Consider the following 144,179-nt stretch of genomic DNA (forward strand, 5'->3'; position numbering starts at 1 on the left):
ATCATGAATTTTTATTGCAGCTCTACGACTATAACATGACTTGTACCACCAATGATATGATGTGTCTATTTCTTTTAACTTTGCTTTACATGTGAATTTTATCCCCCAGTAAAAGAAAAATGTAAGTTGTTATGTCAAAGGATACGATAACTCTATAATCAAATATTATATTATATCTGAAATTTATGAGCATTTAACTTCAGTAATTTCTCAATTATTTTTCTATTGTTGGTGGCTTCATGGTGTGGATCAATAATGATTCGTTGCTCCTATTCTGTAAATTTAATCAAAATAATTGGTGCCCTTATCCTATACATTTTATATATATGTTCAAATAAAATTAATAATTTCAATATTTATCAAATTTGATATCATATATTTCTAAATGTTAATCTTTATCGATATTTTTTGATTTCTGACATCTTCATATCCATGTAAAACTTTGATGCTAAACATGTTGATAAGCATATTGTTTTGTACATATGGACCATATAGGTTACTTCGATGATAGAAAGTAATGGTTTTTCTATAACAGAATACTTTAGGAAAAAAATACCTTTGTATGTTCGGACTGTTATACCAGCCAAAATAAGAACAACTGGTCCTTGCCTTTATTTTTCGTAAATCATCTCCTGATCAATTTTTTTAATAAATTTAGTCCAAAAAGTAATCAATACCTTTTGCATGCTACAAAACATGCAACTTATTTGTTTATCTACAATGATATTATATAGTTTAAAAATAAGCTAGTCTAAAAAATTTAGCAACAACATTTGAATACGGTCAGCAAAAAAAGAATTGAATTAATGTATACTACTTTATATTTTCTATTTTCAGAGTCTTTTTATAAACCAACTTTTGTCTTATATATGCTTGCTTGAGAGATCCAAAAACTACTATATGTTCAATAACATCTACATAGTAAATAATTTATTATAATGAATATATTATTATATTTTAAATTTTAAATTTAGTAGATAAAATATATGCATACCTATTAGATGAAGATTGTTAGAGTTCCTAGTCGATAGTTCATTGATATCAATAAAATTAAATTTTTAAAGGGGTATAAAGCTATTGTCACGATCAACTTGTTGAACAATTGTCTATCTATTAATATAGATAATGTATCGATGAATAGCAGCTTTAAATTTTTTTTATTAAAAGTAATGTTAACTTTTTTTAAAAAATATATATTTTTCTTGTTAAAAATATTTTTAAATTGCATAATATCTTCTCTATGAATCGATGCTTGAATAGAACTTGCCTACATAACATAAATTTAGAAGAAGCATAAATATATAGAAGATGTATATAAAAAATATCAATAAAAAATTATAAAAATATTAATAGAACCTTTTCATCCACGAAAATGCATTCAACACTTAATAATTAGTTGATCATCATTTGGATTCACTGAATCCCAAACTCCTGCAAGTCTAACTTTAACTCTCCAACTTTGTTTTTCCAATGAGAGTTATGATAGCAAATTGTATTCCATATCTTCTTACTAGTAGGGGTGGCAATCGGATTGAGTTTGATCATAAATGGGTCGGATCAATATGGATCAGATCAGAAAATCATCAATCTAAATTTAATTTATTTATTAAATGAGTCAAAAATTCAAACCTCAATCCGACCTATTTATTAAACAGGTAACTCAATTTGATCTATTTAATTTATTTATTAAATATATCAGATTAAGTTAAACGAATTAAACAGATTAAACAGATCAGATTAAATGGATCAAAAATAGGTTAAATATATTTTAAACAAGTTAAACTAATCTTAAATGGGTTAAATAGATTAAACAAGTCGAATTAAATGGGTCAGAAATAGGTTAAACAAGTTAAACAGATTAAATAAGTTATCTGACTCAATTCGATCTAAATATCAAATAAATTAAATGGATAAGATATTTAAAACTCAAATCTGATCTAATTATTAAACGAGTTAAATAAGTCGATCTATTTATGACCTAAATCTATTTAGCCTAAATCCAAACCTATTTATGACGGATTAAACATAGGTCGGATTGACGGGTCAAGTCATATTTTACTAGCCCTACTTACTAGTCTATTTAGAAAAAAATATATCATATAAAAAGATCTAAAAATATATAAATTTGATGGAATAATATTTTTTAATAATCAATAATATATTATTTTATAGTAAAGAAGAACATCTGAAGGTAAATCAGCAAATATTTCATGATAAGCAATATTTTTGTATAATTTTCTAACTCTGCATATTCATTCCTTATCAAAACTTTAATTTCATCTTGCGATATAATATGAAAAAGTGCAACATAAAGTTAGCCGTGACTGAATACTAGAGTAGACAAATATAGTCCAACTTTATTTAATGTTTGACTCTGATTTTTGTTAATTGTCATAGCATAATAAAGTCTTACTAGAAAATGTCTTCTCTTGAAAATAAATGGTCATTTTGTTTCAGTTACTTGCATAACAATTCGAGGGATATAGACTTTGATATTGATATGACCGCCTGTGATGACTTTTGCTTCTATTATTTTTGTAGTTAAATTAGTTATAATTAATCTGGTACCATTACAAAGTCTTATACTCTGATTAATATTTTGTAATAATATTATCAAAGCTCCTTTTTCAACCATAGATCATGGTTTAGAATATCATTGAATTTTAAAAAATTTAAAAATTTAATGAGATATAAAATATTTTCAACAGCAACATCCATTAATGTCCTACATACCATATCAGAATTTAGATATATTTTTTCTTTATAATTTAGCGAAGATAGCAAATACATATTTATTTTATGGATGACTTTATTTGTAGGTGCAATTATAGCTCTCTTTTTAAAATATATAGAATTATTGTGTTTTCCTTCAAAATTTGTATAACTAGTAGAAGTAATATGCCGAATGTTATCTCTTTTAGTTTTTATAAGCAACGTATTTAGAATTTGTATCCAATATGCTTCTTCTTCATTTTCTTTTAATTTAATAGTAGATACTTTTTCATCTTCAACATCCAAAATTCATTTACTAGATTGGACCAATGATGCTTTGGATTCATTGTCCATATTGTTATTCAGCAACCATATTTCTTTTTAGAAAAAATATTTTGCAATGATTCTATAAATAAAATCTACTTATTTATGTATTTACTATTTCATCTCTATCTCCTCCAACAACCATCGGAAGAATTTGTCTGAAATATCCTCTAAGAAGAATGATTTTTTCATTGGATGATTTTTCTTTTATATTTGAATGCCTTTTTTTTCAAGATATCTTTTAAAGTTTTATTGAGTGCTTCAAAATAATTTTTGTGATTTATAAGACCTTCATCTCAAATTATTAAACTTATAGATTTGATTAACTTTATAAATTGAGTGCCCTTTTTAATTTTGTATGTTGAACAATCATTTATTTAGATTGCTATTTTGAATCTTGAATTTGCAGTTCATCCAGCACATAGCAAAATTGATGTTATTTTCGAAAAACCAATAGTCAAAATATTTTTTTCTTCAATTGTATTTTTAAAATTATTGTTTACCATAAATACATTTTATCTAGCTGTCCCTCTATGACCATATACATAAAATAATTCATTTTTATTTGTGGTCATAGCATTCAATACCGCATCATAAATCACTTTCTACTCTTCATTCAGGTTCTTTAATAACTTTAAATGCTCCTTTCCAGTTTATGTGCATCATAATCTAACTCTTCTCTCAATAATCTATTATTTAGTTCTTCTATAATTATTCTATTAGACATTTGAAGATTATAATAAAAATAATAATAATAATTTTTATTGAATAATTTTTTTTAATTTAAATAAAATATGATTCTTCAATTGTGATTATAAAATTTATAAATTAGAAAGTTTCAATTTACTCTGCTACCTACAAATGATATCATCCATAAAATTTTTTCAATATATTTTCAATAATTTTTTGAATCAACTATTTCATAGTAAATAATCAAAGTAATGAAAAGCTATCTTAATTTTGATGTTGTTGCTCAATAAAAAGCTTCTTTCAATGCTTTATTCCATTCTCTGTCATCATCTGATAAGCTAAATGCATTACATGCAAATTGAAATATAAAATATAGAATACTATTTATACTTTTAATTTTATTATAATTATTTGGCTCTTTCACCATAATTAAAAGCATTCTTAAATAATATAATTCAGCTAAACTAGGATGGATATAAATAAATTTGCCAATTCGATTCTTTCATTTTCTTTTGGCCTAAATTTTATCTTTAGAGTTTCATAACCATTTTGTAGAAAATTCTACATTAGTTAGCCATCAAGCATCCTCAAATATTTCATCAATCTACATTCATTCTATGAATATGACTTTTTTTATATCTTTTCTTCTCAAAATAGATGATAAACTTTGATTATCACGATAGATAATTCTATTCATAAGTGAAAGATGTATAACTAATCATTCAATTATTAGTTTTCTAAAAATATATATCAAACTAAAATAGACGTCAAATAGCTTCGTATGCAGATAGATATCGATAATCAAATTATATTTTGATTTCATCGATATGTTTATATCTATATTTTCTAGTATCATTATCAATTGACATATTTTTTATTATAATAACTCTTGTGCTGTCGATATCTTTATTGATATATTTAAATAGATATTTGATTATCTTTGATTTATTACACCATTCAATATTTATATGTGTTTGATAATGTATAACCAAATCTAAATTATACAAAATAATAAATATATTATCAAGCCACTATAGAAAAAAGTGACCATTCTGATTTGATAATATTGTTGATTCTAAGAGGAAGCATCGACAAAATTCAAATAGCACATGCATCTGCTAATGCTTTAAAGTGTCATCATTTTACGATGCGAAAAAGTATTGATGGAGGCCATATGTGTCATTAAAATTCAGCTCGTATCTCATCCCTCCATCTCCAAATCAAAATCCTAGCTTTTTTTTCTCTCTCGAGACTCTCCACCTCATCCACCCCACTCCGGACTCCCAAATCGAAACTCTCTTTCTCCTCACACCCCATCCTGATCTCGTCCTCTTTCGATCTCTCTCCAATCATCACCAATGGGATCATTCGAGCTTTGGAGCGACAACCGTCAATGCTCCACGATCCACAAAATAGTTTTAGCCTCCGATATCCACATCTTTTACCATTTGATCTAAAGTATTCTTATTTTCCTATTCTATATTTTTTATACTTATACTTTTTTCTTAAGCTAGCTTTCTCTATTCTTTTTGTTTGTGGTCCAGGGAGGGATTCTTAGATATATACATTTTAGACTGAGATCTTTTTTAAGTTTCATCAGTGAAGAAAGAAATTTTTTAGAGATTATTAAAAATTATAGTCACGTAATTGATTTGGAGAATCTATATACTAACTATATAATATTCTTAAAAAGTTTGTGTTTTTGATTTTATTTTCTAATCATGTTTAATAACGGATACTTGTAGCATACATTGGATATCCTTACATTAGTACTCTGATGACTTTGTAGACCTCAGATATTCCTATGTCCAAGCTCAAATTAGCCCATCTTATTCCTCAATAAATTAATTTCAATTGGGATGTCAATCTTGATGTTACTTATTCTAATAAAAAAAATGATGTTACTTTGGTCTCAACTTGAGCCTGCTTCAAAAATAGGCCTACTCAGACTTATTTTTGAGAAATTGATGGTTAAGCTTATATTTTGATTGCCTCAAACTAACAATCAAGCATTAACTAGGGCACTGATGCATTCAGTAGAATTATAGATAGCAAGATTAGATCCATCAGCATCTAATTAGATATTTGAAAAAAGAGTCAATCAAGATCTTTATTTTAATCTTGTTGCAAAGGTTCTATCACGTACACGCATTTGTTGCTTTAGGTTTTCTCTTCTTATTTCATGAGATCGGAATGCATTCTATTCTTAGTTTTGAAGGTGGAAAAATGGTTCATCATATTTATATGATGTTTTCTTATCTTTTTTCTCGCAATACTCATAAAGATCTGAGCAATAGGACATCAAAAGATCAAAATAACAGAGTGAATTATTTTTAGTGTTAATTATCCACATACAAATTTATCAGCTAAAGGCAAGAATTCAAAATATATGCATACTCATCATCTATGTGATCTGCTATGAGTAAAGAGATGATGAATTCAAATTTCTTGATCATTCCAAGATTTGGACTTGTATGAATTTTTCTCATAAAAATGGGTGCTGGATTGCATTAATGTTTGGCTTTGTTAATAAGAATGAGATGCATCACCAGTTTGCCAAGCTTCTAGCTTTCTATAGCATTTTATAACACTAATTCTTAGACTATTTCATACTAGTTCTTGGAGCTTGTTGGTAAACTTGTAAGACTTTGAGCAATGTGATACACCACTTTCATAAACATTTTGCTTGCAATAACATATATAAAATTATTCCATGAGATTTTTTACCTTTAGATCTTCATGTAAGGCATTTTGTTTTCATTTTTTTTTCTTTTTTCTTAAGAGGAAAGATAGATAGGGCATCATTGTTTAAAAACAAACCTAAAGCTGAATCAAAATAAAGTTCAGTGATACTCTGCCATTACTTTAAAAACTATATACTGATACTAGCTTCATGGACCTTAAACTATTTGAGCAGGGGATCTTTTTTTCCTCCCTCTGGATATGCTTTTTTCTTGAGAAATATATGCTAGTACCTATTGTAAAAGTTTTGTATACATTTGTTCCATCATTTTGATGTTCCTTTTCGTAACCAAAAGGCCGTATAAATACTTTTCACTCCTCTTTTTAGTGGAATGCTAAAAAAAAAAGCCATAATATGGTTTTTTTTTAAAGAAGTGCACGCATACTCACATGAAAAAAGAGTCTTTTGACCACCCTACATCAAACATTTGGGATGGCCATACTCTCTGAATTCTTAGCATTTAGATGTGATATTGCACTTCTATAAGTTGGACAAATTCGTTTTACAGCTTTTGTATAGATGACTTAGTTATTATGCATGCATGGTAACATATTATATCTTCTAATTGGGTTTAAGCCAATATAATGTGTACGACTCTATAGTTTTGATTATTGGTGATTCTATTTTAGATCCAGCATATCTTTAGAGTAAGGAAAATAAGTGACTAATACATCATTTGAGCTTTTCATTGGAGTTATGATGATTGCACGTGCTATGAACTTTTTTGAAAATTTGATCTCTACATAATTTTTGATGTGATTCTAAGAACCATATGGTCGAATTGTCTTTGTGTTAAAATAGTAATATATAAAGTTAAAATTTTAATTTTTTATCAGAAGAGCTCAGCTAATATTTTACTTGTATAATTTTTTGATAAATTATTATTTAGTTATTATTCTTATACAATGGATAAAAATTAGATAAATAAGTCAAGATCCATCAAAGATTATTTTAAAGGACTCTAGAATTTCATTAAATTTGTTGTTGAGAAAGGATCAATAAATAAGAAGATTTTTTATCCATACTGAAAATGTATAAATAGTTATTCTCTCAACTTACAAACTGTGGAAGAACATTTGATGTGAAATAGTTTTATAAGAGACTATATTGAATAGATATTTCATGGAGAATCCATGTTGCCATCTCCATTTAATCGACCCACACATATGGAATATATATCTGATATTAGAACCTATAATCCACAAAGAAATCCTGCAAGAAAAAATAATATGAGAGATTTGCTCAGAGATCCTCTAAATTTGATGCTGAAAATTTAAGAGATTTCAATGAAAGATAAAAAACATCTGTGATGCCTAAGGAGTCTATATTTACTGATCTTATATATGTTGAGAGATCCAAGCATATATCTAATGATGAGACAGAATATTAGTATTATAATTTGTTGAAAGATTGTGATCAAAAATTACATCTGGACTGCAAGAACTTTTCAAAAAAAAATTTATCCATCTATTTTATTTGAAGTATTTGAACGGATGATCTATTAAGAGTTTTACTATGTTGCTGTAATTATTAAAGAATATATTTTTTGAAGGTACTGCTTTGCCAACATCTTTTAATGAAGCAAAAAAAATTAATAAAATAATTGGATCTTCGATATGAGAAGATTCATAGTTGTCCAAATGACTATATATTATTTTAGGATGAAAATACTAACCAAGAATCATGCAATATTTGTGAATCTTCACGATGAGCATCACATAAAAAAGATAAAGGTGATGCATTGAACAAAATAGATGCAACTCAGAATAAGATAAAATCGACTAAAGTTTTGTATTACTTTTCTTTAATATCTAGATTGAAAAGGATCTATGCATCATCAAAGATAGCTTCATCGATGAGATGGCATGATGAAAATTATATAAAAGATGGAATATTAAAATATCCAGTTGATAGTTTAGCATGAAAAGTATTTAATGATAGGCATCCTGAATTTACCTCAGGTATTCGCAGTATTAGGTTAGGTTTAGCTACTGATGGCTTCAATCTATTTCGGATATTGAGTTTTACTTACAGTACTTGGTCACTCGTTCTGATTCTATATAATTTGTTATCATGGATGTGTATGAAACAGTCTTCACTTATCTTGTCGATAGTTATTCCAAGCGATGAGGTTCTAGACAATAATATTAATATCTTTTTGTAACCTTTAATATAGAAATTGAAATAACAATGAAAAGATATCGATACATTTGATGCTTGTAGTGGTCAAACATTCAAATAGAGGGCAGCTCTTATTTGAACTATCAATAATTTTTCTGTATATATCAATTTATCCAGATGGAACATAAAGGTGCATATTACATGTTCCTCTTGTAGGGATTCTATACATTTCTATTGGTTAAACCATGAAGAAAAATTCAGCTATATAGGCCATCATCGATGGTTAGAAACCGATCATCCATTTTGATTTCAACAAGATGTATTTGATAGTACTACAGAATTATGACTTGCTCTTATACCATCATCTGGAATTGAGGTTCTTATACAAATGCATGGTATGAATCATAGGTATGGTAAGATTTTTAAATATTCTAAGAAAAGAAAAAAGGAAGATGATGAAAGCTCAACGAATGAGAGGTTGACAAAGGATGTCATTACTCACAATTATGATGCAAAGATATTTGAGGATGCCGACAACTTCTATGATGATAATGATCATATAGACAAAAGTCAAAATGATGATGACATAATAGAGGTATCTACACATAATGGAGGTATCTACATATAGAGTTGTTAAGCAATTATAGAAGAAAAAGAATATTTTTTTGATTTATTTTATTGAAAGTACAATCTTCTCAAGCATAATCTCATTACAAGAAAAATATTATTTAACAATGAAAATTTTACAATGGATGGAATCTATTTCTAATCAGTTATTAATCAGCAATGGATTTACAATGGAATGCTTAATTCTATTGCTAATCTCAAAAAAATAAATTTACAATAAATTTACAATGGACTAGAAATAGAAAGTTTGCAAACGATAACAATGGACCTGAAAATAATTGCTAAATTTTGCTAGAGGTTCCCGGGTATTATTGGCAATGAAATTGAAATGGATTAGCAACTAAATATTGCAATAGATTTACAATAGATTCAATTTTTGTTGCTAATAATTGGTTAAAAAAATTATAGATTTTTTGATAAGTTTACAATGGATTTACAACCAAAGTTGTCTTGTTGTTAATCTAAAAATAAAAAATTTACAATAGAATTGAAATGGCATCACCTCTATTGCTAATTTAAAAATAAAAGAATTACAACTGAGTTATAATGGATCTGATTATCATTGCTAACTTAAGATATATTCTTATTGACGATCGATTTACAATGAATATGATCCGTTGTTAAGTGTGATATAAATATTTTACAACCGGATGGCAACAACATTAGTCTGTTGTTAATGAAAATATAAGAATTATAGTTTTGTAATGTAAAAACAACGAATTTTGAGTCCGTTATAAATTCTAAACAAAAAAAAAATCTCACTTCTTTTTATTTCTATCACATTTCCTCCTCACACATACTCTCTCTTCCTCTTCCTTTTTTATTTTTCTTTTAATCCTATTTTAATAATAAACTAGCTTATAACCCCATGTGATGCATGGGATGCAATTTTTTTAAAATAATATTTAATTTTATTTATCTATTATATACATATTAAAAATAATTAAAGAATTAAAAAATATATATTTTGTGCATAGTGTGTATTAATTTTTCCATCCTCAAGAGTCTCAATCGAATGGGAGGCTTCAAGTGACTGAATAGAAAAGCTTTTTGGGTCTTGTATTGGGTTCGAATCGGATCAGATCGGATAATTGATTTCAAGATCCAAATCAATCCAATATTCTTCATGGATCGGATCGGATCAGATCGGCTTGGATCAATATGTCATAAATTCAGACTCGATTCAAAAAATAGAATGAGTTCAATTTTAGAGTCCAATTTGAATCTAGAATCCTTTAAAATAGTTCAGATCGAATCTATATGGATCGGATCAGTTCGGATCAAGGGTCAACCCAACCCATTTGCAAGTTGGGGACACATGGCAAATGGAGGCATCTACTTTGATGCACCTGGCGAATGGAGACAGATGTCTTCATGTTAATATATATATATATATTAGATATATTAGATTTAATTTAAATATTAATTAATTATTTAATTAAAATTAATTAGATATAATATTTAAAATAAAGTATCAATTTTTTATTAAATTATAAAATATTTGATAAAAGAATTATATTTAAAAAAAGATCACAGATAGGGGGTCGCAGTTGAGGAGGGGGAGGGCATCGAGGGAGCAGTGGAAGGTGAAGGACTCAAAGACCGAAGTAAAAAAAAAAAATACTATGCATCGCATGGGCTTACAAGCTAGTTTAAAATAAAAATTAAGATATAGTTTTGCAATTGAATTACAATAAAATTTTAGTCTGTTGCTAATTAAAAAAAATCCTAGTTTACTTTTTATGATCCTTATTTTCTTGCTACCTCTCTTTCCCTTTTTCTCCTCTCCCTCTCTCAACCGACCCATTGCTCCACACACTGAAGATCTCTCTCCCCCATCACTCTCTCTCTCTCTCACTCTCACTCAGAGGTCGGCGGATGCCCACTCCCCACCCACCCATCCATAGCGGTGGCCCAGTGGATATCCATCTATCCTCCCCAACAGTGTTGGTGTCCAATCTTTCCTATTTGGCCATCTTCCAAGCTTCCCTCTTTGACCACTCCAAGCCTCCCTCTTCGGCCGCTTCAAGCCTCCCACCCGATTGAGACTCAGGAAGCAATAGAAAAATCAAGAAAAAATAGAGGAAAAATCAATGAAGAACAAAGAAAAGACGAAAAAATTTATAGGTAAACTCTTTGCTTTTTATTTTATTCTCTTTTTCCAAGATCTATAGAAAAGGAGAGAAGCAGAGGGAGATCGGAGGGTTCTTAGCTTCAGATTGGGGTTTTAGGTTTTTATTTTGTTTCGATTAGGGAAGGAGAGTAGAGGGAGAATAGCAGGGATTTTAGGTTTTTGTTTTATTTTTTTTCTTGGGCATCGGGATGGTCTGGGTTGGTTTCGGTTGGGGAAGGACAGCAGCAAAGGGAGATCAGAGGGGATTTTATTTTTCGATATAGATTTTTTCTCGAACATGGGCGGTGTGGGTTGGTTCCCTAAGAGCAGTAGAGGAAGATTATTTTTTCGGATCAGGGAAAGAGAGTAGTAGAGGGATTGGAGGGTTTTTTTCGGTCTGAGAAGGAGAGCAGCAGAGGGAGATTGGAGGGTTCTTTTTTATGAGATCAGAGGAGATTTTAGGTTCAATTTTGGATTTTTTTCTTGAGCATAGGTAGTGTGGGTTGTTTCCCTGAGAGCAGCAGAGGGAGATTGAGTATTTTTTCCGATCAATGAGAAAGATTGGTGCACAAAGAATTACTCTTGTAAGATATCCCAAAGATTATTGATTTTCTCTAAATGGATATTATCTCATGGGCTATCTTTCTTGAGAGTCCAGATTTACTTTCTCATAGTCTCAAATGAATCATGAATGCTCATCAAATGAGCTATCATTAGATGTTCAATCTTACCATGACCGATTCATGTTTTGCCCTATATAATGGTAAAACTAATTTGGGATTAAAAAGTTTGATATTGTTTTGCAAATTATGATATTGTATTTATATACCATTGATATTTTTGGAGATGTCAAGTTTAAAAATTATAATTTATTTTTATATATAGATATAATTTTATTTTTATTGATAAAATCTATATTTAAGCTTAAATATATCAATACTGTTGCTTGGAAACTTTAAGATTAACTTTCAATTTATGGGCATGTTGGTCAATAGGAAAAAAAAAACTACCACCAGATACAGGTCGAGAGATGTTGGGTTAACATGGGCCATGCTCAAATGAACTTTCTAGTCCATGAATCCAGTAGAAAATTCAATCCAAATCTAATTAGATTGTCAAAATAGGCTCAAAATTCAATCAACTCCTTGATTGAGTCAGCATACATTTGTTTCTAGCAGCCCATCATCTGTAGGTGCATCTAGTATGGCAATCTCGAACTGAACAAGATAGTCTGACGATCCATTGACTCAGAAAATGCATCAACTCAAGAATGATATATAGAAGATGAGCAATAGTTTGGAGATGATACAATCAATCTTTTAAGCTCTAACCACTCCACATCCATCACCGGCACCATCTTAGATCTTCAAAAAGGAATCCTACTACAGTTCCTCTTTCGATTCCTCAGTCTGCACCTTGAAATTGGCCAGATACTTGATGGACTGCTCCTCTTGGTTGGATATGTCCGTCAATGAACTATAACGTACTCCTGTGGCACCATCTTTAGCTCCACAAAAGGTAAAAAAAATATTACTTTTACTTTTTCTTTACTTGTGCTTTTCTTTATCATTCCTTTATTTCTTAATATATGATGTTAGGCATCTACTTCGGAGTATTATGCATCGGGGGGTGATAGAGATGGATAAAACAAAGGTGTGGCGATATGCACCTAAAAACTCCATAGTCCTTTTTTCTTAGTATCTTTTGTTTTATGTATGAGAACCTTATTAGATATATGTACTTTACATATGCGTATGATATGCACCTTATGTGTACTTTATGTGCGTTTTGATATACTATACGTACTTTATAATATATATACCTTATTGATTTCTTGGTGTTATTGAATGAAGAATTAATATTGTTGTTGGATGGCTTGAAATGATTATGATTATTGTTGGATGCATAGCAGGTATATATAAATATTATATTTTAAAAAATATAATCAAAAAAATTAAAAAAAGCAATAATTTAGCAATGGATTAGCAATGAAAAGAAAATTTAGAATCTATGAATTAGTAACAAATTACCACATATTAGCAAAGGTCATTTGAAATTTGTGCAACAGCTTAGAAACGGAATTGCAACGAAATATTAAAACTTTAGCAACGCAATAGAAATAGATTTGTAATGAAATCCAAAAAATTTAGCAACAGAATAAAAACAAAGATGCAATGAAATATTAAAACCTTAGCAACTGAATAGAAATGAATTTGCAACGGTATACTAAAATAATAGTAACGATTTTACAATGGAATAGCAATGGACTAGCAATAAAAATTTAAAAGTTTAATAACAGATTAGCAATTGATTTGCAATGAAAGAGCCAAAAAAATTACTTGGATTGCAAACTCATTATTCAAAAATAAGCAACACAATAATTTTGTTGCTATTCCATTGCTAAAAAAATTTAGCAATGGATACGAGTTTCGTTGCTAATTAGCTATGAGAAATTTAACGATATGAGCAAATCCGTTGCTAATCCATTGCTAAATAGTTTAGCAATGGATTAGCAATAGATTTTGTCCATTGTTAAGTAGTCTTTTTCTGGTAGTGTTTTGATGTAATGCATATAGAAAAAAATATTTGTAATAATTTGATTGAAACATTATTAAATTTTGATAAGAAAAATAAAGATAACTTAAAGACATATTTAGATTTGAAAGGGATAGGCATAAGACAGAAGCTTCATTCTAAAGAGCTTGTTAATGTTAAAGTTTATATATCTCCTACATATTACATAATGTCCATTCGAGAGAAAGATATTTTCTGACATTTCTAAAGAATATCAAGATTTTTGATGGCTATGCATCGAATATTTTAATTTGTGTAAATTTAAAAAAAAAATATTCAAATCTTAAAAATCATAATGCATATATTTTGTTGCAACATATTTTTTTTCACTAGCTTTAAGGTCATCAATGCCAAAACATCTTTTAAGTCATTATATTTCAAAGTCTTTGATCCATTATTATTGTTGCTCAATTATCATTATTTTTTAAGTCATTATATTTCAAAGTCTTTGATCCATGAGAGCTAGATCAATTAGAATCAGGTGTTGCACTTATACTTTGCCATTTGAAGAAGATCTTTCCTTCAAAATTTTTTACTATCATAATTCATCTACTTGTTCACTTGGCTATGGAAGCAAAACTTGGTGGATCGGTATACTACAGATAGATATATCCTATTGAAAAGTGATATTATTAAACTTTATAGTTATAATTTAAAAATATTTAGAATAAATAATATCACACTCATATTAATATTTTAATAAATTTTTAATTATTGAAGGTATCTTATGCATTTAAAGAATTATTTATGAAATAGAGTCTATTTCGAAGGCTAAATTACAAAAGGATATATTGTTGAAGAGTATTTAACACTTTGTTTAAGATATCTTAAAAATATAAAGACTTAAAGAAATTATTATATTATTGATAACTTAGAAATTTATAAGTTTTTAACTACTGAAAAATTTTGAAGAAGGTTGAAAGTGTGGTTCTTAACAAAAAAATCTTTAACACAAGTCCATCATTATGTCACTTCATAGTGACATAATATCTTAGTATCACAATTTAGTATAGTCATATGTTAATTTTTTTTATTATCATCATATATAATGTTCTTAATCAATATATTAATTATCTTGTAGTGAATTTTTGGTTGCTTAAAGACAAACAAATAATAGCATTCGATCCAATTCAAGGATTAAGTAGCGATGGTTGATCGAGTTATTCTCTGAATGACTTTTTAAACATGTTAGTTATTAATGTGAAGAAAAAGATTGATTTTAAAATATATTTATTAACATCAAATAAATAATATATTAATAATTTTATCATAATCTTTAGATACCAATGATGATGGAGAGTAACTATTGAGATGAATTAATTACCATTACTCAAGGTACTAATAATATTGTCAATAAATATAATGGTTTCATTATTAATGGTTTCAAATTTCATACAAAAGAATATAAAAAATTAAAAAAAATCAGAAGAGTAGAGTCATAGTGGAAGCAAATGGAAAGACTTATTATGATGTACTTGTGGATATTTTTGAATTAAATTATTATAAAAAATTTAAAATAGTATTATTTTGATATAATTGGATGGATATAAACTTACTAAGAGGCTTGAAGTAAGATATGAATAGGTTTACACTTATAAATTTTTAAAAATTGAAACAATACTCTTGTGTTATTAAAGGATGATCTATTCATTTTTTTATCTCAAGCTCTTTAAGTATTTTTTTTATACAAGACTCTAAAAATAAGGATTGGGTTGTTGTTGTGAGCATGAAATCTAAAGACTTGTATGATATGGAAAAAAGATAAAAGTAGGGGATGATGAGACTTATACATAGTGTATACCTTATAATCTTGTCTTGATTGATGATCTAAATTCTACGAGTTTGGTTAGGATGGATATTAAAGGAGAAAATATTGACTGATTCTTAATTGTTAAGAGATATTTAAGATGTACATATTTTATATGAAATATTATTTTATCTTATCATATTTATTTAGTAGATCTTATTTTTTATTAGCAATTCAATTATTATTATATTTATTATTTGATAATTTATGTTCACTGATTTTTATTTCTATTTTTGAATGTTAGGTGTCATTATGCCTCGATGCAGACTATTTGATGATATTGAGTTGTAGACTTAAAATGATGGATCGTATTCTGATCAACCACAACAGTCGAGATAGCTACAGCAGTCCAAGACTAATTCATCATCTATGTAGCAGCCCGAGGCCGATCTTTCTTTATCTATGTAGCAGTCTAAGCTATATCATGATCCTCCTATTGATGAGGATGCTATTATAGATGAGATACACATCCAAGATAATTTAATAGAAATATTATATATTCATGACTATTAAGATTTAAGTATTAATTTTGGTTGATTGATTCGTAATATATTTTTTTATTTTATATGTTTGTTGCAGATGCATCTAGAAGAGCACGGAATAGATGTGGACCCATATGGGCCAGAGATATCAGGCATTAGCTCAGGATGAGAGGGTCATCATTTAATGCAATTAGATGGGGTAGCCTATCAATAAGGCTATCAGATTATTGACAAGCTTTCTAGATACTGTTGCATAGAAGGGTTAGCCATATCCTTTAAACTATGCAAAATTGAATGATATGCTTTCTACATATAAGCTTGAGATTCTATGTATACTATAGATAAAAGATAATTTAATAATTTAGATTAATTATTTATGATTAATTAATTATGTTATTTAATAATCAAATATTTTTTTATTTTATTCTAGAGTAAATTCATACTCTCTCCAAACAGCTATAAATGGGTGCTGAAGTCTCTTAATCAAAAATAAAAAGAATTTAAGACAATACTCAAGAAGGACTATAAAAGAGAGAGATTGGCGAGGGATGACGTTGCTCGTATTTGTTCTCCTGATATAGATATCCTCGTCAGTGGAGGGAGCTTGTTCATTATTGATTCTCTGAGAGTAAATAGATAATTGTATACAATTATCATATATCTTATGTTATGTTAATTGCTAACATAGATTGATTATATATACAGGATATATTACATTCTTTACTTTATTTTGTAGGCATATTCTAATATTGATAGAGCTTTACGAGTAGCTCTATCTATTCCTCATATATCAAGATCCAAAAGCTATACATGACATATATAGAAATTTGTATGTTTCTTTCAAAATTTTTAGCATATTATAATTTTTTTAGACTAATTTGATATATATATGATCCTCATGCTTCTTAGTAAAACTGTGTATAATGCGTCATATATCATAATACTTATAGATTTTATTAAAACTCTTAGAGTTTATCAATTAAAATTTATAGATTATATATATTATAAAATTTATATTTTCTGTAGATGGATGAGCATGAAATGGAGCCTAGTCAGTGGAGTCTTACAGGATGGCTCATGTTCATCGAGGTGGCCTTTTTTGTTGCTTATGAGTCGAGAGATGTATTTATATATTTTATAATCATTTAGTGCAATAATTATAGTTTTATTTTTAAGTATAAAATTAATATATATATTTTATTGAGTATAAAAGGAAACTTCATCTCTTATTGCTGAGTGTGTCAGTAAGTTCACGATATCTATAGAGGCTAGTCGTGTCAAAGCCTATATGATGATAAAGCTATTGGGATCGGACTGTTATGGTCGAGTGTGGAGTTACGAAATTAGAGTCACCCCCACTCAGTTATTTGAGGTGTGCCAATACAATCATGATACTAGAGAGAGTTCTAGCAATATGGATATTCATATGCTTGTAGCTCGAATAGAAGTACATATGGAGGAGATGAGGCAAAGCTATGATACAATGATATCCTCTATGAGGACTCAGATTGACTAGTTGACATTTCAGCAATCGTGGGTCGATGATCATGCTCCTATAGATCATCAATAATCCGATGTCTCTATATTTCTTTTGAGATATTTCTTTTGTTTTCTTCTCTTTGGTTATATGTTGTAATTTATGAACATGATGGATGCAACCATGACTTTATTATGTTATATGGATCATTTATTATGACTTTATATTGGTGTTTGAATTTTACTTATACATTTTGGATAGGTTTATATATAGATTATGATGTTATACAAATTGTTGATTGTGACTATGTTGGTGTTTGAAATTGATAGATTTATATACTGATTATGATGTTACATATAGTGTTGATTGTGATTATATTAGCATTTTAATTTTTTTTTATAAATTTTGGATAGATTTTATGTACTTTTGTACAGATTACTAAATCATTATGGGATTGTTTTTTTTTTTTTGGAATAGAGCATTGCCGATGCTTTATAACATCGGCACCATACCATTAAGTAGCGATGTAGAAAAGCATCAGTAGTTTTAAACTTATCGATTCTTTTAGAAGCATCAGCATCGTAATGATATTTAGCGATGCATAAAAACATCAGGACCAGAAAGCATCGGTAGCAGTCGATGCTAAATGAAAGTATCGAAAAGTTTAATTTTTACTCTTCATTTATCGATGCTTTTTTGATGCTTATAAAAACATCGGTAGCTACCGATGCTAAACGAAAGCATCGAAAAGTTTAATTTTTACTCTTCATTTATCAATACTTTTTCGATGATTCTAAAAGCATCGAGAGTGAATTTTGTGATATTTATTAACATTGAGAATGCCTACTATTTGCATCGTCAAATGATCCATAGTACTGTAGTGAGCATAATTTTATTTTTAATATTATATCGTCCATCATCTTTTCTCCTGTAAATAGCAAATCCATTCTCATCAATCAATATTTATCTCCAAATTTTTTTCAAAAATTATTTTAAATAATTTTCTTTTATCATACATAGTGATTTAGGATTATCAAATCTATATGGACCATGCATCATAAATTTCATGACACTTTCGTATCCTGTTGGATCAATCTCTTTATCAGGTAATTTTGCATAAATTATAGAATCTATATTCGTGACTATTGAATATTTATATTTTGAATCCAACCAATATAAAATATGTACATATGGCACACCATGTTTTTAGAATTCTATTATTTATAAAGCTATAGATAACATAAAAAAATTAACTCTATTTGAATACAACCTAAATTTTATTAGCAATTATATATTGCCATTTATTGTTAAGAAATATTATCTTACCTCCAACTATTTTTCTAAAATAGTATTTTTTAGTAATATCCGACATAAATTCTTTAAGTTTTAGTTTGAAGACTCTAGTGATAATATCAAGCCTATCCTCAGTTCTTTGATCAGGATTCAGAGTCACAGCTACTCTAATTTTCGATCATTGTATATTATAGATAAATATAATGAATAAATCGAGATGTCCATGCCATCTATAAATAGTAATAGTATCATGATAATTCTGTATGATATATTTTAGTCTTCAAGTAAAATTTGATAGTAGAATAATTTTTTTTTCAATTATATCACCATTAACATCACCTCGCACTAGTACATCTTTGATATCCTGATAAATTTCTAATCGAAGATCCTTCTAATTTCTTCTAATAAAATTTAATCTTTTTTCTTTAATGTATACAAAAAGCATCAACCACATATTGTTAGAATAATTTGCTATCTCTTATTAATGTTTTTCCTTTATTAAGTCTTTGCTATATTTTATAAGTATAAAATTTTCTCATGATAAAATATTATCTGATTACAAAATATTTATGCAAAAATTCTTTATATTTGATATCAATTCTAAGATCATCTTCACCATATATAAATAAAATCAGATATTGCATAGCTATAAAACTCAGACATAAGTTGTTGATATATTTTAAACCTTCTATTTTATATTCAACAATGACATCATGCTGACGATCTACTTGGCCAAGATAACCAATAACTAATCTAGCTATTTCAAAAAATAAAGGAGCACTATATTGTAAATTATCTTCTTAGCATCTTTCCAATAATTATCAGTAGATAATTAGATTCTTTAAACCGATCTCTGGCCATTCTGAAAGTTTTAATAATTTAATTTTCAATATCAAATAACTTAATCAAGTCTTCTATAATTTTTTGATCTATTTCTGAACAATTATCATCTGAATTGAATGCTCTGATTCTGTTACTTACTTCATGCATAGTATCGTATATATATAATCATGCAAATTTAAGTCTCTTTCCATTAATCGCAACAGCAAATCCATTCTATGGTAATTTTAATCATTGATCTGAAAAATATAGGGTCATGGCATATTATTAATTTCATTATTAATCTTGGCTTCTATCAATGTAAATGGAAACATCAAGTTATATGCCCTAATATTTTCTTAAAATTTTGAACCCATTATTCCTCCATCATTTACCAGCAAATCATTCAAAAAATTAGAAGTGTCTCTTAACAATGATAATTCCATCCTTCCTTCATGACAACATAAGCTAAATACAAGTCTTGATGTATTATGTGATTTATGTATACATTCTTTATATCAAAATATAGCTCCACAAAAATCACATTGATATTCAAATGATCCAAAATATAAATGTTCATTTTTTTATATCATTAAAAAAAATTATAGAAATATCTCTTCAACTTTAGTCCAATTTTACTTATATCCCTATACTTTAAAAAGTATCACACTAACCTTTCTAGTTATTGATATATTCTAATATGATCCAATCATTTATCTCTATTAATAAAATGATATCTCGGACTATCATATGATATCATTATTTTATAAAATAATAAAAATATCATTATCTCTACTTCCTCCCTCTTCCATTTTTTCTCTTCTCTAATTGATCCCCTCCTCCATCATCGGCAATCCTCTTTCTCTCTCCTCTTTTGTCCTCCTTCCTTCTCTCCTTTCTCCTCATCTATTTCTCTTCGTCCATGGTGATTTTTTTCTCCTCTTTCCACTCCTACACCTCTTCCTCTTCCCCCTTTCTTTCCTATTCATCCTTCTTTCCTTCTCTATAGCTCCTCTCTCCACCTTCACTGCCTCTCCTTCCTCCTCCTCCTCCTTCCTCCTCTCTTATTGATCCCCTCTTCCTCCGTCGCTAGCATCTCTCTTTCTTCCTCCTCATTCCTCCTTACCCATTTCTCCTCCTCTATGAGAGCTCTCTCCACCTCCGTCCATTCCTCTACCACCTCCTCCTCCTCCCTCCTTCTTTCTGATTGATCCCCTCCGATCCTTCCTTCCTCCTCCTCTTCTAAGCCATCCCTCTCCATGGTAGCCCCCACTCCTCCTCCTTCTCATCCTCCTCCTCCCTCCTTTCTCCTTTCTGATTGATCCCCTCCTTCCTTTCTCCTCCTCCTCCTCCAAGCTATCCATAAGCCATCCCCCTCTATGATGACTCCCTCTTCCTCCTTCTCATTCTCTTCCTCCTCCAAGCCCACCTATGAGGGAGGGATATTTCTATCCATTGAGAAAAAAATAACATCATTTATTGATACATGAATGACTAGATCATATTAGAATATATCGATAATAAAATAATCAGTTTGATACTTGTTAAAGTACAAGGAGTGTAAGTGAAATTAAGCTAAAATTGAGAGGATATTTCTATAAATTTTTTTAAAAAATAATCAATATTTCTTCTATATTTAAAGAATATAATAAAAATTATGTGACTAAAAGAAACTTACTTCGATATTTGGAAGAAAATCTATTAGAACTTTGTTGATAATTCGATTGATCACCAATTGAAACCAAAATAAATCTAAATATTAATTTATATATATTATAACACAATAAATAAATGCTATCATTCAAAAATTGATAAATTATATCTTCCACTATTGATGTAATATCTTCTTCAAGAGAAATACTATCCATAGTTCTCCTTATGGTTTGATCTTCATTAACAATACTCTGCCAAATGTGATGTTCATCTGGTGCAACCAACATATTCCTTTCAATATTATAGTTCTCCTTGATTAGAATCTTCCAAAGTTTTATACGCAATAGTATCTAAATTTCTTTCATTGTTTATAACTGAGCGGCAATGTATGTGTACAGAACTATTTTTTCAACTGATGGTGTCTAGATCATCATTCATTCCAAATGATCGCTGTCTTCTTTATTGCCTAAGAATATTCATTCTTCTTACTCTATTTTGCCTATACATATCTTTTCAATCTATCTTATTTACTAAATATAAAAAATATACTATATTAAAAAGCAAATAAAATAAAAATACATCATAAATAGAAGAATTCAAAAGGTAAATTATGAAAAAATTCATTAAAATTTGTAGCAAATTTTTCATTTACAATATGAATAATCAGACATCTACACGATTTAACATATAATTATCATAAAAAATGAATAAAATAAACAAAAGATGTAGCACAAAAAAATTAAAAAATTTATTTTTTTAATAAAGTACTATAATAATGAGAATATATTATGATAAATATCCTATATAACTTAGTAGTTGAACAGATCAGATCAAGATTGTGGAATTAGCTGCAACCAATAGTGAATTTTTTTATCAATTATTTTGTTTGAGAATAAAATATTTGAAAATAAACTCCATTTCACCTATTAAACATTCAATGAATTTTGGGAAAAGAAAACACCATTTTTTAAAATTCTTAGCATAAAGGTTGGTGTATAAGAGATTAAGATATAGGTGTATATCTAAGATTCTTTAGCCATCTTTTTCTTCAATTGATACATTAACTCTTATTTTTCAATCCCTTGTTAGGTGGCTGACCGTGTTCTTTTTAAGCTATCATTTGAACACAAACTACCTCTTCATTCTTGAAAATGCCTAGTGATGAAAACAAGGTGCATGCACCCTATTGTCTCCAATAAAAATCTTTCTACCCCTTCAAGAGTTTGCTATTTATGACCCCCTAATTCCTGAGTATCTTTTTATTTTATGTTCAAGTTAAGCAGACCTTATGTATAGTTTTATGCATGACAACATGCCACGACTCTACATCTGTCTATTTAGGCTTAATTAGAATAAACTAATGCATGCATCTTATAAGATTTGGCATCATCACATGACATCATATTTTAACATCTTAGGATTATAGTAATCTTTTTTTTATTTGTATATCTTGAAAAAGTTTGAATTACTTTCATACATTACTTCTTTACTTCCAAAACTATGGTTTCAAATTGTCCCACCAATTCTTATTACTTAAAACATCTCTCTTTCCTTCTCTATACCTTTCCCCTCTCTTTCTTTACTCATGGTACTTCATATCTCTCTTATAACAACTCTCATGCCCAAATTTTCTCAATATTACAAGAATCCAGTCATCTATAGCTTCATGATTTATTCTCCTCAACATCCATCACAATTTCTATTACTCCTTTTTTCACCCTCTCTTTTTTCATTAAAAATAAAAAATGCAAATTTGATTATTATTGAATGGTAATTGATGATAGTAACTTAAAAATAATAAACAACATTTGAAAATACTTTACAATTTCATTAAATAGATAATACAACTTTTTTAGCAATATTAAGAAACCAAAACAAATAAAGTTCATTCTTCCTTCAAGAAAACATGACACCACAAAATATTACCAAAAACATGATAATCCCCTCCTATAAATACCCTCACATACAACAATCCAAAAAGAAATAAAGGCTAGTAGAATCTAGACCATATTCTTACCAATAGATGATTCTGAGCCCGACCAAAATATTTTTTTTAGATTTTTCAACTTCTTTCTCCAATTCTTTGAACTCATCCAGTAACCTCTTGTATCTATCGAACAAGAAAACATATTTCCATAGTAATTACCTATGCTCATATTCAAGATCTTCATTACCATTCTTAATTCTTTCATACATATACTTGTAGTATTCTTTATCATCAAAATTGTGGTCTCTAACTTCAAATTTGAATTTTTCTTCAACTTATTTATTACAAACTCTGCAGCATTTTCATAGACTTGCTCTAATCCCTCATAGTACGCCCCCAAATCTTAATAACCTCAGGTGAGTTGCCTCCTTATTCCATGATAATTTTTATATAGGATTTTAGCCATCTATTTTCCTGAACCTCAACTCTGAACATCAGTCTGGAAAGTCCAAACTTATCAGTTATTTCTTGCAACATTACTTTGGATGATATTTTTACTTATTTCATTCTGCAATAACAACAAACAACAAAATCAAATCTGTAATAAAAAGATATGTTAATTTTTAGTTGATCATTGTTTATTCCAAATCCAAAATACAAAAGAAATTTAGGATTATAATATACATTATACAATCCCAAATTCAATAATATGTAATTAATTCTCCCAAAAAAAATATAAAGTTTTTAATAAAGTAAATAACAAATTTATGTTTCACCTGGAGAATAAAATAATAAATGAAATAATATGAAAATATTTTTTCATAAAAAAATACTAGCAAACCTATAAAGCTATTAGGAAAAACTATGATAAAAAAGTTTACAAAACATTTTTTTTTTCTAAACCTAAATGTAGGAGAAAAAAATGAAAAAGAAAAAAAATTTCTAAAAACTATAATCAGTTCACTCATAGAAAAACTATAAGGACACCTGCATAAAGACCAATTTAAAATTCATTCTTCTATACAATTTCTATGTGGCCACCTGCATAATCTTTTATACTTTATTGATTTTATGCACCTCAAATGTATAAATATATAAAGCATCTTTTTTTTAAAAAAAACCCTAAACTTAACCCTTTTCCCTACTCACCCCACCACCGTCGCTTCCCCAACCCATTATCCTCTCTGGCTCTTTTTCGACCACCACTTGCTTCCATATTTTTCTATTTTTTCTATATTTTGATTTTTTTTCAGCTAATTTAATCATCAGATTATGATTCCTCTTTCTTCATAAGCCAATTATGTCATCAGAGCCAATGCCCCAAAGATGAGGATGGCCGATCTGCACGTGGTCCCCCCCTCCCCTCAGGCCACATTGGCAGTTTGGTTCCTCACCTCCTCCTTTTTTGCCTTCTTTGGTATGGAGACGTCGATGGCCCATATTCTTTTTCTTTCCTCCTTTCAGGACAAGAATCGAGTAATTTTCATTTTTCCAATTTATTTTTTCTTGGCTCCCTCATGAATCATTACTCATATTTATTTTTTTCATTTGCTCTTCTGTTATCCCACCCTCTCTATGCAGCCTTCTTCTCCCTAGCCCACCTCTTTTTTTTTTATTGTCTTCTCCATTGCAAGCCTCTCCACCATCCAAACACTAATCCTAACCCTTATCTACAACCCTATTCCTAACCTTAGCTCCAACCCTAATCGTGACCCTGAGTCCGTTTCTGATCTTTTTTTTTTGTTCCTGATTGTCTTCTCCACTGCAAGCTCCTCCACGATCGAAATTTTAATCCTAACCCTAATCTGCAACCCTAAGCCTAACTCTGATACTAACACTGACTATGACCCTGACCCTAACCCTAATCTAACCCTAACCCTAATCATATCTCCAAACCTAACTCCAACACAAACCCTAAACCTAATCCTAACCCAACCCTTAATACTACTCCTCACATCTAACACTAACCCTAACCTGATCAACCCCATTCCACAATCCCCTAACTTGCTAACCCTAACCCTAACCTACAATCCTAATCCTAATCCTGATGCTGATGCTTACGCCGACCCTGATCCTGATCCTTACCCTGATCGTGACCCTAACCCTAACATTAATCATATCCCCAACCCTAACTCTAACACAAGCCCTAACCCAACCCTTAATCCTACTTCTCACATCTAATCCTAACCCAATCAATCCCGTTCCACAATCCCCTAACTTGTTAACCCAATAACCCAATACTTGAAACCTATAGACCAATAACTCAAATCCAAAATTTGCAAATCTTAGACCTGCTAACCCAAATCCTATAACCCATATATCCAAATCTGGTAACCCAAAATTCTACTAACCTGTTAACCCGTAAAACAAAAACCAATATCCAAAGCTTGTTAGGCCAAAACTAAAAGCTTAAATCTCTAACACCTCAACTTAAATGCCTTGATCTGATAACCCTTATTTCTTCCTTTCCCCATTCATTCCCAACCAAACCAAGACTAAATTATAGATCTAATTAGGGTTAATATTAGCATAAATTGAGAGAACCCATGGGCTTACCTGGAGCATTAGAAGGCTACTGCATGGCAACAACCTTCTACCAAATGTAGCAATCCTAAAACCAGATCAAATTATCAGTCAACTTAGGATTAGGGTTAGACTTAATAGGAAGGAGTCCTATAGACTTATCCACAGCACTGGAAGGTTGCTGCATTGTAGCAGCAATCTTTCCTCATGTTTAACCCAAAGTTTTTTTTTTCCTCTTATGCTCACAAAAAAAGACTGCTGAAAGTAGTAACTCTGTGCTCATCCCTTCCACACATGATGTCTCTAAAAAATGAAATGCATGACTGCCCAAGGCAAATAACAACCCTCCATGTTACTAAAAGTATGCAGCATGGCACACCTATAGTAGTTTCAATTTTTTTTTTTAAAAAAAACTTTCCTCATCTAATCATCCCGTTTTTTTGAGAGATTGTCTTCCATATGATGCTGTATGGGATGTGGAAGGTTTTTGTTTCAGTGGTAGCAACCACCCATGCACTGATGGAAATCAAATGCTAAAAATCTAAAAAAAGAATGTAATATAAGTTGATCACCAGAAGTTGAGCAGACGGTCGATCCTCTTCCTTAGATAATGCATCACTGAAATAGTTAAACTGTTGTGCATCTATCAATGAACCCAAGATGTCTGATGAGTATCCACAAATGCAAGAAAAAAAGAGGGGAGAAAAAAGACTAACCATAGCAGAGGACTACAGGAGCTGCGTATGGGAGTAATGGAGAAACAACTATTCCTATAACCCTTAAGAAAAGAGCTTCATTCCCTCTCTCATCTCGAATTCTCTTGAAAAGACCCTATTCAATCTTGTCCGACCTCCTCACCTCCCGCCCCACTACCACACAACAATCCCCTCCGCAGCCTCTATAGTCCTCCATCATGGTTCTCTATTTTTTTTCATAATGATATGATACAACCATTAAATAGAAGAGAGATGCGTCACTGAGCTTGTCGATCTTGACCGCTCTCTCTTTAAATAACCTTCTAAACCTATCCTAAAAGGTAATCAAATCCAGCAGAAATTTCTTTTTGTTGGTCCTATGCAGGATGGGACCATTCCTTGCCATCCATCTCTGCCCCCTACCCCTTTTTCTCTTTCTTTTTGTCAGCAGAGGAGAACCCCACACGACAGACTATGGTGGACATGCAACAGACGTAAAGCATTTGCATACATGGTCGACACCTCATGCACAGATTTTGGTCAACTAAATGGGCACATCATGGATGCACAGGAGATGGACACATGGTGCTTTAGGAATTCAGATGGATTGCCTTTTAATATAGTGTATAGATGTATATTCTAGCTTTTCATATTCACTCTATACATTTTCAAGATATCATCTCTTTGTGAGTTTGTTAGCTAATTTATACAGAGATTTACAATATGGACAAATAAAGTCTTCACTCTTTAGCATACGTTTCTTTTATTTTTTAATATAATATAAAAATATTTTAGACTAAACTTTATAAACAAATCATGAACTTTATGATTCAATTTAATTTAAATTCTGTATTTCAGTTTCTCATAACTCAACTCCTAGGTTGCGTTTGGTGCATCACCAGACAATCTTGAAAAATAATATGGATTGCTTTCAGGATAGATTACCACTACTAAATTATCAATAATGTTGATTACTATATTTGGTGCACATAAGTAGGGCTAGAACTGGGCTGGATCGGGTCCTAGCCCTGTCCCAACTGGGTCCGAAATAATTTTTCGGACTTCAAACTAGACTTAGGTCTGATTTTTTTAGAAAAATACAGACCCCAATCCAGCCAGAGCCTAGGCCCGAGACCAGTCCGAGCCGAATCAGGTCGACCCGTGTCCAAGAGCTTTAGCCTTTTCATCTAATCTAGTCCTTAAGCTCAAAGGAGAAAGTTGAGAGAAGAGAGGGAAAAAAATAAAAAGAAGGGAAGGAAACCCTTGCTCCCCTCCCTCGTTCCCAGCCATGGCGGCAATGAAAGAGAGAAGAGAAACCATGGAAGACCCCGATTCTGAGTCTGCCCCTCCCACCCCCCTCTCTCCTCCCCCTGCTGACAATTTTGAATTTACCCCTCACCCGCCTCTTCCTCCTACGACTCCTCCGCTTCCCTCTGTCCGTGGCTTCTCCACGCCTAACCCCCGCTCCCAACGCCACTTGCATCTCCTCTGCCCATCCGCAGCTCTTCCGCCTGCAGCTCCTCCATCTTGGTCCCCCTCCCCTGGCCCCCTACCCCCGGCATCCATGGACAAATCCCATTCATCGACAGCGATGCAGAAGCCACATAAGATGGCATGAATGGTGTAGGAGTCCTCGTGGGTCTGACAGATGCCATGAAGGGACGTCGAGAACAAGATGACCTTGGGGTGCTTGGGCTCATCGACAAGGTGCTTTCAGAGGAGTTTAACAGTGGGATGCTCATCCTTGGCCTTGATCGGGTGATGGTAATTGTGGTGGTGGTGGTGTGTGAGGGATCGAGAGAAAAGGTAGGACTTCTTGGAGGTGGAGGTGAGGGAGGGGAGGTCATCAAGGCCGTCCATGAGGTCCCAGACGTTGATGACGATGGTGGGTGAGGCAAAGGCGACGGTGAGCTGGGGATCGGGGTCATCGAGGGTTTTGAAGGAGCCATAGATGGTGGAGGTGAGGGAGACGAGATAGGTAGAGTCGTCCTAGCGGTCTGGCTATCTCAAGCTTTATCGCTTATAAGTTATAACATGTGGATAGCGTAGGGGCCCGGGCCAAACTTTGGGCTGAGTTTTGGGCCTAGACCTGGACCAGGCTCGGGCCAGGCCAAAGGTCTGCTTGAGCCCAACTCGAAAGCAAAACAGGCCTTATTTTTTAGCTTGAGTCCAGTCTGAATGGTTTCGGATCGAGCCCAAAGTTCGGTCCGATCCGATGGGCTTCGGACCGGTCCGAGCCCACTTCCAGCCTTACACATAAGTAATGTTACAGTAAAATTACTAAAAATCTTGATTGACATGTTTGGTATGACAATTAAATTACTAGTAATATAAAATTAAAATTTTAAAATATCTCAAATAATTTTATCCTGATGCTCTTCTTTTTTCTTGATGAGAAGTAATGGGAGTGATGTAGGTGTGGTGGTAGTGCAGAGAAGTAGCGGACCAAGGGGTGTGGAGAACCGTGGGCACTGAGGGAGAGGGGGTGGACGTGTGTGGAGCCGTGGGGGTGGTGGGGACGAGCGTAGAGGAGCCACGAGGGGGTGGTGGGAGATAAGGATGGAGGAGCCGCAGGTAGACAAAGGGAGATGGAGGAGTCATGGGCTGGAGGTGCACGCGGAGGGGGATGGGAGGAAGGGGAAGGGTTGGGCAATAGATTCTGTATGATTTTTTTGAGAGATAATTTTATCCAAAATTTTTATTACAATATTACCAAAAAAATGGTAATCTGGATAGCCACTCCTTTGTAAGGCAATCTGAATTACCACTCAAAAAGCATACCAAATACAGTAATCTAGATTATCATATTAAATTACTAGTAATCTGAATAGATTGCTAACTACCAATTGCAACCCTAATCTTTTTATCCATTAACAATGCAATCCCTTCATCGCTTAGGCATTAAATAAGTAACAAAAATGGCATATGCGCCCTTTTACTTTTCTGTGTGACACTTCCGAAATAAAGCCTATATTTTTTTGGATAATACGTAACCTTAATTTGGTGTCAAAAACCATTGATTTTCCCATCAAAATAGTCTCTTGGCCCTATAAGAGTCTCTATTTCACGAAGCCAAAATTAAGCAGGAGAAGGAGAAGAAGCAAAGTGCTTGAAAGGAGAAGGAGAAGATAGCTAGATCTCGTTTGGACTAATGTTTCGAGGGGTGGTAACATAAAAGGGCTTTCTTTGGACTCCAAATAACCGGTCATTGTCTCTCCAATCATCTGAATCTTAATCATTTCCATCTCTTCATGCAGCAATTTGGAGAGAGAAGTGGGAGGTTGGACATAGAAAGGTGGAAGCTTTAGTGGTAGAAATGGGTAGTAGCGGTGGTGGAGAAAGGATGCCAGAGGATTCGAAAGAGTAGCAGAAGTGGTTGGAGATCCACACGTACGAGGCACCGTGGCACAGATCCCTTCTCAGCGGCAACCATAACTCCGAGTTCTATCGGCCCTCGATCTCCTTCGATCGGAACAAGGTGGAGCTGTACTACATCGGCACCTCCTCCAAGGACTTCACCAAGGTCATCATCCTCGATATCTGCTTCCCCACCCTCCCCGTCGTCGACCTCCATTGTCACCAAGCCCGAATCCATGCTGTCACCTGGGCCCCTACAGCTCCCGCCACATTTGCACCACCGATGACAACTCACAGACTCTCATTTGGGACCCCTCCTCCATGGGAGCACCTCGGGAGGCTGCCAGCAGGCCCAGGCCACTGTGAGAGTGACTTCGACCCCATACTCGCCTACACCACCAGGGTCAAGATCGGGCAGTTGCAGTGGTCCTCCACCCAGCCCAACTGGGTTGTCATCGCCTTCTCCACTAAGCTCCAGATATTCAGGGGTTGAGAAAGAGACATACCAGAGAAGCAAAGAGAGGTTCATCTATCTATTGATTATTCTTATCATCTCATCATCTTTTTCCTGATGTTGCTATCAGCGACTTGCCACCTTCAATTGATCATCCGCTACATATAGGATAGGATGAGATAAAAGGCCCAGAGATCATTTTGGCACGAAAATGAATGATTTTTTGTGTTGAATTAAGACTAAGTGTCATCCAAAAACGATAGACTTTATTCTGGAAGTGTCACGTAGCAAAAGTGAATTGGCATGTGTGATGTATGTATCATTTCGGTTATCTATTTAATACCTGAGTGGCGAAGGGAGCATATTATTAATATGATAAACATATTAGGAGTCAAATTGTGAGAAACTAAAGTTCAGAATTTAAATTAAATTGTGACATAAAATTAAGAAGTTTTTATGAAGTTTAAGCAATGTTTTAAATATTGAGAGTGGGCCAGGGCAGTTTAGGTTCTAAAAAGTTTGAGTTAGGCCGAAACTTTAACCGGGTATAATCATAAAGTCACAAGGGTACGGTCATTGCCCGGTCCAGCCCAAAACCTGACCGAGACAAAAACGCGCAGCGGCCCAGGTCTAAATCGGTCGTCCTTCGAAACGAAGCCAGGAGGGGGAGTGAAGTCGTGGCGATGGCGGAGAAGGCCGGCGGCGAGAGGTGGAAGGCGGCGATCGTGAACGTGACGGAGATGGGGGCGAATCTGGAGTCCCTCCAGAAGCTCCTCGCCAAGAAAGCCGTCTTCGTCGACGACGACACCTTCGCCAAGGCCTCCCTCACCGCCGACCAGGCGCGAACAATTAAGGTCTTTCTCCTCCCTCTCCAACCCCTAGTCCCTTTTCAACACCACCTCTTCGATTGAATTCGTTGGAAAGTAGCCTCTTTTGTCCACCTAATTCATAGAATTTAAGATAATCTAGTAGTCCATTCCATGCCAATTACTGTCATCGGTCCATGTCTATCTAATAAAAATTAAAATCTTTACTATATTTTTCTCTGATTAAAGAATCCACCATATTTAATTCATTGGAAAAAATAGCTCTGTTATTATTGGCCTATTTCGCTTTTTTGTTTTTCTTGTTCCCAAACAGATTTAAAGTTGGGTAGGGTTATATCTGGCAAATATTTAAATCTAGATTTTGTCTAAAATGTTGAGGCACTATTTTGATTGTTTGATAATGGAATTCAGTTTAACAACCCAATTCATTATAGTGTGGAATTATAAATTTAACACGGTTCCAAGGCAAAATAGGATCCATAAGTGTATGCTACTAACAAGCGGCCACGAAGTAAAACTATTAATAAACTTCTTGAATCAAGCTAAACTGAGGTATATGGGACAACAAACAGAAAATAAAATAGCTTTGGAATTATTTAAATAAAGGACACAGTCATAACTAGAAAACAAGTTTTTGAACCAGGCCATGATGCTTTTACTGCAAAAATTTAAGAGTCAACCTCAATCATAAGGCGGCAAGACCTTTAATCCTTGTTGTCGATCAAGCATTGGGTGTTTGCACCATGCTTGCTTTGAGCCTTTGATGTGAAAGAACCGAATAAGTTCTTTTGTCATATAAATATGTGATATCAAGTTAAGTGTTGTGCATATGCTTTCTTCTTCTTGGTTCTTTCATGTTCTAAATTCTCTTGTTTGCTATGCATTCCCACTGTTTTACCAGCTCCTGCTTTGATCTCATGGTTTAGGTCCTGTTGTGGGGGGGGGGGCTATAGAATGGGAGACTCTCCTTCCCTCAAGAGGCGCCTTTTAGGCCCAAATCCAGGGACAAAGTTGTGAGGCCCGATAGCTAAGGGTGTACCAGTCGGGCCCAAGGGTCTAACGTATAAGCCATGGTATGCTTGAGTGCCAAAGCAGACAATATCTTTTGCTGGGATACAATCGGATCCGTCCGTATGAGCCCGGAGTCCCCTGTCCACAATAGGTCCTACATTGAGTATTGAATAAACCTTTTTCCCTCAGAAAAAGAAAAAAAAAAAAGAAGATAGAGAGAGAGTATCAAATAAATCTTAGAGAGAGAGAGTATCAAATAAATCTTGGTAACGAGACTTCCTATGAAAGATTTCTGAGAAGATGTCCTTGTTAGATGTTTCTAGATTCTTAAAAGCTTCAATATCCTTGGGAGTCTTGAACTCTGTTTTGTGTAAACTCAAAGATTAGGGAGCCTAGAAGTTTACATTTCATAAACTTTGTTTTGGAAGTTGATGGTGAGCTGAAGAATTATTGCTTGATGGAATGAGAGGTTAACTGCAAACTGTTTTTAGATAGGGGAACTTGGAGATGATAAGTTACAGGTATAGAACTAGAGTCCCCATAATGAGAGATATAGGAGCTTTGGTGAAGACAGAAGGTTTTAGCATGAAGAATCATTACTATGTAAGGAGAAACAAGAGGATGATGCCTTCTAAAGAGCTTAAAAAAATTCAGACTGCACTTTGGAAGGATATCTATGTTGGAGAGAGGAAGTTTCTTTGTGTACTGAGGTTGGAAAGGGAATGATGAGGTTGGCAGGGGAATGAAGTCAGAATTAGAAGAACCTTGACAAGGCAGATATTCCTCCCATTTCTTTAATTTTGGGAAGGTGTCTCAAGCGACCTTTTATGGCTGAACATTAAAATTTCAAAATGGCATATGGCATGGAATACTATGTATGAACAGGTAATTATAGATTTGGAATTAGAGGCTCAGACGGACACTCATATGGCTAAATTTTAAAATCTTAAGATGGCATGTTATATTGATATAGCTTTAAAATGGATAATTGTGAATACAGAATTAGGAGATTTAAAAACCTCATCAATCATCTTCCTTGCACTCATCTTAGAGTGATGATAATTTAAAAACCTCTACTTTCAACCACTGTAGGCACCATAAAGTGGATTCTTTTATATGCTTCCTGCTGCAATTTCTAGGGAGGCGTTGATGTGATTATTGATAATGCAGTGCAAAGAATACTTATAGACCCTTGCTGTCTTAGGAAAGGAGGAAGCAATAGGTCAGGATGGACATGTGGGTTTAAAATCAATGTACAAAGAGGTTAGGGTATTTCAAGGAGAGGTTGAATAATTGAATACTGATATCTTCCTTAGGAGACAGTCTTCAATAAACAAGGAACATTATAGCACTTTGTTTGCTCATTTCACTCATGAGGCTAAAATTCGATATTTTAATTGGAGTGATGAGTAATTTACTGAAAGGTTCTTTTATGTTCTTGGCTTGGTGAGAGCTTAACTTTGTTTGATGTCTGGCAGGAACTAAATGGCCTTATAAGATTAGAGAGATTAATCATAATGCATATTGAAATATTTCACTTATCTCTTTATTCTATCAAGAGGGAAAAAATCCAAGAAATAAGCCTTAAGAGAAGCATTAATTTTAGTCAAGTACCAATTCCATGACAGTCTTGTGGTGGATGGTGTGAGGACCTATGCAGATGTCTGTTTAGGATAGGAATATCTTGGGTACTTGTACAGGGCCAAGGAACTCAACTATACCTTGTAGATTAGCTTTTTTGGGTCGGGTCTTAGATGGTTAGAAATGGTGATTCTTATAACCTCATCTTTGGGCCTAGGCTGGAACCTTCCTTGAGAACCCACTTCTACCATCAATGACATACAGTCTTTCCCGGATAAGGATCTTATTCTCGTTTGTTGCTTGGGGTCCTATCAATATAGTGGATTTGTTTCCCAAGGTAAGCATCTTTGTTATAATGAAACTTTTTACATGTCCTAGACCACCCTACATCTTACTAAGAGGATTTTAATTTTTTCATCCTACATGGTATATCACGAAGTAATTCTACGTCTGAAGATCATGAAAAAACTGGCATGCAAATTGCATCTCTTAACAGGATTTAATGATATCTTATCAAGAAAAAAAGGAAGAATTTCATGATCATGGAAGCAAGTTCTGATAATGGATCTGAACAAGCTTACAGTAACAGAGGATGTAGCCCTCAAAAAGAATGAAAATAAGATGCACACATAAAGCTGATTACTGTAATTGCTAGTCCAGTCAACACTTCTTTCATTCTTTATTCATTTATTTTGTCAAAAACCTGACCAGCCTCCCACCTTTAGTGTAGCAGCATTTTTCCATGCTCTTCTATCACCTGATACAAATCCCATTTCATCCATCAACTTTCAGTGGGTCTTGCAACCAGCTGACTCTCTTCCTTAGTCTGGTAATCTGACAAAGCACAGTTATATTCCCCCCTCCTCATCATTAAACCATTTCTGGACAAGGCTATGTTTTCAGTGATGCCCTCAAGTTCTCTCTTATACCTCATGTTCTTTGCCATGACATGACTTTGCTTTCATGCTATTCAAAGGTTAATAACATGGTGATTACTTTCAGATATGGTAGTATTATTCTGAGGGCCTCTCTTTGAGCTGGAGTTGTTGATTTCAACTTAAACATGCTGATGAAGTTATTTTTAAAATGTACTTAAGATAAAACATGCTGATTCTGCAAGAACTTCTCTGCACAATTAATGTAATGGATGCAAAGTATTTGGATTTAATATTTAAATGGTTTAAGGGGTAAAAAGAAAAAAGAGTTCTTGGAGTTATGAGCTTGTTGGGCATGTTGCATTAAGTAACAAAGTTATTGCAACCTCTGTTTCATAAGGATGAAGCTTATCCTATCTGTTGAGGTAAGTCGGATAAATTCTACTTTGCCATGGTTTCCCATCTAGGGCTGTATTCTCCAAGTATAAAAACTTGCTTACCTTTTGTTCTTTGCTTTCACTTTTGAAGACTATATCTTTTCGGAGAGAATAAACTCGACAGTCTACACTGTTCAGTTTCTCTTTTTTTCTGATTGTTGCTTGGACTTATAATTTGGGTAACATATCATTGCTCATTTCTACTGTATAACACTTGACACCCAGTATGGCTGGGCATTTCTCTGTGAGTCTGTGCAGCTCACTTCTCTTCTACAAACACACTCCTTCTTTTAACAAATACAAATCTCGATGTTCACTCTAATAAATGATGAAGAAAGAGAAGTACATAAACTAAAATTGCTAGTGTTATTAGAACTACTCTGAACTCTTGTGATGGCAGCCATCTATCAGGTGCTCCCACCTCATGAATAAATGATGTGGACTGCACTTCCCCAAAGCTTACCACGTCAGAATCAGCACAAGTTTTTGTTGTCCCAAAGTCTTTTCAGAGAAGGAATAGGAATCCTATGCAGCCAAAAGAAGTATGCCCATACTTAGACACAATCAAATTAGAGGATGTCTATCATTGGTCACAATCTGGTTGTGGGTGGTCTCAGCTTGCACAATGGGAGTAATGCTTTACTAATCTTTTTGTTTAGGAGATCTGGGTTAGAGCTATCTATGAATAGGTGCAATTGCAGCATTGTCTGCTCGAGAAAGAGAGAGAGAGAGAGAGCTACAAGTTGTCAACATCCATATGGACTGTGTAACCAGCATTACCATAATAACTTGATGGAATTAGGCAATTCTACCATAAATAATTTACTTTGTCTCAAATGAAAATCTTTTTCTCCTTTTTGAGTTGGGTTCAATCTGTTAGTCATTTAACCCCTATGCATTCATATGTCCAACATATTCCTTTCAAGAAAAATTCACCAACGGAATCCTATTGACTTTCTCATGAGTTTCGCCAGAAAATCCCCTATAATCTTTTGCTCTGCATTTTTTTTTTTTGCTTCATGATAATTATAGTTAAATTGCTTAACCTGCATGATATATATGTACACATTCAGCTTGATATATGTCCAAAAATTTTAGCTTGCATGCTTCTTTGTGGGTCCCTATCAGAATTTCATTTATGGACTGACAGGAGCAATGATGTTATTTGTAACTTCTGCTAGAGCGGGATCAAATTGAATCTTTCTTGCCTTTTCCATCAAATTTAATCCATTATGTAGTGTTCTTCTTATTTAGTTCTATACAAGTCAAGAATCTCATGATATTAGTTTTTTATGTAGGCTCTTGAACAAAGGGTAGAGACTTTGGAACGAGAGCTTGATGCTGCGATTGCAGCAGCTGCTCGTGCACGTTCTGAGAAACGACAGGCTGAGGCAGCTCAGCGGGCTGCTGAATTACGTGCTCAAGAGGTCACAAGGGAGCTTGAGAACACTTCAAGTATGGCTTTCCTTATCTTATCGTGTTCTTTTTAAAGTTGCTTGCTTCTTTAATATGTGTGTGTGTGTGTGTGTGTGAGAGAGAGAGAGAGAGAGAGAGAGAGAGAGAGAGAGAGAGAGAGATGTGCATCAAAATGAAAGGGGATTGTTTAATGAAACCTTCCAAGTAATCACCATCAGAGATATCCCATGATTTTATACATATAAACTTGACCATGCATATCTGAAAATAAAAGCACCACTCACATTAAAACATGCCCCATGTTAGAGCAGAATGAATAGTGTGGTGCAATATGGGATCCTCCATTATGAGCTTGAGATGATTGATAGTATATTCAGATATTTGTGCCGCTCTTTCCTTGCAGAGGTGTTCAAGCTACACATGGAAGAGTTGCGAGCAAAACAAGAAGAGATCTCAAAGAAAGATGGCGAGATCAAAGTTTTGGAAGCTATTATACAGACACTAAAGTAGAAATGACTCAAGTGCCGGAGATGATTAAACCTTGTCTTCTGGATGTATTTGTTGCCCCTTTTTGGTAATATTGGAGTGGGTGCAGTCTCCTTCTCCATGTATGTATGTTACCTGAAAGCCATGAACTTGCATAACGAAAATTACTTTGGAGTATTGGGTTCCCACACTCATTTTATGCTTGATACCTAGAGTTCTATCAAATCAAAGGTCTCTATTATCATATTCTCCTTCCTTTTGCATCATCATTTTCTAAATCTTGCAACTCAGACAGTTCTTGGTGGTACTTACAATCAGACAAAGGTTCTATACATGGAAATCAAAAGTTTTTTTTTTTTTTTTTCCAAATTTATCTTAATGAGGTCGCTGCATGTATGTATGTTATTTATTTTTCCTGTTGATGCTATAAGTTCTACATGTGGTATAAACCATCTTTAATTACAACAAAGCATCAGCTTCACATTAAAATTAATGGGCCTTGCTTGAATGATTATGGTTACTATAAGTTACATCAGTCTTCCATCAGTCATTGTTGCAATTACAGGAGTAGTACCTTACTTCAGACCTACCCAAAGCAAATTTACTGCTTAACCTTCGTGAAGGCAACTGGAGAGAGTTGTTGTTCACTTGTAAACATGGATATCTGTATGGTGTAGACAGCTAGTCATAGGTTTTGTGATGGAGAATCTGTATTAATTGGGGAGGGGTATTTTATTAGTCAGGAAACATGTTGAATATTGAATAACAAGTATCTAGCAGATAGAAAAAAGAAGTCTATATAAATAAAGAAAGTATGGTAGATTTACTCACCTATTTACTGGATGGCATGACTGCATAAGAAACAGTAAGCATGAGACAGAGTATGCAACTAGAAACAATAATATTGATGGCAAATAATCAATATTGAATAATAGTTCCCTTCGTGCAGTTTTTATATTTACCTTTTAATTTTTTCCTTTTCAAAAACTCACTGTCAATCTCCCATAAGAAGAAGGATGTCAATCTAATGTCAATTATCAACTCGTTTTTGTGTGTGTTTTCGATCAGAAATGGTTGAGTTCGTGCTGATTTGTAGCAGAGTAGTTTGCAATATTCATACAATGGTATAAGAGAGTTTTCAATAGATTTGGTGCATTGTAACATTAGTATGCAACTTTGTACCAGAATTATTTGCAATGTTCTCGAGGTTGTATGAGAGATGGCACAATGTTAATGCATTGCGATAGTAGAGAACTTGTGGGGTTGTAACAGAGTTGTTTGCAATTTTCTTGAAAGGGTGTATAAAAGTTTTCACAATGCTCATGCATTGCACTAGTAGAGTTCTTGCAGGATTATACCAAAGTTGCTTGGAACATTTTTTTTAGGCTGTGTTTTGGATCAGCATTCCAGGTACTGCCAAGTGCCAATAATGAATTAACATTGATAGAGGAATTAAATGGTGTTACAATTTTCTAGTAATGCTTGAGAAGCATTCTTCCCATTTGTTGATCGGAGGAGCAAGTAGCACAAATTCATAGATGGGTGTACATATAGAAAGCTGCGGGATTGTGCTGGAGGTGCATCTAGCACTTGCACAAAATCACTACGTTATTAATGTTAATATCTCATGTAATAGTCATAAACATTCCATAAAAATTGAAACCCATTGGTTTGTTTGTGTATTCTTTAATTATTTGTGACTAATTACCTAAATCATTCAGGAATAAAATATTATGAATAATAGAAGATTTCTAAAGTAATTGGATATTTCCGTATTATTTTGAGAAGACTTGGTGCCTTGAATCAGTGGGTGGCAATGCGTTGCATATAAAATTTTATAAGTTGTCTGGCTTTGGTTAAGGATAATTATACTATTACACTTCTTGCAACCAAAGTCACCTGCTCTTTTATAATCACATACATCATGAATTGTCCAAGAACCGATTCGGATTATTTTAGGCTAATTAGTCCTTCCATATTATAGAATTAATTTCCAAAGTAAAAAATATTTTTTAATATTAGACAGTTGATCTAGGTATGCTTTTGGATGAGTCAATTGGGAAGACTATAATTAAAGGGGAAACCTCCTACAGCCCAGAGGGAGGAGTTCTCTAATTTTACTACAACCTAGTAGAGACATCATGAACTTTTCAGCTGCAAAGCGTAGGGGAACATTTGAAGCAAAAGCCAGAAGTCATAAAAACTTAAGTCTGATTGGATTTATAAAATGCTTTACCCATGAGGGATGCAATGATGCGGCTCATCCTCCTCCCATGAATGCTTTTTCACAAAGAAAAGGGTAGAAGAGCAACTTTAGACTGTCATCATGAGACATGTGATGAGCATTTAAGGATGTTCGATTGTGCTCATTAAGTGGAACCTGCTAATATTTCATTCTTTGAAGAGCTAGGGATGAGACTTTCAGAAGGAAATAAATCTTATTCCATTTGTGATTAGGAATATGTTCTTTTGTATCTTTCGCATCGAAGGGTTGAATCTGTATCTTTCGCATGAAAAATAAATTTTTTTTTTTTTGATGATACTAATTGTTAGTTCCATTTTGCATGGCTTTCAAAGTATTTTATTTTTGTTTTTTCGTTGCTGCACAGTTTTTAAAGTGATTATTGTGATATCCAATAATGAATATTATAAATTTTTTTTTTTTTTTTTCTCTACAAAATATTCATCGATGCAGTGCTATAGCTAATGCATTAAGTATCTCGTTTACAAAAATAAAACTCATAAAAATTGATGGAGACCTGCACAAGTGCTGGAGCACACCCGAAATCAGTATCATAAGATCACCATGCACCAAAAGAATCCAACCATCCGATCGGCAAACCTCTGCATTGCTCTGCGTACTTTAAATGAACAGCTCCTCGAAACACCCAACCGTGACATCTTTCTTTTTTGCTGTAATTCACACGTGGGACCCGTCCTTTGCAGGCTGGGTGCTAACGAGGTTATCAATTGGATGTCCGCTAATAATTTTCCTTTTTCGTCTCGGCGGTCCGGCGACGTCCCGTTGGCTCCCGCTCACGTAGCCGGCTTCCGCGAACGAAGGAATTCCAGCTTCGATTGGTCCGTATATACATTTAATATGCGTACTCTCCATCTGCCGTCCATGTCGCCTATCAGCAAATCTACGTTGCAAAACACACTCTCGCATATAATCGTTTAGTGGCGATTGGAAATTAAAACTATTTATTTTCGATAGAAAGTATAAATAAGTATGCGTTCTCTCCCGTCAAGCGCCCTTCTGTCTTCTGTGTGAAAGCTCCGAGCGGAAGAAGACGAGATGGAGAAGCCAAAACGGTAAAGAAATCCCTAAAAACCCGAACTTTGCCGTAGATTTTCCCTCCTCATGCGGAGGCGATGGGATCGTTGGTCTCCTGCTTCTCTGCCGCGGAGGAGACCAAACGGCCGCCTCCGCCCCACCGGCGCTCGGTCTTGAACGCCCCGCCGAAGGCGGCCCGGGGCCTCGGTTCGAGCGAGCGGTGGAGTAAGGGGCGGGCAGGGAGGAAGGAGCGGGCCGAGGAGGCCATGATTCACGAGCAGGCGGCGGCGGCGGCGGAGGCGGCGCCGGCGCTGCTCGCCCCGCAGAACGGCGGGGTTCTGCCATTTGACCGGTCGTCATCGCTGCGGTATCCAGGCCATGGGCAGAAGAAGCAGGCGCTTCCGAGGAGCTCCAGCTCGCGGGCAAGGTCTTTCACTGACCAGGTCGTCCAGCCCCAGCAGCTCGTCAATCAGGTGAGCTGAATGACTTGCCCCGAACTCATTGTTCTTCTTATTAACTGATGCTAAATTTAATGTTTTTGTTGAAAAGTTTTGATTTTGATAGTTTTTCATTGTAGTTGAATTAATAATATGGTGTTGATTATATTTTGAAGCATTATGTAAGTGAAAAAAGAGAGAGACATTTTCCCCCTTTTTTGGGGTTTGCTGCATTTTATTGCTGTTTTTTGAAATAAATTCTAGGATTTCGATTAATTATGCTTTGGCCATTTTTTTCCCCCGATTTAGGACGGCATACATTTATTCACCCTGTTTGAAAGGGCATGTTAAATTATGCAATTTGGAGTATTTTATAAATATTTCTTCGGGAAGAGTTTAGTTTATATAGTTTATGGAAGGAAGGGGGAGACCTTAACCTTTTGGTTTTGGAGAGGCTGTGAGAACTATTGTATATTAATACTTGTCCTTTTTACTTAAAAGAGTAATTTTATTACGTTCACTTGCTTTTAAACTGTGTGCTTGCATCTAATTTGACGTGTTTCATTTTGTCGGTGATCTCTTACTTATTGTGGACTTCTGACTCGGTGGTCAAATCAGCTACTTGTATGAGAATATTACATCCACTGTTCTTTTTGTGCACTCAAATTTATTGGGCTCAGATGATTCTTTCATTCACTTGAACAGCTTGTTGTTGATAGAAAACCACATGTTCTCTGTAGAATTAAATATCCATAAGAGAATAAGACCAATTATGAATGGTGAGCCTTTATTTTTTCATCTGATATGGCCTTTTTTTCTCTACTTAGTTTATGTTAGATTTAGCGGTTTACCATATTTGACCCAGAAGCATCCTTATCTACTACTTCAGCTTCCTGCCTTATCCTTTCTAATAGATTTTCACTAGGATAATGATGTGGTCTTTTAATGTTATCATTCATGATGCTTGACAATAGGAATCTTTTCATCAGTGGTGAATCCTTGTCTCTTTTCATGATAAACACCAAGGCACATTTTTTTAACCTCAATCTCATAGATTATATGGAAATTCTTTCTATTTTTAATTGAAAAAAGAGGTGAGCTAGCCCCAACTGTTTACCACCACTGCCATGAAAAAAAAAAAAGGCTACAGAATGTCGTATTGTAAAGTGGAGATGTAATGAACTATTTATAAATTTCTCCTCTCTTTATTATGCAATTTTCATATTTTGACTTCCAATGAACTTTTCTTATGATACAGGATCTGAAGATTGACAATTTGGAGACCAACCATTTTGTTCTTGTTCATGGAGGTGGTTTTGGTGCTTGGTGCTGGTACAAAACTATAGCACTTTTGGAAGACTCTGGGTTTAAAGTCAATGCTATAGATCTCACAGGTTCTGGAATCCATTCTTTTGATACAAACAAAATCACAACTCTTCCTGAATATGTACAGCCGCTTACTAGTTTTCTTGAATCACTAGGCGATGGAGAGAAGGTTTGTTTTCTTCCCATTTTGATAGAATATCGTGCATCTCTACAGTCTGTATCATAAGATATGGTGAATTCAGAATGCTTTACTTGAAGAAGAAATCATTAGTTGGTATAATGACATCAGTTGCCACATCCCAAAAACACTACATTGACTGTTCTCTTAAGAGGACAGTTTTTGTGACAACAACTATATAAAACCATCCTAAAATAACTGTGCTATCATCTGCTATGATTATATCTGCAGATGATGTTCATAAGGTGCAGACAAATATTGACTGTGTATTGTTCAAATTATGTCTCTGAGGTCAACATTGACTGTTTGGTTGAACAGTTGCTGTAACAATTTAGGACTTCATTCAAAAAAATCAGCCAGAAGGTGTTATTTGGACTTCTTGGCCCTGTATAAGTATCCAAGATCTTCCCAGTGAATAACCGATGTAAAATTAAATACATGTCCGTACAGATCCTCACATACTCTCCCCATTTAAGCCCTGGCATCCTCGTCAAGCTATGAGTCCAAATCCATATCTCCATTCACAAGCATCATGATCGGCTTATGGTTAGCGCTAATGAACCCATGCTGCAGTATTCCCTAATCGACATAGGCTATGGACCGGATTGGTTCTGATACCATTTGTAATACATTAGGACCTCATCCAAAAAAGCCAGCCAAAATGTATTATTTGGATTCTTTGATCTTGTATAAGCATTCAAGATCTTTTCAGCGAATAACCGATGTAGAACTAAATATACGCCTGTACAGGTCCTCACAGCTGCCATATTCTTTTTTGTCCTCCTTTTAGCTTTTAAAAAATCCTTGTGCTCATCTGTTTTTAATACAAAAATGGTGTTTTATAGATTAAGACATGAGCGCATGGGAGCTACTGCCCTTATGGAGGACTTGGATCTAACCTATCATTTTGAGGAGTGGATTTCTCATCATTGAACTACCCATGCTTAACATCTACACTTGTAGTGTAATCACATTATCGATTGGATTGTATTATAAAACATAACTATTGTGAAAGTGAGCAATATTTGCACATGTATAACCTATATTTTCTTTAAGTTTTATCATCTCTAAAAAGGATCATGGTAATTATTTTGCACCAACCTCGGTTGGTTTGGTGGACCTTAGCATTGCATACAACAAATTCGAGATGTTCTTAAGGAGGCTTTCATCAATTCATTTTGGGATATACTTTTAGTATGGAGAAAACCTTTTTTTTTTGGAAAGAAAACTATTATGTCTATATAAATTCAGCTAGTCCTTGGTTGGTTTAGCCCTAGATTCATGTGTTTGTAAATAAATTGTGTATTCACGTCATTTCAATTTACTTTTTTTTTTTTAAGTATCGTAACCTTAGAACAAACTTTATCCATCAATGTGTGGTCAGATTTGTAGATCAAGGTGCAACCTGTCAAAAATTAATCATATTACTGTGACCAACTTTCAACTCAGCATCAACTCACTAAGTTCAGCTGTTAGGAAAGCGTAACTAATAACCAGGGAGTGCCTTCTACGCCCACACCCCAACCCCACCCTAAACTGGGAAAGATTCTGGACAAGAGGGAAAAGCCTATTGAAAAGGACTCTTATAATCCATCAGTTACATTTAAGGATGACTGCTCTGTAGTGATATCTTGCGCTGCTTGGTAATCTTAGCTTCTATACTGTCATTTGATTTTACTTTTCAGAACTTTAACTAATTTTACATTAATGTCAAATATTAAAAGATTACAAATTAGTCAGGATATCAAAAGATTATGTTAGGATTTGACGTCTCAAGATTCAGTCCACATTGAGCCCACAGCGAGGTTCGCGGCGAAAAACGGAGTCCAACAAGACTAAGATCACCTGAAACGGAGCTCGAATGGAGGAGATACGAACTTTTGAAGTCGGCACGAGAATCGAGGCGGCGGAGGACCGCCGGCGACCAGCTGCGGGCGGCAGCGGCGCGGCCGCAGGCAGCGGCGCGGCCGCAGGCAGCGGCGGGCGGCAGCGGCGCGGCCGCAGGCAGCGGCGCGCGGGACGCGCCACCCAGGCCCGCGGCCCCTTTGCCCCGGTCCACCGTGGACCTGACGGTCCACAACGGGGCCTGTGGACCGCGTGGGCATTTTCCATGCATTTCTCGCGGTCCACGGCACTATTCCGTGGACCGGAGCGCTATCCGACGGCATGGGTGGCTCCCGGTCTTAATCGGACGGTCTGGGACGTGATTTGGGTTGATTAAGGAGTCCTAATCATGATCTAAGTCGTGATTAAGGTCTATAAAAGTCCTGTGCATGAAACAGAGAGGTAAGTGGTTCGAGTTTCTCGCCGTACAGCGCCGTACGAACCCGAGAAGAGAGAGAGGCGGAAGCGTTGCTGTGAGAGAAGGAGCAGGAGGCTCCTGGATAGCGGTCGCCAGGCTCTTCAGGGGTTCAGGGGATCTCCAAGAGAGAGAGAGCTTTTGTGAGGGGAACTTCTAGTGAGAGAGAATTGGGTGTACAAGGGTTGAGGGTGAGGTCTCCTCTTGTAAAATTTTCTTTTCATAGTGAAATTTGCATGCCCCATGGAGGCGAGCCCTTTTGTGGCTGATCCACGTATTTTGATTGTTTTTCTTTTGTTTTGTTTCTTCTTTCTTCTTGCTGCATCGCGTGGTATTGAAAAGATCTTGTGAGGTGGTGTCCTGGTCAGACATCCACCCAACAAGTGGTATCAGAGCAAGGCGGTACAAGGACGCAGATTGCAGTGGTGGTGAGCAAGACTGAAGATGGAAAAAACAGGAACAATCAAGATGGAGATCAACAAGTTCGATGGTAAGAGCAATTTCTCCTTGTGGCAGGCAAGGATGAAGGATGTGCTCATCCAACAGGGGTTGATCGATGCTCTCTTGTGCGATGAGAAGCCGACCACCATGGAGGTGCGGGATTGGAAACGACTACAAATGCAGGCGGTGAGTACCATCCGCATATACCTGGCGGATGAGGTGGTGATCCATGTGCTGAGCGAGACTTCCCCGACGGTGCTGTGGTCGAAGCTCGAGGAGTTGTACATGGCGAAGTCTCTCACCAACACTCTTTTCCTCCGGAGGCAGTTTTACCAACTGCGGATGACTGAGGGATAGAGCGTGCAGGAGCATTTGAGCCACTTCCAGAAGATCCTCACCGACCTTCTCAGCGTTGGTGAGAATGTTGAGGAGAAGATCAGGGCGCTGGTTTTGCTGGCGTCGCTTCCCCCTTCGTACGAGTCCTTGGTGACTGCTCTTCTAGTGGGGAAGAGCACTATCAAGATGGACGAGGTCACCGCGGCGATACTCCAGAACGAGGTTCTTAGGAGGAAAAACCCAGCTTCGAGCTCAGGTGGCGGTAGCTCAGCTTTGGTGGCTTTTGGAGGAGCAGGAGGCGGTAAACGGAGCGACAGGAGATCGCAACGAGGGCGGTCAAGTCCAGGAGGGACTTGAGCAAAACCAGGTGTTACCGGTGTGAGGAGTTGGGGCATCTAGCCAGAGATTGCCCTCAACTTAAAAATCGGACGGTGGCTGCTGTAGCGACAGCCGGCAGCGATTCAGATGGAGATGTCCTGGAGATATCTGACGAGGTATCTACTTCTTCCCAGCAGTGGATATTAGATTCTGCATGCCCTTATCATGTGTGTTGCAGAGAGGAGCAGTTTGACTCCCTGGAGAACAGTGAGAGCACTGTATATCTGCCGGATGGATCGAGCTGTGCGATCAGAGGCATTGGGACGGTCAGCTGGAGGACATATGATGGTGCAGTGAGGAGATTGGGGGAGGTCCGATACATATCCGATTTCAGGCAGAATCTTATCTCACTTAGCAGACTGGATTCGAGAGGCTACAGGATGGTAGCTGGTGGAGGAATTCTGAGGGTGCTACGCGGCGATAGGATTGTGCTGGAGGGGAAGAAGGGGAGCAGAGGACATTATTACCTGGCAGGGAGCCCAGTACGAGGTGGAGCTTCGGGAGCCAAGTGGAGCCCAGAGCGAGGTGGAGCTCCAGGAGGCGGATCGGGCACGAGACAGGAGACTCAGGAGGACGAGAGGCGACGTCGCAAGGTGAGATTCCTATTGCCGCAGGATGATGCCCCGAGCAGGTCTTAGGTCAGGAGGAGCACAGCATATGAAGGAGATGGGATCGAGCAGTCTGGCTCGACTCCCATGTATGTCCATCCATGATCAGTAGGCGATTGCCCCAGGACATGGGGGCGAGGAGATCTAGAAGCTCTCGGAGTTTGGAGGAGGCCGAATATCGAGTCGAGGTGAAGATTGTTAGAATTTGACGTCTCGAGATTCAGCCCACATTGAGCCCACAGCGAGGTTCGCGGTGAAAAACGGAGTCCAACGAGACCAAGATCACCTGAAACGGAGCTCGGATGGAGGAGATACGAGCTTTTGAAGTCGGCACGAGAATCGAGACGGCGGAGGACCGCCGGCGACCGGCGGCGGGCGGCAGCGGCGCGGCCGCAGGCGGCGGCGCGAGGGACGCACGACCCAGGCCCGTGCGGGACGCGCGACCCAGGCCCGCGGCCCCTTTGCCCCGGTCCACCGTGGACTTGGCGGTCCACAGCGGGGCTTGTGGACCGCGTGGGCATTTTCCACGGGTTTCTCACGGTCCACGGCACTATTCCGTGGATCGGAGCGCGATCCGACGGCATGGGTGGCTCCCGATCTTGATTGGACGGTCTGGGACGTGATTTGGTTTGATTAAGGAGTTCTAATCATGATCTAAGTCGTGATTAAGGTCTATAAAAGCCCTGTGCATGAAACAGAGAGGTAAGTGGTTCGGATTTCTCGCCGTACAGCGCCGTACAAACCCGAGAAGAGAGAGAGAGGCGGAAGCGTTACTGTGAGAGAAGGAGCGGGAGGCTCCTGGACAGCGGTCGCCAGGCTCTTCAGGGGTTCAGGGGGTCTCCAAGAGAGAGAGAGCTTTTGTGAGGGAAACTTCTAGTGAGAGAGAATTGGGTGTACAAGGGTTGAGGGTGAGGTCTCCTCTTGTAAAATTTTTTTTTCATAGTGAAGTTTGCATGCCCCGTGGAGGCGAGCCCTTTTGTGACTGATCCACGTATTTTGATTGTTTTTCTTTTGTTTTGTTTCTTCTTTCTTCCTGCTGCATCGCGTGGTACTGAAAAGATCTTGTGAGGTGGTATCCTGGTCAGACATCCATCCAACAGATTAATTTATAAAATTTATTTTCTTTATCTTTATTCATGTATAGCTGCCATTGTAAAAATCATGTGAACCTTGTGGCTTTAAGAGGTGTTACAACATTGTTAGTGAAGCCTTCTAACTACTGGGAGTCAGGACTTCTTTTGATTTTATAATATCTTGTTTTCTTTTTCTTCAACATATACTGCAGTTGTTGTGAAATCATGCAAACTTTGCAGGTTAAAGAGGTGCTAAAACATTGTTAGGAAAGTTACCCAGCCATCTAAATATGGAATTTAGGACATTCTGAATCCAATAGGGATAGAGTTACTTGCATTATTTATGGGTTTGATTTGGTTATGTTTAGTTCTGCCTACACTACCTGGTTCTAATTTTTACCGGAAACATGGGATGTTGGGAAAGGATGTACCGAGAATGTCCTTTACCAGAACTTTATGTGAATGAGCCTAGATAAATAACTTTGTAAAAGATGAAGCAAGGAAGTTATTATGATATTCTCAAGAAATACCTTATAAGTTGTTGTTGCATTCCTAGAACTTGTACTAGCAATACAATTGCTGGAGATATTCCTCATGAATGCTGATTTTGGAAGTTATTTTTGAGTTTGCATTCTGCAGGTGATTTTGGTGGGACATGATTTTGGTGGTGCTTGTATATCATATGCTATGGAAATGTTTCCTTCTAAGATTGCTAAAGCTGTTTTCCTCTGTGCTGCCATGCTGACAAGTGGGCAGAGTACTCTTGATATGTTCTCACAACAGGTCTCCATCCATCCTTGTAATATCCCTGGATACAAATTCAGTAAGACATGAGCATCTCACTAAATCTAGTCTTAGGGAAAATAGGTGGATATTTTGAGTTCCCACATCTGATTTTTGCTCAAAGAATGCTTGGTTCAGACATCACAATATGGTTCTGGGGGTCTTTGGTATAGGATTTTGAAGATATATTTGGGATCATAGGGCATTGAGTACCCAAATGCAAATCAGAACTACAAGATTAATTCTAATTTAGAGTTTTGTTGGATGACATTACCCCAGATTTAAATCAAAGTTGATCCAAGCAATCACCCAATTTATATACAAACTCGGAGTGGGTTCTTGTGGCCTTTATTTTTATTTATTGAGTCATTTAATTTAATTTCTAACATGAGCTGCTATTGTAGGCAGATACAAACGATCTAATGCAGCAGGCTCAAATTTTTGTATATGCAAATGGAAATGACCACCCCCCTACAGCTATTGATCTCAACAAGTCGTCATTGAAAGAATTGCTGTTTAATCAAAGTCCTGCCAAGGTATGTGCTAATGTTTGTTTGTTTGAGGCTGTGAGCATTACTGGAAATCTTGTTCTCGTTTGGAGTTACTTTGATCAGACAAATGCTTCCATTGACTCCTTTCAACACTTTTCATGTGTTCTTGAAGGATGTCGCCTTAGCTTTAGTTTCCATGAGGCCTATTCCATTTGCTCCAGTGCTGGAGAAACTCTCACTCACAGACAAGAACTATGGCTCAGTGAGGAGATTCTACATAGAGACCACTGAGGACAATGCCTTACTCATCTCTCTCCAGCAGAACATGTGCAGCTCCAATCCCCCCGAGAGGATTTTTAGGCTAAAGGGTGCCGATCATTCCCCCTTCTTCTCGAAGCCCCAAGCTCTAAACAAGCTCTTGATTGAGATATCAAAGATCACCTCACCTGAGGCCCAGTGAGCTACTTGTGGTCCAACATTCTTCCATGCAAGGTGGGGTTTGTATGTAAAATTGAGCATATGCAGTTGACCTGATAATTTCTTGGTACGCATACAAAAGGGTGTGGCATCAATCTGTCCAGCAACTGCGTTTCTAGAATGGTGGTTCTTATCACCTGCTGACTCCTAGGAAAGTAGGTTCTTTTGGCCATTCCATTAGATCTTGTTTCTCTTCCAAGATTTGATGATTCACAGGTATATGTATGTGAGAACCACTCCCTTTGGACCTGGTTCGCACTGAAGCCGGCATCCCTCGCCGACTTCATTAAAAACCGAAAAAAAAATCATAGGGAAGGGGGGAGACGAAGCGATATTTGACTAGAATAAGGGAACCTTGTTTCAAGTTGATCTATGACCGATGAAGGGGGAAGAATTGGGATGAGACATGCTAGCGAGACCCGACCTTAGCCGAGGGAGATTGGGTCAATCTTGTCCCGTCCCTCCTTTATTTAAACCCCATATCTCTCAATAAAATCCTCATCGAAACCTCTATCATCCTCTTTCTTCTTCTTCTTCTTCCCCATCTCCGGCAACCACCATGTGATCGTTCCGAGTGCTGCCACCTTCTCTAGAAACCCTAACTCTTCTTTCCAATCCCTAACATACCTGTGCGGAGGGATTTTGGGTAGGAGAACCATCGAAAATCCACCTTGTCGGCTGCTACTGTCACCATCGCTGTCTCCGGTAAGTTCTCTCTTTCCTCCTTTTCTCTTTCCGATCCTAGGGTAGAGCCTCTTCTTTTTTTTGGTGCAGTCCTCGATCATCTTTGATCGACTGCTGCCTCCGATCATCGTCGCACTGCCACCCTCAGTCGGTCTGGTTGCTTCAATGTCGAAACCCCCATCTCCAGTCAACCTCCATGAAATCCCCAGAGGTCCCGATTTCGATAAAGAGAGAGAGAAATAAAGAAAGGAAAGAAATAAACAGAGAAGAGAAAAAGAAAGAGAGAGGGAGAGGGATGGGTTTAATCGGGTCTTTTTGTTTGGACCCAACTCAGTTGAGTCTAGATCAACTCGAATTGTATAGATTCGATTTAAGAATTTAACCTAAATTTAGACTGAGACCTAGGCCACATTGAGAGTATCTTTTTATTTCATCTCAATTTTTTTCGATTTGAATATTAATTATCTATTATTTATTTATGCTAGATCCTTTGTCCTCGGAAGAATATCAGATCTAAAGATCGGATTAAGAATATTATAGAATTTTGGGTCTGATCAACTATAAATTTTCTTTTATCTCTGAGTTATTTTGTGCATATTCATGTGTTTAAAATTAAATTCTGTAAATAAAAATTATTTAAAAATTTAAAAATTTAAAAAGATTTGAAAGTATGTATTTATGCATGAAAAGTAATTTAAAATGTTGGATCAAGGATGGCATCATTTTTGCATGGTTTCAAACTGGAAAAGAGATGAGTTCTTGATTTTAATAATTGCATGATCTTTAAATTATATATGTTTCTTATAAAATTCTTGAATAAAATTATTTTTCTATTTCTAAAAATGAGGTGTGAAAAGCTTGATTTGATATTATTATGAAAAACTGGTATGATGATATATGAGAGAAATTGGTTACTATGAAAATTATGAAAAAAATTCTGTAGCTGACTATGCTTCGAGTCTAGCCGACGGAATTGATCGTTGGCTACACGTCAAAAAGTATTTCTTTCAGGCCTAGTTAGTTGAAGCTAATCACTGACAGAGCTAGTTCTTTCGGACCTAGTCAGTTGAGGCTGATCACTGGCACGTGCTGATGCATCGCGTATATATTTCAGAACTAGTCTCTTTGTCTTATCACGGGATTAATCGTAGCTATATGAATCAGAGCTAGTTTCTTTCAGGCCTAGTCAGTCGAGGTTGATCGCTGGCATACGGTGATGCATCACGTGTTTATTATTTAGGAGCTAGTCTCTCTCGGACCTTGTCATGGGGCTGATCGTGACCATAGTCACCAAAGACTGAGAGGAGATTTTTGAATCTTTATTAAATTATATGGTATGTTTCAAAGAAAAATTATCTTGTTACATATTATTGTTATATGATTATTTTTTTAAAAATTAGTTATGCTTGATCCCTCAAAGATGTTGGTAATTTACTGAGCTCGTAAAGTTCACACATTTTTCTATTTTTTTTTAGATCTAGAAGAATTCTATGAGACTTGGGATCGAATAGTGAGATGCATAGTAGGTTTGGCATATTCTTTAGGGTCTTGTCCTAAGAATTATGCGGCCATCATGTGTCCGATCTAGATGCTGGATTCAAAGCGTAATAGAGTGGTATCAGAACTTAGATTAAAGATCATAAGAACTTAGATTAGTGAGAGTAGGGTAGAATTAGGATCTTGATTGATTTTGGATGTTTAAAATCGATTAAATTATTACATGATGTATAAGTTCCCCTTATGGATATAAATTAAAAGAGAAAGTCAGAGGTTAAATAATTGATATAGGAGGAAATATATATTAAGTAATATAGATTGGTTGTTTTATAGATTTATTTTGAAAATTTAATTTGATGTGATAGCAATCTTGAATCTATTGAAAGTCATTTTGAGTTAGGAGACTATAGTTGTTTTGATTGATAAAGAGAATATAAAAAAATAAGCAAATGATTACTCTAGGATATTATGAATAAGAAAGACTTCTACAATCATGATAAAAATTTGGTTAAGAAGAATATTTTATTTATCTAATATTGTGAGAGGATCTTCTAAATTGATTCGTTTCTCTAATTATGATGTGCTAGCAATTTATAGGTTCATTAAGAAATTTTGGAAAATGTTAATCAGAGTTGCGCAGTGAAAGTGTGGTGGTTGAGTCATTTAAAATTGATCGAATGTATTGATTATAGTTTGAAATGTGTTATGATAAAATAGGCTCTTAATCATAAAGGAAATGTGAGTATGATAGATTCTTAAGCTAGTTATGATGTGACAATATTGACCATGCTAAGAAAAGTTTTGACCATCTTATATCTAAGATTAGTTGATTATTAATTAAATTTGATCTATTTGTCAAGTATCTGAATAATCGGTGCGATCCATTTTTTCTTTATGATCTCAACTCAGATATAGGAATAATGATATCAATACCTCATCTTCTTCGATTTATTTTTGTGATTTAATTTTAAGATCATTATGATGGATCATTGTTGCCTATAGCCATTACTACATAATCATTATCACTCTCACTATCATCTAATGATATGATTTTAATCAAGATGGGCCATTATCTTTTGTGAAATCAAAACTTCATCATTGTACTAGTATCAAATTCATTTCAAGCTTTATTGCAACACAATTGATATTAATTGATCTTGCAATAAAGTTTTTGCATCCAATTGATCCCAACTCAATCTCAAATGAACATGCAGAGTCTTGATCACTTAATGAGTGCTGATCCTATTATCTAATCTTAGTCTTAAACATGATAGAAAATTTTTGATTACACTGATTTCGATCGAGGAGAAATGTGATCTTTGATTGTATATCAAAGGGACAATTTCATAATTAACATGAAAATGCCGAACTGCAAGGTATTCTTGAAAAGAGTCTTTGCTTTAGTATAGAAGTGTGCATGAGTATTGTGATTGACTCGAGGGGTCAGATTGCTTGCGACCATTTTAGTAATGTGATCATATGTCTGGTTAACAGAAATGCCAAAATTGGACAAAATTATATATGTAATTTTTAGGGTTGAGCACCTTTAACTTAGAAAGATCTAGATTTTTTAAATTTCGAGGATGAATTTTTTTTAAAGGGGGAGAATGTGAGAACCAGTCCCTTTGGATTCGGTTTGCACTGAAGCTGGCATCCCTCGCCGACTTCATCAGAAATCGAAAAAAAAAAAGCAGGGAAGGGGGGAGACGAAGCCGTATTCGACTAGAATAGGGAAAACTTATTCTAAGTCAATCCATGGCCGATGAAGGGGAAAGAATTGGGATGAGACATGCTGGCGATGCCCGACCTTAGTCGAGGGAGATTGGGTCAATCTCATCCCATCCCTCCTCTATTTAAACCCCATACCTATCAATAAAATCCTTATCGAAACCCCTATCACCCTCTTTCTTCTTTTTCTTCTTCCCCATCTCGGACGGCCACCATGTGATCATGGCGAGTGCCGCCACCTCCTCTAGAAATCCTAACCCTTCTTCCCAAGCCCTAACATACATGTGCTGAGGGACTTTGGATAGGAGAACCACCAAAAGTCCACCTTGTAGGCTGCTACTGTCATCGTCACCGTCTACGATAAGTTCTCTCTTCCCTCCTTTTTTCTTTCCAGCCCTAGGGTAGAGCCTTTTCTTTTTTTTAGTACAGTCTTCGATCATCTTTGGCCGACTGCCGCCTCCGGCCATCATCATGCTGCCACCCTCAATCAATCTGACTACTTCAACACCAAAACCCCCATCTCTAGTCGACCTCCATGAAAATCCTAGAGGTCCTGATTTTGGTAAAGAGAGAGAGATAGAGAAAGGAAAGAAAGAAACATAGAAGCGAAAAAGAGAAATAGAGAGAGAGGGAGATGGATGGATTTAATCGAGTCTTTTTATTTGGATCCAACTCAGTTGAGTCTGGATCAACTCGAATTGTATAGATTCATTCAAAAATTTAACCTAAATCTAGACTTAGACTCAGGCCAGATTGAGAGTATCTTTCTATTTCATCTCAATTCTCTTCGATTCGAAGATTAATTAAACCTATTATTTATTTATGCTAGAGCCTTTGTCATCGGAAGAACCTCAGATCTAAAGATCAGACTAAGAATATTATAAAATTTTGGATCTGATCAACTATAAGTTTTCTTTTATCTTTGAGTTATTTTGTGCATATTCGTGTATTTAAAATTAAATTCTGTAAATAAAAATTATTTAAATATTTAAAAATTTAGAAAAATTTAAAAGTATGTATTTATGCATGAAAAGTAATTTAAAATGTTGGATGAAGTATGGCATCATTTTTGCATAGTTTCAAACTTGAAAAAAGATGAGTTCTTGGTTTTAATAATTACATGATCTTTAAATTATACATGTTTCTTATATAATTTTTGAATAAAATTATTTTTTTATTTCTAAAAATGAGGTGTGAAAAATTTGGTTTGATATTATTATGAAAAACTGGTATGATGATGTATGAGAGAAATTGATTACTATGAAAATTGTAAGAAAAACTCTCTAGTCGACTATGATTTGGGTCTAGCCAATGAGATTGATCGTTGGCCATACGTCAGAAACATGTTTCTTGCGGATCTAGCCAGTCGGAGCTGATCACTGGCAAAGCTAGTTCTTTCGGACCTAGCCAATTGGGGCTGATCACTAGCACACGCTGATGCATCGTGTGTATATTTTAGAACTAGTCTTTTTGCTTTGTCATGGGGTTAATCGTGGTCTTGTAAATCAGAGCTAGTTTTTTTCGAGCCTAGTCAGTTGAGACTGATCACTGGCACATGGTGATGCGTCACGTGTGTATTATTCAGAGACTAGTTTCTCTCAGATCTTATCACAGGACTGATCGTGGCCATAGTCACCAAAGACTGAGAGGAGATTTTTGGATATTTATTAAATTACATGGTATATTTCAAAGAAAAATTATCTTATTACATATTATTGTTATATGGTTATCTTTATGAAAATTAGTTATGTTTGATTCCTCAGAGAAGTTGATAATTTATTGAGCCCATAAGCTCACATCTTTTTCTATTTTTTTTGGATCCAGAAGAATTCTATGGGACTTGAGATCGCATAATGAGGTGCATAACAGGCCTGGCATATTCTTTAGAGCTTTGTCTGAAGGAATGTGCAGCCATCATGTATCCGATCTGAATGCTGGGTTCAGAATATGACAATATATATTTATGTGATTTTAGAATATGAACAATTTTGGCATTATTTGTTGGATGAACTATTGTTTGTGGTGTCATTATGTTTTTGTCATGGCATATATGGTTAGAAGAAAACTCCGAAGTACACCTGTAGAAAGTACTTCAAGCTTGCATAATCTAATCATCGAAGAATCAAACAATGAAATGATAGGATAAATAATTTATGAACTGCTGGAACTCATCATGTGGTAATATTGATATTTTTGCATCTCTCCTGATTTGGCCTTACTAATTCTAGAGGTTTTTGCTAGTGAACCTGGAAGTTCTCAGGATTGCAGGAGGATTTGAGGAAGGCAAAGAAGGCTGAAATGTTACTCTCAAACATCTGAATGGAGAATTTGAGTAGGGTTGATCTTTCATGTGCACCCAAATAAATTCTGGAAAAATTATCACACTTGTGCTTTCAATTCTAGTCTGCATAATGAGAGTTGAAGACTAATTTTTCATTCGAACACAAGTGAAATAGGTTCAGGATTTTGAACAACTCAAGCTAGCATTGGGAATAAAAATATCACTACTAGTAGTTAAGGTCAGAAGCACGAAATGCTCCATTCAAACTGCTATGGACATTTAGCCTTTTTATCTCCTTAACCATACATAGTTTTGTTTTACTGGCCTCCATCACATTTTAATCTCCACATTTCCATGTGCAAGTAGTTAGTTGTGAACATGGCATCCACTTGTAGGTCAATAAATAATTTGTGTTGCATATCTGATATAAGATGGTACTTTTAAATTTCTTGTATTTTTTAACACAATTATGCTCTAATTTAGAATATACATGCTAGCATAAACTAGAGTCCAAAGCTAGCAACAAAGCTTCCTCCTTGCTTTGCTGGAAAGAGGGTGCTACACCGACCTTACAATTCTTTAGCCTTTGAAGCATCCTGTAGTTGGTGACCTACAACTGCTCAAATTTCTACACCCCCCCCCCCCCCCCCCCCCAAAAAAAAAAAAAAAAAAAAAATCCCTTTCCTGCTTGCTTTGTGTTGTCTTTTTGATTTCCCATGATGGTATTGTTGCCATTCAGCTTTGTTTATTAAACTTCCTTTCATATGAACTACAAAGTGGTACAGAATTTAGTATACAGCATATAATCATTCTCAAGTCCATTAATTCTATCAAACTAAGCTCCTGGAAATTATGGATACAAATAATAGTTTGGGATCCTTATCTGGATAGTCTTAGAACATCACATCGAGACAGTATTATTATTTGTCCCACTAATGAGAGAAACGATCATTTTTGATAATTTTAGTTCATTCAATAAAAATAGTAAATATTAGATTTAAATCTTTATACAGCGACTATGTTTAGTTAGCTGATTCGAAGGATCTGAGTACAAGTCCAAAATTTTAAAAATCAAACTTTTAATTTCATAGCCAAGTAATCCTATTTATTTACTAGGATAGATTATTATATTTTTCCCTAAACTGTGTTCTGGATGCCGGGTTGGCTAACCAGATTTGTTACTTAAATTTTGGATATCCTTCACTTATCCTAATAATAGGCTAATATCCCTTGTTTGCTTGAATTTCAGAACTAGGGAGATAAATTATAGAAAATATGGAAAAAAAAAAAAAAAAAACAAGAGAGAAGAGAAATTTTTGAAAGTTAAAGTCGTTTCACCTTTTTGGATGAAATCACTTTAACTAGGTTAAGTTACATTTTAAATAATAATTGGATAGAAAACTTAATAAGAAAAATAGATGTGTTTTGAAGGAATAAATGAATAACCCTAGATTAATTAGCACTTACCAGCACCAAACCACGGTCAAAGTTACAGCAACAAATAATAGCAGTAAATAAATAGTCCAGCAAAAAATACTTTTCAAATAATTAGTATTTTAACATAATTATTATTTTAGTTTTTTACGTTTAGATTAAAATAATAATATTCTTGTTTTCAATATTAATACGAAAAGACTCTGCAATCAAGTGGCCGTGGGTGGACTTGTTCATAGGCCAACGTGGGCCGGGCTCGGATCCGGCCAAATCCAAATATCAACATAATGTTCGTAGGCCATGACAACACAAAGTTTTGGCCCTAGATTCCAAGGCCCAAGCCCGGTTCTTGCTCAGGCTGGGGCCCAGGTTCATAATCATTTTTATTTTTAAAAAAACTAAAAAATAATCAAAAATATTTTAAAAAACTAAATATGAATAATTAAATATTATCAATCATTTACCACATGTTTATCCTCCCACTAATATATGGATAAAATTATCAATTAAATTTATAAAAAGATCAAACATAAGCAAATAGCACAAACAAAATTAAAAAAAGGGGGAACATGCTGGATATCATGGTTTTAGTTCTCCAGCTCAACCCAGTCAATTTATTAAACAAATCTATTTTTTAGGCCTAGCTTGATCGAGAGGTCTAAATTTTTTGCCTGAGTCTGCCAAAAGGTTTTGAGCTTGAATGAATATTTTAGTTTATGGATAAGTCTAAGTGCAACGTGTTTGATTAAGATTGTAAATAGATTAGATTGACCTGTGACCGCAACAATGATGGCCACCTTGTCTCATCTCTCACAGCTCCTCCATCATCCTCGAACATATCCACTCTACTGACCTCTGTCGCTTCTCACTTGATAATTTTTTTCTTAACGTTGCCCCTCTCTCTCCCAAATTAGAGCCATCGGAGGCACCTGGTGCTTCTGCATGCAGGGAAGCAGCACTATGAATAAGAAGGTAGGATGGATGAAAAGGATGACGGGTGAGAATTTCATATTTGCATACGTATAAAGACATCGACTGATCTAGATGCGATCTGAATTCGAATCGAACCCATATTTTATGAATTGAATTGGATATATACGAACTTGATACAATTCGAATGATTCTTTGGATTAAAAAATTTGATGATAAATTTAATCTAATTCGAACTGATCTAATTTTTTATTAAATTAAATTTGAGTTCGATACCAAAATCTAATCAAGAGATTAGATTGGATCGGATCTTCTCCGGCTTATTTGCACCCCTGCCCTGGGTCCATTTAAAAAAGAGAGGCAAAAAAACAAAAAAAAAAATAGTGGTGGGGTACCTGGTGGATGACTAGATGATATTTCTCCTTCCCTATCACCGACGGATAGACGTTGGCCCCAATTTTGAATCGCTCCAAACTATCAAACACACCATCACCTCATTTCTCCCATCTTTTAATTAATTGTTTTCCCTCCTCCATAATTTCACAGTTTTTTTTTCTTAGGAGTCTCCTTAATTTCCCAGTTGTAGTTGTCGTTGTTATTATTATTATTTTGTCCCCGACCTCTATATATACCGTAAATAGAACCGTCCTCCTCCGCTTGGCTTCCCCATCCCTGCCCCATCTTCTCTCCTCCCCCTCCGGATCGGATCCCAAGGCCGAGAGGTATGGAACCCTAACCCATGCTTTTGGCCCTTTAATTTCGCCTCATTGCGCATTCCTATAGCGATTTTCCGTCAGATCTCGCCGAGATAGCCCCAGAAGTGTCAATTTATCCGGGTTTCTCTTTCGATCGTGACCGGTTGTGTGGGTGATTCTCACTTTTGTGATGTTATCCGCCGCCGATCTGGTGTTCCCTTGAGGCGTTTCAAGTGGATTGTTGTTTTTTATGGTGGATTTTGGATTCTTGCTTATTGATTAGTGTGTCATAAGCCTTATTAAGAATTGGAGGCTGTAGTCTAGAGATCTGAGTTTGAATTCTGCTGATTTGCGTTTCCTCTGGTAATAGTTTTCTTGTTCTTCTCTCGCTTTCCACGGCGTTGGCATGGTCGTATGCATTTTTTTTTTCCTTCCTAAGTGATTGGTGTTTGATTTTAGTATCATGTACTGTTTAGGATGTTGTTTTTATGTTTCCCGTTACTGCTGTAGTGATTTGAGAACTTGATGTGGGAGTGAAGAATCGGGAACTTGAGGGAATTTTGGAAATGATTTCAAAACTTGGAATTCTGCTATAGCGTTACAAGCTGATGTTGTGAAAAATACTATGTACAATAAGAAAACTTCTTCCTCCTCCTCCTCCTTCTTCTTCTTCTTCTTCTTCTTCCTTTTTGTAGGGATAGAATTGATGAGAAGAGTGGAAGTGCGAGTCTGGTTATGTTAATATTATGGATGCTAAGCTGAATTGATTTTGTTGCGAGGATGGAATTTGTTAGTAGGAAAATGCAAAAAGTGAGACTTGGAATTGGTGGAGATTATTGGAGGCAATGCAAAACATAGATATGAAAAGGAACTGTTCTTAGAAGGCGTTAGGACTTTGTTAATTATTTGAATACCGGGAACCTGTTATGGGATGCCCTTTTTTTTTGGGCATGATCTGTGATAGTTGCAATGTTATTGTTCGTTTCTGGATTATTGTCGGGAACTCGCATGCTATCAGTCAAATAAGAGGCAGTAATCTGAAACTGCGCATGGGTCATCTTAGGTCTTGGGCCTCTTGGCATCAGAGGACAAAAAGATGAACTTGGTCTTGCTGAGCACATGGCTTTGAAAGTCAGGATTTAAGAGGTTGTATGTTGAGGCTGTTATAGTCTGATACCATATTTGAAAATGGGGGTTTGTTCTTGTCCCTAATTGAATATTGTCTTGAACTTGGAAAGCATTCATGGATGTCTGCTATATGGAGTGTTAATCCTAGAAGAAGTGGTATGGTCTCTTTATCTAGGACATAAGCTTAGGAATATGGAATGAGTCTACTTCCCTTCCTGGCTCTTTTTTTCCTTTGCAGGGGTTTATATTCAAACACTTGGAGATGCATTACTGGTAATCTACTATTACTTTCCTCTTTTTCTTTTTATATTGATGATACTTCACAGATAGGAATTGTAAAGATTGAAAAGGGAAATTTATAATTTTCTAGTTTTAGAGTATAGTTTAGTGTTATTATAAGTTGAAAATGTTCTCATATAGTTCATCTATCCTCAAAGTAGATAACTAACTCATGATCCATACGTACAACCAAGATGCCTCTATTTTGATTGTGACCATTGAGCAACATATAACTGGCTAGTAATCATTTCTTCTGTTGTTGTTGTTGTTCAATATTACTATTACTATTCTGTTGCCTTGTGTGACCTTTCAGGTGAGTACTGCTTAGTTCAGTTAGGGTTTCAAATGGATGCTCATGATGCTAAGATCAAGGGATTGGCTATGTGAAAGAAATGAAAGAATGCACAAATTTAATAATGTTTGGAATCATTTTGGATTCCCAACAAATTGCAGGTGGATTTCGACTTTAAGGGTTCATTTGGTTAGGGTATGTCAGATTATCCATAATCTGATGGTTCTTGGGAATCATTTATCTAGAAAAATGATTGCGGGGGAAATAATTTTTATCGTGTTTGGTTGGTACAAAAATTACTCCGGAAAATGATATAGAAAAAGATTACTATGTTTGGTTGGAGGTAATCTTATATAGAAATATTGCCAAATTTTCATCAATTTGAATAAACAATTCTATTGTTTCTTATATTAAAGTCTCTTGGAATATGTTATATATGCAATTAACTTGTGGCTTCAGAAAGTTTGTGTAGTATCTGGGTTTGTCAACCATACAACAAATAATGGGTCGTGGAGTCAGCAGTGGAGGAGGGCAGAGTTCGTTGGGCTACCTGTTTGGAAATGGTGAAGCTCCCAAACCTGCTGCTGAGTTAGCTCCTAAGCCAGCTGCTCCACCACCAGTTGACAACAGCAAGCAGGTTCCAGCAGGGATCCAAGGATCCCAGACAAACAACTACTTTCGAGCAGACGGACAGAACTGTGGCAATTTCATTACGGTTTGAATCACTGGCTTGATTGGCTACAATATTATATTATATTAATGTTTTGTTTTCTAGTTAGCATTTTTAGGCATCCTGGATGTGTTATAGTAAGAAAACTTCTCTCCTGGAGAATTATGTTATCCACCTTATAGACTTATGACATCCAACTATAGCCAGCTAATTTATTCATCCTGGTTGGGGTAGCATCCCGTCTTGGGTTGATTTCTTCCCCTTGTTCTTCTCTCAGGTAAAATCTCTCATAATTTTATGCTTCAAATGTAAGGTATGTGAAAAATAAATGCTGCTTTCTACTTTCCCACTCTTGTCATCTATAGGTGACAGCTGATGCTGTTTTGATGTATTAGTCCCCTTCCTTCAACTAAATTCCATAACAGTACTCATCTTCATAAAAGGATAATTAGGACCATAGTTTATTATAAATGAGACAATAATCCTTGTTGCACAATTAACAATTAACTCCCTTGGCATATTTATGTTGAAGAATAATAATATTGTTACTTTTTTCTATTATAAAAATACAAACTCTTCAAATGATTCATGTCTCCACTCTCCTTGTTTCAGATTATAATGGTAAAATAGGCTAAGGTTATAATTACCATTTAAATATAAAGAATCACCAGAATTATTTACTAATTGGATGCAAGGGCTATTTTGTCTTTTTATGAATAAGTTATTGGGTTTTTTGCATTGGTAAATAAGTCATTTGAATAAGTTATTCGGTCCTAAATATCCTTTTATAGAAAGTGGACTATGTTGGGATTAGGCTTAAAAAGGAGGATTAATTGGTCAAAATCTCTCTAATTTTGTACCAGAAAGCTACTAAAAGGTATTCATTTTCTGACTGATATTGGTATTGTGTTATTTCCTGTACTTTATGCTGTTATTATGTTGGTTGTAAAAATGTGATCACTGATATGTTGCTTCTGGTACTAATACTGTTATTAAATAAACGACAGTCTATTACTTGGTGTATTTGCCAATGATAGTTCTTACCTTGTTCTACACAGCCGTAACCAGAACTCTCAGTTAGCCATCCACATCATACATCAGAAGAAAAAGGATTTATGAGGCTTCATGCATTTGAATATCATCGAGTTACATCTGGCTTTTTCTTGTTTTATCAATGCCAAGATCCTTGTAGTTTAGCTTCTCTGTTATGTTTAATTTAAAGCTGCATTCATCTTGCATAACGGGAGAAATAATGCACTATTTTAGTATGATATTCCTGTCTTATTTTTATGTGAGATGTGCTCAATCCTTAAGGCTGCATGGTAATATGCCTCCCTTTGCGCACTTCTAGTCCTTCGAATGCGGGACACTGCTGGCCAATGTTACATCTTCCGCTGTCATACATTTATCTAATTTATTTGAAGTAACTTGTGCATCGCATGTGGTTTCTAAGGGTCTGCTGCAAAAGTTGTGTTTATTTGTGCTACATGCTACTTCTCCCTTTGTAAGGTATAATTCTGAATTCTCTTGTGCAGGATCGACCTTCAACTAAGGTCCATGCTGCTCCCGGCGGTGGTTCTTCCCTCAACTATTTGTTCGGTGGGAATGGCAACTGATGGTATTCCTGCTGTTTAAAACAGCGAGAATGTCAGAATTGTTATGGCCGTTCAGCAGCTGTGTTCCGAATGGACAATATTTGCTTAATTGTGGTTGGTAAAAACTCTTTCTATGTATTATATAGTTTCATGTGGGAATGTTTTGGTGGAGGTTTGCTTGACCAAGTGAGTGTTTCTGAGATAAGAAACATGTAATCAATCATTGTGAAGTGACTGATGAAAGAGTAACTATTGGATGTTTCATATTTTGTGGACCATCAGAAATCGACTGTGAGACTCAAGCCAGCAGGTGGATCATCTATTTACTTAAGCATGGTTTTCTCTTAATGTTGTAGTATTTCTGTTGCTGACTTGCCCATATGCCTCAAAAGCATTCTGAGTTTTTTTTTTTCTCCCCTTTTTCCTTCAAACTCTTAACCAAGTATGGGTGTATCAAATCTTCCTGTTAGAATTGTAGGCAAAATCAGTCATAATTTATGTTACAAGATTTGTTGGGATTGGATGTGGTAACCTTCTCGCGAAAGAAGGGAACACCTTCGTTTGTGCTCATCCACCATTGAGGCATCTACGGTATGGATCTCAGAGTGCTTTGAACTTTCTTGACCATCTGTCTGCACATTTTCAGAGCAAAATGGGGACGAACCCGTGGCCGATTGGATGCAGAGGTGTATCCTTCTTTCTCGCGAAGGATTACTGGGCGCCGTTCCCTTAGGGTTATCTTTGTTACCCCCTAACAGTTGATATTTAACGTTATATTAAATTAATAAATACAATATATAACTATTTTAGTTAATATGTTATAAAATATATATTATAAATAATATAAAATCAGTATGATATAGAAATAGATATTTAATATTATATAATAATTGTTATGATAATTTGATAATACTATAAAACCTACCAAGTATGAATGGGATGAACGAGCTCAAAAATTTTGGCTACAATACGGATATGTAAGCCGAATGGCTCAAATAGTCGTGATCAGACGCAAGGGAAAATGAATCGCGGTCCCATAGATGTCTAAAAGGTGTGGAAGGTCTTGCCGTGGAGCGATCAAGAAAACGTCAAAGAAAATGAACGATATGTGAAGGTTGTTAGAAGATGCGCATTGGTCTTACAGTCAGCGAATCATGATGATCATGCATGCAGTTATAAGGTCATCGATGTTAGTTACCAAAATCATCAAGAGTGGAGCTCAGATATTGAAAGCAATCATTAGAGTGGATAATTATTATATTTATGAATAAGTATTATATATTAGTATAAATAAGTAGAATTATATTTTATAAAAGATCTTTCGACAACCGATCTAATTAGCTTATCTTTATCTTTAATTTTATTTTTGATCTTAGGAGTAAATCTAACTTAGCTGCTAAAGCTAGCGGTATATTTCTACTATAACCTAGTGTCATGAGAATTTTTTTTTTTGGAAGAGGACTACGAAAAATTTTTAGTTGAACTAGTTCCACGATGGACCATCCAACCAATGCGTGTTGCTTAGAAGGGAAAATTAATTACTATTACACATTTTGCTTTCTGGTTGGATGGTCCATTATGGATTTAGTCCAACTAATGGTTTCTCTAATGTTATAATTTTTCAACTGTAGTCTAATGCTGCACTTTTATTCATTTTCATCTCCTTTAAACAATGGTGTGATCGGAGCAAAAGTTCTTAAAATTTAAGACATCTAATCCGCACTACTCTTTATCCATCATTCCATCCATACCTTTTCGGCTAACCCAATGTTGATGATGCACCCACTTACACATTCAAGCTTCACGGTGCACCTTCTATCTCGATCAACCGAGCTTCCTAAAGATTCCGAGATCCATAGCTCATCTGAAACAAGACAGGTAAAAAAGGGCAACAACAATTTGTATGTATGTACTTATTTATATACATATGTATGTATCTATATATACAGATGTACATATGGTGTATGGATGGATGGATTTGATGCATACATATAAAATGACTTTATGTATTTACATGTACAATATAATCAAGTTTGATTTCAGGTTTTCCGGTACTGATTTGTCTAAAACAAACTAGGATCAATGAAAATTCGGCTCTAATTTCAAACTCAAACATAATCAAATAGCTTAATGAGTTTATTTTTTATACTTAAATCCCATATTGGCATCCCTATTTCCATTGGCACCCCTATTTCTACTTGCATTTTGTGTTTGAATTGTATATAATTGAATTACATGCAAGCAAATGGTCCCAAAGCATTCAAGAGACACTGTGATGGAATGGGTTATTTATCATTTCCTTTAAATTTATGATTAGTTCTGAAAGAAAAATCGATTTTTCCTGGAGCCCTTTGATTCCAAAATATTCATGAATATTCATGATTTATCGGATGGTTCGTTAACTTCCGTGATTTCTTTACAACCTCTTCCTTTTTGTGGGTGATGCACGAATCCAAAGTGAAAGGTCCAACTGGTCAAATTCCTTATTCATTGGTCTAGGGTATGGAAGCAGTCCTTCCTATCGAAATTTAGATCCCATCCCTTAGGATACAGATTGACAAGGACTTCACCGATAGTGAAAAGCTGGAAGCTTTGTTGGCACAAAAAAACTCTTGGATGAGAAAGGCCTACGTGCCGCTGAGCATGCCCAAATTTACCAAAAACGTATCAGTTGAGCCTATGATAAGTGGTCATGTTGTATTCTCCCACGCCCCCCAAAACCCCGCGCCCCACCACCATCCCCCCAAAAACACGCACGCACAAAAAAAAAAAATAAAAAATAATATATATATATATATATATATATATATATATATATATATATATATATATATATATATATATATATATAATCAACAAACAAGATATGATTTGGACTTGCCCGGGATGTCATTGTTAGAGGCCCCCAAAAAAACCAATTTAATTCAATTTCCAGGTCAATTAGCATGACAAATACTACAAGCTGATTGGACTTGTTTTTTAATAAGCACTTTACATCATGGCATTAAGCAAGCTTGATCTCAAGCCAATAGAAAAGGCTTTAGGATACAAGTAAATTAATCACGCAAAAAGTTCCCAAATACAATTATGATGGCAACTCCACCACAAATCCCCACAAGCCATATCAACACTGCCTTTTAACTGGATGGGCCCCATCTGGAATTAACCTAAACCAATACTCAAACCAGCCAGCTCACACAAATGGACAGTCCTTGATAGCCAAATTAATTGTAGGGTTACTTCAATTGGATGGCATCTGTTGTGACCAACCATTCGGACCATGTGATTTAAGACTCTTTTTGCTTCTATCTCTATACTACTCTGTGATATTTTGTTCTCGGATTCCTCTGAAATTGTATATGTTCTCTGATATTGTAACTTTAGTATTTTATCAAAATAAAATAAAATAAAATATTTAAAAAATATATTAAACCCAAAGATTGTTTTATATAGGAACCATCGTATATATAGATACCATGTCTTACGTGTAAGTTGGTCTAGATTGATGCATGGATCATTTCTGATGCTTGTGATTTGCATAGAGATGGTATGACTGAAGAAGCCAAAGGAGTACAGATACCTGCATCTCAACTCTTTTTAGAATATTTATTTGTTTCTCACATTGTTTTTAACAAACTTCTCTATGTTATTGTCTCTTCCTTCGCCAAATCTCTTGGACAGGATAGAGAACACCAGAGGTATTATTTAGTAGGAATATCAAGAAAGAACACCAGAGGTTGGGACTTGGAACAAGATTTACAGTTATAGCTTAGTGGTTAGCCATCCCTTTGTTTTATCACTGTGAGATTGTGGCTCATGACTCTGTCGCCATCCTGCTTTCATGCTTCAACCATAAGCAAAAAGAAATGACTCGTACTGGTGCCAATACCTTAGGATGCCTAAGGTGCTCCCAATCTATATGCCACAAAGCTCCGAGGAGTTCTTGTACATTTCATTCTTCCACTTGCCTTCCCTGCCATCACTTATGACACTATTTTTCACATTACGGACAACAGAGGATTACACATTGCATGGAGAAGGAGATTTTCATTTAGCATAAACACAAAAACAACTACTTGGAAATGAACCAGGATGCATCAAAGGATGAAACTAATCCTCTCCAAAAACGCTGCAGCACAAGCACTTGCAAATGCCCATATTAGATTTTCAGTTGGGTAGAGGTGTTACCATCCACCGCAGTCCATGCTTCGATGTCAATCGTGGAATCATTTTTATCGATTTGATGGTGACAAAAATCCATATTGGATCAACGTCCATCCACATATTGAACCGGTGATTTGTTATGTAAGAATGTTTTGTATAATTTATATAGTCATGTTTGAACATTCATAACAACAGGATGGCGAAAAAAGGATGCATAACAACAGAGGAGAGCAATAAAAGGCCAAGCCTATACAACATGACCTGTAGATAAAGACTTCAGGCAGGGCTGCACAGAGTGGTTGCACAATATTTAAGTCATTCACTCTGCTAGCATCGAAGGAATTGCTATTCCCTCCCAAAAAGGCCGCCCCTTGCTCAACCTCCTTCTAAAGCTTGTTCGGTTACCGGAGGCATTATTTTTACATTTCATATTGATTCTTGATGATGTCCATTGCTCGACCGATGATCCTCTTCGGTATCCATTACTGAGAATAAGAAAATATGGGCATCATGAACATTAGTTATAATAACCGAACATTCTAATATAAATGATGCCGTTGTACTGAAAAAAATAAACACCTAAGGAAGACAATATATTTTTCCAAGCTGGTTAAAAACAATAAAAATAAAACCATGCATCTGTCATGCATGGTACAGACATAACTGTGATATCAAGGTAGCTCTGAAGTAAAAGGTCAGCATTCTTACCCTGGCTTGCTGACGAGGGTAGGGTTTCTTCAACATTGGCAGATGCCTTCGCGCATGATTTTTCATCACTCAGTTTTTGTGGATCATCTGGAGTTCCAACATTCTTCTGATTTGCATGTGGAAGTGATGGCGGCTCCACATTGATTAAGGCCTGCAAGAAAATATTTGGACTACAATCATCTTTCCTTATATGACTTTTGATAGCCTTTTAAGGACTGAATTAAAGATATGCACTCCAAGAAGCACATTTAATCTGTTTGGTTTGGTTCTGTGGATCCTGTTCCACCATTCATTCCTGCCCAACCCATGTCAAGATAAACATGTCAACAGATAAAGTAACTTTCATATGTGTATATCTTCTGTACCATACCTCCTCCAACTCAAATTCATGAACCTCTTCTCATCGGGCTTCTGATCTCCACAGGTTCCGAATATCTTAACAAATTTTGCCTCGCAGTGTCACTTCCAAGTCTTCCACTAAGCAATGATCTTCCTAATATCATCACACATCCATCTAAACTTCCTTATCTATAATTTATGAATCTTAAATCTGCCATCTCATGTCCTAGTTTTCTAAAGAACAATTACAGTGGTGAGTTTTACAGGGTCGAGTGCATCTTCTGACTGATCTGAAAGTTTATCCTTAAGGTGTAAGATCCAGTCCCATCCATTGTAAATCTGAGTCCAGGCAGAATATATTCATGCATCTCCATAGTCCATTCCTTGAATTAAAGCAATTGCATATCATCAGAGTGTTTGTGGAATCATAAATATGTGTCATGTGGGACTACACAAGGAAACAACATAATTAGCTGTCACATCTGAATATGTATCTGATATAACTAGTCTTCAGCACCACCCTGCTCTCGATCCTAATGGAATAAAGACTACCCTAACCCTAGAATATTATCAAAGGCTCTTTTAGACCCTTTATACACAAACAAGGACTTGTAGTTTCCAACAAATTAATCATTTCAAATGAATGCTAACCAAAAAACAGAACCAAAGGCATGTCCTTCAGAATGTAAATGTTCCAACTTCCAAGGTCACATTCTCATATTCCATGTAAATCTTCCATAGGGCTTATTCTTGAACCTTCCTACATTACAAATTCCAAATCATCTCATACACAATTTTCCCTACCTTCAGTTTGTACGATATGAGTCCCCTAGTGTATAATCTGAAACTTCAGCTCAGGAATGAAATCATGAATGATAAAGAGAACAGTTAGGCTGATCAAACAAATAATTTCATAACCAGACTTACCAGTTACAAAATAAAAAACTCTACAGTGCATCTAAGGATTCATAAGAAAAGTAGCTTAGGCACTGTGATCTTTTGAAATAAGAAACAAGCACAAACAAAGTAAACCACTAACAAGGTCAAAGTTCAATGAAGGTAAGCAAGTAAAAGTTATATAGCAGTGGACAATCAACTTTCAGCTTGGTTTTCCTAGATCAGAAACAAGACACACAAGGTAGGTCATCTGGTGGCCACAGGAAAAGTTAACATCAACATATAAACTAGCACAGGAGAAACTGGCATTGGATATAACAGTAGGAACCCAGACACAGAGACACGGAAGCAACCCCAATCTCTGTGAGCAATGACTGCTCTCCAGCATGGGCGTCATGTGGAGGCCTATATGCTGCCAACAATTGAGAGAAATGCCAGATGATATTTAAGTCTGATTCCTCCACTCTCATATATATCAGAAAAAAAAATTGTTGTTTCATCCTTGAAAGATTGACCCCAGATCCATGGGAAACATTCGACAGCACAGATGTAATCAGATGTAATTTCTTTAATCCAGTGACCCAAAAGTGGTTGGAAATGGCACATAACTGACTGTACCATGGATTGAAAATTCTGAACAAATGAAGGCAAAACGGGTACAGAAAACCCAACATGGCTGCATTTTGGGAATTAAATTCAAGCAGTGATAGGGAGTCAAAAGTTGTCCACAAGTGATGCGTTTGTGGAGCTTGGCCATATTACATTTTTTTTATTTTTTTAGACCATGATGTAAATCAGGCAAACAAAATGGTTTATTTCCATAAAAAAGGGCAGCACATGAATCAGAAATATCAGATGGTTGACTAATGAGAGTACGCCAAGCCACAAACCAATTAATCTCTCATAGCAGACCTAGTTTAATGCCTCTGAATAGTCAATATAAAGCTTAAAAGTGCCAAGCAGTCAAATTTGCAGGCCACATAAATTTTAAAGATGTAATGAATAGTGCAACTTTCTATTAGTTGGACAACAGTAATTTTCCATTTTCCTGTACTTTTTTTTCCACCTTTCACAATGGTACTAATGTCTGCTCAACTCCAGAAATATACAAGTTCAATTAGAGGACCAAGCAAAATCAAATTCATAAAAAAAAAAAAAAGAAATCAGCAGCATTTATTTGTAATTAATATCTACCTTGCACCCAACACTTCTTTGATGTCTGACAGTGAACAAGGCGCCAGTGAAATAAATAATCATTACAAAGTGCTATATAGGAATATCCAGGCTTACCATATTTGGCTGAACAACAGCGACAGGAGTTGAGCTAGTCAACTTTGATGCAAGAGTTCCCCTAGGCAACTCTTGTGATGTTGATTTTCTGCCATAAACACCCCTGCGTCGCCCCTTCTCCAAGCTTCGCGTTTCTGCATGGATGGCTATATTGGTATTCATGAAGGGTTGGTACACATTCTGTCTAGCATCTCCGCCATCTGTGGCCATCCTCCTGATAAGATCAGAACAGAATTTTCAAAATTCAGTTAGTTTGACCAATTTATAAGTTGGCTTGCGCAAAGAACAGTTTTCTACACTTACTTGTTGGGGTAATCATACTTATCCAGGATAAAGCTTGATGTACAGCAGAATAGCATGCCATGAAGCAATTTTCCATCAATGGTTGTTTCAATTGCATGGCCATATGGATTTGAATTTGTAATTGTAGCTTCAAATGTAACCTCTTCAGGAGGCCTGGAATCACATGCTCTTGTTCCTGCATTGAAGTACAGCTTTCAGCCAGATATTCAATTGTTATCATCACATCCAAATCCAATAACAAAGAAAATATAGAGTTTGCACTCTCTATACCAAGTCACTTCCTTTTACAGGTAAAAGAGGCAAGGCTATGAAGTGATAATGCTCCAACTGCTTACGTTGCTCTCTAAGAAGCACATGTCAAACAAAAATAGAATCTTTTATTGGCATAGGAAACACGGTCCAGTACTTACCAGCAGCACCAAGTCACTTCCTTTTCTGGTAAAGGGACACTTTTCAGGTAAAAGAGAGTAAGGCTATAAAATGATAATTTTCCAGCTGCTTGGGCCACTCTCTAAGAAGAACATATCAAACAAAAATAGAATCTTTTATTGGCACAGGAAACATGGTCGAGTATTTGATGCCAAGTCACTTTCTTTTCAGGTAAAGGGAAATGGACTCTTCAAGATAACATATTTTAATAAAATAAAACACGCGTAATAACACACATATGTATGTGTATGTAAATTTGTATCATCAAAGTTCAAACTTGACAGACCCAGAGGATTCCCAAAAACACTATTTAATATATGTACAAGATATTAGTTGATCAAAAAATATTGCATGCATGGGCAGAATACGATGACTCAAAACATGCTACTAAAAATGATATGTTACTTTCCTTTATAAAGGCCTCCCGAGAGATTGTAACATAAGCAGTTACTCCTCTTGAGAAGAGTGCTCTTATTATAAAAGTTCAGGATTATGTATCCATACTAGCATCACTAAACTCTGTGATTGTATCAGCACCTACCTGCCTGACTGCAATCCTGCAAACGTGCAGGCTGGGATGAATCAGACATCGTCCCAAGCTTGAGGACACCATTATCCTTCCCAAAACTTTCAGCAGGATGATATTCTTCCTGGCACTTTTTCTTTAACTCTCTCCTAATGGAGATTTTCTCCCGAGTATGTTCCAATAGTCCATTTACCACTGGCATATCTAGCAAGAGATTAACAAAAAAGGAAAAATATTAGTTAGAAATAGCTTAAGGAAAATTAAAAAATAAATCCTGTCTGTGCATTTTAAACCAACTGATTCTGTGAGAAAAATAAGATAAAATAAAATTAAAAAGATACATTAGCAGCAGAGATTAACAAAATATTTTAAAAAAAGTACGGTCAGCATTTCATCAAAGGAATCAAATACTAGATGTAAGTTAGGCTTTACATAAAAATGAACACAGTCGAACCTGTATGAAGATAATACATGTCATCAAGTGCCTCAAGAGTTTGATTGCAACCACCTATGAAAACAATTATGCCCCTCCGTTCATCCACACAGTCACCAGCTACTGAAAAACGGGAAGAGGGCCCCTGGTTCACAGGTACAACTCTCCTCCAACTACGACTATCTGCACATACATTAATTTCTCATTGTAATTTCTTAAATTTAAAGAAAATAATTACTCTAATCCAAATAGCCAATCTTGATTTCCCTCCTAAAATATGGCATACATCAAGATCATGCATATGTCCATAGTTATATCAAATGATCCATAACAGAACATGTGGAACAGTGAAAAAAGGAAAGCAAAAATGAAACAGAAAAAGCCTTCAACCATTAACTCTGGGGAAAAAGCATGTCAAACCTACAAGACCAAAAGATGTTTTACCAACATACAGAAGTTCAGTTCTGCAGTTTGAGTTCACATTTCTTAGTTTAAGCCATCTATAAAATGAAACCAACAACCCTGCATTAGAAAGGATGAAAATATTTGCGAATATCTGTGAAGTAACTGCCAAGCACCGCACATTATACCTCCCTACATGGTATTTTTGATAGTGATGAATGCAAAATCCATTCAAAATTTGTCACCCTTGTTCTGATGATAAATTCAAGAGCAACAAATGAGACTTCTGTGAGGTTTACAGTTTAGTTAATGCTGTTGTCATCAAATGTATAACAGATAGTGTATTTAACTTATCCCACTGATTGTCGAGCTAGATCTAAGAATTGTTTTTTATCAAGATCTTGGATCACATGCTCTCTTGGATTGAGCTTTTAAGCATGCATCTACCAATGACAAGAACTCATTATACCAATCAAGAACCTCAGTTTGAAATATGTGGTGTTCCCTACCTTTTGTTTTTAGTGCATTATCTCCCAAAAGAAAAAAGACAGAGCTCCACTTGAAAGTGCATTCATGGTTATCCTTGTGCATAAGGAATTTTCAGCACATTTTATTTTTTAAATGTCATTTTTTATTCATAGTGTAAATTCTTATTCTTAATAAAAGTATATCACAGATAAAGTGATTTTAAAACAGAAACAAGGATCAATTACCAGTTCTACCAATCTCCATGAACAGAATATGTCATGTTTTGAGCAAAAGAACAACTAGCCAAAGCGAATAGAATACAGTAGCACCATTATTTTCCATTACTTCTAGAACACATACCAACATCCAGTACATGTAGGTCATCATAAAGGTTTCTAGCATCTGTAAAACCCCCAAATACAAATATATTGCTTCCAATGGCCACACTTGTATGCCCAGCACGATGTGGAAGGATCCCTGAAGTACTCATTTTTTCCCACGCAAGAGTTTCTGCCATGAAATATTTAAGTGTAAAGATATGGCATTTGATGCAAATATAAATTTCTCTAAAGAGAGAAGAACATTCTCATTTTTTTTTTTTACTAGTATTTATACATAAGCAGCACTGATCAAAAGTACAAATAGATGTTGCCTATCCATAGCAGTCATTATCATAATTTGCTAGATCTTGTGAACGCGTAAGTAGCAGAATGTTGTTTAAGATCAAGATATAATATAACTTTAATTTAATGGCCAAAAAGAAGCTGCAGAAAACATGAAAACAACATTTCCCTTGTAACCTGGACACTTCATTTTTCAAGTGTTCTAGCAGCATTGACTTTTTGACACTTGGACATGGGCCACATGGCACAACATGATACAACACAACACACCTAGCAAATCCACTTTGAAGTGTCCTGTTGACATTAGGAAAAGTGCCAAAGCTTGGCACCTTTTTCTTTTGGTGTAATGCATGGGGCTCTTATATTCAAGTGTTGAACACTTTAAGCAAAGTATCTTTATGTTTTAATTTACAGTTTTTAAGGTTATACAGACACTTCAAGTGAAGTGTTAATGTGTTTTCAATATAAAGTTAACAAGGTTACACAGACACTTCATGCAAAGTATCATTACTATAAATTTATCAGAGTTATGCATATGCTTTAAGCAAAGTCTCCCTATATTTTGATATAAAGTTATTATAATTATATAGAAACTTTAAATGAAGGATTACTATATTTTAAATATAAAGGCATTGCAGTTAATTATCAATTTAGATAACTCATCGCATCTAAAATAACTTTAAATGAATCTAATGAATAACTTAAATAACCTGATAAACTCATAACTATTTAGTTAATTTGTCTGTCAGATAGCATATATAACTCCCTTCCCCTTAATCTTTTGTGGATAAGCATCAAAAAAAAAAAAAGACAAAGGCACATGTGCACACACATAAACATTGTATCCCCATGCTTAGGTTTTTTTGCCATGTCCAACACTTTTGGAGGAAGTGTCTAGGTAACAATGCATTTCCCTATTCACATTTTTAATAAATTATTTTACAAAATGATTAGGTAAATCAATTCTGGTCCTACAGAAAAATGAATGCTTTTGAATTCGGGAAAAGCATCTTTAAATTACATCCACATCATCCTGAAAAACTGATATACCTGCATCAAGTATGTGAACATCAGATAAATAGCAATCTGAAGAATCTTCACCGGCAATCACTATAATCTTGTTATTCCAAAATGAGCAGCTATGACAATCACGGGCCGATGGTGGTGTGCCAGATGTCACAGCATGTTCCCAGCTTAATTTTTCTACAGCATGGCAAAAGAGATAGTTATATTTTAAATTTGCTCTGATACATTTGATAAATAATGATATCGAGAAAGCAAAGTTCCGAAAGAGGTGCTGAATGCATGATCCAATAAGGATGTGCTTACAAGAAAGAAAAACAGTTCATAATGGGGTAATGCATACATGATACAAATCTTAGCAGATATATACCAATCTGACTACAGATAAATGTTATTTTCCAAATAAACTTCACTTTCATTTGTGTAATCAAAAGATAGAGCCATCAAGAATTATCCAATCATGGAGAGGTTTATTTCCAAATAGAGTTGTGAACTGGTTGTGACATTAGAATCTTAAATTCAAAAATTCTAATAAAAAGGAATAAAAGTCCATATTGGGTTGATCATAAAATAAGCACCTGATTCCAAACTATTTGCCCAATGTGCAAATGTGTACAAGGGCATGTGTACTCGTATGTATACATGTGCAAGTTTGTGCATTCTACATCTATGTGTATTCCTAAATACATTAGATAGTTGGAAATGTCTATGCATCTCCTAATATATGCATATATATTACAGATAACTGGAAAAAAAATTTAGTATGTAATGTCACTTGCAAGAGGTTTTAATCAGATTGGATATAAGAATAGAATCTTTAAATGAAAGGTTTGATTAACAAATGAAAGTCCAAGCTGCATTATCATAAAACAAAAATAAGAACAAAGGTGTACAGGAACATGTGCATATATGCTGGTCCACATGTCCATGGAGGTGTACATGCATCTGCCCATATTTACATTCCTGTGTATCTTAGAAAGTTAAAAGCAAGGTTTGGAAAAGCTGCCTGTGTCCAGTATGTAAAGATCATTGTAATATAATGGTTTATGAGTATCGCTAGACTCCCCACAGCCTCCAAATATGAAGAGTCGCTTGTCGACAAGTACAGCACTATGCCCCTCACGTGCATCCGGTCCCTTGCCATGTACGGTTGGCTGTAACCATGTATTAGACACTGTTCATATAATTAGTGTTAGAGATCAGGGGTCAACCATCAGGTACCATACATAGCATAATAAAATAATACACCAGAAATGAAGTAGCAATTAATATTGCCAGAAACAATATCTCATTTTAAAGTGTACAAAGATAAAGTAATTAGAGTTCGAACAGAGCTTCCAGTTCTATAGACGAAACATAATTGGTACGAGAACGAGTAGTTATAGAAACATTTTCAATGATTGATATTAAGAAAATCAGATTAACAGACTTGGAAGAGAAGAACTATTGACAATGAAGTGTAAAAAAAAATTATTTCTTAAATATCTCTGTAATTAAACACCTAAATAGAAGATTCCTATTTCAGATACATAAACTAAGAAATACATGAGTGACCATATACCTTGAAAAAGATGCATTAAAATCAACATACTTACAGGTGTCTAACATATGCAAGTCATTTAATGGGCTCTTCCCATCAGTACCCCCAAAGATAAATAGCATGTTCCCAACAGTAGTGCAGGTATGGCTGTCCCTTGGAGAGGGCGGAACACCTTTCATCATTGGTTTGCTCCAAGTCTGCTTAACTGCCCAGGCAATGATGCAGGGAGCTCAGGCTTTTATTTTTTTATTTTTGTTGTTAACAGCAAATGAAATTACAAGTAAGAAGCATGGAAATATATTAACACAAATTCTAGATGCCACGGATCAAAAAACAACCAAAATAAACAGCATAAAATATTAAAGAAAAAGGAGATGCAAATTCTAAATACTTATAAGAAACTTGCAAGTATGCATAAATTTAAAAAAGCAGTTGAACATGTAAAGGAAAATGCACTGCAAGTATCCATCAAATAAGCCATCTAGGAAAGCCGGTAAAAAACAAAGGAAAACAAGCTATTAGAAAAAGGTATGGTAAACTATTAACTACTTTTATATCCACTCACACTATCAAGTAACTAGTTTACTTAAATATTTAGAGCAGAAAAAATGAAAAAGAAAAGCAAATATTTGTCAGCTAAATAACATAATAGAGCAAGAAGATCAATTTGAAGTTTTAAGCATACAAACAGAGGGACAGTCAACCCTGAAAATCCATAAAATAGAAGTTTCCAAATTCCCACCCATAGATCACTTGTTGATAAGGACAGATGAAACATTAAATCTTCAGAATAAAACCCATCTTACAAACCAGAAATTATGAATACATAATAAAACCATCTGGTCTGATCAAATTGTGGACCAGCTATATGTATCGGTGAGCCTTTAGTTCCTATACAAGTCTGGGTACTGCTAAATAGGAAAAATGTGTTCAAAAATATTCTCATAAACTCTAAGGATGCCAAAAAAAAAAAAGTTCATAATAGAATTTGATACCACAATTTGAAAGAAGGAATTAATAGGGAACCTTTTACAGTTTTATCCATCAAACTTATGCATTAAATAAGCTCCAAGCAAGACGATCCTCAACATGATACTTTCAGAGAATAAGGAATGAAATGTAACTAGCTAAATTTTTGATAAAACTAGATTGTAGTCGTGTACTTGTACAACAAATGAACTGACAGGGAAATTTCCAAAGTTTCAAGTTGGCAGCCAAATTGGAACAGAGGTCGAGAATAAATGTTAATTGTTATTAAATCAAATATAATCAAGCAGATTATGCCTAGCAAAAAACTGACAGGGAAAGGAGTAACAATACATCACAAAAATGCATAAAGGCCCTAAGGAAACTCCAAGGAGGGTCATTGAAAATATGGAAATAAGTAATGATAGAAATCCAGATAGTAAAAGAAGGCAAGGGAGATATCAAGCGGCATGAATATTCGATACTGCAACCCAAGAAGGAAAAAGAATCTTCAAAGAACATTCATGAATAGTAAGTTCATCCATCAGAAATTATAAATGAAGCTAAAAGTTGATAAATGGCACCGACCACCAAACCAAGGAAACATGAATATATAACATGAAAACATTTGATATATCATAGCCATATCTAAAATAATTGTTTAATAAAAAAATGACAGAAAAATAAAAAGAAAATACAGTCCTGTTTCTTCAACTAAATTGGCATCCAGAACATCACTCTGATGGTGATCAACATCCTTGATCTAGTAATATTCTTCAACTAAAACAAAATAATTGTTGATACCCCTGTTGTGATTATCTTGGACCATTATATACTCCTTGTGTCGGTCATGAGAATGTTTATGCTTAATCACAAATCCGAATGAAACTCCTAATGTACCCCAGAAACACCCTGAAAACAGTCTGTGGTACTTCTCTCCCTTAAATAACCATAATTCTTAATGGTTAGAAGAAGGAAGATAATTATTAATCAAGAATGACTTCATCTTCCTCTTTGATATGTGAGTCACTTTCATCTCCTTTTTTGATGGAAGGAGCCATTTTCATCTTTGATCAACAAAATGTGCTTGTACAATGCACCAAAACCTTAACATCGTAGTGCTCGAAAATTAGTATGATAAGTCCTGTGGAAGAACAGTGCTATTATAGAAAGATAACCAGGAGATACCATCTACCATACAACAAAAATGTCGATTAATGATGCATGAAGACCAGTTTCAGCTTTTACAAGGAAATTTAATTTACGATCAGGATTTGTATCCTCCACATTTGCAAACCAAATGACCCATGAATGCATTATAAGTTTTCTTCCTCTGATCAATGAAAGTTTATACATCCTCATTCTTACATACCTGTAGATTTACATGATCACTGATAGGTGCCTCTAATTCATTTCTTGGCTGAATAACTATTTAGCAATTCGATGGCATTTGATTGTCCAATTATCAAGGTTTTAAATCCCGTGGGTCACGACTATCCCGATTTTTCATGGAATAGAATGCGCTGCCATCTGCCTTGTCCCGACATTTGAGACAGGAGATGTCCCAAAATGTCCCAATCGGAATGCTAGGACAATGATGGGATAGTGCTATCTTGACACATGGGATGGTACACCATCCTGGTGTCCCATAGGACATCTCATCAAAACTTAAATCCATGCTTGTTATGTTAGTGAAGGTAATTTCTTGAATCTCAACTTATGATACTTGGGTACTTATACCAGCTCTAGTATTCAGGAAAACAGGCTCTGAAAAGGTATTCACCGTGCTTAGATCCCAAACTCAGATTATTCAGCAATCTCAATGGGCAATCAATACAAAGATAAGCCAACAGTCTCATTTTATCTCGTATGAGATGGAAAATTGAAAAAAATTAATTACTTTTTATATATTTTAAGTTAGCCTCATATCTCAGCTAATATATAACAAACAGGATATCAGAATATTGACCAATACAATTGTCATACTCCTGATCTGAGATTGTGAGCCGAGGTCATGGACCCATGACAACCGCCGCATACTAATGAAGCACTCTCCCCACAAGCATGCCAGACATTTCAAACATATATCAATGCAACATAATGATATTAATTAAAAACACTAAAACTAAATATTTAAATTTATTAACCAAACCAAACGGTATCCAAATTCAAATGTCTTACATCAAATAAATTTCATAAAAAAATAACAAAAACAGATCTAAGTTCAATGAAATTGACAATGCCAAAATCTTGCCTCAAAAAAAAAAAAAAAAAAACTCTCCCAAAAATAATACCCACATTCATAATTAATGAATATCTCAACTAAACATTCTAAATATTATCATAAGATTTGATGTTCAAAAATAAATATCATAAATATAAAAATATATATTTCATGCTAACTAATGCAAATCAAATTCTTTCAAATATTCATATATACGTACATAATTATAAATCCGATTCGAAATAAATCACAAATAACTCAACAGCCTTAACTATGACCACACTTATCCCCGTGGCACGGCCCAGAACAGAGTGCCAACCTATAACCCCCATTTGCAGGGTCCAAAAACCAACGTATAACCCTTATTGATAAGGTCCAAAAACCAACGTATAACCCCTATTGGTAGGATCCAAAAATCAATACACAACCCCCATCCGCAGATTCCAAAAGGCAACGTATAACTCCCATTAATAGAATCCAAAAACTAACGTATAACCCCCATTGACAGAGTCCAAAATATAATTAGACTGAGAGCACAAATTCGATGCGTATCCAAGCACTTTTGCAACATAATATATAGATATCATAATTCCATTGAACATATACATATTCTATAATAAATGAATAAACCATGATATTTTAGAAAATTTAAATTTTCAAATCACTTTTCATTCAAAACATGGTTTCACAAATCATACATAATTCAAAGGCTAATTATTTGCTTTCCAAATAAATTATGAAATATCTCGAGAAGATGGTTCACTATTTATCTATACAGAACACTGAATAGACAGATTCAATTAATCGTAAGAGCATCCTTCATAATCTATTATTCAGAATATATTCTTCTATCAGTCTTAATCCACCACTAATAAAAATCTTAAGTTCTAACAACCTCACAAGACTAACAAAAGTGGTAGCATTCAATGTTTCGATCGGTCCAATCAAGGTAATTCTATCTAATCACGATTAGAATAAAAAATAGATGATTGAACAGAGATCAATAGTGATCCAATTTATTAGTGCCCGACAAAAGTCACAGTGGAGATCAAGACACTAATTGGCAATATTGGCAATCAGAAATCAATTTGATCAAGCAACTTCATCTAGTTGAGATCACTTAAAATATAATGATTTGATAGAATCAACAAGGATTAGATCTTATGATATTTAATAAAGGCTCGGATGGTATGGATATATTGTCCGACAGACAGAGCAATTCAAAACCTCTTATGAAGATCAACTCAAATTCAAAGCAACATGTCGGATTCATTGGATTCATAAATCATGTAAAGAGAATATCAGAGAGAGAAATGACAAGATGGAATAGGATTTCAGGCAATACTATCCGACAATCCAATCGATCTAATCAAGGTGATTTAATCAAATCATGATTGAATTACTGCATAGATAGTTCAATAACAATCACAGATAATCAAATCTAATGGTATCCGAATCTGATCAAGCTGGATACCCGCATGCTGCCAGACGACCACAGATCCAAACTCTAATTACTAAGATCAAATCAAAATCATTGAAAGAAGGCTCTTAACTGGATCAATCTTAAGGAGATAATTTCATAGAGAAAGAAATAATCCTAGAGAGAGAAAATTTATAGAGTGAGAAAAGTGAAATTTTCTAGAGAGAAACTAGAGAGAATGTGAATTCAAGCTCAGAGAAGGGAAAAAAGGAAGAGAGAATCTATCTCTTTTTCTTTATCCTTTTCTTTTCTTTTTTCTTCATTTTCTTCTCCTATTTAATAGAATAGGGGATTTACTGTTCCCCATAATTCTCGAAACAAGGAAGCTTCTCCTAGCAATAGTGGCGGCTGGGAATGCAAGCCGGGGTGATGCAGGTGGGCGATTGTCAGCTAACAGTTGGTGGCGGCGGTCAAAAAATCCAAGAAAAAGATAGAAAAACCCAAGGAAAAATAGGAGAAATAAAATCAGATTTCCTTAGAAATTTCCGGCAAGAATCCATGTTTTAGGAACCATAGAAGATTGAGGGAAAGATGATTTGAGTGTTTTACCTTGTCTTTGGTGAAGATTGGTCTGGTTTTTTGCTAGCCGAAGTGAGTTTAACCAATGGTAATCCAAGAAAAAAGGGAAAAAGGGCAATGAACCGCGGTGTTTCCGGTGGTTGTTTCAAGGGAGAGATGATCCTCTATATAAAGGGCGAATCAAGGGGTTTGAGGTCGAGAAAAATTCAACTTCCAATTGAAATCGAAGTCCTCATTGGGGAAGGAAAGAACTACTTCAGGAGTTCCAATTAATTGCCCACAGCCCAACATGTACAGAGCACATGCTGGCTTGAAAACTTCTCTTTTTCTTGTTGCTACTTTGAGATTCAGATTGGGGTATTATATTCTCCCCCTTAAAAAGAAATTTCACCGTTAAAATTTTTCTTGCTTTAGTCCTCAAAATTTCTTATTTGGGATTCATAGTTCAAATCTCATCCTAGAACATTTTGATTTTTTGATCCTTGATGTGTTTTAAATCATTTCATAATGGAAGGTCAATACCGCAAAATTTTATCTAAATCAGAATCATTTACTTATCATAATGAAAATCAATATCTCAATTCTGGATAAGAATATCAAGTTTCTCACCAAAATCATCAACTGCTTTTGATTCAATCGATTTATCACAAGATCAAGAACAAACATTACTATACTCTCAGTAGATGAACATTCGAGTATAATATCTAAGATTGATAGACAATCTCACATTCTTTCTAACCAATAAAGAAACATATACTTCAAATCTAAAAGAAAAAAAATCTATCGCTAAATATTCTAAATCTAATATTGAGAATCAATGGTCTACTCATCCTAGACTTAAGATGCTAAATTATCCATTAAATATTAAATCCTCTGAATTATTATTCCTAAGCAATCTTTTCATTCATAATCACAAGATTCAGTCAAAGAATCATGAAGACAACTTATACTGCAATCATCATAGATCTATACCCAATGTCCCTAAGGTTGCATTTGGTAGCTAGCAATCTATTTAGATTGCTGGCAATTTAATGTGGTAATCTAGATTACTGTGTTTGATATGCTCTTTGGATGGTAATTCAAATTGCCTCGGTAATTCAGATTGCCTCATGGAAAGCAATCTGGATTACCTTGGGGAGGGGTGGCCACCAGATTATCACTTTTTTGGCAATGTTACAATCAAAATTTCGACAAAATTATCCCTCAAAAAGATCACACAAAACCCATTGCCCAACCCTCCCCCTACCCCCTACCTCTCCGCATGCGCCCCTGGCCCGCAGCTCCTCCATCTCCTTTTGCTTGCCCGTGGCTCCTCGCCCTTGTCTCCCATCACCCCCCATGGCTCCACACCCGTCCCCACCACCCATACGGTTCCACATGCGCCCGCCCCTCTCCACCCCCAGTGCCCACGGTTCCCCACACCCCTCAGCCCACCACTTCTCTGCATCACCATCAAACCTACATCACTTCCATTACTTCTCACCAGAGAAAAAGAAGAGCACTAGGATAAAATTATTGGAGATATTTTAAAATTTTGATTTCATATTACTGATGATTTGATAGTCATACTAAATATGTCAATCAAGATTTTCGATAATTTTACTGCAACATTACCTAAGTGTATCAAATACAGTAATTAATATTACCGACAATTTAATAGTGGCAATCTATCCTGAAGGCAATCCACATTACCTTCCAAGATTGTCTGGTAATGCATCAAACGCAACCTAATGTCTATCCATCTAAGATCATCCTATATCTAATTCTACATGTCATAATTTATTCACTTATGCTCTAATATCATATTAATTATCACGTTCCCGATCCGAGATTATGAGTCGAAGACAATCGCTGCATACTTATGAAGAATTCTCTCCACAAGTATGCCAGGCATCAATGCAACATAGTGGTATTAATTAAAAATACTAAAATCAAAGATTTAAATCTATTAACCAAACTAAATGATATCCAAATTTAAATGTCCTACATCAAATAAATTCTATAAAAAAAAAACAGATTTAGATTCAATGAAGTTGACAGTGCCAAATCTCGCCTCAAAAAAACTCTCCCAAAAATAATGCCCATGTTCGTTATTAATTATTTGAATTTGAACAATAAAAGAGAGAAATGATGAGCTCAATAGTCCAATAAATAATGAATATCTCAACTAGATATTTCAGATATTATTAAGATATGATGTTCAAAAATAAATACTATAAACATAAGAACATATATTCTATGCTAATTAATCCAAATCAAATCCTTTCAAATATTCATATATACATACATAATCATAAAGCCGATTCAAAATAAATCATATATAACTCAACAGTCTTAACTACGACCACACTTATTCTTATGGTAGGACCCAGAACAAAGTGCCAACATATAACCCCTATTGGCAGGATCCAAAAACCAACGTATAACCCCATTGATAGGGTCCAAAAACCAACATATGATTTCTATTAGCAAGATCCAAAAATCAATACATAACCTCTATTAGCAGGGTCCAAAACATAGTTAGGTTGAGAGCACAAATCCGATGCGTATCAAAGAACATTTGCAACATAACATATAGATATCATAATTCCATTGAACATATGCATATTCCATAGTAAATTAATAAATTATGATATTTCAAAAATCTCAAATTTTTAAATTACTTTTTGACTCAAAAAATAATTTCATAAATCATGCATAATTCAAAGGCTAATTATTTGCTTTCAAAATAAATTATAAAATATCTTGAAAAAATGATTCATTACTTATCTCTGCAAAATACTGAATGGATAGATTCAATCAATCATGAGAGCATCCTTTTTAGAATCTATTATTCAGAATATAGTCTTCTATCAGTCTTAATCCACAACTAATAAAAATCCTAAATTCTGACACCCTTACAAGGCTGACAAAAGTGGTAGCATTCAATGTTCCGATTGGTCCCATCAAAATAATTCTATCTGATCGTGCTTAGAATAGGAAATAGATGATTAAATAGAGATCAATGATGATCAAATTTATTAGTGTCTGATAAAATTCAAAGTGAAGATCAGGACATTGATTGGCAGTCACGGATCAATTTGATCAAGCAACTTCATCTAATTGAGGTCACTTAAAATATAATAATTTGATAGAAACAACAAGGATCAGATCTTACAATAGTTAATAAAGACTCGGATGGCATGGGCATGTTGTTCGACTGATAGAGCGATTCAAAATCTCTTACTGAAATCAACTTAGACTCAAAACAACATGTCAGATTCACTGGATTCATAAATCACGTAAAGAGAATATCAGAGGAGAGAGAAATGACAAGGTGAAACAGAACGTTAGGCGATACTGTCCGACAATCCAATCAATCTAATCAAGATGATTTAATCAAATCATGATTGAATTACTGTATAGATAGTTCAATAACAATCACATATAATCAAATCTAATAAGAGGAGAAAAAAATGACAAGGTGGAACAAGACTTTAGGTGATACTATCCAACAATCCAATCAATCTAATCAAGGTGATTTAATCAAATCAAGATTGAATTATTGTATAGATAGTTCAATAACAATCACATATAATCAAACCTAATGATATCTGGATCTGATCAAGATGAATGTCAACACACTATCCGACGACCGCGAATCAAGACTCTTTGCTAATATCCAATCAGAATCATTGAAAGAAGACTCTTAACTTGATCAATCTTAAAGAGATAATTTCATAGAGAGAGAGAGAGAGAGAAATAATTTTAGAGAAAGAAAATTTATAGAGAGAGAAAAATAATTTTTTAGAGAGAGAAAGTAGAGAGAGAAACTAGAGAGAAAATGAGAATTCAAGCTCAGAGAAGGAAGAGAGGGAGGAGAGAGAGAATCTCTCTCTTTTTCCTTTTTCTTTTCTTTTTTTCCTTCCTTTTCTTTCTTTTTTTCTTCTTTTTCTTCTCGAACAGGGGATTTACCGTTCTCCTTAATCTCGAAATAGGGAAGCTTCTCCCCGGCGATAGTGGCGGTTGGGAATGCAAGCCGGGGCAATGCAAGTGGGGGATCATCGGTCGGTGGCTGACGGCGATGATTACCGTCGGAAAATCCAAGAAAATAGACAGAAAAACCAAGGAAAACAGCGTAAATAAAATCAGATTTTCCATGGAATTTCTAGCAATAACTTGGCAAGAATCCATGTTTTAGGAACCATAGAAGATTGAGGGGAAAGATGATTTGAGTGTCTTACCTTGTCTTTGGTAAAGATTGGTCTAGTTTTTGACAGCTGAAGTGAGTTTAACCAATGGTAATCCAAGAAGAAAAGAGGGAAAAGGGCAGCGAATGGCGATGTTTCCGGTGGCTGTTTCAAGGGAGAGGACAATCCTCTATATAGAAAGCGAATCGGGGGGTTTGAGGCCAAGAAAAATTCAACTTCCGATTGAAATCGGAGTCCTTGTTGGGGAAGGAAAGAACTCCTTGGGGAGTTCCGGTTAATTGCCCACAGCCCAGCACGTACAGAGTATATGTTGGCTTAAAAACTTCTTTTTTTTTTTTTTGTTGTTGTTGCTTTGAGATTCGGGATGGGGTATTACAACAATAAAAAAAAGTGATATCAAACATCACTTTTCTAGCGATTACAATCAATGATATAGATAGTGAAATGATTACCAGCAGATGTACAACTTTCTTATCAATTGATATTTTGAGATATATCATTTTCTGTAGACTGAGAAAAAAGGAGCTGATATTTTATATACTGTATCACTGGTTCCTAATATCAACACATGTCAGTAACTCAGCCAAGATGAAAACCATGGTCATAGTCTATGATATATGGAAGATTTGTGCAAAAAAAAAAAAAAGCAGTTAGGGAGACATTTTTGTTGTGTGCGTCTTAAATGGCAGAATGTACATAGGGCTTGTTAAAAGTAATCAGATGAACATGGACTTTCAGAAAGTGAAAATAACCTTTTCCATATGGAGTATTTTTTGTGGATTCTGCATTTATGTTTTAGCATCAATAATTAGACTTATTTTCATCCGCTTGAATGACAAGTTAGCTGTAGATATTATATCATGAAATTAATGTCAAAGATTGCCATGCCCGTATCTATACTTTTTCTATCATACACACAGATGGGTTAGTTGTACTTAGAGATTTATTGGTATTAACGCATTGGATATCATAATTATATCCACATCTGCATTTTTCTAAAAATAATTATATCCATATCATAATTATATAACTGAAGATCGTCATATAGTTTGGCCAAAGATCACTGTCTTCACACCTATTACCAATCAAGTTGTAACTAATGGGAACTTCAAAGTAATTTCTGGTCCAAATAGCTTCACATGAAAAGTAATGTGGCATTGTCATGTACTAGGAATATTAATAATAGGAGACCAAAATCATACATAAAAACATGATGAGGAAGGTCAACTGATTTATTCGTGACAACTGGCCTTTCAAACAATCATTCCAAGGATAATCAGCTTTATTGAATCTTTGGTTCTTTTATTAAAGAATAGATGGCATCGCATAACTTCTTATATTCTGTAACATGCTCATCAGTTTGAAGTAACAAAATCACTATCATTTACGCCATTACCATCATTTTCACCAAGAAGCATGAATTTTAAGAATGTTTCCATGAATAGATAGAGCAGATATTTACAATCAGCTGTCTGTCTGGTACCAACCCTCTTAGAAAAGGAAACCTGAAGGCCAACTGGCACATAGGAAAAGATACCTCCTTGGCCAAGTGGTTTAAGCTTATGCTAACAGGGAGCAACTCTTCACACTCCAAATCCCCCTTGACTTAGAAAGGCTCTAGAAAAAAAGGGGACAAGGTTTGGTATAGGGAATTACATGCATTTCTGAGGCACAAAATAAGAGCCAAAGAGACAACAACAACTGAATAAGAGCATTGATAAAATTTAACAATTTCTTGCTGATTTAAGATGCTAAAGTTAGTGCTCCAATCTACATTTTTACCCAGAGAGATAGAGAGAGAGGGTAACTAAAGGAAATGTCCTAAGTTACTTAATCAGCACAACTGAAGACAACAGAAGGATGCTCACAAAAGCAGATACATCAATCCAATATCTAACAAAGACATATTGAAACACTAAACAATTAATCATACACCAATTGCCATCTATAAATTCTCCTCAGAGTGCATAGCTTTGATATAAAGGTAAGAATACTACCAGCAGCAACAATGATGGTGATGACGACATGCAAACTTTTTTCTACTGAAAAGGCAACAAGGTATTTGATCTTAAATAAACTTTAAAATGTCGAGTTCACACTTCTGCATGTTTCACAACAAACACCAAAAAAAAAGATTCTTCTAATAACCATGTCAGCAAACGGCATGAATTTTTTCAACACAAGATCGAACAAAACCACACTAAGGCAATAACAGCAAGTCGATCAATAAACACACTTATTCAAAACTAATATGCACTTCAAGAATCATCTATCGATCCCCCTCAGAGCACACAGCACTCTTTTTTTTCTATTTTATGTGAACAAAAGAAGAGGTAACAATGGAGGGAAAAAGAGAGAGACAAACAACCAATGCCCATGACATCAATTAAACAAAAACATGGTATATGATTGCCTTCTGGAAATACCTTGTAGCAAGGTAAGAGATCCAATTTTCCCAAACAACCAACTCTCCAAACGATGCAAACACGATAAAAATCAGAAATCCAACAATAAAAAAAATGCTCTTCTACCAAAACATTCACGCCATAAAAGTCAATCCTCTATCCAAACATTTACCTAACAAGTTTCTCCGAGTAAAGACTACAAATCAAAATTCAATCTTTTTAAACTCAAACGAGAAGAAGGCAGTAAAAATCACAAATGCACCAATAAAATACTTCAGATTCATCGAGAAAGCCTCTACGAGCAGAGACATCAGATCAAAACTCTTTTTTTTTTAGTTTTCCTAATTGTGGAGAAGAAAGCTCCGCATCCCACCAGTGTCGAAAACGTGAACTTCGTTGGTATGGCACTTGCTGCTGCCGTAGCCTCCGAAGACGTAGAGGTACCTTCCCCCCTTGACGGCGTTGCAGGTGTGACCCCACCGGGACCCAGGGCCCCAGATCCCCCCATTCCTCCCCAGAGTTCTCCTCCCGTCCGGCGTCTCCTTAGGCCTCGCGTTGAAGTGCACGCTCTCCCACCACATCTCTCACAAGGATCTGGGCCGGATAGCCCAAAAAATGGGGGAAATCGGGAGGGAAAATGGCGGCTTTAGATCGAAAGATTCGACCTTTGGGTATTTCACTTCGAATGGGAAGGAAAGGAAGGATTTTCAGGTGATTTTAGTGGGGGGCGGAGAGAGGGATAGAAGGGGAATAGGCTTCGGAGAGTGGGAGTGGCAGAGAGGAGAAATGGTGGCGTCAAACGGATGCCAGGGAGAAGAAAAGGTGGGGTTGGGGGTTTCTTCAGGTGGTGTCCCTTTTGTTTCTTTACCGAATTATATTAATTTATATATGAAAGGCTTTGGGGTTGGAGTACGTGTGATGTGGGACCAGAAGAAACATTCCTAAGGGAAGATAAAACAAGGGATATTGTGGGACAGGACCCAAGGAGGCAAGGGATATTGTGGGACAAGGATCCCAAACCCAAAGGTTGTCTGCAGATAGCCCTCTTGTTTAGCTTAAAATGTATGCAAAATTGTTTCTTTTTTCCCCCTTTTCTCCATTCTAGAAATGTCGTTTTAAAAGAAAAGGGAAAACTAAACAAAAAAAAAATGTGAACAATGTGATTAGTTTTTGTCGGCCGATAATGTTTGGGGTATTCCTTGGATGGAGTATGTGGTTATTCTTAAATTATTAAACCTTTTTGGCACACTTCAGATAAAAATTTACTTAGCGGAGCATAAATTGGATAAAATATGATGAATTTGAAAAAAAAAAAATCATATTCATCCTATAATCTCATTTATACTATTAGGAATGTGTTTAAATAATATTAAATATATTATTTATTGCATCTGGTTATTTCATGAAAAAATATTGTCAAACAAAAATCTAATTACATGCAAGGTGCATAACAAATTTTAGTTTGTTGATTCACCAAATATTATCCTTTCTTTTTGGAGGTTTATATGCAATTGATAATATTTTTGGTGAAAATCAGGCTAGCTCATCTCGTGTCTAGATTCTAGTGAGGTGTTTTCTTGAAATTAAAATGGCACTCTTTTTTTATTTTTGTATTATTTCATTTTGATTTTAGTTTTGTGCAACTTCTTTAATAGCTTTTCTTCCTTGCCTTTATCCCGCTACTTATTTCATAGTTGTAGGTATTCCCCAAGGACACTATATTTTTGTTTTCACTCAAATCTCTTTTATAATTGCTACATTTTAGTTTTATGTCACCAATCATATACCTCACTAAATTAATTTTTTTAGCAATCTTTTCTATATGGTCTTTTTGACTAATTTTGATACTTGTGCTTAAATTTTTTCTGATATTATACAATTTATCGATTCAACAATTGATAGAAAATAATGTAATAGAAAATTTTGTATCGAGATCCAATTGAAAGAAATAATATGCAACTGAGGTTTATAAAATATTGCGGACCAAGTATTTTTTTTATATTTTCATCAAATACTTGATGAATATTTTTTTCTTGAAAATATTTTAAAGAGCTAGAGATTTATAGAATTCTCTGGAAGTCAAAAGATTTAATAAGAAAGCTGGATATTTTTCTAGACTTTATAGAAAGAGTGGGAATATTCTAGAGAGGTCCTTAAATGATCCTATCCATTAGATTTTTGACATTTATATATAATCCTAATCATTTATAATACATAGTATAATCTATAAAGTAAAAAAAATTAGCATTGGCCAAATTGCTAATTCAACAAGAACTTTTAATGAAATATCACACTCGATTTTTTCAAACTAACCCTCTCCTCTATTGTATGCTCCTCTCCCTTCTTTCTAAAAGTTCTTCATCGGGGTATATTTGGAGACAAACTTTGAGGCAATTGGATGCGAGCAAGAAGCATCAAAAATATCTAAGTAATGTACTTGAAAAAATAATAAATTATAAAAATTGCCGGACTTCGATACCGACCGAAGTAAGAAAAGGCATAGAGGGTTTATATGCAAAAAAAATATATTAAAAAAAACTATATTCTTGGTTCTTGCTTGCCATTTGTAAGATTCTTTGATAATGGATATCATAAACATTGATCTATCCAACCTATCGGTCTTCAAAAACACAAAAAAAGCTAAAAAGATAAATCATAGTGGTTTGATCTATGGGCTATCATTCTCCTCTGTTCAATCGAATGCTGGTTCTAATAGGAGTGAAAGTGATATAGATATTATCCATCTATATCTATTTTCGTATTTAAATCAATTCGGATATGAACAGAAATTTGAAAATCCGACTAATATTCATATCCGTATCCATATCCATTAAAGAAAAATGAATATAGATATGGATAGACAACTATTTAATCTGTATCTGAATATCTGAATCTACGTATAATTTTATATAATTTTATACAATACTTATTAATTTTTTTAAAAATATATAACTATATAAATATGTTATTAATTTGACTTATCATTTATTTAGTAATATCTTTAATTCTATAGTTATAAAGTTTAATTTTTTAAATTATATTCATAATTATATCCATACTTCTGATATCCATTTAAAATAAATATAAATATAAATTTTATATTTAAATAATATTTATATTTATAATTATATTTATTAAATAAATAAATATAGATATGAATATATCGGTACTTGATCCATATTCGATATGATTTCAGCTTTAGGTTCAAGTAGCGGTTACTCTCTCAGCCTGATTTGTGGGACAGGTTTAAGGTTTTTATCTTTGTTCTTGCTCGGCAAACAGAGAGCTACCGCGATAACGTATTCACGTGGACTGTACGTTAAGGATAACCCGATTGCCGTATCCATAAGATAACTCTTAAGGTTGGAGTCAAACCGGGCATAGCAGGATAACGAACGACACTAAGAAGAAGATAACGGAAATATTTGATCATATCACCTATCCACAGACACCTGTAAAAAAACCAATATCGATAGCGTACAAGGTATCCCTTTTAATTTAGTTGTTCAAGACTAGATTTGTGATGTATATCTCGTAAATTGAAAGTAGCCATTCTCTCTATGACACGGTGTCCTTGACCAGAGGATGCTTCCCCGCGATGTTCTCAGGTTAAGTTAGGCGCATTGCGAGATAATAATAATCTAAATTATATGATAATTTAAATAAATAATATTATAATAAAATTATTAAAAATTTTAATTGATATATTTGATATGACAATCGGATTATTGATAATATAAAATCAAAATTTTAAAATATTTTTATTATTAATTTAATATTTTAAAATATTTATTTTAAAATTTTAATAATAAAAAAATATTATATGAAAAAAATTTAATTAAATAATTAAATAATTTAATTTTTTATTTTTTTAATATATTATTATTATTATTATTATTATTATTATTATTATTTTTCTTCTTCTTTCCTCCACATGCCACACCCTTCCCTCCCTCCCTCCCCCCACCCCTGGTCGTCTAGCACTGCCCTCTGGCCGTCGCACCTGCGGTATGGCCCCTCGGCTGTCTGTGCTTCGTCTTATTCTCCCGCACCGCACTACCCCTCAGCCCTCCGACGAACCTGCACCCCGCATCCCTCGCAGCCGCCTCTATCATTGCTCTCACCCACCTGCGTCGTCGCCCTCACCCACCCCATCGAAGGCCGTGTCGGTGGAAGAAGGCAATGAGTATCAAAAAAGAGATGGCTGACCTACTGTCTCCTCTTTTCACGTGCGATCATCCCCTTGAGACCATCGGATCTCAATAGACCAATAGTTTCCCTTGATTGCTGGCAGTTGCCATCAAGAAGACGATGACGGCCTGCCGATTGGCTGATTTCCGACTGCCATCCGTCTGATTTTATAGAAGAGGACACCAATTTTGGCCTCTCCTCTTTCTGCTGTCCTTCGTGAGGAAGAAGACCGTGGGATGGGTGGTGGCGGTGGAAGAATGATGGCGAGGGCCATGATGGCGACATAGGAGGCGGCCCTGCTGCCGGAGGCACTGGCAAATGATAGGTGGTGCCGTGCGGTGAGGGAGGAGGGGAGGAGGGTAGTTTCATCTAGAAATTTTATTGTAAGATTATCAAAGTAGTGACAATCTAGATAGTCATTTCTCTCCTTGATAATCCAGATTATCTCATGAGAGATAATTTGAATTATCTGGTAATGAGATTATCAATTCAAAAAATATACTAAATATAATAATTTGATGAGATCTCTTTAAATTATCAACAATCTGGATAGATTGTCAGCTATCAAATATAATTTTAGAGAAATATGCATGTAAGATCAAATTTGTCATATATGTTGCCCTCGTGAAGTCATCCCATCAACTGATCTGTATTGCATGAAACATGGAGAAAAGTAATACCCGGGGTTGACACAAATTATGGACGGATTGATGGTATGTGTCCGGGGGAAGTGAAAGAACATGTTGCAGTTTGATCTTCGAGCCTTCTTTTTTCAGATTTTATTATTCCAGTGTAACTCAAGCATAAAAAGATTGAAGCATTCCGAACACCCTTCCCAGGATGTGGGACGTCCTCTCCCTATAATCTAAAATTCAGGTTTTTTTATTTGAATTTGCCACAGTAGCAGGACATGTTTTGAACCTTGCGTGATTCTATTAACCTCGGGCTTCCACACAAGATTTGTTTATCTTAGGATTTTTGGATAATCAATTTGTTTATATTAGTTTAGGTATTGTTTGGCATTATTTTTATTTTAAATTTTTTAAAAATATAAATATATTTTCTAGTTAATTATTTTAAAAATATAAATATGAAGAGTTTGCAAAGGTGGTGGCAATAGTGAGAGGCACTAATCAGGCAGACTAGATCAGACCCAACCCAGGTTACTGCACCAGCTTTCTAGGTCTGAGCCCAGCCCGGCCTTTGGCTCTCCTTCCCAAGCCCAAGATCGCTACATTCTGTATGTCGGGCTTCTGGGCCAGGCCTCGGGCTTCATTGGAGTACTAGCAAAGGACCTGTGCTTCGCGGCGGGTTTCAGTAAAAGATACAGTTTTAATTGGTGCAAAAAAATACAATCCCATTTGAAGAAAATAAAATCTACAGTATCATCAAGAAAATTATGGAGAGATCAGCGTTCTTTCAATTTTTCTTCTCAGCTCCATTGTTAATAAAAAAACCAAATGTTGCATTAGCATTTTGGAAAAAAATCTTTTTATGTTATCGTAAAATGCAGCAGCAAGTATAGGAAAAAATTAGTTGGATAATATTGGATTACCAAATGCGGAGTTTTTTCTCTTATAGTGGTGTTGCTGGTTCTTTGTAAAAAAAAAAAATTTATACGAAAAAATACTTCTAAAAAATAATTGTTCTGAAAGTTTAATATCTGATTGTAAGAGAAAATATTTTTTAAAGAGTAGTCTGCTGAAAGATTTTCAAATACATATATTTTTCAGAAGTAGAAATTATTATTTCTTTCGAAAGTTGCAAGGAAGAAGATTCGGTACCAGAAACTTCATATGAGCTATCCATTAGAAGATTGCTATGCTGAAAAATCTTTATTACTCAAAAATTATGATTAGCACTTTCAGCATATTGCAAACGAGTGCAGTAATTCTGTTATTCACTTCATTTTCTGTATCATATATATATATAGCTATACAAATCTTGATTTTTGTCCATCAACCGATAGCAATGAACCTATTTTATGATGGTTTTAACCATTGATTCAAAAAATAGAAGGGTTCAGTTTAGTATTGGTCTCATTATCAATCTTATCTCTATTGAGGTAAATGCAAACATTGAGTTATATACTTATATTTTTTTTGAAACTTCAAAGCTCTCCTTCCTCTATTATGATCTAATAAGTTGTCCTAAAAAGTTGGAGTCTCTTTAAGCAATGAAATATATACTCTTCCCTCTTGACAGCATAAACTAAATTTAGGAGTTGATGTGTCGCGTGATTTATTTACATACTCTTTATACCAAAAAAGAGCTCCATAATATTGACATTCATGTTTAAGTTCTTCGATATTTAATAATTTACTATATATACCACATAATAATGATAATAGAATCAAAAGATATTTCGGATTAAATTGTATAAGGTGAAAGATCTATTGTTCGACAACTTATTGGAATATCTAGAAGGAGTTGCAGTATGAAAATTTGGTTCAACTATTTGTATATTTATGTTTTATTGGATATTTAAAATTATAGATGTATCCATAGCTGGAAAGTTTTTATAGCTAATTATATAGATATTGTTATGGCCAATCTCCTGTTGCACCCGCCGCCTGAGAAGAGTACCTGCAAAAAAGTCCACACTGATCGAAATTATGTCCGATAGGGATCCTCCGATGCTTAAGTCAGTGGAGAGTGGTGAACAACAGATAGAATATTGAAAGTGACAGAGTATCAGCTCAGAATTATCTTACCAATGCTGTTCGTTTACCTCCCTTTTATAGGTGATTCAGATGTAACCGTCAAGCACGTAATCCCACTTTTTATGACACTAAAGGGTAATTACCCCTAATTATCAAGCCATAATCATAGAGTTAATGGGCTGTTTATTTCCACTAATGATCATGACATATAGTTGATAACCATTTATAACGGTTAGATATGTGGGTTTCGCATATTCCGGGATTATGTGATCGTGGGAAGATAAGCCGACTATATGTCAGTAGTCGTAGAGATCCGAATGAGCATCAATCGATAACTCTAATATACCGATGGTCATCGATCAGATATTAACTGAATTATTGTGGTTATCTATTGATGGTTGAGAATAACCGACTGATTGGTCAACTGATTATTAGTCGGTATATTGTGTTTATGAGGCCGATTTAGAGTCGAAATCGGAGATCAGTTGAATTATCCCAATAGATATCACCTTGCTCATCAACGGTTGAATAAAAAATGATATGTGTGGTTTTCTTTTTTTTAACAATAGGTCAAGAATGATTATTACAGTTGCATATTTTTCTAGTTCTTCTCTCGGCAATAATGTTCATTCTCCTCACTCTATTTTACTTAAATAATTGAGAAAGTTCCATTGCACTTTTTAACTAACAGAATATAAAATACATAGGGAGAAAAAAGAAAAAATTAGAAATTCATATAATTAAATATTATAACTATAATAAGTACCGATATAAAAAGAATGATGTATAAAAAAAGCTTCAAAATAAATAAGTATCACAAAGTAAATATATAGTTGTTTATGTGCTTAGTACCTGAAATAGAGCAGTATGCATAATGTCATAATTTTAATTCCCACAACAATATAGCAAAAAAAATCAAGCAATTATTATTAAGATATATTTTATTATAGACTCACATATAAAAGGAATACAAAAAAGTACTAAATAAAATACTATTAGACAATACAAAGTCAAAATATTGAAAGTACTTTTTACCTCTCATATAATTATTGAATAACTTTTAACCTTTAATATGATTCAAGAAAATTAATAATTTTTCAAGGGTGACCCATGTACCGAGAGAGCTGTATATAGCTCATATCAATTATCTGAATATATCTTCATATTATGAATGATATATATTTAGCTAAAATTTATAATTAAATTACATAAATACTTGTTTAGAAAATTTATTTCCAAATATCCTCCAAACATGAATGATAGAGATGTTTGTAAATGGAGATTTTTCTTTTTTGCTTGATTTCATTCCTTGTTGTCTTACGATGGATCCCAATTATGATTAATATGGTGTTAATAAAAAGAGAAAACTCAAAAAACATGCACAGCACAGAATATCTGATAAAAAAGGGCACTTTATATTATATTCCATCTTTCATTTGTTAGGATTTGACACCTCGAGATTCAGCCCACATTGAGCCCACAGCGAGGTTCGCGGCGAAAAATGGAGTCCAACGAGATCAAGATCACCTGAATCAGAGCTCGGATGGAGGAGATACGAGCTTTTGAAGTCGGTACGAGAATCGAGGCGGCGGAGGACCGCCGGCGACCGGCGGCGTGCGGCAGCGGCGCGGCCGCAGGCGGCGGTGCGCGGGACGCGCGACCCAGGCCCGCGCGGGACGCGCGTCCCAGGCCCAGGCCCGCGCGGGATGCGCGACCCAGCGGCCTACTAGCCCATCCCCGGTCCACCGTGGACCGGGTGGTCCACGACGCGGTCTGTGGACCGCGTGGACGTTTCCCACACGTTTCTCGCAGTCCACGGCACTATTCTGTGGACCGGAGCGTGATCGGACGGCCCAGATGGCTCCCGGTCTTGATCCGACGGTTCAGAGGGTTTTTTGGCTTGGTTTAGGATTCCTAATCCTTCTCTAATCGTGTTTTAACCTATGTTTAAGCCTTTAAAAGGCCATGAGAACGAACAGAAGAGAGGGGCGCTCGGTTTTCTCGCCGCCGTACGAACCAGAGGAGAGAGAGAGGCGTGAGGCGCTGTGAGAGAAGGAGCAGGAGGCTCCTGGACAGCGGTCGCCAGGCTCTTCAGGGGTTCAGGGGGGTCTCCAAGAGAGAGAGAGCTTTTGTGAGGGGAACTTCATGTGAGAGAGAATTGGGTGTACAAGGGTTGAGGGTGAGGTCTCTTCTTGTAAAATTTTCTTTTCATAGTGAAGTTTGCATGCCCCGTGGAGGCGAGCCCTTTTGTGGCTGATCCACGTATTTTGATTGTTTTTTCTTTTGTTTTGTTTCTTCTTTCTTTCTGCTGCATCGCGTGGTACTGAAAGGATCTTGGGAGGTGGTGTCCTGGCCAGACATCCACCCAACATCATTTTACATTGTTATATAAGTATATAATATATACTCTTACTACTCGAAAAACATACCACAACATCACAAAATCAGGCTAACAAAATCTGAAAGATGGACTAATAAATTCAAGACTTAAAACATATCCCAACAATAAATACAAAATCGAGTTTTCCTTAACATATGACACAACATCTAGACGAAACATTCTCTTATATCTAGCAACTTCTTGCAAGATATTGTGGTTGGATTCAAGTCTCCCACACCTCTCCATCCCTAAATTATAATAGCGTTGCACATTCATATGCTGTATTTGCGAGCCATCATGAGCTGTATGGACAATCTCATACAGATATTTGTAATGCTCCTTATCCAAATAATTCACATCTTTAATTTTAAAATGAAAATGGCTCTTCAGCTCGTTTATAATAGATTAGTCGCTATTTGCTCGGACTCAATCTGTGTACATGTTGTTCATCCCTATACCCTATTATATTCGAAAGGCTCATCATCAGACTCCTGTCCATGCTCAAAAGTAATATAGACATAGGCCTTGAACAAACGATCATCTTGTAATTCTAAGCTATATATAGGAGGCATAAGGCCCAATTTTGTAGTGATCTCTTGCAGCATTTTTTTGAGACAAATTTTTACTGGATCCATATCTATAATTAAAAAAATAAAAATTAATAATTCATAAAAATATAGTAAAAGTTTTATAGAAATTTGAATTTTTTTGTATATCGGGAAAAATATATGCATAATATTTTTTAACATTACCCAAAAATGGTGATTTTCTACATGGATTTTAAAAACGTTCATGAATTATAAGCACACAAAAAAATTGAAAAATATCCTTTACTTTATAAGTACTGTAATTAGTTAATTTAAAATTTTTTTTTGAAAAAAAATCTTTATAAAAGAGAAGGCTAAGAAATGATTCTTCTTCAATTATTATGACAAATTTATGTTTGTTAGAAAAAAAAATTAAGTGAAAGAAATAGAAATTCTATGTCTCATGCAAGGAATTAAATAACAAAAATCTTAAAAAAAAGGTGAAAATTCATTTAAAGAGAAAAAATGAATAATGTTGATTCAATCATAAAAATGCAAGAAATCAAAAGATATACATTCCTTTTTTTCTTTAAAATTTGAATAGAAGGAAAAAAAATTTTGGAGGAGAAAAAAATCAGAAATGTAGTTAGTTCATTTTTAAAAAAAAAAGTTATAGATCCATCTACATAGAAACACTGAAAAAAAAATTTTGTGCTAGTTCCCCCATACAATTTCTATGCTCCTTATTAATTTAAAAATTGCTTCCCCATACAATTTTTATAAGGATGCCTCATATATTTATCTTTTTTTCTTTCTATGCGCTAGGAACAGACCCTAGAATGAGTGGCAAAGGTGCTTTGTGCTTTACAGAAAAAATTAGATCGAAAAAGAGAAAGAAAGAAAAAATTTCAACCAAATTTATTTTTTAAAGTTTAATTTTCATATAAAAAAATATGCACACATCAGCATAAGAAATCAAATTTAACAATCTCTACACATACAATCCCTATATTTTTTTCTACATGACTGAGTAGCACAAAAACTCTATGCATACATCCTCATCATCAACCATAAACTATATAGTATATAGGATCCGAACCCATACTTTTTCTACGCGCTTAGGGTTAAATTTTAAACTACCCACTTTCTCATTTCTTCTCCCTCACCCCACATCGCCGCCGGCTCCTCCCCCCACCCCATTATCGGCTCCTTACCCCACCCTATCACCTCCCTCCACCTGGTCGGGTTCTATTTCGCTACCTCCTCCCTCTTTCCTCTATCGGATCCTCCCATGCGCCCCCTTTTCTTCCTCATCCCCACACCAAATCCCTTCATCTATTTTTCTACACCACTACCACACCTCCTCTGCAGTTGCCACTGAGAGATATTAGAAAGAGGAAGGCAACGGCAGAGACCGATGAGAGGTGGCAGCTAGGAGAGCGGGGAGCAAGTGGGTGTCCGTGAGGCCTTGGGTTGATGCCGGAGTTCATCGCATCTCTTTTCTCTCCAAAGATATGTTCTGACCGAATAGGGAAGCCAAGACGATGGTTTTCGTTGGCTTTTCATGTTTTTCCCTATTTTTTCTCTTTCTTTCCCATCCTCAAGAGTCCAGACCAAATAGGAGGCTTGGAGTGGCCGAATACGGAAGCCAAGACCATGGCTAGGGTTTTGTGTTCATTTTTCCCATGTTTTCCCCCCATCTATTCGCTATTTTTTTTCCATCCTCAAGCCTCCCAACCGGGTGGGAAACTTAGAGCGGCTGAATAAAAAAGCCAAGATGATGGCTAGGGTTCTGTGTTGCGTATTTTTTTTTCGTCTTCCCTTTTTCCTTTTTTTTTGGAGTTTTGTGTTCTGGTAACGATGTAGAGGAAGGTAACGGAGTCCCACCGACTGAGAGGCTTGGAGTGGCCAAACAGGCAATGGAGTCTTTTGGCCTTTTTTTGGCCGTTGTGCTTTCTGTTGTTAGTTACATGGCTGGGGAGGATGACTGATATGCCACCAAAATCGAATCTGTTGGTTTATTTTTTGTTTAATCATTTTCTCTTCTAAGATGGTACATTGGAGCATACCATCCTCGAGACCTATACTCTCATCTCTGACCGAGCCTATTTAAGGTACAAATCCTCTCCACTATCAATTATTTTTGAATTTCTTCATATTCCGTTACTTATTATTTTTCTTTAATCTACTTCTTCCTGTATTTTTCTCCTCTTCTTCATGGTTTATTTTCATTTTTTTTCCCATCATCTTCTCCAATCCCACCTTCTCCGCAGCCCTATCCCCAACCCCAACTCTAACTCGAGTTCTAATCCTAACCCAATCCCTAACCCTAATCCTAACCCAAGTTATAACCCTAACCCCAATCCTAACCCCACCCCTAAGACTAACCAGACCCTAAACCCTAATCGAAACCCTAATCTTGATCTTAACTGAAGCCATAACCCTTAACCCTAACCAGATCCCTAACCCTAATCCCCACACCCAACCCAAGTACAAACCTTATCCAAACCCAGGTTTTAATCCAAACCCTAGACCCAACTCTAGTATGTTCCTTAATCCTAAACTTGACAGCTGACCCAAACCGAATCATGACTCCAATCTGGATTCAATGACCCGTTAACCCAATCGGATCCAGTAATAGTATATTTGTAAATCCGTTACTTGATCATCCGCACCCCGATTATTGCACATGTTAACCGATAATTGGATCCATTTTCTCAATAACTCGGATCCATTTTTCCTACCTTTTTCTGTTCATGGATCCCTCATTTTTTTTTCCACCTATTCTTTTTATTAGCTAATCCCTCACCCAATTCTCCCAACCCGCATGCATGTCTTCCCTCTATTTACTAGAAGGCTGTACCTCAGCAGCAATCGAAGATACGCTTATTTTTTTTAAGTACAGGTGGAAGGCTACCAAACCATGGTAGCAACTCTATGTCCCTTCGTTCCCTCATATGATGTTGGCAAAATAAAAGAGTTGGATGGCTGCTAAAATCAATGCAGTAACCCTCTATTTCTGATGAGAAACAAAATTCTGTTTGTCTCTCATATGATGAACAAAAAAATAAAATGCAAAGACTGCAGGATTCCCACCAGCAGCTTTATACAAACTGATAAGGGAATAAAAATTTTTAAACTACTAACAAACAAATAAAAAAATAAATAAAAAAAATTCAGTGCTCATCTTTCCTTGGTTGCTTGCTTATGAAATACTCAGAACCATCCTTTTCAATTCTTTCTATTATCCAAAAAACCAACCGAACATAAAAAAAAAATAGCAATCAGAAAAAGTAAAAAAAAAAAAATGGCAAGGAAAGATACTATCAAACTTATCTTTCTTCTTGACTTCTCCTAACACCAAACCTTTCTATCTTTGAATCATCCTTTGAAACTTCCTACATATATATAGCATGATCCAATAAAAGGATGTGATAGACAGTCCATTGTATTCTCATACAGAAACCTTCTCTTCTCATTTAAAACCTTTGAAACTTCTTTTTTCTATCTCTCCATCCCCTAATTAAAGAGTAAGAGATGCCTGTGTTATATCCCTTCGAATTCAACATGCCCTCATTTTTTTTTGTTTTCCCTCACAGGTAAGCTACGGACTCTTACATGGATGGTGATTTGGCTGGACCGGCTGGATGTAGAGAATGTCACTCTCTTGCAAGCGCATGAATGTCACACTTTCATTGGAAAAAAGCATGCGCTCATGTCCTCTCATTGGGCATGTACATCATCCTCTCCCGCAAGTTTTCTCTTTGACTCTCTGCTCTTGTATTTTTTTTTGAAGAGGCTCATTGCATGTCGACACGTGTCCCATTCTCTGTTCGTGTGATTTTTTTTCCCACTTTTCCCCTGACGATAACAGAACTCTCTGTGCGCATTTTCTTTTAAACATATGATGGAAGGGGAGGCTCAGGGCATAGGATGTCAATGTGTCCTTTTTAAAAAAGTGATATGTGGCGCATTGGGAGAGCTCTAAACTCTCCTTTCATGTATTGTATAGATGTTAGTCAATGAAACTCTTTCATCAGAAGCTAAATGATGAGGAGATGTGACCATCTATAGGAGAGAGAGGAGAGCGAAAATGAGGAGTCTTGTCATCATATTGGGTTGAGGGGTTATCCTGTAGAGTGGTTGGTGATGGTTGATGGCATGGTGGGGTGGGGGGTTGTTAGGTTGAAGCAAGAAGGAAAGGAGAAGGCCAGAAGGAGGCAAAGAGGAGGGGATGTGGAGAAGAGGCGAGGAGGAGGCAGAGAGGTGGGGAAGAGTCAAGAAAGGGAGAAAATATCCTATAGGCACCACCACCTCCTTCCCCAAGTTCCTTATCATGATGAAAGGAGTAAGCCTGGATGGATTAGGGATCCAAAGGGTGGGATAGGGAAGTAATAATGAAAATTATTATGATACTTAATATAGTAAATAAACTTTAATATATAATATATTTATTAATTTAAAGTTTATATATCAGGTTAGGGTCAGGCTTGGGCCAGGTTAATGTAAACTGGAGCTAGCCTATTTAAAAGATAGATTTGAATTTTATGCTCGATCTAACCCACTAGTTTGCAAAATTAAGCCCAAGCCTGTCTTAAACATGTCACGCTCAGACGGGTTGCTTGGGATATGAGCCAGGGATGCAATAAGTCGGGTATGGGTTAGGTTATTTCTTCTAGCTCATACCCACCCAACAAGTAAAAATTCCATATCCATACTTGTCCTGTATTCGTATCAAATTGGGTTGGGTCATGTAGAGATGCAGATCGGATAGATAAAAGAGGTTGGTTGGATCAGATCAGATCAGATACATATAAATAATATAAAATTATTATAATTTTGAAAGAGATATATAATTAAGATTACTTCGGATCGGGGCATATCTTTATCCGTACTCGATCTGAATCCACTTCAAATATTTTTTCTAAAAACTAAACCCGCTCCATGTTCTAATTGGGTCAGATAAAACCCATCTCATTCGGATCAGATCGAATTGGATACCCGATGGGTTGGCTAAAATTGCCACCCCTCATATGAGCAGGTCTAGTAGTAGTTATGGAGATAGTAGGGGCATCAGTGGTACTAATAGCGAGTGAAGGTATGGCAAAGGTCCTGATGATGGTAATGGTAGCAAAGGTGGCAGTGAGGGAATCTATGATGTAGTGAAGACAATGATAGTGATAATAATGATATGGCAAATGCAGCAACAGTGGTGGGGGTTGGTGGCAACAGCAATAGAGACAATGATTGCGATGGTTATGGAAATGATTGTGGTGGTGGTGGAGGTTTCGATGGTGGTAAAAATGTAAATTCTTACTTTTAAAATTATCAAAATTAAGAATTTTTTATTTTTGAAAATAATAAATTAGATTAATAGCATCAGATATATTTTTTTTGTTATGCTTTCTATGATTCTATTTTTAAAATAAAACTAAGAAATAAAAGCAAATGCCAAACAGATCTGAGTTAGTATCTTCTATCTCGAGTAATTTATTGAGTTGGCTGATTAATTTTTACTTTAATATTTCTCTTTGATCTTCTCATATCCTCACACTATTACTGCATGGCGTAACACTTCTCTCTGCCAATGTGGTGATTAACATAGGCGAAGGGGTATATCTAGACACCAGGCCCAGTTTCCTCCAACCTAAACAATCCCATCATGTTTTCAAGGCAATAGTATCATTTTTATGCTTTATAATCCTTCAACCTGATAAGCATTATGAATCTAAAAATATATGGTTTATGATTAGAGTTCACCTCCTCAGCAAACACCCCGCTTTTAGCACCCACCCCTGACCCCCAATCCCAATAATAGCATCATCTTCCCTTCTCTTTTTTTTGCAGGCAACAAAGTCATCTTCCGTGCTTTATAATGCTTCAACCTGACAAACAATGGGAGTTTTTAAAAAATATATGGCTTATGATCAGAGTTCACCACCTTAATAAGCACCAGTCAAATTCACCTATTGCATACAACGCAGTCCAGGATAAAACCAATCAAAAGCTATCATATTACCGTCTAGTGCAAGATTTTATATATTTTCACCTATCTTGCCTTGTTGGAAGATCAGAAGCCCTCTTGTTAATGATCAAGATATATAACATATATCCTACAGGTGAATTCAGAGGCAACTCAAAACATACATCCTTTTGTGGCCATCCTGTTGCGCCTAACTCTAGCGAAGAGCAACCTGTAAAAGAAGTTCACAGACCGAAATTATGTCCGACAGAAACCCTCTGATGTTTAAGCCAGTAGAGAATGGTGAACAGCAGATAGAGTATTCAAAGTGACAGAGTGTTAGCCTAGAAATATCTTACCAAAATTATTTATTTATCTCTCTTTTATATATAATCAGCTGGTAATCATTTAGAATGGCTAGACATGTGGATCCTGCTTATTTTGGCACTATGTGATCGTGAGATGGGAGTTAAAGTCCTTTGATGATCATGGTATGTGGCCGTTATGCGCTTTCTGTGCTGGCAATTTTTGATGTACTAACTGTATATTGGTAATCATGTTGTACCGATTGTATGTCGGTATATATGGTACATCGACTGATCGTCGATTGATTATTCTGACATACTGACTATTCTGGTTAACTTGGTTCTGAAAAAAAATTGATCGAGAATCTCCAACTATGTGTCGGTGTAACCGATTGATAGTCGAAGGTTCTATTTATTCCACCAACTAAGAGTTAGATTCACCGACTATGAATCAAGGGGGAGTAGATTCAATTGCCCCAACAGTTACCCCTCCACTCCCAAGTTCAAGGTACTTGACACGTGGTTTGACACGTTGGACGAAGGGAGTTGTCACGTGTTATCTTGAACTCCGATTCAGCTACAGATATTAATAATTCCTTCAAAAATCGAAAAGTCTTCAGTCGTTTTGTCGTTTCAATAATCGTGAGACAATCATTGGGATATCGATTCGAAAAGATGGTTAGATGGTCAGACGATTCGATCGATTTGATTCTGACTAGTCTATTTCCGTCATGCATCTAATTGTTATTGGCTTTTAACCGTTCACTCAGATAGAGATGATGTGGCACAATCAGGCAGTAGATGCGTCGAACCGTCCGATCAATGATCGATTTTGATGTAGCCACATGTCAAAATCTAGTGTAATCTTGATCTGAATAAATCCATCCTGACCATTGACGGGCTTTATATACATAATGTCGCTTTCATTTGGATTTTTCGCTTCTATGCTTGTCATTCTCCTGCAAACAAGGGCTTTGCTCTGAGTATCAAGAGCTTTAGGGGTCTAGGAGTCTTCTTCTTTATGTTTTTGTGGTCTCTAGATCATCCCTTAATTTCATATTAGGCTTCTCTTTCTTCTCTTCTTTTTCTAGTCTTCTTTGATTTCCTTTCCTACCATTTTCGATGGCTAGTAGCAGTAAGAAGGGTAGGGTAAAGGTTAGAGTAGATGAGCCTTCTCGGGATAGTCGATCGAGTGATCCGGTTGACGATTCTTCTTTGGATCCGGATATGGAAGTTTCTTTCTTGTTTGGACTAAATATTGATCAGCTCTGAAAATAATATCGTATCCCGGAGTAATTTCAATTTTTTACTCCTGGTCTGGATGGTCGGGTAAGTTCTCCTCTGGATCAGGTAGCAATTTATGTGGAGGACCTTCGGACTGGTTTTTATTTTTCAATTTCGAAGTTTGTCTAAAATTTTTTTGATTATTATTGTCTTTATCCTATTCAGTTAGCTCTAAATTTCATTCAATTAATCATCAGTTTTGCTTTGTTATGTCACATGATTCCAACCAATCCTCAACCTTCTCTTTTTCATGCTTTTTTTATTCTTCATCCTCACCCAAAAGCTAAGGGTTGGTGGTTCTTCTTGAGGAAGGGTCTGTCATTTATCTCTGGCCTTTCTTCATCCATCCATGGGTGAAGAACCAATGTTGTCCAGCTATGCAACCCAAGAGGGAGGGTGAATTGAATTTTTAAAATTTTAAAGTTAATTTAGAACTACGAAGATTAAATAACAATGAGCAGGATGTATGTAGAGAGTGATTTAAGCAAGGTGTAGAAATTAGATGCAAGAATGCAAGAAGATAAGAAAATTTAGAAAGAGAGTAAGTAAGCACTACACAAATAAATAAGATTTATAGTGGTTCGGTGCCAACCTTGCACCTACATCCACTCTCCAAGCTCTTACTTGAAAATTCAAATCCACTAAACCGTAATCAACAAGAATACAATATCGGTACCTCCGACTCTAGCTATCTCAAACTAGAACACTAATTTTCTGAGTACAAACCAAACCAATACAATCCGATTCAAAGTTTGGACCAACCTTTCAAAGTTTTGAAACTCTTCCAAAACTAAAGATCAAGACAAAACTAAATATATGAGTTAATCATATAAAAATATAAATTTAGCTCTTTTAATGAGCAAATAAAACTTTAAATACACTTTACACAATAAGAAAATTTTTTTTCTGATTTTTCTCAAGGTGGTTGAAGACTTGAATGAGCTCTAGAGGGGTTGGTAAACTTGAATTGAAGACTTCTTTTTCTTGAAGAGGTCTTTTTGCTTAAGGCTTAAATGAATGCTTGAGTCTCTTCAATTATTCTTCATTTTTTCCTCCTTTAAGTGCCTTTATAGCTTCAATAGATGGTAGAGAAAAATTTGAACTGAAATAGAGCTGTTGGAGACCATTAAAAGAGTATTAAATGTTGCCAAAAAGAGCTAAAAACTACCCGTTATGGAAGTTTCCGTCACAGGGGGTCGACTCATGGGGTCGACATGAGTGGACCTCTGCATAGGGGTCGACTCATGGGATCGACGTCTGTGGCACAGAACAGAAAATCACTGTTCTGTATCTTTGGCCTGCACAGCAACAGAGATCGACTTATGGGGTCCACCCCTTTGGATGTGCCAGCCAAAAATAGCATGTTGTTCCGTCCCTTTTGACAGGAGTCGACTCATAGGGTCGACCCAATTCTTTAAACTTGAATTTCTCTCAACATATCCATCTAAAAAGTATGAAATTGCCTTTAATAGATTACAAATCTTCTGTTCTTGCTCTTGAGACTTTCGAATCAGAATATGATAAAATTATAATTTTGCCTCTGAAATACAATAAATCTTTTTTCAAGCCAAAATTATTAGTAACCTCCTCAAATGTATTATAATCATCAAAATCAATTCATGAAGTAATAATCTTCCCCTTTTTAATGATGACAAAATACTTGAGCAAAAGCAAAACATAACATATATAAAACATTAATCAAGAATTTTAAATTTATGAAGATACATCACTTAAACATTATAGCCAATTATTTGAATAATTTGCATCATGAGTAGTTTGAAGATTAGTGTTAAGATAGCTTATAAGATTATTTTTTTGATAAATTTGCTTTGATAATTTTGCTTATTGCTTGATTTTAGACAAGTTTGCTTATTGCTCAATTTTAGATAATTTTGCTTATTACTCGATTTTAGATAATTTTGTTTATTGTTCGATTTTGTTAGATAATTTTGTTTATTGCTCGATTTTAGATAATTTTGTTTATTACTCGATTTTGTTCATCTACTTCCTCTTTTTGACAACATCAATTAAGATTATTACTCCCACTTTTTAAGAAAAAAAATGAAAGAGACTCTCCCTGACTATAGCAATCATAAAAGATATTTTAATTTGCTCATATAGAAGATATTGCCATTAATAATATTTCATAACACATATATGAGGTATTTTTCATATCATATTAAGATATTTTAATTAATGCCATTCATAAAAATCAATCCAAAGATATTCATAGAAGTTAAAAGCATATATATGTATATATCCAAAATGTGACATAAGTGTCACAATACATACGAGTCAAGTTAAAGTACATAGGCCATACAAAAATCATGGATAAAAATACAACTATCCATGAGTCAATCAGCCAATAATTACAAAGGCCATAAGCTAGAACCTAGACATAAAAGACTAACTATGCTAGATCTAATAGATATCATCGTTAGAGGGATCAGAATCTGAGGAGTCAGAGATATGATGAGGAGTCTTAGGATCAAGGCCACGGACACATCCTCGACTACGTCTGTCTCGGCCATGGGTAGAAGTACTGGCACGAGCAGAAGGGCGAGAATATCCTGGAGCCTGGGAAGCTATGGACTGTGCTAGGAGAAAAAGTCTGATGGTGTCCAATTGTTCCAAAGCTCTCGTTATGGACTGCATCAAGGCATCAATCTGAGTAGAGACAGTCTCACTGGAGTTGCTGAACTATCTCCTCAAGAAGTCAAATCTACCCTCCAAAACTTCTCGAAGTCTAGCCACCTCTGCAGACAGGTTGGAGACCTCTGTGATGTCCTCATACGGCTGGGGATGGACTATAAAGCTAATACTTGCCTCTACAAATCTAGAACTCTGTCCATCAGTATCAAAATACATCCCTCAAGCTTCTCAAGTCGTACGGACTGAGATGTGAGCATCTGATAGACAGTAGAGATATGAGGGAATAAAGTTTGGTCTCAGTCAGTCTGAGATGTCGACCTCTGAGCAAAGACTGAGGTAGCAAACTGCTGAGATAAAATGAAGGCAACATGCTGAGACATCAACTCAATCTGATCATCTGCAAGTCTGAATTCTAAAGGATGTACCCTGCTCCCTGATTGTAGAACTGAAGCATACCTCCTTATTGACTCTGAGGGACCAGCCTCATGATCAGATAAGAACTGAATATCAAGAGATGCTCTGTGATCACAAGAAGGTGAAGATGGTCCCTCCTCCTCTGCTCTCTCCTTTGTTCTCTCCTTAACACCCTTCAACCAACCGCCATCAGTCTTTGAGAAATCCATGCGGTGCAGTGTGTGGCGGTTGATGGTGTCAGAGTGTGATAATTTGGTGACTGCCTCCCCCTCAAAATAGACTTTGAACCTCTTAAAGATCAAAGTGAGTGCCATACCATAAGGCAAGTGAGCCTTAGACCTGTTCAGGGTCTCCCTCATGGCCTCAAACATTAAAGCAGGAAGGTTTAAGGGGGTCTGGGTGATCACATGGTACATGATGCAAATATTTCTACTAGATAAGAGATCATGTCTGCCACTCCTAGGGATAAAAAGTTTGGTAACCATGTGATGCAAAAGCCTCATTTCAACTGAAAAAATTTTTGCTTCTAATTTATTCAAGTTTTCAGTAAATGCTCTCCCTAAAATAGCACTTAATCTTTCTTCTTTGATTGGAAGTTTCATATGAGTATAGCCTTCACAAGGCAAGTGTAAGATTTATCCCAAGTACAATGGATCAAGAACTATATTAACTCCTTTCACCAAAGATTTTATTATTCCATTGTAACAACTCAAATTTAAGTAAAATTTTCTGATCAAATCAACATAAGTATTTTTTTTAATAAATAGTAAAACTTTCATCCTTGATTTTTAATCTTTAATCCAATAGAGAACCCTTCTTTTTCAAAAAACTTGAAATCTATATTCTTTCTAAGTTTTACTTTTCAATTGGAGAGAGGTACCTTGCTTGGACTGAATGGAGACTGTGAAGAAGCTGGAGCAAGATTTGAAACTGGAGTTGGAGCAGAAAGGGCTCGGTAGCTATTTTTTTTCTGCACACATCTTCCTCTAACCCTCGAACAGATTTTTTTCTCTGCGATAGCTTTGATTTGAGAGCCATTTTGGACAGAAGAGACTTACAAATAGCTTAGGAGAGTTGATGAGTGATAGAATGGAAGAGATTTTTAGAGAAAAAATAAGGATTTTGGGGAGACAGACCGTCGGTTTGGAGAAAAAGGTTTGAAGCTAGGGTAAGCTTAAACCACCCAAACGAAGAAGAAAGAGAAGAGAGATTTAAATCCTAAAGGGGTGATTTAAAAGAAAAAATCTGGTAAGAAGAGGAATTTTGAGATGAGAGTAGAGAGGGAGGTGATCTTGTTTGGTGGAATGGGGAAGACGAACGGCAAAGGGGTCGGCTCTTTGCAATCGATGAAATTTCAATAAAACAGAGCCCGATTGATTTTAATAAAAAAATTATAAGTTTACCCTAGGATCGACCCTAGGGGTCGACTCATGGTAAAAAAATAAAAAAAATAATGGAAAAATTTCGAAAAAGCTTGAAACTTGAAAGAAGAGTGTCTATTTGAGAGATTGATTATTTGAAAGATAGTTTTGAGCTTTTAAGAAAGGAGAGATATAAAATTAGCTCAAAAATTAAATTGATTTAATAAATTTTTGACAGATTAAATTTGAAATTAAAAGGATACTCAAGCTGAAGGATCAAGGATTCCTAATTCTCTCTTAATTTCACAAAATCTGTCTTCACTTAAGGCCTTGGTAAAGATATCAGTCAATTATTTTTCTATACAAACATAATCAAGAATTATATCTTTATTTTGGACATATTTTCTTATGAAATGATGTCTAATTTCAATATATTTTGATCTAGAATGCTGAATTAAATTTTTAATTAGATTAATAGCACTAGTGTTATCACATCTTATGGGAGTTTCATTGAGTTTGATGCCAAAGTCCTCAAGTTATTGCTTAATCCATAGGATTTGAGTACAGCAACTTCTGACTGCAATGTATTCGGCCTCGGCCATAGACAGTGCTACTGAATTTTACTTCTTACTAAACTAAAAGATTAAGTTAACTCCAAGAAATTGACAAGTTCCACTAGTACTTTTTCTATCTAATTTACATCCAGCAAAATCGGCATCTGAATATCCTATTAAGTCAATTGGTGAGTCCTTAGAATACCATAATCTTAGAGTTTGTGTACCTTTTAAATATTTAAATTTTTTTTTAACTGCATTTAAGTGTGATTCTTTTGGATTTGATTGAAAGCGTGCACATAAATAAACACTAAACATAATATCTGATCTACTAGCAGTTAAATATAATAAAGAATCAATCATCCCTCTGTAAAGTTTTGAGTCTACATTTTTATCTCCTTCATCCTTGTCAAGCTTACATGATGGGCTCATGGGTATACCAATTATTTTGAAACTCTCTATTTTAAATCTTTTGAGTAGTTCTCTTGTGTACTTACTTTGGGTGATGGAGATCCCTTCCTTTGTTTATTTGATTTAGAGTCCGAGGAAGAGTGTAAGTTTTCCCGTCATGCTCATCTCAAACTCTCCCTACATGAGCTTAGCAAAATCTTGACAAAGAGTTTCATTAGTAGACCCAAAAATAATATCATCAACGTATATTTGTATAACTAAGATATCATCATGATTTTTTTTAATGAAAAGAGTTGTATCTATATTTTCTCTTGAAAAATCATTGTTAAGCAAGAATTTACTTAACCTTTCATACCAAGCCCTAGGTGCTTGCTTTAGACCATATAGAGCTTTATTTAATTTAAAAATATGATTAGAAAAAGTATAATTTTTAAAATCGGGGGGTTGTTCTATAAAAACTTCTTCAGCAATATAACCATTTAGAAAAGTACTTTTGACATCCATTTGGAATAATTTAAAATTCATAAAGCAGACATATGCAAGTAAAAGCCTAATTGCTTCTAATCTAGCAATAGGTGTAAAGGTCTCATCAAAATCAATTTTTTCTTTTTGATTATAATCCTTTGCAATCAATATTATTTTATTCCTAATTATATTTTCATGTTCATCTAATTTATTCTTATATACCCATTTTGTGCCAATTACTGAATAATTTTTAGGTCTTGATACTAAAATCTATACATTATTTCTTTCAAATTGATTAAGTTCTTCTTGCATAGTATTTATCCAATTATAATCTTTTTTATCTTCATCTATGGTTTTAGATTCAAGATGAGAAATAAATGTAAAATGATTGTATGCATCTCTAAGTGAAGAATGAGTTCTTACTCTATGTGTAGGATCACCAATGATTAGTTTCTTGAGGTGATTGTGATCATACCTCCATTCTTTGGGTAGATCATTTGTACCTTGAGGTTGTTCTTATTGTTCTTCACCTTCATCATCTTATTTATTTTCATATTCTTCTTCATTTTGAATTGTTGAGTCTTTTAGGATGAGCTCCTCCATCCCTTTTATAAGAGGATCTGCATCATCAATACCTTCATTCTTCTTTGAGGAAAGATTATTAGTCTCATCAAAAATAACGTGTATTGACTCCTCTACTACTAAAGTTCTTTTGTTAAAAACTCTAAAAGCTTTGCTAGAAGAAGAAAAATCAAGAAAAATAGCTTCATCGGATTTTACATCAAATTTTTCTAATATTTCTTTACCATTATTCGAAACAAAACATCGACAACCAAAAATGTGTAAATATATAATATTTGATTTTTTTCCAAAACTCATAAGGTGTTTTCTTTAGAATTGGTTTAATTAAAGTATGATTTAATATGTAATATGCCGTGTTAATTGCTTCCACTCAAAAGTATCTTGGGAGGTTGCTGTCACATAGCATGGTACGGGCCATTTCTTCAAGGGTTCTTTTTTTTCTCTACTACCCCATTTTGTTGGGATGTCCTAGGTGCTGAAAAATTATGGTTAATGCCTTTTTTTATCACAAAATTTTTTAAAATCTTGATTTTTAAATTCAGTTTCATGATCACTTCGAATATGTTGAATTGAAAATTTATTTTCATTAGTAACTTTTCGATAAAATTTTGAGAACACATAAAAAGTTTCATCCTTATGTGTCAAAAAAAAATCCATGTAGAACGAGAGAAATCATCAATAATTATATCATTTTTCATCTAAATTAGTAGTTCTAGTGGGTCCAAATAAATCCATGTGCAATAATTCTAATTGTCTAGAAGTTGAAATAATATTTTTAGATTTGAATGATACTTTTGTTTGTTTACCTAGTTGACATACATCATAAATTCTATCCTTTTCAAAATTTAATTTAGGTAAACCGATAATCAATTCCTTTTTAATAAGTTTTGAAAGTGAGTGTATGCTAATATGTGCAAGCCTACGATGCCAAAGTCAACTGGTCTCATTAATTTTGGCATTCAAGGCTACTAGGTATTGCAAGTTTATCTTTAAAAGATCATTCAAATCTGCCATATAAATATTACCATGTATATGCCCAACAAATTTAATGCCTTCTTCATTGAGACTAGTTACTATGCATAATGAAGATTCAAAAATAATTTTATACCTTTTATCACAGAATTGATTAATACTTAATAGATTATGTTTCAAACCATCTATTAATAAAATATTTTCAATATACTTGGAGGGAGTGATACCAATGTTACCTATATCAGTGATCTTTCCTTTACTATTGTCTCTAAAAGTGACCATCCCTCCATCTTTTGCATCAAGTGTGATGAATTGAGATTCATCACTGGTCATGTATCTTGAGTACCCACTATTAGGATACTATTTTTGATTTATTTCTTGGGATGCAAGACACACCTGCATGCAAAAATCAAGTTTTTACTTTAGGTATTCAAGCTTTCTTGGATCTTTTTTGATTAGTCACAGAGGTTTTTTTTGGAATCCATATTTTCTTCACATTAAAATTTTCAAATTTGTTAGAGAAACAAATATAGAATTTGTGTCCTACTTTACCACATTTAAAGCAAGTAATATTTGAAAACTTGTTGCTTGATGAGTTCGCATAGATGTTTTTCAAAAATTTTTGTTTCTTTAAAGGGTTGTAGCCAAGACCGACTTTATCATAAACGATCTTTTGATTATCAAGTATCATTTAAAATTTAGTTGAACTAAGAGTGAACTTTTCTACCATAGGTTTTAACTTAGCAATTTTATTTTTTAAGTTTAGATTTTCTTATGTCAAGACCAATTTTTCATTTGAAATAATTTTATTTTTTTTTAGTAAAAATTGATTCTTTGATTTTAATTCTTTGTTCTTTACCTCTAACTTCTTTAGATCATCAATTAGATCATAAAATACTTCTTGAAGTTCTTCGAAAGTAAAGTCATCAGGAGTTTTAGTGTTTACCTCATTTTTATGTGCCATAAGGCACAAGTTGGTTTGCTCATGTGAATCTTCTTCTTCGAAGCTTGACTCATCACTATCACTCCATGTAGCCATCATAGCCTTTTTCTTATACTTCTTGAGGCCCTTCTTAAGTTATGAATATTTGGACTTGAAGTACCCCGATTTCTTATATTCATAACAAATAAGGGGTTGCTCCTTATCCTTCTCCTTGCTATACTCCCCTTTGGTAGGTGGCCTCTTTCTCATCTCTTATTTTCTTTTCTTCAAAAATCTTTTAAACTTTCTAGTGATAAGACTCATTTCTTCATCTTGCTCTTCATTTTCTGTTTCTTCGGATTCCTCATCGAGTTGAGTAGTGGACTTGAGGGCGATTGTCCTCTTCTTCTTCATATTTTTTTCTTGATGTTGTTTCATGCTTAGCTCGTGTGTCATTAGCGATCCTAGAAACTCCTCCAAGGGTAAAATATTTAGATCTTTGACTTCTTGGATTGCGGTCACTTTGGCCTCCCACGTCTTTTGTAAAGATCTAAAAATCTTTCTCATAAGATCGCTGTTAGAGTAAGACTTATCAAGATTTTTTAGACCATTAATAATATCTGTAAAATGAGTAAACATTTCAGTTATTGATTCATCATGCTCTATTTTAAAGAGTTCATATTTGTACACAAGCATGTATATTTTTGATTCCTTAACTTGATTAGTGCATTCATGTGTTACTTCTAATCTATCCCATATTTCTTTAGCTGACATGCATGTTGAAATATGATTAAACTCATTAGCATCTAAAGTATAATATAAAATATTCATGGCTTTAGCATTTGAGTTGAGCCATTTTCTTGTCAACCACATCCCATTCTCTTTCGAGTTTGGTTGATTCTACACCATCAATTATCTTAGTGGGTGTGTGTGGTTCATTAACTATGATACTCCACATATCATAGTCAAGTGTCAGAATAAAAATTTTCATCCGAGTTTTTCAATAGGTGTAGTTTGACCTATTGAAAAGTAGAGGTCGGTTTGTGGACTGCCCCTCGGCTAGTGAAGCACCAACTTGAGTTGTCATAGATCTTTAGCTCTTTGATGGTTAAATCAAAGTAGGGCTAGAGCACCGAGCTTTGATACCACTTGTTGCCCAGCTATGCAACCCAAGAGGAGGGATGAATTGGGTTTTTAAAATTTTAAAATTAATTTAGAACTACGAGGATTAAATAACAATGAGCAAGATGTATGTAGAGAGTGATTTAAGCAAGGTGTAGAAATTAGATGCAAGAATGCAAGAAGATAAAGAAATTTAGAAAGAGAACAAGTAAGTACTACACGAATAAACAAGATTTATAGTAGTTCGGTACCAATCTTGCACCTACATCCACTCCCCAAACTCCTACTTGAGAATTCAAATCCACTAAATCGTATTCAACAAGAATACAACGTCGGTACCTCCGACTCTAGCTATCTCAAGCTAGAATACTTATTTTTTGGATACAAGCCACCCAATACAATCCGATTCAAGGTTCGGACCAACCTTTTCAAGTTTTGGAACCCTTCTAAAACTAAAGATTAAGACAAAACAGAGTATGTGAGTTAGTCATACGAAAATATAAATTTAGCTCCTTTAATGAGCAAATAAAATTTTAAATACACTTTACATAATAAGAAGAAAGCTTTTCTGATTTTTCTCAAGATGGTTGAAGACTTGAATGAGCTCTAGAGGGGTTGGTAAACTTGAATTGAATGCTTCTTTTTCTTGAAGAGATCTTTTTGCTTAGGACTTAAATGAATGCTTGAGTCTTTTCAATTATTCTTTGTTTTTTTCTCTTTTAAGTGCCTTTATAGCTTCAATAGATGGTAGAAAAAAATTTGGACTGAAATAAAGCCGTTGGAGATCATTAAAAGAGCATTAAATACTATCAAAAAGAGCTGAAAACTAGTCGTTACAGAAGTTTCCGTCACAAGGGGCGACTCATGGGGTCGACCTCTGTGGCACAGAATAGAAAATCACTGTTTTGTATCTTTGGTCTGTACAGCAATAGAGGTCGACTCGTAGGGTCGATCTCTTTGGGTGTGCCAGTCAAAAATAGCATGTCGTTCAGTCTCTTTTGACAGGAATCGACTCATAGGATCGATCCAATTCTTTAAACTCGAATTTCTCTCAACATATCCATCCAAAAAATATAAAATTACCTTCAATAGATCACAAATCTTCTGTTCTTGCTCCTGAAGCTTTCGAATCAGAACTTGATAAAATTACGATTTTGCTCTTGAAATACAATAAATCTTTTTTCAAGCCAAAGTCATTAGTAACCCCCTCAAATGTGTTGTAATCATTAAAATCAATTCATGGAGTAACAACCAATTTTTCTTTATTTCTTCTTCTTCATCTTGAGTAGATGTGAGTATGATCCAGTTTGGACCAGTTTCATGCTCAAACCTAAGCCGAACCAGTCCTAAACGGTTTGGTATTTTTAAAAATCAAATTGGATCAATAGAAGATTAAAATCAAACCAAACCAACATGATTTAAATGGTCTGATTTGGTTTGGTTTATCGATTTATATTATTATTTTTATTTTTTTGTGATTTATGAAGACTTGTTTTCTTTTGATATAAGAGTACTATCAAAAAAATTTATCAAGTAAAATAATTTAAATTGATATAAGATATTGTCACTCAATAAAATAAAATTCTTAAACAAATACCATTATTAAGGACTAAGATAAAGATCTTCAACACATTACAAAAAAATAAACAATCCAGTAAGTAAGTCACTTAGGGTTTAAGGCTAATTAACATAAAACCAATTTGTTAAACAAAATTATAAATTTAGAATTATTTTTTAATACAAAAATACTCCAACATAAACAACACCCTAATCAAAATGATATCATTTTATTAAGGCCGATCCGATTCGATTTGAGAACGATTTTATCTACTGACAAACTTGAACCTATCCAAATCTATTTTTTATATGTCAAAAACCAACTAAACCAAATCGAATAAAATTTTAAACCGAACCAAACCTGTGGTTTGGTTCGATTTCATCGGTTTGATTGGTTCAGGTTCAGTTTTTGCTCACCCCTAGTCTTGGAGTTTTCCTTCCTCCTGGAGAGATCCAAGAACGAGTCCCAATGAAAATAATCGAATCGAAGTCATCGATCGGGAAGACTTTCTCCAACTGAAGAATATGGAAGTCCCTGCGTAATGAGAGTTAATGATGGAGCAAGCTCTCTATGATGCCAGACTTAGTCTGGTGACTTCCTTAGGTATAGCTTAGTCGGTCTTTTATTTTACTTTTCATTTGCCTTCGAACTTTGTAACTGAGTCATTTTGTTTTTTGATTGCAACTATGCGACCAACAGTGTGGATTTCAGCGGCCGACATTTGACAGCATGTCATCAAAAAGAGAGCAGCTATTGGTTTCAAATCATCTCGAGCACTGAAGAAGAGTCGGATTGAAGCTCAGTCAGCATTAGTGAGGGAGACTGACATTCCGTCGGTAGTCATCCCTAAAGCCGAATCTGTCATTGCAATGTCGGCTCCAATAATGCTTCCACCAATCAATGTGCCGCCTGCTGGAGGGGAATCGAACAAAGATGATGACGTCGTGGTCATCATACCGGCACTGACAAAGACAACGCTGGCTATAATCTCATCGATAAGGGGTTGGACAGAGTCTACGCCTGTGCTCGAACCAGAACCGACTCGCATAGTGCCGACAGTACCTCAGGCCTCTTCAATTGAGCCGACACTATCTCAGACACCTTCGATGTCTGAATGGATGGCAGCTTCAAGTGAGCAACCACCCACTAGAGAGTGGGGAAAGGCTCCAGCTATTTCGGTTGGTGATGGGTCGTCGACGGGCTTCACAGTACTTTTCGATGTCCGAATTTTTGTAGGTGAGTCGACTTTGGCCAACCCAAAATTGGCCAAGTGACTCATCGAAGTTGCACTTCTTCCAACTGATAGGGAGAGCAGAAAGGATCAGACTGTGTCTGAAATATTTTCATCTTTTTATCCGATGATGCTCAGCATAAGTCGGTACTTTATTTTATGCTTCTTTTTCTTCTTCTTTTTTGACTTGTCTTCTTTTCTTTTCAGCTAGCACATGATATGCAAGTATTGGAGAGTGGATATCAAAAAATTACCAACTTTCGCCGAATGTGGATGGACAAAGTCACGATCATGAACGTCGAGAAAGATGCGGCCACTAAACGACTTCAGGCAGCAACCGAGTGAGAGGCAAAGTATCAAGTGGAGAACTCTCATATAAAGGTAGAACTAGAGTTGGTAAGAGCTAAGTTGGAGTTGGCAAGAAATGATTTGTAATTGGCCTGTGTCGAGTTGGAGTCGGTACAGCAAACCATCAAACTTCAGGAGTCCCGAATAAAGAAGAAGAAGCATGAAGTTAATCAGCTCTGAAAAGATCGTGATGGCTACGTTAAGGAGTTGGAAGAAGAAAGAAAGAAGTATCGGGCCACTGAAGTAAGGTTGGCTCTGGCCGATGTAGAGTCGGTCTCTACTAAGGAGGAAGTATAGTTGGCTAAAGATGCTTTGAGTCGGGTGTGGGAGCAGGCCGTCGAGGATTACAAAGAATCTAAAGACCTCAAAAATAAAATCCTTGAGGGTGGTTATGCCTCTTACTGTGTCGGCTATGAAGACGGTAGAGATGCGGTCGAAAAATTATATCCAGACTTAGACCTGAGCAGTATCACCGCTCCTGGTTCGGAAGAAGAAGAGGTTGTTGAAGGAGCCATGCCGACTGAACAAGCAGTGCCGACTGAACAAGCTGAACTGATTGTACCAGAGTCTATGCCGATTATGGAGGAAGCCATATCGGAGTCGACTATTATTGAAGGCCATGAGACCGGTGTTGCACCAGCTATCGACACAGTCGAGGAAGAGGCTGATTGGTGACTAGTATAGAAATTTTTCTTTTCTTTGTAATCAGACAATAGTCCAACTCACTTTTGTAATTAGACTTTAGGTTCAATTTATAACCTTTTTACTCATAAATGAAAAGAAAAAGTTTTTCAGGTGTTGAAGATTTTTTATGTATGAAATTCTTTGTACGTCATCTTTTAAACTTGATACTCATTGTTGCTGATATAGTTGAATATCAGTTGGATAACCAAATACCAATCGATAATTGAAGTTGTAGAATTTGTTTATTAGTCGAATACCAACCAACTGAATTATAGGCGTAAATTTTTTTAAGTGTAGTCGAGTGTCAATCGACTAAACTTTAGGCATAGATTTTTCTTAGTATTTGATAGATAGGATTTAGCCGAATATCCTTCGACTGATCGAAATCGAGTCGGTTTGTTATTCTGTTCAATCTTAGTTGAATCGGCATGCTATTCCACTTAGCCATATCCAAGTCGGCATGAGTAGTCATAAGTTGAATCGGCATTCATAGTCGTCTAATCGAGATAAAGTCAGTATATATATTAGCTGATTATTCATTGGTCTGATATCATTTTTGTAAATAGCCGAATATCAAAGAAAAGTTGAAATTCGATCATTCTATTAAGTGTGTTGCAGATGCGAACAATTTTACTGATAATATATTTTTAAATTATTGGCATTCCAAGTCCGAAGAATAGTCGTTCCATCAAGAGTCTCTAGTCGGTATACATCTGAACGAAGTGTTTCGATCATTTTATAAGGTTCTTCCTAGTTTAGAGATAAATTTTTTTGATCCAAAAGTTTTGAAACTTCTACTTTTCTCGAGATCAAGTCTCCTGAATGAAAAATCTTCGATTTAGCCTTTGCATTGTAGTATCGGGCTACTCTCTGTCGGTATGCTGCCATCTGAATTTGAGCTTATTGTCGAACCTCAGGGAGTAAGTCCAAGTTGGTTCTTCAACATTCGAAGTTACTTGGCTCAGCATACTGTTCAACTCTCATTGATGGCAATCCAATCTTCAGTGGAATCACTGCTTCCATCCCATAGGTCAAGTTGAATGGTGATTCTCCTATTGGTATGCGAGGAGTTGTCCGATATGTCTATAAAATCGAATATAATTCTTCCATCCAGAGGCCTTTGACTTCATTCAATATAGTTTTGAGATCATGTAGAATCATTTGGTTTGTCACTTCTACCTCACCATTAGATTGTGGGTGGTCGATTGAAGTGAGTTTATGTGTAATATGAAGTTTCGCACAAAATTCTTTAAAATTTTGATTATCAAATTATCGACCATTGTCGGTGATGATGATATGTGGCAAATCAAATCTGTATATGATTGACTTTTGGATGAAGTCTTTCAATTTACTTTCAGTGATCTGCGCTAGGAATTTGATTATCATCCATTTAGTGAAGTAATGTATGGAGACCACTAAAAATTTTGTTTGACCTGACACTAGAGGGAATGGACCGAGTATGTCAATTTTCTATTGTACGAATGACCATGGTGCAATGATTGATGTCAACTGGCTAGCCAGTTGATGTTGTATATTGGCATATTTTTGCTATGGTTCGCACCTCCGGATGAGGCCAGCTGCATCTTTCTTCATAGTGGATCAATAATATTCTTGTCGCAGAACTTTATAAGCCAATGATTTGTTCTCTAAGTGATTTTCGTAAATCTCTTCATGAACTTCTCGGAGAGCATAGTCGACATCTGTATGTCTCAAATATTTTAGTAGTGGAAGGAAGAACGACCTCTTGTAAAGTTGTCCATTCATCAAAATATATTATGAGACAATCTATTTTAGTTGTTTGACCTTTGAAAGATTTTTGGATAAAGTTCCGTCAGTCAAGTATTGGATGATCGAATCTATCCAACTTGATTTATCATTTATTTGTAGTACTTCGTCAACCCTGTCGATACTCGATTGTTCGAGATATTCGATGAACGTTCGATCAAGTAAGTTGGATGAAATAGTTGCGAGTCGAGAAAGTGCATCAGCTCGAGCATTTTTTATTCTTGAAATGTAAAAAATTTCAAAATATCTAAAGATTGAGGTAAGATTTTTCACTTTCTGAAGGTACTTCATCATAATTGGACCTCAAACTTCAAGCTTGTTTTTGACTTATCCAGTAACCAGCGTGAATCAGTGAAAATCTTCAAATTATCTATGTCGAGCTCTTTGGTAATTTTCAAGTCAGTTAAAAGGGCTTCATACTCGACTTGAATATTTGATATTTTAAAATTTAATCAAAGGATGTATTCGGTTACGGTCCCTTTGAAATTAGTGAGGATAAGGCCGGCTATGCTCTCTTGAGCGTTGGATGCTCCATCAATATGTAACACCCATACCGATGCTAATTCGGCCTCGGAACCTTCGATTTGTTTTGACTTGTCATCAAGTTTGTCCTTAGGTTTATCATTGGACATAATACACTCAGCGACAAAGTCAGTTAAACTTTGTGCCTTCATCGATGGTCGTGGGCGATATTGAATATCAAACTTATTGAGTTTAATTATCCATTTCACCATCTGACCAGAAGTATCTGATCAGTATAAAATTATCTTCAAGAATTGATCTGTTAAGATGACTATCGAATGTGCTTGAAAGTACGATCGAAGTCGTTGACTGATACGATTAGAGCGTAGATCATCTTTTCTACTCTTAAATATCATGTTTCAACATTTTAGAGCACTTTACTGGTATAATAAATTGACTGTTGAATTCGATTTTCATCTTTTTGGACAACCACCGTACTGACCGCCTCCACAGAAGTCACCAAATAAAGATACAATTTTTCCTCCCATTTTTGGTTTTGTGAGTAGTGGGGGAGATGTCAAGTATTTTTTGGATTTTTGAAGGATTGTTGGCATTCATCTGACCATGAAAAGTTTTTCATTTATTGTAAGATTTTGAAGAAGGATAGACATCTTTCTGTCGATTTCGAGATGAATCGGCTAAGTACAGTGATCCTTCCATTGAGTTGTTGAATTTTTTTCTTGAAGCTGAGATGCTTCATGTCGATGATGATTTTTTTCTTCTCTGGATTAGCTTCGATTCTTCGTTGTAATACAAGAAATCTAAAAAAAATTTTGACGATCACTCCAAATGCACATTTGGTCAGATTTAGCTTCATCCGATGTCATCGAAGTGTGTCAAAAACTTCTTTTAGGTTTTGAATATGATTAATGTTGGAGTTTTATAGTTTCATGCATATATAATTTTGCAAAAAGAGTATACAATATAATTTAAAAATTTTTCAGATTAAATCTAGTTTAATCTAAGCATGCATAAGATCATATCTTCAAACCATAACCAGAATCATCATATATGAGATAAGATTCATATACAAAAATTAAAAAAAAATAAATATAAAATATACCTGGATATGGATCAATCTTCAACTCGAACGGATGATCATGGATATCCTGTGAAGGTCTCTTTTAACCGCATAAGTGTCTGGTCTCTACGGATATCCATACGAGACTCTGATCTGATCAGAAATCTTTTGATCTCACTGGGATACTAGTTCTCTTGCAGGTATCGCATCTTGATGGTTGAAATTTTTTTTTCTCCAAAGATACTCTTAGAGAATAAAAAGATGTAGGAGGATCTTGATCTCTACATTAGAGATCATGAGAAGAACCATTTTCTTCTTAAAATTCATGCACCAAATCTCTACAATAGAGATGTAATAAATTTTATCTAACTTTTGGATAAAAAAAAGAGAAGGCATCCATATCTAAACATGGACAAGAGGGATAGAGGAGGATATCCAAAACAACCAACCTTTGGTTGTGTAAGAAAGAAAAGATAGAGAGAACAAACCTTGCACCAACACCCATCACGCCATGAGCCCTTTTTATCGTGACTTCTCCCCTCAAAATTCTCCACGCACATCCTCTAGTTTGGGCGTCAAAAACTTGGTGACCATCTGGTATCCAACGACCATAAAGGTGGGGTTTAAATAGACTTAAGGGGAGTTCTATTTAGATTAAGAATCAAGAGTCCAATACATCTAGGATTCTTGAATTTTTGTGATGCCCACCCCAATCTAATTTGCACCCATATTTTCCCTGGTGAAGAGGGGTTATAAGGGGCTTCTTACACATTGAAATAAGGAGGAAAAAGTGATGCCCAATTTGGTTCAATGTGGGACACAAAAACAGGTCTTGTTTTGGCGCATGGAATCAAGATATTTCAAGACCATGGGACTCTTGATTAAATGGCTGTTTTAAACCCAATAAAATAACAATTAATTCTAATCATATTAGAACCAAATTAAACTCAAATAAATAGGAATCCAAATCTGATTTAGAGTCTAATTAATTTAGATTAGATGTCTCCTAATTGGAAGAGTCCTAGTCCAATTGGACTCTTTCTTGGTGCTGAATTTTAATCCTAATCCCATTAAGATTTGGTGCAGTATGAAAATAAAGATTCCTAGTCTAATTAGAAATACATATATCCTAATCTAATTAAAAATTGGATCAAATTCAAATTCTAATTCAACTGAAACTAATCATTCAATCTTTTTGGGATTATCCTATAACCCTATAGGGTTGATCAAATCAAACTCAAAATGAGTCAAATTAAATCCAATCAAATTAGACTTGATACAAGCCCCATTGCTTAATCAAATTGAGCTAATTAGTAATCTTATTACTAATTAATCCTCCTATAACTCACCAACTCTTTAGTAAGTTACATAATGTAATATTTACATTAGATCAATTATCAATCAAATTGATAATCAAATTCTGTTACGATTCATAATCATAATTCAACTATCTGATTAGTCAAAAATCTCTATTGTGTGTAATCCCATAGATTCTATTCTGTCTCATAGTGAGATATATTATGATCTCTATCACAATATCATTGAAACTCTTTTCAATGGATTGGAATAATTCTAACTCAGTCCACCATGGATCATTGATCATCAAGATGATCCTTGTGAGTCTCACAATCTACCAGTGATACCTAGCAGTATGTAGTGGCAACTCAGCAGAATAAAAGATGAACTTCTAGGTGTAGTTAACACATGATACAGTCCCTCTATCGTGAGTCCCAATCAGATAACAGATCATGGATGAATCGTCAAACCTTAACATCGGTTATATGATAGATTCAATCAACTCAAGTCCATATGTGATTCTATAAAAACTCTTTTTTATCAATCACACTGATATGGCCATAGACTTAAGGACTCAGCCTCTTAAATTTCATAGAACTACTCCTTTCTGCTAGGATCGATAGATTTCATCTTGATGTACACCCCACTCCTACAGTGGATCAATTATCGTCAACATCCATTACAAGGGCTTATTGAGATCTATATTGATATATCAGTCAAATTTCAGCAGTCTCACTATGAGCAGTAGTATCATCTCAGGTCAAAAAATCAGTCATACAACTGCAGCATCGAGAAAGTCACTAACGAGTGAGCAGACATCCATATGACTTCTCGTATTGGTCATGTTCAGTATTAGTTGTTCTCTAACAACCACCTGCACTCTCGCTCCAGTGTCTCTACACTGCAGACTCAAGACCCATTTATCCGAAGAAAGTAATCTGTGCACTGGTCTATCCAGATCAATTACCATCCCAATGATAATCTTATAACCAGGAGCAATTTAGGAATCAATCATTAATTACACATACCTCAAATTCTCAACTCTTTAAGAATATGTGTCATCATCTTGTTAATCCCTTGGATGATTCATGGATACATAAATATGAATGATAATATAACTACCCAATAAGTATAAAATCATATTCTAGAGATATAAAATATGTCAGTCAAGATTGACTTCTAAGGCATACATCCAACAATCTTCCACTTGCACTAAAGTCAATCTGCCATGTACCAAGCCCTATCTTCACAAGACAAGTATTTAGTCTTAGGCTGGCTAAGTGACTTACCAGTGGGTCATCCACATCACATGTGGAGTTTGCTCTTTGCACCTCTATGTATTTCTACCTAAGGTAGTCGCGTGTTCTGCTATTTTATGTGCTTGGATATCTGGTGAGACCTAGGCTCCTTAGTAAGGGCTATGATTTTATTATCTTTACAGTATAGTGTCACGGCATCTAATGGCATGATAATCAATTCTGCAACTAATATTAAAATCAAAATACATCCTACACATCTACAGTGTACTCAGTTTTCATTGATCGATTATTTGGAATCTTTCCAAAATATCAACATAAGAACACACCCCATGATGTAGACATTCTACAATCAATATCAGACATAAAATCTGAATTGGTGTATCCTCCCACTCCTAGCTTTGATCTTTCTCCAAATTATGAACATATTCTTAGTTCTTCTCAAAAGCTTAAGATCATTTTCACAGCAATCTAGCGCTGTAGCCTGGATTCAACTGATATCTACTCGTGACATTCACGATATTATTTATATCAATTCAAATATATTACGACATATGACTATGCCCGAGAGAGTAGCAGATCTCTCTCTGAGATTTTTATGCTGAACTCTTTCAGCATCCAGTCTCTGTACTTTATCTATGAAAACACGAGCATCCACTTGCATCTATCTCTATAGATCTTTAGGATGCTTGCTTTATGTCTTTCATGAAGAAATCTATATTCAACCATATTTTAATCGATGTCAGTTTTGGATACTCCCACTATCCCTTTTGAAATCCATAATTCTTCATATCTGATCAAATAATTGGATCATATCATCAAAATGACTTGTTCCAACTCCAAGATTATTATAGACTTTGTGATCTCCTATCACAAGAAGTGAAATTCATAGACTATTTCATACAAAAATCTTCAAAAGATCTCTTCTCAAGAAAGCTATTTCACATCCTTCCTTGGAGTCGATATCTCACATCACCTCGTTGCAGGTTTTGGGATCATCTCTATGCTTTCCATCTCCTATGAGAAAATAACTTTCTCTACATCCTTTGTTAAGCATACCCAAGTACCTTTCGAGAAGATAGGAGATCCTACTATGTATATGAGATGGAAGAGGAAGATATGTTTACTGGCTCATGATGAATTAGTTCTTAAGATCCCAAGGCTCATTGCTCTTCAGAGACACTCTCTTTGAGCTTAACTTTCCTTCCACTACTTTATTTAGGTTAAATAATTTTTCAAAAAGATAGCATGTTGGGTCACAATCATATTGCAATCTTTTCTGAAAGTAATATCCCAAACTCTTTTAGGATGAGCTTTACAGATCTATCCTTTAACATATCCACCTGCTATCCTAGACACAGGCTGGATATTTTTGAATCTTAAAATAATTAAGATTTAGTTCTCACCATGTGCCATATCTCATACGGTGTGGTAAGAACAGATTTAGAGAGAACCTAATTTCATAAAAATAAAGCATGTCCCTAAAGAAACATAAATAAGTTAGTGAAGTTCATTATGGATCAGATCATATCTCATATAGTCCCATTACTCTTCTTATCTCGTTGAGCTGAGATATACTAAGAGCAGTCCAATATGAGACCATACCATATCTCATATGTAAAGTAGAGACAACTCCTTGATTAGCACATCACATGGGCAACACACATCAAATGTGTACAAGGATAAGCATCACAATGGTCTTTTTTCTCTTGTCCTACAAGAGTAGCTTGATCATATTTTCTCAAAGAGATGATACACAAACTAGATATGACTAAACAGTCAATGAGCCCAAAAGTCCATATTCTCCAGTTTGTTAATTATTTCTTTTTCAATACGACTTAGCATAAGGGTCTGCAGATACTTTAAATTCATCTCAATTCTGGATCTCATAGATCCGAATGGCATTCACTGCTTGCTCAATTAAGTTCACATATGCATCACTATGCAAATGATAGAGACTATCTCTAAGAACTGAATCCAAACGATGATCGCAAAGAATAGATACCTATGGCCACAGCAGTAACTGTTGTCCTATAGCTAATTTCAAGTGTTACTTCCTCAGCCCTCTATTTTTTCATCGACTCTACACTAGAGTCCATAGCTCAACTGGGAGAAAAAAAAATCACAAGGATAACATTGAGCAATTTCGACATACCTACTCTAGGTGCATCTTTGTTTCTTTAGGCTCTCCAGGTATTTACCTCTAAACTCTTTCAAGGTTTTTTTTGTTATCAATATTTTGACCATATCAGATAAGGTGCTATGATGGTCTTTCATATAGTTTACAATAAACTACCCATATAAACTAATCAGAGATCGCAGGATCAAATCCATAAGTAATTCTTTATGCATGATCGTATCGAACCTTTTGAGCTCCTTAATGTCCTTGATCATTATCAAATAATGATCATGGACTGACTGCCCATCATGCATCATATGCACTGTACGACTCTGATCAACTCACAATACTTGTAGATGAATCAACATGTCGTTGGCAGTAAATATGTGCTCATGCATAGCACCTATCTTAATTGTCATTGTCCACCACTCATCAAGTATAACTCGTTGACTATGGGTTAGACGGATTGATAACAATAGAATAATCCAGTAGGGTATATTGCTTAATTTTTTAATATTAAGAACAATTCTTAAGTTTATGGGCCAGTCTATATACTCGATTTCAGTTAATCGGTTGATATCTAAGATTTGAGTTAGAGGGTTGGAAGCCGACACAATGAACAACAGACAGCAAAAATTCTAATTGGATGTTTGTACTTATTTTATGATTTGTATAAAAAAATTTTAGATGCAAAAAGAGACTTCCACTATTTTATCAGATCTCCCATACTTTTCGAGTGAAAAAATAAAAATTCTGATGCGACAATTGAGTTTCTAGTGGGTGCTGCGGTCCCATCGATATCGTGCACCTCATCTAATAGTTATTGATAATACGAATAAACATCGATGCGTGGACAACTCTTTATCCAGATGTTTCTCTAAGCATGTTGCAGCCACTTAGTCTCTAAGTTATATGGGCTCACCTAACAATTATTGCCTACACTCCTTAGTTAAGCCAGACCCACCATTCACAAGTAGGCGTAAAGCTGTCATTAGGTCCCTCACTTAACAGTTATTGGGCCCAACTCCATCTTTACCCCGCAGCAACTCTTTGCTAATAGAGTGGTTGCGTATTCCCGATGCAACTGAACCATTGTGACCAGTCGAGAATAATCAACGCCGGTAGCTCGCCCGCACATCTACAATGGTGGAAGATCTTGGACTTAATATTTGATGGAGAGATTTGAATTTAGGTCTCATCTAATCAGTCATCACATGACTGATGTAATTGGCATGGATTTAATCAAACCACCAAGCAACCATAATTGATATTCAATCTTTCAAATTAACCAGATAAGTGAGATTAGTGGGAGTCCCCCCGTTGCTTTCCTTAGACACCAATAAATTAATCAGATAAGTGAATGAAACCAATTAAATAGCCACCTTTCAATTACTTGCCTTAGACACTAATTGAATAATTGATCCGAATAGGTCAGCTTAGGTGAATTAGACTCGAGCCACAGAGTTGAATTAGGTCTTTACGTTAATTGACTCTACATATGGATGTCAATTGATCTGATCAATAATAATTGAAGGATCTTAGGCTCTATTGACCTCAGCTTAATCAATACTTGACTCGATTTGATCAACTGCTAAATCGATTTAGATCCAATATGATCAAATCAGAAACCCTTTTATGTAATCCAATTACAGGACCTAACTTGATCTACCCATGACCAATCCCTCATGCACAAACACTAATTTCAGATCTTAAATCAAAATTTTCAAATCTAAATTTTTTGCATAAAGAATAAATTTCGATCTCAAAATAATTTCAGATCATGCATACAAATATGTATCATATATATAAACAAGTTCAGATCATAGAAATAAATTTCAGTCCTAAACATTCTTTCATATATCATATATATGAATCAAAATAGATCTCAAAACTCTTTTCAAATCTAAATAATAAAATATATATCATATATATGCTAAAAAAATTAGATCTGAAAATTTAATCTAATTAAAAATTTTAACATCATTCTCGGACAACCATACAGCATAACAAGTTATGTCAAGACAACTTTATGTCAGAATGACATCAAAATCTTTCAAATCTGAAATTTTTCTTTATAGATTTCAAATCTAAATTTAAATCTCATGTATATGATGTGGCTCTGATATCATTGTTGGAGTTTTATAGTTTCATACATATATGATTTTGCCAAAGAGTATGCAGTAGAATTTAAAAATTTTTCAGATTAAATCTAATTTAATCTAAACATGCATAAGATCATATCTTCGAAACATAACCAGAATCATCATATGTAAGATAAGATTCAGATATAAAAATTTAAAAAATATATATTTATATATATAATATATTTGATATGAATCAATCTTCAACTCAAACGGATGATCATGGATGTCCTGCGAAGGTTTCTTTTAGCCGCACAAGCGTCCGACCTTTACGGATATCCACACGAGACTCTGATCTGATCAGAAGTCTTTTGATCTCATCGAGATGCTAGCTCCCTTGCAGAGATCGTATCTTGATGGTTGAAATTTTTTTTCTCCTAAGACACTCTTAGAGAATAAGAAGATGTAGGAAGATCTTGATCTCTACGTTAGAGATCATGAGAAGAACCCTTTCTTCTCTTTTCTTTCTAAAATTCATGCACCAAATCTCTACAATAGAGATGTAATAAATTTTGTCCAATTTTTGGACAAAAATAAGAGGAGACATCCATGTCTAAACATGGACAAGAGGGATAGAGGAGGATGTCTAAAACAACCAACCTTTGGTTGTGTAAGAAAGAAAAGATAGGGAGAACAAACCTTACGCCAACACCCATCATGCCATGAGCCCTTTTTATTGTGACTTCTCCTCTCAAAATTCTCCATGCACATCCTCTAGTTTGGGCATCAAAAACTTGGTGATCATCTGGTATCCAATGACCCTAAAGGTGGGGTTTAAATAGACTTAAGGGGAGTTCTATTTAGATTAGGAATCAAGAGTCCAATACATCTAGGATTCTTGAATTTTTGTGACGCCCACCACAATCTGATTTGCGCCCATATTTTCCACAGTGAAGAGGGGTTTTAAGGTGCTTCTTACACATTGAAATAAGGAGGAAAAAGTGATGCCCAATTTGGTTCAATGTGGGACACAAAAACAGGTCTTGTTTTGGCATGTGGAATCAAGGTATTTCAAGATCATGGGACTCTTGATTAAATGACTGTTTTAAATCTAATAAAATATTAATTAATTTTAATCATATTATGATCAAATTAGACTCAAATAAATAAAAATCTAAATCTGATTTGGAGTTCAATTAATTTAGATTAGATATTTTCTAATTGGAGGAGGAGTCCTAGTCCAATTGAACTCTTTCTTGGTGCTGAATTTTACTTCAATCCCATTAGAATTTGATGCAGCATGAAAATAAAGATTTCCAATCCAATTAGAAATATATACATCTTAGTCTAATTAAAAATTGGATCAAACTCAAATCCTAATTCAAGTGGGACTAATCATCCAATCCTTTTGGGATTATCCTATAACCCTATAGGGTTGATCAAATCAAATTCAAAAATGAATCAAATTAAATCCAATCAAATTAGACTTGATACAAGCCTCATTGCTCAATCAAATTGAGCTAATTAGCAATCCTATTACTAATTAATCCTCCTATAACTCACTAACTCTTTAGTAAATTACATAATGCAATATTTGCATTAGATCAATTATCAATCAAATTGATAATCAAATCCTGTTACGATTCATAATCGTAATTCAACCATCTGATCAGTCAAAAACTTCTTTTGTATGTGACCCCATAGGTTCTATTCTATCTGGTAGTGAGATATATTATGATCTCTATCACAATATCATTGAAACTCTTTTCAATGGATTGAAATAATTCCAACTCAACCCATCAAGGATCATTGATCATCAAGATGATCTTTGTGAGTCTCACAATTCACCAGTGACACCTCACAGTATGTAGTGGCAATCCAGCAGAATAAAAGATGAACTTCTAGGTATAGTTAACACATGATACAGTCCCTCTATTGTTAGTTCCAATCAGATGGCAGGTCATGGATGAATCGTCAAACCTCAACATCGGTCATATGATAGATTCAATCAGCTCGAGTCCATATGTGATTCTATAAAAATTTTTTTTCATCAATCACACTGCTATAGCCATAGACTTAAAGACTCAACCTCTTAAATTTCATAAGACTACTCCCTTCTACTAGGATCGATAGATCCCATCTTGATGCACACCTCACTCCTACAGTAAACCAACTGTCATCAACATCCACTACAAGGGCTCATTGAGACCTATATTGAAGTGTCAGTCAAACTCCAGCAGCCTCATTGTGAGTAGTAGTGTCATCTCAGATCAAAAGATCAGTCATACAACTGCAGCATCGAGAAAGTCACTAACAAGTGAGCAGACATCTATGTGACTTCTCGTGTTGGTCATGCTCAATGCTAGTTATTCTCTAACAACTACCTACACTCTCGCTCTAGTATTTCTATACTGCAGACTCGAGACCTATCTATCCGAAGAAAGCGACCGTGCACTGGTCTATCCAGATCAATCACCATCTCCATGATGATCTTATGATCAAGAGTAATTTAAGAATCATCCATTAATGATACATGCCTCAAATTCTTAACTCTTTGAGAATATATGTCATCATCTTGTTAATCTCTTGGATGATTCATGGACACATAAATATGAATGGTAATATAACTGCCCAATAAGTACAAAATCATATCCTAGAGATATAAAATATGTCAGCCAAGATTGGCTTCTAGGGCATACATCCAACAATTAAAAATTTTGATATTTTTTACCAGCATGTCGTCGACGTAGACTTTCATGTTACGTCCGATTTGTATCTTGAATACTTTATTGACTAACTGTTGGTAAGTCGCTCCGGCATTCTTGAAACCGAATGGCATCATTTTACAACAGTAGATGCCTTTGTTAGTTATAAAGGTAGTATGCTCCTCATCTTTGGATCCCATTTGAATCTGATTATAGCCCGTGAAGGCATCCATGAAACTCAAAAGTAGATGCCCCAAAGTTGTGTCAACTAGTTGAGCGATCTTTGATAAGGAAAAGCTGTCATTTGGACAAGCTTCATTTAGATTAATGTCATCGATGCAAATTCATCATTTTTCATTAGCTTTTCTTGTCATTACTTTATTGGCGAGCCAATTTGGATAGTTGGCTTCTTTTTTGAAGTCAGCTACGAGGAGCTTATCAACTTCTTCATCGATGACCTTCTGCTTTTTAGGAGCAAAAGGTCTTTTCTTCTGTCTCACAGGCCTAACTTTGGGATCGATATTTAATCGATGAGTTATTACTTCTGAAAAAATTTCTGACATATCGGTTATCGATCAAGCAAATATATCGGTATTTGTTCTTAGTAAGTCCACCAGTTGTTTTCATTCTAGATCAAATAATTTTGACCTAATTTGAACTATTCTTGCAAGGTCGTCTTCTCTTAGTGAGATCGAAATCAGTTGCTCAGCTGGCTCATCCCTTTCTTCATTTTCTCTTTGGTCTAGCTTGTCAACTGACAGAGGATCTTCAGATTTACTGTTCTCATTAGAAACCATAAAGCAGTGTCGGACTAGTTGTTGATCTCCACGCATTTCTCCAACTCCACTTCTTGTCGAAAATCGGATCAGTAAATGATATGTCGATACCACCGCTTTTAATGCATTGAGTCCGGATCATCCACGTATGGTATTGTAAGCTGAAGGAACTCGGACCACCGTAAATATTAAGAGGACAATGCTTTGTTGTGGATCTATTCTCGCGGTTAGTGGGAGAGTAATTTTTCCTTCCACATTGACTGCATCTCCAGTGAAACCAACTAATGACGTCAAGACTCTTCTAAGTCGATCAGTTGGTAGTTGCATTCGAGAGATAGTCAAGTAAAATAAAATATCATTTGAACTTTCATTATCTATCAAGATTTTTTTTACATTATAATTTGCTATCATCACCAAAATGACGACAGCATCATCATGGAGAGTCTGTATTCTCTGAACATCATCCTTGGAAAAAGAAATTATATTATTATCAAGTCATTACTTCTTTACAGATTTTTCTTTGAAAGTTGCTCTCCAATCTTTCGATCGTCCAAAAATCATATTGATAACTCCTACCATTGGTTGATTGTCGATTACTTCGTCAAGTTGTGTCTGAAGTTGTCGGTCGGTAGGAGATTGAGTCGGACAGTCTCGTTGAAATTTTTTGAGGTAGTCTCATCGAATCAGGATTTCTATCTCATCCTTTTGTTGAATGCACTGTTTGGTATCATGATCATGACATGATGGAACCGATAGTACTTCTTCTTGTTGTGGCTCCTTGGTGGCACTTTCATCAGTGGGGGGTGGCAAAGGTACTCCTCTCTCTCAATCTCCATTAGGATCTATGCATGGAGAGCAGAGAGAGTAGAATAGAAATCATACTTACTGTCGTAATTATTTGGCCTTGGACTTCATCGGTGGGGTGAAGCTCCCTTGTTGGTTGTTGGCCAATTTGGTTCGATCGGAGCTCCATTTTTTTTTATTTTTTTTCTGATATTTTTCTTCTGTTTGATATCGGTCAGTAGCACCTTCATCTATGCGAATGTATTTGTATGCGTACTCCAGAAGTTCAAAATAAGTCTGAGAAAAAGTTTTATCTAGGAAGTAAGTAAATCTGGATCCTCTCAGACCTCTTTTCACGATCGAGATGGTCATATCTTGACTGAGGTCCCTGACCTCAAGTGTGGCAGCATTAAAACGTACCATAAAGTCTCTCAGTGTCTCTCCTTTACCTTGCTTGATGAAGAAAAGACTGTCGGATGTTCACAGAACCTTTCGACTAGTGCTGAAGTGGGCTACGAACGAATGTTCAAGCTACTCAAAAGAATTTATGCTCTCCGATTGGAGTCCAGAATACCAGGCTCGAGCAGCCTTCCGAATGGTAGCCGGAAAGTCAATACATAAAAGGGCATCAGTTGCCCCCTAGATCATCATGAGAGTCTTATAACTCTCTAGATGATCAATTGGATCGGTGGAGCCATCATATGGCTCCACCTGTGGCATCTTGAATCGAAATGGGATCGGCTCATTCAAGATACGTCGAAAGAGAGGTTGAGCAATGTAGAAGCCAAGGTCATTGGAGGATCCTTGGCCATCCACTTGGAGTTGGGAAAATTGATGGTCGATCTCTTTAAATTTGCACTCGTAGTCATCGAATGGTTGTTGTTGGGAGAACCCAGGGGTAGAGTCCCCTGAAGAACTTGAGGATTGGGAAGTCGAAGGTGAATGCGGCTTCTTTCCCTTCTTGATACTATGTGCACATGAAGAAGAAGGAGATCATCGTGAATGGTAGGCGGCACGGTGAGAGTGTAGAGAAAGTGGTGGCTCAACTCAATGAGAATGTCGAGAGAGTCGTCGTTCTGGGGACGAAGAAAGAGATCTTTGCAGAGCATGGCGACTGTGCCTGGATGGCACTGTATGCGCCGCTAGCTCCTCTGCTGCCGGTTGCTGTATCTGTTGCCGTTGGAAACTATGTACTGCCTTCATTAATATTTTTATTTGCTATATTAAAACAGCAATTTGGACGTTCGTAGTGATAACAAGACGCAAAGAACTGAGTTCTGCCATTAGAGGTAGAGGAAGGAGATCTTTTCGATGGAAAGATTGCCTGGCGGAGCCAGTAAAGTTATTTTGAGCTCTTGTTTTTGCCATAATTTTTTTGTTTCACTAGCCCTTGTCCTCCTTCCTGGCATGCCAATCTGTTGCGGCCAATCTTTTGTTGCGCCTAACTCCAGCGAAGAGCAATCTGCAAAAGAAGTTCACAGACCGAAATTATGTTCGACGGAAATCCTCCGATGCTTAAGTCAGTGGGGAGTGGTAAACAGTAGATAGAATATTCAAAGTGACAGAGTGTTAGCCCAAAAGTATCTTATCCAAATTGTTCATTTATCTTCTTTTTATAGATAATCTGCTGGTAATCATTTGTAACGGTTAGACACGTGAATCTCGTTTATTTCGACACTATATGATCGTGAGATAGACAATTAAAGCCCTCTGATGATCATAATATGTAGCCGTTATGCACTTTCTACACTGACGATTTCTGATATACCGACTGTATATCGATAATCTTATCGTACCGATTATATATCGATATATATGGTACATCGATTGATCGTCAATTGATTATTTTGACATACCGATTATCCTGATCAACTTGGTTCCAAAAAAAAATTGATCGAAAATCTCCATCTATATATCGATGCAACCGACTGATAGTTGAAGATTCCATTTGTTCCATCAATTGAAAATCGGGTTCACCGTCTATGAATCAAAGGGAGGTAGATTCAATTGCCCCAACACATCCCATAAATATATAACATATACATTCCTGCATCACCTTTGGAGTTCTTGCAAGACATTATTTTGTCTATATTCATCATCCACAGAAATATTTGTTTCTAGCAGGCAGAATAACTGGCTCTTGTCTATAAATTGACAAAGCCCCCTAATAATGATGAAAAAAAATAATAGCTGAGGATAATCTTCATGTTCCAAAATAACCACATTTAACAATAAGAGGGGTATGCATACATTTGTCTCCCCCCAAACATGTTTTTTGATAATTCCATCTTTTACTTACATAAATTTCAAAGGTCATGATTTTCCCCACATTAGACATGTATCCTGTGTCACTCTTACGAGTGCAGATTATAAAGAATACTGGAATGGATGATTGGTAATGAATTGTGCCCTCAAAGGACCGCAAGTTAATTGCAAGAATCATTTTGGGTGTTCTGAAACAAGATGTATTTTTTCAGTTGAATCAGTTTCTATATTCTGCATTTCTAGCAACTGCTGCTGCTCCTCATCACTGATTTGGGACTTCGTTTCATTTTTAGTCGCCTTAGGCTTGGCCGTGGACTGCTGGTAGAGTACACCTCCAAACATGCATATCAACAGACCGATTGTTCCTACCAGGGTGGAATGCTTATCCCATATGACCAAATTTATCACCACAGTCAGAAGCTTGTTCACTATTCCAAGCACTGTGAAGCCTGTCGCTGAGATTGCCCGTCTGCAAGAGAACCCAAAGAAGGAAATGGACAAACCAAACAAGCATGATAGGGCCACAGGCAAAACCACGTCAAATGAATACCAGTCAGATTCATCAGAGATCTCATGTTTTATCTTCTTCAGCTCTCCCATTATAAGCAGCTCCAGGGGAAACAGCACCAGTGCTTCCAGATTGTTGTAGAGCACCAGGCCCCATGTGTTGAGGCCGATGGTCATGACGACATGCTTAATGTACACGAAATCTATTGTCATGCTTGCAAGATAAGCCAAAGCCCAACTGTAGGCGGTCACAGTGAATTGGTAATCTGTCAGGACATAGATCACACTACCTCCAAAGATAGTGACAAGTGAAATCCATGTCTGATGCGTAGGCCATGGCTGCTTCAGGTAGAGTGTCTCTCCAATGGCTACAAATATGGGAACAGCAGATCGGAACACAATGAAAGTATCGACATTGGCATGGAGGAGTAATTCGCTATTTGTGAAGAGAGAGAGATAGAAGATGATAGCAGCAGGCAAGAACTTCCACATGGTCTTGAGATCAATGGGGTCATGCTCCACAAGTTTCAGCCATCCACAAATTAGAACTCCAAATGCACTAGTGAAATATTGCAAGGCAGTCAAAGCACCTGGGTATGGAAATTTCATGATTGCCCATTTGTTGATTATGGAAAGGAGTGATGCCGATAAGCAGTAGCCAGCAGCTAGCCCATATGCTGATGCTTGCTGTGCTAAATTCACTAGAGTGTCATTCCAGGTCACCTCATTTTTTGATGTGGAAGAAACTTCACCTGTACCACTTGAAGAAGTGTCCTTCAGAGTCCCAGCATCATTAGACATCTGCAAGACAACAGAGGTAGCTCAACTTCAAACCCGAACAGATAATAAAACAAAAGTGAACAAATTAACACAAACCAAAAGGAACTCTAAATTTTCTAGGTGCTGGGCTTCATTATAGAAAAACTTAACATTAAAGTAGATTTATTACTAATATATTGGATAAGTAGAAGCATAATTATATTGCATGTCAGCCCAAATAATTAATAGTGTACGGTATAAGGTTCTTTTCTTTTGGGTGCTGATGTTGCCGTGATCAGACATGAGTTGAATGTTGCATGTTGGATGCCTTGAAGCATAGGCAGTCTGCACAAACCTGGGTTGAGCTAAAACTTATGGCCAAATAAAACCAGTTCCCCAGTAAAACCATTTCTGTTTCTGAAATATAAATACCTCTAAGGAAATGCATAACCATGTAGAGTCACAGAAAAGGTGTCTTCATGGTCATGGTTGGTGGAATTGACTGTAATAGAAATGTCATATTGGTGAGTGACTAGTATCCCATCTATCCTTCATAATGCTGAACATGAAAGTAATTAAAAATTTAAGGAAAATGGCAAACCAAACAGAGGCCTAATGAATTTATCACAATGCATCAATAAACATGCCCAGTATGTCAGTCCCCTACCTTCATAGATCATTATGAGAGGATCAGGAAGACTTAAAAGTGTTTCCTCACAATAACATAGATTACCTAAAGGTAATTATCAAGCTGCATCTCTATCCAAGCCCTCAAGTAGTCCATGGAACAACCAGCTTCACCATTGCCGGCTGATGACCAGTGGACAAAGCATCCCAGATTAAACAAGTTTTGATGCAATAATTTGTCTTTCTGATTTTCTTTTTTTTTTAAAAAATATATATATATACTTTTCTCCTTCCAGAGCAACAACTACAGCTATTCTAATATAAGCACCTGATTTCTTGCCAATAAACCCAAAGCAGGAGAGGTTATCCGTCTATTTATAAAGACATTTCATTACTATTCTCCTCTCTGCATTTAAGTATGAAACAACTGAAAGATGGCATCATTTGTTTGGGATCCTCTATAGGAAGAATGCTCAAACTCCTATCAGAGACTCCTGTCAAATGTGTTACAGACAGTAAGGCTACAAGCATTCAGATGGAAATATAAAAATTAGTTGGACACAGATATCCTGATTCCTGACCAATTGAAGACCAACTTCCTGACCTTGGAGGAAAACACTTACTTTGGAAGAGCTAATACAATACCAAACTCCTTAATTTTTTATCTCTGGAATTCCAAATCAAAAATATGCCAAGTGAAGCTCCTTAAATAAATCCAATTTGCAGAACAGTTTTACCAAAAAGGCTCTAACAAAGGTCGACAAGTCATGATTTGAGGGCCAATCAACTCAAGTAACCATGACTAGAAAATATTCTACTTCCATTCCTGATGGAAAAATCATCTTATCTTAAGCATATTCCTTGTTGGCTTATATGCTCTAATAGCAGAACTATGGGATGATGCAGGAGCATCTTTTGGGTCCATAAAGCAGTCAACAAAAGTCCAACAATCTAAGCTTCTTTTGTAATTTTATTTGATTCAAAAATTGTTTAGGCTTGATTTATGTATTTTGTTCTTTCATTAATTGATGTGTTTTAGATCGGGAAATATCTAGAAGTTACTATTCATGTCACTGTAGCATAAACAGTATACACTACAGCAAATGTGGTCTTTAAAGAGTCTACTAAAAGGTCGACTAGGTGGTTAATTAGTGAGATTTTTGAGGAATTTCTTTCTTTATTTTTAAGAGTACCTGATGACTCCAACTAGGAAATTTCTAGGGGTTTTGTTGAGCCTATAAAGAGTATGGAAAGGGTCTGTTGCAAGGTGGTGGGTGCTGAAAAGTTTTTATGAAGTAAATAAGGCTGTAAAATGTCTGTTTCCCCTCTCTTTCCTGCATCTCTTTCATTCTTTCTTATCCTCTCTTCTTTCTCTGCTAATTCTCTGCTCTCTATATTATTTTCTGTCAACTGCTTGCCACTATTACTTATAAGATTATCAACAGATTTCAGTTCCTTTTAGGTATCTTTCTAGTATCGAATCACTGCATTGAAATACACGCTAGTTTCAATATCGATAGAGATTTCAATACTTGTTCTCTATTAGTTGATTGCTCGTGTCTGAAAGTTATAGCTGCCTGTCTAAATATGTGCACATTATTTAAATTGCTGAAATCTGATTATAACTTTATAGTGAACCATTCAATTAAATCTTGAAAACCCTAAATATTAATTTCACTTACTCTTCTTCACAAATAAAACCCTAGAGTAGGGTTATCTGATCCCTCCTTCACCTAGAAAATGGATATTAGTTCTCTGCTCTCCTGTTCTCACGACTTGGATAGCAAGCAATAATGCCACTTTAAACCCTAGAGGGTCCTCTCACGCAATAGTACAGGCCATACAATTTGGTCCTGTGTCACAGGACCATCATAGAGCACATCCAACTAACAGGCTTCTTTCCAAGCCTGCTTTAAACAACCCTCCCCCATAGACTATCTTGGTTACTTCCATATATAGTAAAAATAGCAAGACACATGACCAGCTTGAAGTCAATGAACACTAACTCTTCTATGGCATCAGTGTTATCCAAGATTGAAAGTTTCAGCCAAGACTGATCCGAAACTGATTGAAATTTTCCATTTCGAATAGTTTCAGCTAGTTTTGGCCAGTCTCATTCAGTTTTGGTTATTTTTGTTGGGAATAGGGATAACAAGTAAATATGTTCAGTGTTTTCTAAAGTTCATCAATATAATTCGATCACACATATAACTAGGGCTCTAATGATCTCATGCATTATTTTCATCTAAGTTTTGTCATTACAGCGGGTTAGACGGATCTATCTCTAAGTCATAAAAAACACTGCAATATGTCTTGGAGCTTTTATTATTTTGGAAAGCAATATATAATTGAATTTTTACTCTTGTTTTCTTAGTTCATACTTGATTGAGTGATATTTAATATTTTAGTTAATAATAAATACATTCACATAAAATTTTTAATACTATAAGCTTTGATACAAATTACTTTTCAGCTGGAAACTACACAAACTATTAACCCTGGATAACTTAACCATAGTTATTAAACCCGGACCAACTAGTCTAGATGAGAACCTAGAAAACTGGACCCTAGGCCAGACTGGTTTCCCCAAAAGACCAGAAGTGCAATCGATCCAGATAAAACCCACCGAACCCAGCAGTTTTATGGCAAAACCAATGACTTGGCTGGCTCTTTTGAAATCATCCATTTTTTTTGATTAAGCAAATGACCAAAATTTCTGCAATTCCAAATGCATATCTATTTTAAAAGTGCGGTTGTTTTGATCTTTTGATATTAATAAAAACTATATTCACAAAATCCTAAATTACCCCGTCTCTACCCCAAGCCCCTTCTTCCTCTCTCCACTGAGATCCATACTAGTTCAACAAGCCCATGTCCAATGCCAATTGTCTGCTCTCCTTTCTCTCCAACCATTGAACGCCACTGGTTCGGCAATGGTGATAAACACCCAAGGACCCCAACCCTATCTCCTCCTCCCTCTCCTTCTTGACCTCCCTTGTGGCTTGCCACAATGCCTACCAATTGGCCAGCTGCCTCCCTACCTCCCTCAAAGCTTCCCTATTATAACCCCTCTATCTAGCCCCCATAAGTACTGCCACTGCGCTCGATGGCCAGCCGCCTCTCTCTCTCTCTCTCTCCATCCATCCCCCTTTGCTCTAACATAGATGAGGAAAACATGATGCTAAATGTTTTCATGATCTTTTTTAATTCTCTCCATCCATCCTTATTTTCATCTACTCAAGGTTTGCTGTCTCGGCACCAGACCCCAACTAGTATCATCCTTTTATAGTGTCGGCATGTGGTACAGACCGGTATAACAGTGTCGGTATGGTATAGTGTACCAGTATGGTATGCCCCTTATCGGATGGTATGGGGTGGTATGGCAAACACTGCATCTACTCCTATTAAGCAAAAAAAAAGATGAGGGGGTGTGAGCTTCTCAAAAGAACTTATTCAAAAGTAAAATCAATTAGATGAATCTGATGATCTCAATGCAAACGAGAATTGAGAACTAAAAGGGGGAGATGCTTTGGTAGAATGGATGTTGTATGATCCCGAGATGCTTTGGTGGAATGGATGTTGTATGATCCCGAGAATGATCAAATTTTCTAGCAAGAGATAAAGTTGGGGTGAAAATTTGGTATGAATAGATCAGAAGTCAAGTGTTATAGTCCCTTGACACCACATGCACCTAACCATATGTTTATGACATATATTTCAATTCTGAATTTTGAAGTCTATTCATCTTATACTGGAATTCTCGTTATAATTTTCTTAAACAAGTACATGATCCATGGATTATTGTGAAAAATAAATTATCCAAACATTAAGTACTTAAGCATAAAATTATCTATGATTATTCATATTTATATATAATATCTAATTATTATATAATTTTTAATTTTTAAAATTGTTTTAATATTAACCCCATATACCAAGTGGATTGAAACTGAAACAGAATTTTTAAAACCTTGGTGTCACAACGTCATGCTTTGCCCTTTGTGGCAATATGTAAAACAATTTTCTATGCAAGTCCGGCATCAACTTTCTGGAACATGGACATGAAAAGAAGTAGATTGGCAGGAAAGTTCTTCCTTGATACTGAGTGGACTAGGGCCTCTGATACGATTCTCTCTTGATGGAAGTCTACACCTTAAATTCCTCTTCCTTAAATAAAAGAGTGAAGATATAAAAAGGCATTTTCCACAAGCTATGCAGAGAGCTGAACTGCATGCAGCTAAAAGCTTTCCATTAAACAGGAAGACAGTAAAAGTGACCAGTTCATGGTCCTAACAGCCTTCTATGCCCTTTGCTTAGCACCTCTGGAATTTGAAAAACTTCATGAAATTTATGAAGAATGAATAATACTTGTTATGAAGTAAATCTAGTTCTGCAATTCACATAGAAACATCAATAAATAAAAATTAATCAAGAACAATAGCAAAATGATGCCTAAAAACATCACAGAGAGAAGATAATGCTTGTATTTGAAATTTACTCAGAGCCTTTACCAATTAGCTGACTATTAAATATATTGGCATTGGCCATGCATTAATATGTAAGCACAAACCATTGTAGCCAAAGAACAAGTTAAAAGTTGCAGGTTGATATTTATGTGCCGAAACTGGATACATAGATATTATAGAGACAGCAAGTTAAAAAACGAGAAGAAAATTTGGAAAGCACAACATGTTAAAAGTACATCGACTCAATAATTAGTACATGCATACAAACATAAAATCAAAATAATGAGGTAGCAGGAGAGAAATAACTAGAACTTAAAGAGGAAAAGATCTATGTGAAACAGGTGGAAAATTTAAGAAAATAAGAGCTACATACAGATATAAAAAAACTACATACATCTGTGGCAGTCTGATATATAAAATAGAAGAAAAGAAATTTCCAGCGTAAAAGGATAGATATGAAGGACTTAAGTGTTGCTGTCACACCACATGAAGTGCCATACTGACACATTTCAAATGCAAATTTTAAAAATAAAAAAAACAAAAAAAGGATCATGATCCCCTTTAGTTCAGTACCAAGCAGTATCAGGATGAATTGATCTGTGTGGAACCAACATGGTTCAATGCAAGAGTCACAGTTTCATACAGGGCGATACCCTGAACCACATACAAGTCCGCCCCATGCCAGCACCAGCCTGTTGCATTTCAGCATCGCCGGCATGGAATTGCAATTCAGTCCAGGTGAGAAAGTATAAATGACAATATTCCTTCCATTTACACTTAAGCAGTCCTCAAACATGGGTTTAATTAGTTCAGATCATACCTTTAAACAAAAGCCTTCTTCTAGAGTGAAGACCGTCTGCTGTCTCTACGGCAGTTCAACCAAGGTAGATAATGTATGTTTGTAAAGTAGAAACAATATCATTTTCTTAAACAATGGCGGTGCTATGGGATTTGCCTTGAAGGCAAATCACATATCATCCCTATCAGGGCCATTTCTCTTTTACAGGAAAACAACAAAAACTCTAATTACTCCGATGACTAGCAGACTTTCGAGCTGGAAAAGTGCATGGCAGAGCAGAGTCGCCAAGCTATTTAGAGAATAAGTAGAAGAACATAGAGCTCCTCCATAAAGAAATCTGCAAAACCAATAGAGCACATCAGTATCAACACAAATATGTACAAGCAAGCAGATATCAAAAATTTTGAAACAGAGTTTTCTCAAATACATCACACTGTTCCATATGCATTACATTATTTTATAAGAAAACTGCTAGCAATCCCACGACAAATATACATATACACTACACAATAAATATCCGCATGTAAATAGGTTATATTTTGAGCAGTAAGGTACAATATGTATGAATCTATCAGAAATTGAAGACAGGAGGACATGCCTGATACACACAGTATTTCAAAGAATGTGTTGTCTGATATCTTTAAGCTTTTGTACTCATTTTAACATTCTACTTCACATTAATTGTCTGCATGAAGCCACATAATGAGTACCTTGAATATGTCACTGTTTTAGTACACAGCCATCTATGAAGTGAATATGTGACAGTGTCATATGTGCAATAGCTGGTAAGCTACAAACTGTTTGGATTACTTAGCTAGGTCTAATCACAAGCATCGAAGCAGCCCTTTCTTTGACCTTAGCCTTGGAAAGCCTCATTCTATTTCATGCAAAGAGAATAACAATCAAGCAAAAGTTTTCCATGCAGATTATTTTGATGCTAATGACATCTGTTAGTCAATGCATCTCCTTGTCAAGTTTCTAGTGAAAAATAAGTTTCCAATAGTCCCCACTTTATCATGTTTTCCTCCTCTTCAGCTTGATCATCTTTGATATGGCAACTGGAAGGGCATCTAATTAAAGAGCATGCATTTTACTTGTTCTAACTATGATATCAATACTTTCAGGCATGAAAACTTTTTGCTCGTATAAAAGATGTAGCAGTGTTTGAATATGTGCAGTGCATCCATTGTGAGTCCTTATTTCTTATGAAATAACTCATGCTATCTGAAAATACGTATGGTGTTTGTTAGGCAAAAGAAGTATCCAGTGTCAATAGACCCAATAGTACAATTCTCAAATAGTAGTATCCGACAAGGTTTTAAATCCGATGGGATGAGGGTATCTCGGTTTCTCTATGGAAGAGGATGTCCCGCTATCCTACCCTCTCTCAACTGCAATCCCAATCGATATCCTCTATCTTTCTCCCCTTCTTCTTTCCTTTGTTTATTATTTTTTTTTTTTTCTTCTTTCCTTCCTTTCTTTCTTGTTATTCTACCTTCCGTTCTTTCCTTTCTTTATTTTTTCCCTTATCCTTTTCTTCTTTTTCTTTCCTTTCATTTTTTTCCTTTTCTTCATTTTTCCTTCCTTTCTTTACTCTTTCTTCTCCGCTCCTTGCATGGATGGGTTTCAGTCCTGACCCCATCTTGGTCCTCTTCTCATAGGAACCGGATAGGACAATCGGGGCTTAAAACCTTGGTATCTGATGAACACAATCTTTATGCTATCCATGATTACTTCATTAATATTATCTCTATGGAACTCAGTGCAGGTAACATGCTATATATCTTCTTTATAGCATTTTACCTTGTCTATATAGTTATTTTCCTGTCCTGAATTTATTTTCTCTAATCATTTTTATGATCCGGGAAGCCTGCATCACCGATAAAAATATCTTTTTTCCCTTTTGTTAACTCTTTCAAAGTTCAAAGATGCCAAACTGTCCCTCTCAACCATAGTATTTAGTATCTTGAGCTTACACTGTTTTTGCTAGACCATATTAATCATTGTATATAATTAATATACCGGCCATGTGCTTAGATCATATGCTGATGAGGCACTGCTACATATAAATAGGCCTAAAGTTGACCCTTCTTTTCCCTCTTCCTATTTCTTCACCCTATATGGTTATGGCATCTCAGTTGTGCTGAATAATTCGATCTTACTGAAAAGCCAAATATCGATGCATCTCATAAGTTGACCAGATTCCTGAAGTTGACCTCATTTTCAAACCAGATGCCTTTGCTTTTCTTTCTTCTATTCATGCTTGGAAGGCCGATAACATACATTTATTTTATAACGCTACCACAAGACAAAAAGTTCAATAACTAGTGCTTCTTTAGAAGGCAATACAAAATCATAGAAAAACAGCATTTTATGTTCAGTCATGTTTACTCAAGAAATTCAAAGAATATATAAAATCATCAATAAATGAACAAAAAAAATAATAATAGTAATCACATGACCTTAGCAGTAATAAGTTAATAAATAATGTCAAATAAAACAACTCAATTGCGTCACACATACCAAAGCTACCACCAAAATAGAAACTTTTAAC

General features: G+C 35.4%; 5 protein-coding genes and 1 long non-coding RNA gene across 12 annotated transcripts in view; 4 read left to right on the plus strand and 2 right to left on the minus strand.

Moving 5' to 3' along the window:
* The first annotated feature begins 12,297 nt into the window (after positions 1 to 12,297).
* Positions 12,298 to 16,133, plus strand: LOC140854153 (uncharacterized). Its single transcript, XR_012137295.1, has 3 exons — positions 12,298 to 12,848; positions 12,929 to 12,983; positions 15,956 to 16,133. It is a non-coding gene; the product is annotated as an uncharacterized lncRNA (long non-coding RNA).
* Positions 16,134 to 30,976: 14,843 nt separating this feature from the next.
* On the plus strand, positions 30,977 to 37,270 carry LOC105058098 (uncharacterized). Its single transcript, XM_010940890.3, is given in 4 exon segments — positions 30,977 to 31,245; positions 36,421 to 36,577; positions 36,942 to 37,042; positions 37,044 to 37,270. Coding segments are annotated over 4 exon segments (462 nt in total). The 5' UTR covers positions 30,977 to 31,074; the 3' UTR covers positions 37,077 to 37,270.
* A 2,991-nt stretch (positions 37,271 to 40,261) lies between these two features.
* On the plus strand, positions 40,262 to 55,152 carry LOC105058099 (putative methylesterase 11, chloroplastic). 3 transcript variants are annotated; one of them, XM_073249635.1, is made up of 6 exons: positions 40,262 to 40,774; positions 41,997 to 42,233; positions 48,017 to 48,160; positions 48,565 to 48,696; positions 48,824 to 49,143; positions 54,862 to 55,152. In XM_073249635.1, the coding sequence occupies exons 1-5, from the start codon at positions 40,400 to 40,402 to the stop codon at positions 49,109 to 49,111; spliced, it is 1,176 nt and encodes a 391-aa protein (XP_073105736.1). In that variant the 5' UTR covers positions 40,262 to 40,399; the 3' UTR covers positions 49,112 to 49,143; positions 54,862 to 55,152. The 3 variants fall into 3 exon arrangements, with proteins under 3 accessions (XP_073105736.1, XP_019710686.1, XP_010939193.1); XM_010940891.4 differs by lacking the exon at positions 54,862 to 55,152 and having other exon boundaries at positions 40,263 to 40,774; positions 48,824 to 49,308; XM_019855127.3 differs by lacking the exons at positions 48,017 to 48,160; positions 54,862 to 55,152 and having other exon boundaries at positions 48,824 to 49,308.
* A 2,958-nt stretch (positions 55,153 to 58,110) lies between these two features.
* On the plus strand, positions 58,111 to 62,607 carry LOC105058100 (protein SPIRAL1-like 1). 4 transcript variants are annotated; one of them, XM_010940893.4, is made up of 4 exons: positions 58,218 to 58,404; positions 59,744 to 59,778; positions 60,536 to 60,791; positions 62,282 to 62,607. In XM_010940893.4, the coding sequence occupies exons 3-4, from the start codon at positions 60,579 to 60,581 to the stop codon at positions 62,360 to 62,362; spliced, it is 294 nt and encodes a 97-aa protein (XP_010939195.1). In that variant the 5' UTR covers positions 58,218 to 58,404; positions 59,744 to 59,778; positions 60,536 to 60,578; the 3' UTR covers positions 62,363 to 62,607. The 4 variants fall into 4 exon arrangements, with proteins under 4 accessions (XP_010939194.1, XP_010939196.1, XP_010939195.1 ...); XM_010940892.4 differs by lacking the exon at positions 59,744 to 59,778 and having other exon boundaries at positions 58,111 to 58,404; XM_010940894.4 differs by lacking the exon at positions 59,744 to 59,778 and having other exon boundaries at positions 58,216 to 58,404; positions 60,549 to 60,791.
* Positions 62,608 to 66,638: 4,031 nt separating this feature from the next.
* LOC105058101 (uncharacterized) lies at positions 66,639 to 88,133 on the minus strand. Its single transcript, XM_010940896.3, has 11 exons — positions 87,644 to 88,133; positions 75,542 to 75,691; positions 74,953 to 75,120; positions 73,974 to 74,126; positions 72,661 to 72,810; positions 71,452 to 71,613; positions 71,013 to 71,201; positions 70,043 to 70,217; positions 69,740 to 69,953; positions 67,214 to 67,364; positions 66,639 to 66,990 (listed from the first exon to the last, which is right to left on the minus strand). The coding sequence occupies exons 1-11, from the start codon at positions 87,849 to 87,851 to the stop codon at positions 66,932 to 66,934; spliced, it is 1,779 nt and encodes a 592-aa protein (XP_010939198.1). The 5' UTR covers positions 87,852 to 88,133; the 3' UTR covers positions 66,639 to 66,931.
* A 46,240-nt stretch (positions 88,134 to 134,373) lies between these two features.
* Positions 134,374 to 144,179, minus strand: part of LOC105058102 (GDP-mannose transporter GONST3) — a 10,227-nt gene continuing 421 nt past the window's right edge. For both annotated transcript variants that reach the window (XM_010940897.4, XM_019855052.3), the window contains exons 2-3: positions 141,647 to 141,962; positions 134,374 to 135,775 (exon numbers count right to left, since the gene is read on the minus strand). In XM_010940897.4, coding sequence (XP_010939199.1) covers positions 134,642 to 135,775 — 1,134 coding nt within the window. In that variant the 5' untranslated portion in view covers positions 141,647 to 141,962 and the 3' untranslated portion in view covers positions 134,374 to 134,641. The remainder of the gene's footprint in view (positions 135,776 to 141,646; positions 141,963 to 144,179) is intronic.

This window comes from Elaeis guineensis, chromosome 15 (genome assembly GCF_000442705.2).
Source record: "Elaeis guineensis isolate ETL-2024a chromosome 15, EG11, whole genome shotgun sequence".
In the NCBI taxonomy this organism is placed as follows: Eukaryota; Viridiplantae; Streptophyta; class Magnoliopsida; order Arecales; family Arecaceae; genus Elaeis; species Elaeis guineensis.

What these genes read in the sequence shown, in the direction of transcription:
- LOC105058100 (XM_010940892.4), top strand. Translation starts at nt 60,579, where the DNA reads ATGGGTCGTGGAGTCAGCAGTGGAGGAGGGCAGAGTTCGTTGGGCTAC. An exon ending in ACTGTGGCAATTTCATTACG is followed by an intron (nt 60,792 to 62,281) that starts GTTTGAATCACT and finishes TCTCTTGTGCAG; the next exon opens with GATCGACCTTCAACTAAGGT.
- LOC105058099 (XM_073249635.1), top strand. Translation starts at nt 40,400, where the DNA reads ATGGGATCGTTGGTCTCCTGCTTCTCTGCCGCGGAGGAGACCAAACGG. An exon ending in TTGATATGTTCTCACAACAG is followed by an intron (nt 48,161 to 48,564) that starts GTCTCCATCCAT and finishes CTGCTATTGTAG; the next exon opens with GCAGATACAAACGATCTAAT. An exon ending in TTAATCAAAGTCCTGCCAAG is followed by an intron (nt 48,697 to 48,823) that starts GTATGTGCTAAT and finishes GTGTTCTTGAAG; the next exon opens with GATGTCGCCTTAGCTTTAGT.
- LOC105058101 (XM_010940896.3), bottom strand. Translation starts at nt 87,851, where the DNA reads ATGTGGTGGGAGAGCGTGCACTTCAACGCGAGGCCTAAGGAGACGCCG. An exon ending in TCTTTACATACTGGACACAG is followed by an intron (nt 74,127 to 74,952) that starts GCAGCTTTTCCA and finishes GCCATGCTGTAG; the next exon opens with AAAAATTAAGCTGGGAACAT. An exon ending in CTGTTGTTCAGCCAAATATG is followed by an intron (nt 67,365 to 69,739) that starts GTAAGCCTGGAT and finishes ATTTTCTTGCAG; the next exon opens with GCCTTAATCAATGTGGAGCC.